At 37.8% G+C, this 138,391-nt stretch overlaps 18 protein-coding genes and 1 long non-coding RNA gene across 36 annotated transcripts; 10 read left to right on the top strand and 9 right to left on the bottom strand.

The window, feature by feature from the left end:
• The first annotated feature begins 6,614 nt into the window (after positions 1 to 6,614).
• Positions 6,615 to 12,653, top strand: LOC140780703 (glutamate receptor 2.8-like). Of its 2 annotated transcripts, XM_073126419.1 has the most exons (6): positions 6,615 to 6,923; positions 7,003 to 8,333; positions 10,062 to 10,374; positions 10,581 to 10,694; positions 10,792 to 11,081; positions 11,816 to 12,653. In XM_073126419.1, the coding sequence occupies exons 1-6, from the start codon at positions 6,671 to 6,673 to the stop codon at positions 12,347 to 12,349; spliced, it is 2,835 nt and encodes a 944-aa protein (XP_072982520.1). In that variant the 5' UTR covers positions 6,615 to 6,670; the 3' UTR covers positions 12,350 to 12,653. The 2 variants fall into 2 exon arrangements, with proteins under 2 accessions (XP_072982520.1, XP_072982530.1); XM_073126429.1 differs by having other exon boundaries at positions 10,684 to 11,081.
• A 3,749-nt stretch (positions 12,654 to 16,402) lies between these two features.
• On the top strand, positions 16,403 to 22,427 carry LOC140801626 (glutamate receptor 2.8-like). Its single transcript, XM_073156832.1, has 5 exons — positions 16,403 to 16,778; positions 16,863 to 18,193; positions 20,345 to 20,657; positions 21,061 to 21,467; positions 21,713 to 22,427. Exons 1-5 carry the CDS (start codon positions 16,526 to 16,528, stop codon positions 22,331 to 22,333), a joined length of 2,925 nt encoding a protein of 974 aa, XP_073012933.1. The 5' UTR covers positions 16,403 to 16,525; the 3' UTR covers positions 22,334 to 22,427.
• Positions 22,428 to 26,535: 4,108 nt separating this feature from the next.
• On the top strand, positions 26,536 to 32,489 carry LOC140780785 (glutamate receptor 2.7-like). The gene is made up of 5 exons (XM_073126542.1): positions 26,536 to 26,935; positions 28,820 to 30,132; positions 30,236 to 30,548; positions 31,038 to 31,444; positions 31,655 to 32,489. The coding sequence occupies exons 1-5, from the start codon at positions 26,638 to 26,640 to the stop codon at positions 32,252 to 32,254; spliced, it is 2,931 nt and encodes a 976-aa protein (XP_072982643.1). The 5' UTR covers positions 26,536 to 26,637; the 3' UTR covers positions 32,255 to 32,489.
• Positions 32,490 to 33,918: 1,429 nt separating this feature from the next.
• LOC140780362 (glutamate receptor 2.7-like) lies at positions 33,919 to 38,754 on the top strand. The gene is made up of 5 exons (XM_073125855.1): positions 33,919 to 34,311; positions 35,326 to 36,638; positions 36,722 to 37,034; positions 37,127 to 37,533; positions 37,809 to 38,754. Exons 1-5 carry the CDS (start codon positions 33,975 to 33,977, stop codon positions 38,397 to 38,399), a joined length of 2,961 nt encoding a protein of 986 aa, XP_072981956.1. The 5' UTR covers positions 33,919 to 33,974; the 3' UTR covers positions 38,400 to 38,754.
• A 3,866-nt stretch (positions 38,755 to 42,620) lies between these two features.
• LOC140794174 (glutamate receptor 2.8-like) lies at positions 42,621 to 49,049 on the top strand. The gene is made up of 5 exons (XM_073146119.1): positions 42,621 to 42,879; positions 43,674 to 45,004; positions 45,917 to 46,229; positions 47,144 to 47,550; positions 48,271 to 49,049. Exons 1-5 carry the CDS (start codon positions 42,621 to 42,623, stop codon positions 48,835 to 48,837), a joined length of 2,877 nt encoding a protein of 958 aa, XP_073002220.1. The 3' UTR covers positions 48,838 to 49,049.
• Positions 49,050 to 50,872: 1,823 nt separating this feature from the next.
• On the top strand, positions 50,873 to 57,082 carry LOC140784393 (glutamate receptor 2.8-like). The gene is made up of 5 exons (XM_073131785.1): positions 50,873 to 51,134; positions 52,152 to 53,485; positions 54,195 to 54,507; positions 55,477 to 55,883; positions 56,251 to 57,082. Exons 1-5 carry the CDS (start codon positions 50,876 to 50,878, stop codon positions 56,698 to 56,700), a joined length of 2,763 nt encoding a protein of 920 aa, XP_072987886.1. The 5' UTR covers positions 50,873 to 50,875; the 3' UTR covers positions 56,701 to 57,082.
• On the bottom strand, positions 52,005 to 58,559 carry LOC140784400 (uncharacterized). 2 transcript variants are annotated; one of them, XR_012108255.1, is made up of 3 exons: positions 57,814 to 58,533; positions 53,329 to 55,923; positions 52,005 to 52,499 (listed from the first exon to the last, which is right to left on the bottom strand). It is a non-coding gene; the product is annotated as an uncharacterized lncRNA (long non-coding RNA). The 2 variants fall into 2 exon arrangements; XR_012108254.1 differs by having other exon boundaries at positions 52,005 to 55,923; positions 57,814 to 58,559.
• A 603-nt stretch (positions 58,560 to 59,162) lies between these two features.
• LOC140784371 (uncharacterized) lies at positions 59,163 to 63,013 on the bottom strand. Of its 2 annotated transcripts, XM_073131753.1 has the most exons (9): positions 62,855 to 63,012; positions 62,645 to 62,766; positions 62,408 to 62,514; positions 61,566 to 61,761; positions 61,377 to 61,469; positions 60,797 to 60,856; positions 60,611 to 60,685; positions 60,063 to 60,143; positions 59,163 to 59,670 (listed from the first exon to the last, which is right to left on the bottom strand). In XM_073131753.1, exons 1-9 carry the CDS (start codon positions 62,949 to 62,951, stop codon positions 59,311 to 59,313), a joined length of 1,191 nt encoding a protein of 396 aa, XP_072987854.1. In that variant the 5' UTR covers positions 62,952 to 63,012; the 3' UTR covers positions 59,163 to 59,310. The 2 variants fall into 2 exon arrangements, with proteins under 2 accessions (XP_072987854.1, XP_072987861.1); XM_073131760.1 differs by lacking the exon at positions 60,063 to 60,143 and having other exon boundaries at positions 62,855 to 63,013.
• Positions 63,014 to 63,283: 270 nt separating this feature from the next.
• LOC140784383 (uncharacterized) lies at positions 63,284 to 67,215 on the bottom strand. The gene is made up of 7 exons (XM_073131772.1): positions 66,871 to 67,215; positions 66,508 to 66,628; positions 65,662 to 65,810; positions 65,191 to 65,298; positions 64,954 to 65,073; positions 63,915 to 64,088; positions 63,284 to 63,771 (listed from the first exon to the last, which is right to left on the bottom strand). Exons 1-7 carry the CDS (start codon positions 66,967 to 66,969, stop codon positions 63,670 to 63,672), a joined length of 873 nt encoding a protein of 290 aa, XP_072987873.1. The 5' UTR covers positions 66,970 to 67,215; the 3' UTR covers positions 63,284 to 63,669.
• Positions 67,216 to 68,861: 1,646 nt separating this feature from the next.
• On the bottom strand, positions 68,862 to 77,109 carry LOC140795242 (amino acid transporter AVT1A). Of its 9 annotated transcripts, none has more exons than XR_012110277.1 (14): positions 76,951 to 77,109; positions 76,664 to 76,849; positions 75,361 to 75,644; positions 74,899 to 75,113; positions 74,085 to 74,108; positions 73,776 to 73,956; positions 73,473 to 73,692; positions 73,242 to 73,377; positions 73,127 to 73,146; positions 72,938 to 72,989; positions 72,735 to 72,839; positions 71,024 to 71,067; positions 69,570 to 69,632; positions 68,862 to 69,157 (listed from the first exon to the last, which is right to left on the bottom strand). XR_012110277.1 is itself a non-coding variant. In XM_073147746.1 (14 exons), the coding sequence occupies exons 1-13, from the start codon at positions 76,956 to 76,958 to the stop codon at positions 69,586 to 69,588; spliced, it is 1,548 nt and encodes a 515-aa protein (XP_073003847.1). In that variant the 5' UTR covers positions 76,959 to 77,108; the 3' UTR covers positions 68,862 to 69,157; positions 69,570 to 69,585. The 9 variants fall into 9 exon arrangements, 7 of the variants coding, with proteins under 7 accessions (XP_073003847.1, XP_073003806.1, XP_073003825.1 ...); XM_073147746.1 differs by lacking the exon at positions 72,735 to 72,839 and adding an exon at positions 70,176 to 70,212 and having other exon boundaries at positions 72,844 to 72,989; positions 76,951 to 77,108; XM_073147705.1 differs by lacking the exon at positions 72,735 to 72,839 and having other exon boundaries at positions 72,844 to 72,989; positions 76,951 to 77,107.
• Positions 77,110 to 79,264: 2,155 nt separating this feature from the next.
• Positions 79,265 to 85,655, top strand: LOC140789729 (UDP-galactose/UDP-glucose transporter 7). 2 transcript variants are annotated; one of them, XM_073139930.1, is made up of 7 exons: positions 79,265 to 79,627; positions 81,514 to 81,619; positions 81,707 to 81,952; positions 83,164 to 83,274; positions 83,394 to 83,552; positions 84,807 to 84,950; positions 85,055 to 85,655. In XM_073139930.1, exons 1-7 carry the CDS (start codon positions 79,584 to 79,586, stop codon positions 85,217 to 85,219), a joined length of 975 nt encoding a protein of 324 aa, XP_072996031.1. In that variant the 5' UTR covers positions 79,265 to 79,583; the 3' UTR covers positions 85,220 to 85,655. The 2 variants fall into 2 exon arrangements, with proteins under 2 accessions (XP_072996031.1, XP_072996766.1); XM_073140665.1 differs by having other exon boundaries at positions 79,330 to 79,627; positions 84,807 to 84,936.
• Positions 85,656 to 89,220: 3,565 nt separating this feature from the next.
• LOC140798244 (probable xyloglucan glycosyltransferase 5) lies at positions 89,221 to 92,832 on the top strand. 2 transcript variants are annotated; one of them, XM_073152046.1, is made up of 6 exons: positions 89,221 to 89,243; positions 89,852 to 90,670; positions 90,785 to 91,093; positions 91,190 to 91,480; positions 91,570 to 91,683; positions 91,766 to 92,832. In XM_073152046.1, the coding sequence occupies exons 2-6, from the start codon at positions 89,963 to 89,965 to the stop codon at positions 92,408 to 92,410; spliced, it is 2,067 nt and encodes a 688-aa protein (XP_073008147.1). In that variant the 5' UTR covers positions 89,221 to 89,243; positions 89,852 to 89,962; the 3' UTR covers positions 92,411 to 92,832. The 2 variants fall into 2 exon arrangements, with proteins under 2 accessions (XP_073008147.1, XP_073008138.1); XM_073152037.1 differs by lacking the exon at positions 89,221 to 89,243 and adding an exon at positions 89,267 to 89,590.
• Positions 92,833 to 98,302: 5,470 nt separating this feature from the next.
• On the bottom strand, positions 98,303 to 104,255 carry LOC140799807 (serine/arginine-rich splicing factor RSZ21-like). Of its 5 annotated transcripts, none has more exons than XR_012111081.1 (7): positions 104,088 to 104,255; positions 103,573 to 103,662; positions 102,589 to 102,677; positions 100,383 to 100,599; positions 99,361 to 99,480; positions 98,647 to 99,254; positions 98,303 to 98,575 (listed from the first exon to the last, which is right to left on the bottom strand). XR_012111081.1 is itself a non-coding variant. In XM_073154291.1 (6 exons), the coding sequence occupies exons 2-6, from the start codon at positions 103,659 to 103,661 to the stop codon at positions 99,215 to 99,217; spliced, it is 555 nt and encodes a 184-aa protein (XP_073010392.1). In that variant the 5' UTR covers position 103,662; positions 104,088 to 104,227; the 3' UTR covers positions 98,303 to 99,214. The 5 variants fall into 5 exon arrangements, 3 of the variants coding, with proteins under 3 accessions (XP_073010392.1, XP_073010381.1, XP_073010405.1); XR_012111079.1 differs by having other exon boundaries at positions 99,361 to 99,483; positions 104,088 to 104,227; XM_073154291.1 differs by having other exon boundaries at positions 98,303 to 99,254; positions 104,088 to 104,227.
• A 387-nt stretch (positions 104,256 to 104,642) lies between these two features.
• LOC140800908 (protein CYPRO4-like) lies at positions 104,643 to 108,931 on the top strand. Its single transcript, XM_073155837.1, has 2 exons — positions 104,643 to 106,388; positions 108,381 to 108,931. Exons 1-2 carry the CDS (start codon positions 104,763 to 104,765, stop codon positions 108,660 to 108,662), a joined length of 1,908 nt encoding a protein of 635 aa, XP_073011938.1. The 5' UTR covers positions 104,643 to 104,762; the 3' UTR covers positions 108,663 to 108,931.
• Positions 108,932 to 111,938: 3,007 nt separating this feature from the next.
• LOC140793946 (probable alpha,alpha-trehalose-phosphate synthase [UDP-forming] 11) lies at positions 111,939 to 116,001 on the top strand. The gene is made up of 3 exons (XM_073145735.1): positions 111,939 to 114,265; positions 114,844 to 115,117; positions 115,331 to 116,001. Exons 1-3 carry the CDS (start codon positions 112,395 to 112,397, stop codon positions 115,649 to 115,651), a joined length of 2,466 nt encoding a protein of 821 aa, XP_073001836.1. The 5' UTR covers positions 111,939 to 112,394; the 3' UTR covers positions 115,652 to 116,001.
• Positions 116,002 to 119,296: 3,295 nt separating this feature from the next.
• LOC140801009 (uncharacterized) lies at positions 119,297 to 120,563 on the bottom strand. Its single transcript, XM_073155991.1, has one exon. The coding sequence runs from the start codon at positions 120,528 to 120,530 to the stop codon at positions 119,535 to 119,537; it is 996 nt and encodes a 331-aa protein (XP_073012092.1). The 5' UTR covers positions 120,531 to 120,563; the 3' UTR covers positions 119,297 to 119,534.
• Positions 120,564 to 122,148: 1,585 nt separating this feature from the next.
• LOC140781323 (probable UDP-glucosyl transferase 73B6) lies at positions 122,149 to 123,920 on the bottom strand. The gene has a single exon (XM_073127259.1). It carries the CDS (start codon positions 123,789 to 123,791, stop codon positions 122,382 to 122,384), a length of 1,410 nt encoding a protein of 469 aa, XP_072983360.1. The 5' UTR covers positions 123,792 to 123,920; the 3' UTR covers positions 122,149 to 122,381.
• A 3,029-nt stretch (positions 123,921 to 126,949) lies between these two features.
• On the bottom strand, positions 126,950 to 128,564 carry LOC140799379 (UDP-glycosyltransferase 73B1-like). The gene has a single exon (XM_073153698.1). The coding sequence runs from the start codon at positions 128,557 to 128,559 to the stop codon at positions 127,114 to 127,116; it is 1,446 nt and encodes a 481-aa protein (XP_073009799.1). The 5' UTR covers positions 128,560 to 128,564; the 3' UTR covers positions 126,950 to 127,113.
• Positions 128,565 to 131,101: 2,537 nt separating this feature from the next.
• On the bottom strand, positions 131,102 to 133,603 carry LOC140780470 (RING-H2 finger protein ATL13-like). Its single transcript, XM_073126055.1, has one exon. It carries the CDS (start codon positions 133,198 to 133,200, stop codon positions 131,800 to 131,802), a length of 1,401 nt encoding a protein of 466 aa, XP_072982156.1. The 5' UTR covers positions 133,201 to 133,603; the 3' UTR covers positions 131,102 to 131,799.
• Positions 133,604 to 138,391: the final 4,788 nt, after the last annotated feature.

Genomic DNA, 138,391 nt, shown 5'->3' on the forward strand with positions numbered 1-138,391 from the left:
AATCCATATCTAGATCCATACTTTTTTATCTGGATATGGATATTAGATGGATAGCAAAATTTAAAACCATATTATAACTAAACGGATATGATAAATTTTTTAATACGGATTGAATGTTAAATGAATACAGATACAAATAAGAAACAAATCGGATCTTAAACAAATAAAGATACATATTAGATATATACAGGTACAAATATAACTTTAGATAGACATACAAGTAAATAAAGAATTATTTTTGGAGGATATATATGCAAAAAGAGAAAAAAAGACATTAAATAAAGCAAAGTGACAGTAGGTGATATATGAGAAATTATATGAAAATAAAATCTGGTTATATATAGCTTCGAAACATGTACAGGGTGTTCATGGTATAAATTACTTATATTATAAGGTGCTATTTGAGAAAAAAAATCAAAACTTAGTTGGAGAAGGTAGTTGGAGGAAGAGTTACCTCTATCTTGTTAGCATTTGCCGCACTAAGAAACAAGCAATGTCTGAGTTGCCCTTCTGCCGGCAGTAGCTATTGATAAAGTAAAAGTTCAAGCTTCATTGCTCCTTAAAAGCTTGAACTGGTACTTAAGCCTATTAAAGAAAAATGGAATGAAGAAACATACATGTATTCAATCTTGAGTGAAGGTCAGATGAAGATTTAAGGTAAATATAGAATCTAGCCTTAGAGCAAGTTTGATCATATCGAAGTTTGAAGCAGAGCCTAGCTGCACCTCGGCAACTTTGTGCCACAAGTCCAGTCCAAGGTGTCATGTTACCTTTCGACAATGAGAAGGTCTCGACCACCCCGGCCATAGGAGAGCAACAAAAGTACTCGAGAGGAGCGGCGAAGGGGATAGGTCAATAAGGCCTTCTTGGTGATGGTGTGGGTGTGGGTGTGGGCTGAGAGATATAGTAAAGACAAGAGGCAGAGGCGGTGGAGAGCATACATCGTCAGTGTGAGACGACTATGACAACAGCGGAGGAGAGCATACAACGATGCGGAGGGCGAAGGAGGGGCTGAAACCCTAAGGGGAGATTAGAGAAGTGGGATTAAGAGAGACAAATAAGAAAAAAAGGAAGTGAACGTTAGGAAAATGGGTTAACGGGTCTAGTTATTTGGGATCTAGTTTATTATGTAGTCCTATATAGGTAAATGGATATTCGATATCTATATCCACCAAACTACCCTATTAATATCTGTATCCAAATCGGATAAAGTATTTTTATCCGAATCCGATTCGAATCAGATTGATTAGTAAGTCAAGTCAGATTTAATCTGACCCATTTTCATCCATAACTCTCTTCTCTCTCTCTTAAATTTCTTATCATAATTCATCATTTTTCTCTCTTCTCTTAATAGAGTTAGTTTTGAAGTTGTTAATTCGTACAGCTGGCACCATGTTGGTTGAGTTAGTTTGAGTTTGTTAGTACAGCTGGGTTAGTTTGAGTTGTTACTACAGATGGGTTAGTTTGAGTTTGTTACACAACTGGTTATATATTAGCTTTCTTCTCAAGTAAATAAAGTAATTTTTGGGAGATACAAGTTCTAGGACTTCTCCATCTTCTCTAGTTTAATATGGTATGAGAGCTTGTTCTTCTCTTCGCGCTCTTCTTTTCTCTATTCAATCTCAATCTTCGATCTTCGTTTTCTTCTTCTGATGGCTACTGAATCTTCAGCAAGTTTGTTTTCACCTTCAATGAGCAGTTCCGCCATCGATGATGCTTCCAGTCCATACTTTCTGCATCACTCAGACAGCCCTGGACTCATTCTAGTTTCTCAACCTTTAACTGGTGAGAATTATACTTCTTGGAGCCGAGCTATGTTAATCGCTCTTTCCGTCAAAAACAAGGTCTGCTTTGTTGATGGTTCTGTGCCTCGTCCAGAAGGTACCAGTCTTAATCTCAATTTCTGGATTAGGAACAATAACATAGTTATATCTTGGATTCTCAACTCTATCTCTAAGGAAATCTCTGCTAGTGTCATATACTCTGATTCAGCTCATGAGATTTGGATAGATTTAAAAGATAGATTTCTTCAAAGGAATGGACCTAGAATTTTTCAACTTAGGCGTGAGTTGATGAATCTTACACAAGGCCAGATGTCTGTTAGAGTGTTAGTTCCTATTTTACCAAATTAAAAAGTATTTAGGAGGAATTGAACAATTACAAACCTGTTTGTGCTTGTAATCATTGCACCTGTGGAGGAATCAAGTCTATTTCTGACCATCATCACATGGAATATGTCATGTCATTTTTAATGGGGCTAAATGAATCTTTTTCTCAAATCAGAGGACAGCTTCTTCTCATGGATCCAATTTCTCTCACTGTTTTTACACTCTAAATGTCTCAGCAAATTTTGAACCTCAATTTTATCATCAAGCAGTGAAACATCAACAATGGAGATATGCTATGTCTTCTGAATTAGCTGCTATGGAAGCTAATAACACTTGGTCAGTCACTTTATTACCTCATGGCAAGTATTCTATAGGTTGAAAATGGATCTATAAAATCAAATATAGATCTGATGGCAGTATAGAGCATCATAAGGCACGTCTTGTTGCCAAGGGGTACACACAACAAGAAGGCTATGATTTCATTGAAACTTTTTCTCCCGTTGCCAAACTCGTCACTTAAAGTTCTTTTGGCTATTGCATCAAATTCTAATTGGCCTTTGATCCAACTTGATGTTAATAATGCATTTTTGCATGGAGATCTTTTTGAGGAAGTTTATATGGATTTGCCTCTTGGTTATTCTAAGCCTGGTTCTCCAAGACAGGGGGAGAAATTAGTTTGCAAATTACATAAATCCATCTATGGCTTGAAACAAGCTTCTCGGCAATGGTTTTCCAAGTTTTCTCAAGCCCTTATTCAACATGGTTTTGAGCAGTCCAAGTCTGATTACTCATTGTTCACTAAAGGGTCTAAATCATCTTTCATTGCCTTGCTTGTTTATGCTGATGATATTATCATTACTGGTGCTGACCCTCAAGCTATTAATTCTCTTAAAGTTTTTTTGAACACTCAATTCAAACTTAAAGACCTTGGCAAATTTAAATACTTTCTTGGTCTAGAAATAGCTCGATCTACTCAAGGGATCTTTCTCTCACAGCGGCACTACACTCTTCAATTACTTGAAGATACTAGTTTTTTAGCTTCTAAACCTGCCTCACTGCCAATGGATCCCAAGGCTAAACTGAACTCTTTTGAAAGTGATCTCTTAGAAGATGCTTCTTTGTATAGAAGACTTGTGGGGCGACTTCTTTATCTCACCATATCCAGACCTGACATCACCTTCACTGTCCATAAACTCATTCAATTTGTCTCTCAGCCTAGACAACCTCATCTTGCTGCTGCTTTTCACCATCTTCAATACTTGAAAGCAACTCCTGGCCAAGGATTGCTTTTTCTCACATCTTATTCTTTTTAGCTCCATGCCTTTGTTGATGCTGACTGGGGAGCTTGCCTCAACACACGCAAATCAGTAACTGGTTTTTGTGTTTTTCTTGGAGATTCTTTAGTCTCTTGGAAAGCAAAGAAACAAACTATTATTTCACGCTCTTCGGCTGAAGCAGAGTATCGTGCTTTGGCATCTACTACAAGGGAACTTATTTGGCTTCAACAACTCCTTCACGATTTTCAGGTTGTCTCGTCTGATCTAATCCTTTTGTTTTGCGATAATCAAGCTGCTATCCGCATTGCTTCTAATCCCATTTTTCATGAGAGAACGAAGCACATCAAAATTGATTGTCACTTTATTTGCGACAAGCTTACTGAAGGTTTTCTCAAGCTCTTGCCAATTCAAACTACTCATCAGCTTGCTGACGTTTTTACAAAAGCTTTACCAACCTCTTTGTTGTTTCCATTGTTAAGCAAGATGGCTGTTTATGACATACATAGTACAAACTCCCATCTTGAGGGGGAGTAATAGAGTTAGTTTTGAAAAATTTGTTAATTCGTACAACTGGCACCATGTGGTTGAGTTTGCTTGAGTTTGTTACTACAGCTGGGTTAGTTTGAGTTTGTTACACAGTCGGCTATATATTAGCTTTCTTCTCAAGTAAATAATGTAATTTTTGGGAGATACAAGTTCCGAGACTTCTCCATAGTCTCTAGTTTAATATTTCTCTCTCAAAAATCTAATTATAATAACTAATGAATAATATTGAGAGCAATGCATCACATTATCGAAAGAAATCAAGTGGAATCAACCATCAATCCCTTATTCGGTTGAAAAATGTAGACCAAGATAAATCATCATTACATATCGATATATAATGTACTCATATAATAATAATAATAATCATCATCATCATCATTATTATGATTAAATATTAATTTAATAATAACTTCTTAAACTTATGTATATATCTTACAAATTTGCTTAAAATTACAACATTGAGTTGGACATAATAAAAATATATTTATAATTTAATGTTTATAATATGTTTTTGTTTTGCACTAAATAAATAAAGTTCAACTTAAAATTTTTAATTATCAATAATTTAATATTCCAATAAAATAAGTATATTTTAAAAAGTATTATTATTAGATATTATGTTAATCCGATATAATTAAATAATATGTAATTTGATATAATAAAAATATAATTTTAAATTATCTTATTATAAAAATATTATATATATTAACATCAAAAGTATAATATTAAGGATTTATAATTGCAACCTTTCTTTCATGTCTTTTAACAAACTATTAGTAAAAATTTTCAAATGCTTGGTTGCTAATATGAGAATCTTTTTTGGCCATACTTGATCAACTTTGATGTCATCTCTTACTATCTAATGATGTTTGCTGATTAGTATTTATCAAGTTGATAATGAAGATATCAAACCTGTCTGCTAAGTGTCAAACTGATTATCATCAAGGAGAAGATTTGTCACAAACAATTTTGCTAGGTGTATCAGAAGACCAAGTATTTTCATTCATAATTTTGTCATTGGTTTATCGGATGCAAAGCATAGCATCTGTGATAATATCATTACTCACTAAAAATATGATATCTTTAAAATGTACAAATCCTTTGTCCCAAAAATATTCAAATCTTGTGTTACTTTGGATAGTGAATTTTTTATTATTATTATGTACAACAATTTGTCGGTTCAAAAAATAAATATAGCCTAAAATTATTTGACCAAACCTTTATCCTTTGGTGTGATTAGCTTGTGCAATACGCTAATATGTCATTATAACCTTATCCACTTTTATTTTTTAGGCTCTTGTAATTTCTGTAATACTCATAAAGTCTCATCTATCTAATTTTTTAATTAACCTTGTATATATTAATTTAAATTAATGTTGAAAATTTTATTTTATTTCTTTTTAGTTATTGGGGAGTGAATTTGGTTAGTAAAATAGAAAAAAAAGAGATGTTTTGTTATTGAACTTGACTGGGAGTTCCTGAATGGTGAAGACAGAGGACCTCATCTATTGGGATTTGATTCCTTTAGAAGAATAAATTCCCTTCTTTATTTAGTTGACCTTACCGATAGTTAAGTGGTCACAAAATATTAGCAAACAGACTAACATAAGAGCAATTCTACTAGACTATGTTAGAAGTATTTTTTTCATGAGCTAGTAGGGCTATCAAAAGAAGTTTATGAGCTTAACTCGAGCTCTAAATGACCACAGATTTCTAAAGCTCTGATTTCTGTCGACCCACTATTTACTCTGATTTTTGCTTAGAGATTTATGTTCACCTAGGCATATCCAGGCACCCATAAAAATTTCCTGAATTAGTTTAGAGTAAGGAGAAAAGATTAGATCTAATTTGAGCAAGTGTGAAGTTGAATCTTCCTACTGATATAGTATATAATCACACTCAAAGTTGTTATTTTTTTATAACACTTAAATGTCAAAATTACTTCCCTTTCTGCCTTTTCAAGTCTAAACTACTATGATATGAATTTTGTCTCTTAACCCATTAAGTTCACGATGTTTGAGTCAACTCTAGCTTCATTAAGATGGAGATGAGTCAAGCATTTTCATCTCTCGAGTTTAATTTAAGCCAAACCATGCTAGGCCAACTCGCTCAAGTTTGGCTCATTTATATCCCATGTGAGTAAGGATTGAATACATAATACTGAGTTATTAAAATAATGTTTTATTTTTAAATTTATTAAAAAATAAAATTATCTTGATAATAAAAAATTAGGAAAGAGATAAAATGGATACTTATCTCAATAAATAAATAAATAAAATTTGTATCCCAATTTCTTTATTTTTGTTTGGTTGACTGATTTCCCTTTAACATCAATGTTAAAAAACAGAGGCTTCCAAAAAAAATATGGTATTATAAAGGTGAATAAGTAATTTCAAAAGTATATGCATTAAAAAAGACCAACATTTTTTTATTTTATTTTTGTCTTCAGCAGCATTTCACATAAGAAACTGGGACTAGAATCAGATATCGCCATCACATCCAAGACCATTATTTCAACTCCTGGGCTTTAAATTCGGTTAAATCCATAGAAACTCGATTCGCACACAGTGCTTAATAACGAAATAAACCAAAGAGAGAATATAACGTCTCAGCAAGTCAAATTTATTATTATAAGATTCCTCTAGACAAGACTTTCCTTCCTCTTACCTCTTGAGGATAAAACGAGACGACTCCTCATTCCTTGCTATTCTACCACGACCTCTTCTCTCCAATTAATCGATGATGAGGAACCCCAAAACCCTTGGCCTTCTCCTCTCCTTCCTCTTCCAACTCCTCCCCTTGATACCATCCCAGCCCACAACCTTCAAGCTCGGACTAATCCTCGACTCGAACTCCTCGATTGGCCAGATCGCTCTCACGTCCGTCCACTTGGCCGTCGCCGACTTCTACGGTGCGAATCCCAACTACTCCTCCCGTCTCCAGGTCCTCACCAGAGACGCCTCCGGCGATGTCGTCACCGCCGCCACCCTCGGTAGAGCTTAGCGTTTAACTTCTACGGTTCTTCCAGTCGAGAAATGAAATTAATTATACGGATTAATTAATTGATGCAGCCTTGGAGCTAATAACCAACGACAAGGTGCACGCCATACTTGGGCCCCAGTCCTCTATCGAGTCCGGCTTCGTCGCCGACTTGGGCACGCGAGCCCAAGTCCCGATAGTTTCCATCTCCGCGACGAGCCCCTCGGTGTCTCCCACCTATTCTCCCTTCTTCGTCCGCGCCGTCGCAAACGACGCCGACCAAGTCGGCGCCATCGCGGCGCTCGTCGGATCCTTCGGGTGGCGCCGCGTCGTCCCGATCTACGAGGAATCCAACTACGGCGCAGCGTTCATCCCCTACCTGGTCGACGCCCTCAACAACGTTGGCTCGCTCGTCCCATACCGCTGCTCCCTCCCCACCTCCGCCTCTTCTGACGACATTGCCGCGGAACTCTACAAGCTCGCCACCGAGCAGACCCGAGTCTTCGTCGTCCACGCTAAGGTCGGCCTCGCCACCCTTCTCCTCCGATCGGCGAACAATGCCGGAATGATGTCAGAAGGCTACGTCTGGATCATAACAAGCGACCTCACGAGCCTCCTCGCCTCCGTCGAAGAATCCATCTCCCCTGACTCCATGGACGGCGTTCTCGGCGTCATGCCTTATTTCCCGACAACGGAGCGGATCCACGAGTTTAAAAGGAGATGGAGTCGGCAATTTTTGAAGGATAACCCAAATGTTGGATTAGCCGCCGCTACTCAGCTTAGTAGCTATGCTATATGGGCTTATGATGCGGTCTGGGCCATGGCTTTGTCTGCCGAGCGACTCGGCAAAGTCGGCCCCGACTTCGTCGAATCCAAGAACGGCTTCACCGATTTATCCAACTTGGGCGTCTCCCGAACCGGGAACCGTCTCTTGAAAGAAATACTAAGCACGGAATATGACGGCCTTGGTGGGAGGTTCCGGCTCGTCGATGGGGAGTTGAACGTGATGGCGTACCGTGTACTGAACGTGATGGGCGGGAGCGCGAAAGAAATCGGCTTCTGGACTCCGAGGTACGGGTTGACTCGGCGGCTGAATTGGAGTAGCGACAGCCAGTACTCGTCATCGAGGGATGGGCTCGGGCCGGTGATATGGCCCGGGGAGTCGACGGTGGTGCCTAACGGGTGGATTCAGCCGACGAGCGGCAAGAAGCTACGGATCGGGGTACCCGGACCGGTCATGCCCGGGTTCCATTCGTTCCTAGACATTGAGACCGACCCGACGACGAACCAGACACGGGCGAGCGGGTTCGTGATCGACGTGTTTGAGGCGGCGGTCCGGTGTCTACCGTACGCGCTGAGGTTCGAGTATGTGGCGGCAACGAACGTGAAATATGACGCGCTGATCCAACAGGTCGCTAATGGGGTGAGCATACTCGGTACCTTCTTCTTTAATCATTTGATGCTTTCATCTTTATCTTTAGGAAATAAATAAATTTAATCAAATTTTATATATGAGGATGCGGTGCATGTGTGAATAAACTTCAAATTTTATGTTATTTCTGTTTATATATGCTAAAACTAGCACATGAAATCAAAATCTAGCTTTGAGTATCCAAAGTGACCAGAGGTCATTCACCCTTCTAACCTGTCTATCTATGTCATCTTCGTTCCAACAATTGTTTTCGATAGATATGATCATTTTATTCTGCATTGAAATTAGATAGTTATTGTTTCCATAGGCCTTATTACTAAGCACCAAACTTTCCAGTAAACATTAGCCTCTCTCTCTCTCTCTCTCTCTCTCTCTCTCTCTCTCTCTCTCTCTCTCTCTCTCGAGTTGGGTGATGTCTTTAGAGAGTCTTCGTCTCTCTAAGGGCGCCACAGCCACTACATCACATATCTAACATTAATGAAGCATTGGATATGCTTCATTAATTGAAATCGTACGAGTTCGAAGATAATTGAAAATATTCTGGTATCAAGATGGGGACCGGTCTTTTTTCTCATTAATAAATAGTTGATCCAATAGTAGAACGTCCACGTGAGACATGTTGAAGATTTTATCATCATAATAGCAGCCTCTTGATTCAAAAAGACCCACTCTGCAATCAGATATCTTAATATATCGATCAATTTCTTGACCCAACTTCTATTAAATCGGGTCATGCTCAGATGATTAAAAAGACGACCAGGAATTTCTAAAGCCAGCGAGACGACAACTGGCCTAGTTATATTAAATATTTATCCCCGCTGATTGCATCCTTTATCTTCTAGTTATTTTTTTTAATTATTAATAATTTACTAGTATATTATTATGTTGCTCCGTCTCCAATCTCTTACTCACAATCTTCTTTGTTTTTTACTTTTTTCACTCAAAATACAAGCTTTTTGTATAAAATAAATATTATTTGTATATGGTGTGTTCAATATATTTTTTTCCCAAGGTTATCTATTTGAGACATTTTATATAACTCTATAATTTTCTTTTCATTTCATCGCTATAGTCCTACCTCCGTGAATAGACATGACTTTAAATTCTAGTTATTTAAAAAGTTCGCATTAAGTATTAGTAACAATCTCTTTTTGAAATTTAAGCATTAGTAATTATGACATGAGTTTTCAAAATTTTGAATAGGGTAGTGTCTCTCTCACTTCTTTTGTCCTCCTTTTAATAGTTAAGTAATGAAAGAGATACTTTAGGGACTTTTTTCATAGTTAAATGGGTTAAAGTGTCATGAAAAATAAATAAGTGAGGCTATATAAAACATGAACAATAGTTTAGGATTCTAGCTAGATGGTATTATCTCTTAGTTTTATTATTAATACTTGCACAAGCATGATGCATCTTTTCATATGCGATGATCTCATATATGACCCCCCATTTAATTGTCTTTTTCTCACTCTTAACTTTCTCTACTTGTATACTACTCATCAGTCTTCCGTACGTTGTGTCATCTTGTTCACACGCTCAAATGATGCTTCATATATCTCTCAAGAAATGGATCCGTCATTATCATATAAATATTTTACCTTCTATATTTTATGCCACAACACAAAACTTAGCGAGCTGTAATACTATTAATTAGTTGTCTGCATAGAGTTAACAACTACGAAATTAATTAAAGTGGGGCATGTACTGCATCCTTAACAGACGTATGATGCTGCCGTGGCTGACATGACCATCACGGCTAATCGATCATCCTACGTGGACTTCACGATGCCATACATGGCATCCGCTATATCGATGGCGGTGCCGTTGAGGGACGCGAGGACGAAGAACGCTTGGGTCTTCCTCAAGCCATTAAGTAAAGACTTATGGTTGGCCAGCGGAGCCTTCTTTGTCTTCACTGGAATCGTCGTGTGGATTTTAGAACACCGGAGCAACGAGGAGTTTAGGGGTGGACCCTCTCACCAATTCGGCGCCGTCTTTTACTTCATTTTCTCAACTCTCGTCTTTGCTCACAGTTAAGTAATGTTACTTTCCGCTTTTAACTCTTTATCTTTTGTTATGATTGGAAAGTTTTGATTCGAACCATTTGATGTTAGTTTATTGTAGGACTTGTCTGCATTAGCCTAGCAAGGTACTGTTAGATGTGCATTATAAATTATGACTATGTGCATTATTAAATACTTTCAGTTAACCGCATCAATTAACCTTACTTCTGGGCAGGAACTTCTCAGTTTTTGCCAATTAGTTTTGTTCCCAAATTTTATTTTATTGGTGGGCTCGTCAATATATGCCTCACAATTTGCAACTCTTTGGATGAGTGCAGAGGCGAATATGGTGAGCAATTTGTCTAAGTTTGTTGTGATCATATGGGTATTTGTGGTTTTGATCCTGCAATCGAGTTACACAGCCAGTTTTACTTCAATGCTCACAGTCGAACAGCGTCCTGTGAACGACTTCATTGAGCTTGAGAACAGCGGAGAAAATGTTGGTTACCTTCAAGGTTCGCCTACGAGAGAGGTCCTGATTAGGATGGGCTTTCATGAGTCGAGTCTCAAGCCTCTTAATTCTTCACAGCGGTACGTGGATGCACTGGCAGAAGGAAGCAAAAATGGTGGTGTCGCTGCCATTGTCGACGAGTACCCTTACCTTAGAGCTGCTCTCAAACTTAATTGCGACAATTACAAAATAGTTCAAGAAATAAAGACAGGTGGATTTGGATTTGTGAGTTTTCCTCTCTCTCTCTCTCCCTCTCTCTCTTATTATCTCTTTCCTGTATCTAGAGATAGAGTTTCTACGAAAAAGTGTTGAATATTTGTGAGTTACTCTATGTTTCGGAGGTAAAAGGAAATTTAGGAGGGTTAAGGATTATAACTTAAAATGCAAGCAAACTAAATATCAAAGAATTTACGTGATTCATTCTATAGTCTACTTTCACCGGGGAAGACAACAAAAGGATTCACTAATAATGAAAACATAGTACATACAAAGATGATTACTCAAATTATTTTTTAAATTAATAATAATCTCACTTTAAAATAAAAATAAAAAGAAAATATCTAAATAGAAAGAATCAAGTATTCTAGAGTAAGATTCCCTCACAATATTTAGAACAAAAAGAAATAAAATTTAATATAAAAAATACCTAACATAAAATTCAAAAGATCCTTCTTTGAATCTATGCGCCTCTGTATCCTCTTTTGTCCTTTTGAGTGCACGTCGCATGACGCAAACTTATCTCCAACTCGGCTACTCATTAGAGATGGAAACCGATACCGGGATTTCAAAAGTAATTGTGATGGGTAATTATAACCGTTGGATCATGATTTTAAATTAGAGATGTTCACGGAAGCGTTTGTCTTTAAACTAACAGTTCATTTCAAGTACCTCAATGTGTTGGTTATACCCGATTGTGAATTTATCTTTATTACTTTTGTTCTGTGATCTCTAACAAGCAGGCATTCCCAAAAGGCTCACCACTAGTCTTGGATCTCTCAAGGGCAATCCTCAACATAACAGAGGGCTATGAGATGTCTGAACTCGAGAGGAAATGGTTCGGCGATCAATCCAACTGTCCAACCCAAGACAACCAATTGTCTTCTAATAGCCTCAACTTTGACAGCTTCAAGGGCCTTTTCCTCGTCAGTGGAACTACGTCAATCCTTTGCTTCCTAATTCATTTGGCTTTCTTCTTCAACCAAAGGAGACGTCATCTACTGAGACAAGCCATCGCCAATGAGAAATCTATTGCTGGGAAGCTTCTTACGATCGCTAAGCTTTACGATGATAAAGACCTCACAGCTCGTACATTTAGAAAGATGCAACTTAACAATGGATCGACCGGGGGCAACAGAGGTTCTAATTCTTCAACTCCTGACCATTATCCATGGAGTCTGGGGAGCACTTCAATGAGAACATATGGAGATGTGACTCCGTCGGTCATGCCCGCGAGCCCAATGCGGCGGAAATCGAGCTTCCGGCCCCAGTTGTAGAGACATGGAGTCTTGCTGTGGTTAACTTGTAGGTCTATTACGAGGTTTTGTACACGAGGATGGAACGCTAATCTCTTGATTGATATTAAGAAACTAGGTTTTGGAAGGCCTAACTCTTGATCATAAATTCTCTTATTTGTGTTGCTTGTATGTGGTTTGCTTGCAGGTCAGATTATCTGTCTAGATCTATGCTTTCAAAGTGTGATGCATATATATGTTAGGATAGTTGGCAATCAAATACAACCCTCTGGCTCTCTCAAAACTATTTAGAATAATATGTTTTAATAAGATTTTTTTTTTTAAATTTCTTATAGTTTTTTTTTCTTCACCTTGTTGGTAGAATTTGCTATTGATCGATATTGATAATGTAGCTTAGATGGAATCAAGTCGATTGTTAACATTATTTGATACCAAGATTGATAAAGTAGTTATTTTACCTTGTTTTGAATTAGTGTTACTCTTTGGGGGGGGTGAGGGTTAAAAGGTCAATGATATTATCACAAACAGTGGGACGCCTTTCTACCAGATGAGTAGGTTTAGCACAGTCCTGAGGACGCAACCCTCACATAGTTCTTCCGGGAAGAACAGTCAGGCTAGAGCCCAACTTGCATGCATATACGTGGAGCTCATTTTTTCGACTGCCAAATTGACGGCAGTAGTAGGAGCCACGTCAGGTCAGTAGCCTTGCCAGGTAGGATGGGTGCCAAAATCATTCTGCCTAGAATGTTAGAACTCAAATTTCATGTAAATGTGAGGAACTTTAAATTATTAATTTAGGCTTAAAATTAATTTTAAACCAAGCTTAATCATAGTGAGACTTGAATTTACTAGATAAGGATCCTAATATATATATATATATATATACATACATAGTTGGAATAATCAGATTACCATCTAAAGATTCATGTTTACTCTCTTAAACATGTCTAATTTAATTTAAGTTTGAACTAAACTTTCCCTCTCTCCCTCCTCCTTCCGTCTTTACCAACTTTCCTCCTTTTGGTGGTGTTATCGTAATTTTCATCCTCCTCCCTTGTTATCATAGCTAGACTTGCTTTTGCTATCCTTGACCCCATCCTCCTCCTCTCCCTTCTTCTGTCTTGCTAGTCAATCCTCCACTTGGTATGTTGTTATCGTTTGCAATCTCCTCCTCCTCTCGTACTATCATTGTGTTCAACACTTAGTGTTTGCTCACTCGACTAGTTTGCTCAGCCCTCATGCTCACATCCCTTGCGGTCGAGCTGACTTTATGATCCAAAGGCTCTCTTTCTCGCCCCTTGGCCTTCACCATCAACTTGTGCTGCTCCGCTGCCCTTATGCTACCCCCACAATTTTCTATTGTTGTTGCCTTGGAGAGTTGTCATGCATTGTTCATCGATTTCCCTGTCGATGCTTGTCTATCATGCCAGCTGTAGTGCTTGAGTTTTGTCAATTAGATGTGTTTGTCTTATTTTACTCTTGTGCATGGATTTGGCTCAATTCTTGGTCATTCCCTATCCCTCTTTGTTGTGTTTTCTTTAGGTTCAGTGTCGTAGGTTGCGATGTTCAGTCACTTGTGGTCATGATAGAGCCATAAGACGCTGACTCTCTTTCTTCTCCTTTTCGTCCAAGTTAGATCTCTTGCTACTATGCTTATTTGTCTGTGTTGCCTTTAATGACCTAGATGGACACTTGATTCTTGGGCTTTCATCCTATCTCCTCAATTTCTTTATTTAATTGACTATTTGTATCTATTTTTTTGCTTGATACTTTGCTTCACTATTATTTTATGTGTATTCAGCCAAGTCTAATGCTTGTATTTTAGGATTGTTGCCCTCCTCACTTTTAACCATTTGTTTGAATCTTAATAAATTATTAGTCTACAAATTTTCTTAAAAACTAAATAAAGAATATTTTACAGTTCTAAGCTTGACATTACGAAATGCACCCATCTAAAATCCAGTGCTTTAGAAAGTGAAGATTGGCCTTCCAAACGTTGTCTCTACTTTTATCATTCTTTACTATTCATGTAGTCTTTAGAGTCTGATTTGCAGTGTTTGTTCAAATATTGGAAAAAATTCATCCGAGTATGAACCGTAAGGGAAGAGTTAGATTAGCTCAAAAAGCTTAATCCGTTTAAAAGTTTCTCCCCTGGGTCAATCTTCTCTGTAGCTGGCCAAAGCCCGAGTTAGAAAACTAAAAGCTACTAATTCTCAGAAACAATATAGCTCTGAGTTAATCTCTGATATTTTATTGATGTATCTTTCCACTTCCGGAGATAATCGAAGGACCAACCACTTGATTGATAGTGGTCTGCACCTTTGAATAGACTATTAAATTTCTTCTTGACTCAGCTAACTGGGAACCGACCACTTGTTGCCATGCACGCTTTGACAATCGAAAAACTTGGTAGGCAAGTCGCAGTTAAGAATAGTCTTTGAATCTTCCGTAGGACCATCAACATCTGCTTATGTTTTTGTTAGCTCTCCAAAAATGAGACCTAAAGTTTTGAATGAAAAGATCAATTAAAGATGATAGCTGTTAGATTCTTATTGCACTCTAAGTCGTGGATTTTCTACGTCTTTAATTTGATGGATAATGATCGGTCAAGTTGTGTGTAAGCTCCTCCCAAATCCCAATAGCCAGTCGTTTACATTGACTTACCTAAAGACTAAAGTCTAACAACAAAATGAATGGGTACCGACTACCGAGTGCTCCTCAATTTGACGATTTCTTAGATTCGTCCATATCTCACCGCGCTATTAATAACTTAATATATTTGAGTGTCCACCCATATGACTGCTATGTCTGCGGCCGTATCTTTTGGTTGCAGTTGGTAGCTGGTTGTAGTAATTTATGTCACTCTCGACACGACAGAGACTAGAGTTGTTTCTATAGGATGCTGTTAGAGGCGACTTCAAAGTTCAAAGTCTTTGCCATGTGTTACGGACTGCTCCCATGTCTCGTATTCCAACTATTTTTCTTAGCGAAGAAGGTAATATTATGCATATCTTTCTTCCCTACTGTTAGTGGATACCTCATCTTTTGCGGTCTGGTCCTTTTTGAAGAATAAAGTCCCATCTTTTTTCAGTTGACCTTACCAGTCATTAATTGAGCATGAAAATAGTGGCAAACGTTACATAGGAACAATTCTACTAGATGATGTAATAATAGTGAATTGTTGTAAATAAGATTTTGTTATCTCGATAATAAAAAAAATTAGGATAGGGATAGAATTTATACTTATCCAATAAGTTCCCAATTTTTTTTATTTGTGTTTGGTTGACTGACTTCCCTTTAACATCAATGTAAAAAGACAGGTTTCCAAAAAATATGGTATTATAAAGGTGAATAAATAATTTCAACAGTATATGTATAATAATAAAAGACTCAACATTTTTGTATTTTTGTAATTTTACTAATTACATCGTATATTTTATCTATTTTATTATTCACATCCCATCTTTGATAACACTATTTTTTTTTCTATAATTATTATTTAACACTCTTGATTAACTTAAAACGATATTAAAAAGATAATATTCTATTATAATATACGAAATAATTTGTAAATACTTAAACTATTCTAATTTTTTATATTTTTTTTTCTTCCCAAAAAAGAAGGAAAAGAGGAGGAGGAGAATGAGGAGAGGAGGAGAGTGGGAGGATGAAGACGAGGAAAGACGGGAAAGACAACGGTAGAGAAGGTAGGTGAAAAAAGTGGTGGAGGGATATGAAAAAAATAAGAGAATGGTGGGGATGTTTTAATAACTTGACTGTTATTAGTTAGTTAAAATAACATTAGAGTGTTAAATAAGAATTATAAAAAAAAATTAGTTGTAAATTATAAAATAGATAAAATATAGAGTATGATTTGTAAAAAAAATTTAACTTTTTTTTTTGCATTTATCCTAAGAAACATGTTACGGAATTAGGTCACGCCGTCACATCCGTGCACACTGTTATGGAATTAGTCTAGTGCTTTAAATTTGGTTAAAACCGTAGAAACTCGATTCACACAGTGCTTATAATGAAATATAAACCAAAGAGATGGAAAAACGTCTCAGCAAACCGAATTTATTATAGTAAGATTCCCCTAGTCAGACGCTCCTCCCTCTTGCTTACTACCTCTTGGGTATAAAACGAAACTACTCCACACTGCTGGCTATTCTACCGCTCATTCATTTCCAATCCTTGATGAGGAACTACCCCAATTCCTTTGGCCTTCTTCTCTCCTTCCTCTTACAACTCCTCCCCGTGATACCATCCCAGCCCACAACCTTCAAGCTCGGACTAATCCTCGACTCGAACTCCTCGATTGGCCAGATCGCTCTCACGTCCGTCCACTTGGCCGTCGCCGACTTCTACGCCGCGAATCCCAACTCCTCCGCCCGTCTCCAGCTCCTCACCAGAGACGCCTCCGCCGATGTCGTCACCGCCGCCTCTCTCGGTAGAGCTTAACTCTTACCGCCTTTGTTTCTCCCAATCGAGAAAAGTAATTAGCGGATTAATTGGTGCTCTCTAATTGATGCAGCCTTGGAGCTAATTTCCAAAGAGAAGGTGCAAGCCATACTTGGGCCCCAGTCCTCTATCGAATCCGGCTTCGTCGCCGACCTGGGCTCGAGAGCCCAGGTCCCGATAGTAGCCATCTCCGCGACGAGCCCCTCGGTGTCTCCCACCTATTCCCCCTTCTTCGTCCGCGCCACCGCGAACGACGCCGACCAAGTCGGCGTCATCGCGGCGCTCGTCGGATCCTTCGGGTGGCGCCGCGTCGTTCCGATCTACGAGGAATCCGACTACGGCGCCGCCTTCATCCCCTACCTGGTCGACGCCCTCAACGACGTCGGCTCACGCGTCCCATACCGCTGTTCCCTCCCCACCTCCGCCTCTTCTGACGACATCTCCGCGGAGCTCTACAAGCTCGCCACCGAGCAGACCCGAGTCTTCGTCGTCCACGCCAGGGTCGGCCTCGCCACCCTTCTCCTCCGATCGGCGAACAATGCCGGAATGATGTCAGAAGGGTACGTCTGGATCATGACGAGTGGCCTCACGAGCCTCCTCGCCTCCGTCGAAGAATCCATCTCCCCTGGCTCCATCGACGGCGTTCTCGGCGTCATGCCTTATTTCCCGACAACGGAGCGGATCCACGAGTTTAAAAGGAGATGGAGTCGGCAATTCTTGAAGGATAACCCAAATGTTGGATTAGCCACCGCTACTCAGCTTAGTAGCTATGCTGTATGGGCTTATGATGCGGTCTGGGCAATCGCTTTGTCCGCCGAGCGACTCCGCAAAGTCGACCCGGACTTCGTCGAATCCAAGAACGGCTCCACCGATTTATCCAATTTGGGCGTCTCCCGAACCGGGAAGCGTCTCTTGAAAGAGATACTAAGCACGGAATATGACGGCCTTGGCGGGAGGTTCCGGCTCGTCGATGGGGAGTTGAACGTGACCGCGTACCGTGTACTGAACGTGATGGGGGGGAGAGGGAAGGAGATCGGCTTCTGGACACCGAGGTACGGGTTGACTCGGCGGCTGAATTGGAGTAGCGACAGCCAGTACTCGTCATCGAGGGATGGGCTCGGGCCGGTGATATGGCCCGGGGAGTCGACGGTGGTGCCTAACGGGTGGATTCAGCCGACGAGCGGCAAGAAGCTGCGGATCGGGGTACCCGGACCGGTCATGCCCGGGTTCCATTCGTTCCTAGACATTGAGACCGACCCGGTGACGAACCAGACACGGGCGAGCGGGTTCGTGATCGACGTGTTCGAGGCGGCGGTCCGGCATCTACCGTACGCGCTGACATTCGAGTATGTGGCGGCAACGAACGTGAAATATGACGCGCTGATCCAACAGGTCGCTAATGGGGTGAGTATCCTCGGTTCCTTCCTCTTTAATCATTTGATGCTTTCATCTTTATCTTTAGGAAATAAATTAATTTAATCAAATTTTATATATGAGCATGATGTGCATGTGTGAATAAACTTCAAATGTTATATAATTTCTGTATTATATATGCTAAAACTAGAACATGAAATCATAATCTAGCTTTGAGTATCCAAAGTGACCAGAGGTCATTCACCCTTCTTACCTGTCTCTTTGTCGTCTTCGTTCCAACAATTGTTTTCGATAGATATGATCATTTTGTTCTGCATGGAAATTAGATAGTTATCGTTTCCATGGGCCTTATTACTAAGCACCATACTTTCCAGTAAACATTAGCCTCTCTCTCTCTCTCTCTCTCTCTCTCTCTCTCTCTCTCTCTCTAGAGATAGAGAGCTGGAGAAGGGTGATATCCTTAGAGAATCTTCGTCTCTCTAAGGGCGCCACAGCCACTACATATATCTAACATTAACGAAGAATTAGATATGCACAAAACTATGCTCGTAATTATTAACTAAGTTCAATAGCTAAATCGGACAAGTTCGAAGATAATCGAAGATATTATGGTATCAAGAGGACCAGTCTTTTTTTAATCATAATAATAGGCTCTTGATTTAATTAACCATCCTGGCGCGACCTCTTGACTAGTTTGAACGGTTCAAGATTCTACTGGTGGTCGAAATCATTTTCTTTTCTCGGTGTTCAGAAAGACCGACTCTGGAATCGGATATCTTAATATCTTGGTAAATTTCTCGACCCAACTTCTATTCATTGTAGAGTAGCATATTTCTTCTATTCAACTGATAAAGTTAATAAAGTAGATCATCAGAATAAATCGGGTCATGCTCAGATGATTAAAAAGACTTATGTTGTGTAAATCTCTTTGGGATCGAATCCATTTTTTTTTCCTTCTGATGAACTTGAGTTGCCAATTAAGTGATGAATACGTCATCGTTCTTACGTCAGGCCCTATCACGTAGTGGATGACCATGGCCTGGAATTTCTAAAGCCAACCAGTAGGCTTGTCAAAATAATCGACCCGGCTCAAGCCCGGCTCAAAAATAAGCCGAGCTTAATTATAGGTTCGAAATTAAATTCAAGCCGATAAAGCTATATATATATATATAAACAAAAGTAATATGAACCATTAAATCCAGCTATTCTCTCTTCATAGTTAAATTGAGCTTTATTTTAAGTTTGATTAAGCCTAAATTAATTTTTAAACTTGTTTGACTTAAAAATTGTTTAATATTGATAATACTTAAAATTATTAATTGAGTAGCTCATTTAAACTTGAGCTCGGCTCGGATTTAAAATTAGCGCAAATTAAAATAATTCTAATTCAAACTCGATAGGAAGTCTGTGCTCAAAATTCATTTCAGTCTAATCTTGATTAAAGCCAGGCTCGCTTCGGCTCATTTACAACCCTACCAACAAAACTGACACCTGCCCTAGTTGCATTAAATATTTTATCCCCACTAATTGCATCCTTTGTCTTCGACTCATTTGTCCCGTATGCTTTTTCCCTTTTTATTTTTATAAATAATTATTCTAAATTGTTGCTCACTTTTATATTTTATGTTTTATTTTTTATTTTTTAGTTCAGTATGAAAAATATTAAATAGTCATTGCACCCTTATTTTTTTTTTATTAAAATAAAAATAAATTTTTTTAGGGGGTACAAAATTAGTTATGTGACACCAATGGAAGATATATTTCAGAAAATAAAATTTCATAATTAAGTAGGGCAAAGTGTTATGAAAAAGAAGGAAGTGGGCTATGTGAAAAACGGACAACAATATTGGAGTCTAGCTAGATGCAATTGTTTCTTATTTTCAATTTTAATACTTGCACAAGCATGAAATTATATTTTCATACTCGAATAAATTTCCCTACTTGTTATAGTACTCATCAGTCCTACGTTGTATCATCTTGTTCGCACGCTGAAATGATGCTTCATCTTGCAAGTAATGGATTCGTCATTAGTGTATAAACATTTCTACTATATTTTATGCCACGTGAAACCAAACTTAGAGCTGAAATATCATTAGTTGTTGCATAGAATCTAATTAACTACTACGAAATTAATTAAATGTCCATCTAATTAAAGTGGGGCATGTACTTCATCCTTAACAGACGTATGATGCTGCCGTGGCTGACATAACCATCACGGCTTATCGATCATCGTACGTGGACTTCACGTTGCCATACATGGCAACCGCTGTATCGATCGCTGTGCCATTGAGGGACGAGAGGACGAAGAACGCCTGGGTCTTCCTCAAGCCACTAAATAAAGACTTGTGGTTGGTCAGCGGAGCCTTCTTTGTCCTCACTGGATTCGTCGTCTGGATTTTAGAACACCGGATCAACGAAGTGTTTAGGGGCGAACCCTCTCACCAATTCGGCACCGTCTTCTACTTCACTTTCTCAACTCTCGTCTTTGCTCACAGTTAAGTCGATCATGTTACTTTTCTGTCTTCTCTCATCTCTTGTTAACATGAGAAAGTTTAATTAGCTAAGTAACAAGTTGTATAATAGTGAGGTATTAACATATTAGATCATAATCACACTGGGATCAAAATTGTTAAAATGCATATGTTTGATAGGCAGTCTTACATAAGTTAATTTTGAATAGTTGGCTCATAGTTAAGTTATATTAAGGAACGTGTTGTGTTACTAGTTAGCTCGATCACACGCTGCTACTCGTGTATTTAGCTCATCCATTATGCTCAGTTAAGCCCATAAATCGACCTACTTCTTTTGTAATTCTCTTCCCACTTTTCGCAATTTAATTCTATGATCAGTTAACTAGTCAATTGCCTTACATTTGTTAACTCTTTGGATGGGTGCAGGGGAGAACATGGTTAGCAATCTGTCCAAGTTTGTTGTGATCATATGGGTATTTGTGGTGCTCATCTTGCAATCCAGTTACACAGCCAGTTTGACCTCAATGCTCACAGTCCAACAGCCTGTAGCAACTCTGAACGACTTCAGTGAGCTGAAGAACAGTGGACAAAATGTTGGCTACCTTGTGGACTCCTTCGTGAAAGAGCTCTTGGTTAATATGGGTTTTGATGAGTCTAGGCTCAAGGGCTTTAAATCTCCACAGCAGTTCGAGGATGCATTGGCTCTTGGAAGCAGAAAGGGTGGTATAGGTGCCGTAGTCGACGAGATCCCTTACCTTAGAGTCTTCCTCAAACTCCAGTGCGACAATTATACAATAGTTGAGCAGATGAACAAAACAGGTGGATTTGGATTTGTGAGTTCCTCTCTCTAGATCTCTCTTTTGAACTTTATTTGCTACATCTTTAGTATGTTAATCCATTTTTCCATTCACTATCTTCCAAAATTAATTCTGGGGAAAGAGTAGTATGGAAAAATGTGTTAATCAACTTCTCTGTTCTCTTAATTTCCCTCCTATTCCTTTCAAGTAGATATGTATATACTTTATAGTAGCACGCATATCTATACATCCTTGTTACTGTTGTTCTCTTATCTCAACAGGCATTCCCAAAAGGCTCATCACTAGTCTCAGATCTCTCAAGGGCGATACTTAACATAACGGAGGGCGACGAGATGTCTGAGATCGAGAGGAAATGGTTCGGCGATCAATCCAGCTGCTCAAGCCAAGACAACCCGTTGACTTCCAACAGCCTAAGCATTGAAAGCTTCTGGGGCCTTTTCCTCATCACTGGGACGGCGTCAATCTTTTGCGTCCTAATTCATTTGGCTTTTTTTATCAATCAAAGGAGGCGTGATCTAAGACAAGCCATCGCCAATGAGAAATCTATTACTGGGAAGCTTCGTTCCATCACTAAGATTTACGATGACAAAGACCTCACATCTCATACTTTTAGAAAGAAGCAACTTAATGATGGATCAACCCAGGGCAGCAGAGATCCCAATTCCTCAACTCCGGACCATTATCCATGGAGTCCAGTGAGCACTTCAGTGCAAACATATGGAGAAGTTACTCCCTCGATCGCACCCGCAAGCCCAATGCCGGTGGAGGTCGAGCTTGCTAGCCCAGCTGCAGGGACTCCGAGCCATGTTCATCATATTATAGAAGGACGTAGTAATGAGATTAATGGCAGCTCACAACATGGTGTTCTAACTAGCTCTTGATTGATATTAGGAGTTAGGACTCCTTGATGCTGTATATATATATATATTGAAAGATAATTTGATATGTATAAATGAGATTAATGGTAGCTCACAACATGGTGATCTAACTAGCTCTTGATTGATATTAGGAGTTAGGACTCCTTGATGCTGTGTGTGTATATATATAGATTGAAAGATAATTTTATATGTATCAATGAGCGAACTGCTAAAATAAAATTCTATCATCAAAATGTATAAACAAAATTATTATTTCATACACGTTACTTGATTAATCAGTTAATTTAGTTCCAAAACTAAAGCAGTTTCATTCCATGTTCTCAGAAAATCATAAATATTTTAGAGAGATGAAAAGTTCAGCTTATCAAATTAATAGACCATGTAAGACAGATAAGAAAATAAAGATGCTAACTCATTCTTAAAAAGTGGAGGGTCGGTCAATTTTATAAAATATCATATAATTTCTGCAGTTGAAAGAAAAGAGAGAAATTAAAGATAAGTGTTGAATTATTTGTCTAGTTAATTAGTGATCAAATATAACCTATTTAGAATTCTTTGTTATGATAGAACTGTGTTTAGGTTTAATATGAGAAGTTCTGACAAGGTTGTTGTTAGTGGTAATAATTTGATTTAACGACTGTCTTGTACACGAAAAAATATTACTATTAGATTGCTTTGTCGAACTATAACACTATAATACTCTATCTCAAATATAGAAAAAAGACTCAAAATAAATTATGAATGGATAAGCCAATTGAATTAAGGTTAACTACTCCATTTGACGAGAGGCACTACTTCAGGTCAATTGAATCAAGAAAAAATTAGAAAAAAATGGACTCGGAAAAAATGGACTTAACCAACGAGCCAAGCCCCTCCACATGGGCATAAGTTGATTTACATAGATATTTTTACTCACAAAATGAGTACCTTTTTTAGACCTCAAAGCTCATGAAAAGCTTGACAATTTAATATGCTTTACGTGATATTAAACTCACTATTTTTATTTTTTATTACTATGATAATGTCTTTAAAATTAGTTTTTATTCACTTATTTTTATAAATTTAAATAAATAAATAAATGATATTGAAGTACTCTTTGAACTCTTTTAATTTCATCATTACTCCATCTACGATAGTATATGGACCCTAGTTAAATCAGGGATAAAAATTTATATAAAATTTATGTTCGAATACATGGTTTTTTTCAACAGTTGTTACACGTCATAGTTGTTCTTTTAGCCTTGTTTGGTTTGAGACTAAGCCCCGAACTCGATTAGTTAATCTTATTTCTTAGTCCTAATTTTTTTAAGAGTAAAATTGATTGGATATGAAAAAGATAAAAAAAATATATTTTGTTACTGAACTAGTTAGGGATCCTAAGCCAATTCAGGAGGGATCCATAAACTCAAAGTAAACAAGAATAGCGTTTGATTTATGCATAACTCTTAAACAATAGTAAGAAATTTATATATCTATGGTGTTGTGTGATCAAAACAACATAAGGATTATTAGGCTGACTGGAGAATCTTTTGAGATACTATTTGCATAAATGATATAATTGGATCATTTTGGTACTTTTGTAGGTATGTGTATAAGTGATCATTGGGCAGGCCAACCTGGGCTTTTTAGGCCCTTGGTCCTACCAAGCTTGAGTATCTATTCACGGCTCAACCCACCAATGACTAGAGCGTCGAGTTTAAACCGTGCTAGAATACAATAAGCCATTACCACCCACTAGCCATGAGATATCAAGGCTTGAGCTATGCATAATGGGTCAAGAATAACACACTGAATTAAAAAAAATTATTATATTGAGATGAGCATAATGAGTCTCTATGAAGATATTTAGTTGTCTTTTATTATAACATACTTATATATTTGTCTAAATCTCTGATACGGGACCAAAAAAATTATAGGAATAGACATGCATAACGAGTTGCGCTGCAGTGGGTCGGTTGGCCTTTTGGCTCGAGCTGAGCAGACTAATGCTTAGCTCATACATATCATTACTATCTTAGGCTTGGACTGAGCTTAGCTCAATTAAAATGAGGTGGGTTCAAGTTGTGGCAAGGAGGGTCCACGCCGGTAATCATAGGTAGGTATGTGGCACCACAAAGAATATGCTTACGACTCATAAAGCTAGTGAATGATCAACATTTCTGGCTGTGGTGTAACTCAATGAGTCCAAGGGACCCTCATTAATTCCTGATATATATATATATATATATATATATATATATATATATATTCGTAAGGTTCATAGGAGCAATCATTCTTACAGGGGCCTGTACATATAAAAGGTGCATGATTTCTTTCAAAAGTTAATGGACAGCAGTTTGTGGTTGCTTTCAAATCGAGGAGGAGGAAAAAAAAAGTATCAAATTGCTGCTCCATTGGCATGTTCTTTAACAACAGACAGGCACTTCTTGTTGGAGATCCTTGTAGGCAATATTATTTTAAAAAACTCACTAACAACATAAAGGTCTATTTTGTATGCGAGTGTCAAGTGTGAAGGATAAACTAAAAGTTGATAACCCACCAAAATATCGTTGAGAAAAAGAAAATTAAAAAATTAAAATATCCTTGACTATAACTATTCTTTTTAAATAGTAGCTTCATTGAGAAAATCTTGCATCCCAAGTTTGGATGATTGTAAATAATATAAATCTAAATGCTCGCTCTCATTGAGAAAAGCATGAATTAAAGAAAAAAGGTCCCTTATATCCATTTCTTTGACATCTATAAACATTTTACAAATTAAAAATTCCATTAGGAACATTTCCATCCATTGTTTTCGTCCATCCCCTGGCAATTTGTTACTTGTAGATAGAGAATTCCAGTTAGAAATAAGACATGGTGGCATTGGTCCTCTAGACGAATGCACCTTGACCAATAGTTATTTAATGACATGCCAGTACTTGTTTGATTTATGACTGATATATAAATAATTTTAGCACCTAAAGAAACATATAGAAAAGAAGAAGAAAGAAGAAGCTTATTGCACAAATTGGCAATGATAGCATTACCCAATCAATAGAAAAGTCTTATACATATGTTAGAAAGGTAGATTCAAAGTTTCTGCTTCAAAGATCCCCATCTCTCCCTCACAAAAGCCATTTGACTCACATCGTCCTTTTTCCTTTTATAATAAGAAAAATGTTTACAGTTTACCTAGAATAAAATAAAATGAATCTCCTTTTAATAGCCACTCAACATCCTGGATTCAGTTTCACTTCGTTAGGTAAGACCACACCTACTTTAATTACAAGCATAATATAAGCTATATATATATATATCCATATTTCTTTAATTATTATGGCTTCATGGGGGCATATTCTCCTTCTCCTTCAGTTATTCAAATAATATTGTATAGCAAGTGGAGCGAGAAACGTGTGGTGAGAAATGTAGTCCAAATCCAATACTTTTGATTGGATCCTCTTAATATATTCATATTGGTGCTTTCTACGGTGTTTCCCAAAGATATGTTTAGATTAGACTTAAATTAGACGTTACTAAAATAATCCCACTTCTGTCTTCTTCCATCATATGCCACGACCTCCCATGGTACGAAACGAACCTAGACGCTGGTAAATAAATGAAGTTCTTTTGCTTAATCGAACAAGGCAAGACATACCAACTATTCAACGCTATTCTATTACGTAAATATACCTGATAATGCGTTGTATAATCACAAGATTATTCTAAAGTGGAGGGGTGAATTTATCTTAAGATTTTTTTTACTTATATATCTCTCCAAAATTTGTAGTTGCAACCCTAGGTAATACAAATTAGTCACTCTCTCATATAATTTTAATGACTGATTTGCCCTTGTTAATTTTGCTAACATGACAAGCTAAAAATAAATAAATTATATCTTTTTAACATCACATAGTTTGTTAGTTAATAACTGATTACTAAAATATCACGGTATATAAATAAATAAGATTTAAGGAGGTATATAAATAAATAAGATTTATTCTTAGGGAGTATACGTGAGAAAAAAAAAAAAACCTTTAATATTGTAACGATAGGAAAGCCCTTGAAGTCAACTATATTTTTATAAAAGTCGGTTGCTTCCGGAGAAAGATAAGCCGATGGTCTAAGTATAATATAGAATACGTTGATGTATCAATTGATTCCTCCGTTGGCTTAGTCAAATATAAGGAATAATGTGGACAAACGAAAACTTCTTATATATCTCTGTCTAAGCCTCCTGTTCACTCGATCTCAAATGCGACCAAATACCTTTGCAGTTCCATCTCCTTAGCTAGTAATTTGTTCGTGCACTGGGTTTGGGTGTGTGGTATATGGAGATGAAGATGGAGAAGCCGATTCCTGTTACTCTAGTCTTCTTTGCTTCTTATTTCTTCCTCTTATTCTTTTCCTCTGTGAGTTACCGAGCTACGGTGGGTCTGGCCCAGAACACGGCGGTGCCGGTTCACGTCGGCGTTATCCTCGACCTCGCATCGGTGCCGGGGAAGAGGAGCCAGACGAGCATCAGAATGGCGATTGAGGATTTCTATGCCGCTCATGGAGATTATAGTACCAGAGTAACCCTGGATATGAGGGATTCGGAGAATAATGTCATTGTGGCAGCTTCTGCAGGTAATATCATCTCTCTTTATGCAAAAACTTGCTTCTATTTGCATGAATAATACTTGTATTTCAATTCGCCATTTTCCCAAATATCCATTGAATAAATAAGCTGGACACGACGACAGTGATTCAAGGCCTTGTCAGGTTAGAGTCAAGTCAAGGACCAGTAGATCCAACTTACCCTATTTAATTTTTATAAGGTCAGAAGTGCCGGGGGGTTTTATAAAATACTTACACTTGGTTTTTTTTTTTTAATTAGTAATATATGTATATATATATTATACTTAATGCATATTTTATTATAATAAAGTAGACATTTACATTTACGTTGTGTATTAGAACTTATTATTATGAGTCTAATAGTGTTATTATTATAAACTTATAGATATTATTTTCTAGTCAGTCTTCCTTCAAGTCGTGTTCTTTTCGTAGGCTCGGTCACTTCCGAGTTGCGACTAACCTATCAAAGTTTAAACTATTAAATTATTCCACAGGAAAAGCTAGTTACTCCGGGTAAATTGGAAAGGTGCTTTTCTTCTAGAATGTATGCAGGAGATAGGGGGAGGTACTTAGGTAGGAAGCAATACTACAGTACAAGGGAACTTGGATTATTCTTGAAAACCAAGTTTCACACGTAGTGTATATCTCAAGTTTTCGGACAAAGACAACAAGATTACTTAATAGGCAAATACTTTATTACTCCTCTAAAATATTAATTTAACGACTATAATAACTAGTTTTCATACGTGGTATTGAGATCAGTACCGATTTCAAAATCACATTACGTAAAAAAAAAATTTATTAGTCAAAAAGATTTAATTATCTGTGCCTAACTTCTGGGTTACATATTCGTTTCTTTTTTATTTCTTTTAGATATAATTATGTCCTAATTATATGAGAAATTATTTAATATTAAACTATTTAAATTTGATTCTTTATAGATAGACTTTAATTTAAATATGATTTTCTATCTCTATCTATTCTTAAATTTAATTTAAATTAATTTTAACTAAATGAGAGATATATATAAATAATAAAAAAATAATTAAATAGATAAAGTTTAATTAAACTTTTATTAAGTTAATTATAAAAAAATGTCAATACCCTTATTATTATGATATATATTCCCAGTTAAGGATATATATATTTTTTACTTGATAAATTATTAAGATAATATAATTATTAAAAAATAATATGCAAGATCATATATTAAAAAAATAATTATTATTTATTAAACCGGTAATATTTTTAAAATTTATTGCATTTCTATTATACTCTTAAAAATCTTAATAGTTACATACATAGATCTTCATTTAATTGATTAATAAATAATTACCTCTACAGTAAGGTAGAAATGCTCTACTTAATAACTGAACTAGTTAGTAGCTATATTAATATCAGCCATCTCTTTGAATAGTCACGGTTTTGAACTAGTCAATGTGAGAAAGTCAAAACTAACACCTTATGAAATGTTAGATTCGGACTCGAGCCTAACCTAGTTTACGGGATCGAGTTGCGTTGGAGTAGGCCGAGCCCTTCGACCACTTTGACCAACTACGTACAGAGAGGAAAAGGAATCGTGACTTCACTAACCTGGCCATGGCACCGCCCGTCTGCTCCCGCCGCTCGCCTGAGAGGGGGTGGGTGGGGTGGTAGAGGCAAGGGGTGTAGAAGAGAGAGAGAGAGAGAGAGAGAGAGAGAGAGAGAGAGAGAGAGAGAGAGAGAGTTGAGGATGTGATAGAAAGAAGGATGAGGAGGAGGAGGAAAGTGAGAGAGGAAGAGGGACAAAGGAGGAGGAGAAAGGAGGAAGAAAACTGAAAAAGAGCGATTTTTAGGCTTGTTCTGTTGTTGATCAAAATTCTATTCCCTAATCCAAACCCATCGTGTGTGCAGCTGTTGATCTACTGGAGAACGCCCAAGTCCAAGCCATCATCGGCCCACGGACCTCCTACGAAGCTGAGTTCGTGGCCTATCTATGCAACCGAACCCAAGTCCCAATGGTCTCCTTCTCCGCCACCAGTCCCGCCCTCTCCCCAGCCCATACCCCATACTTCGTGCGCGCTACCCTCAATGACTCCTCCCAAGCCGCACCCGTCGCAGCACTCGTACAATCCTTCGGATGGCGCAACGTCGTCCTCATCTACGAAGACTCCGACTACGGCGCCGGCATCGTCCCTTCCTTCGTCGACGCCCTCCAATCTATCGATGTCCGAGTCCCCTACCGCGCCGTCATCCCCACCTCCGCTACCGAAGACCGGATCGACGAGGAGCTCTACAGGCTCAAGACCATGCAGACTCGAGTCTTCGTCGTCCACATGCTACCGGCACTCGGCTCCCGCCTCTTCCTTCGAGCGAAGGACGCCGGGATGATGACCGAGGACTATGCCTGGATCACCACTGACAGCATCATCGATGCCGTCGATACGCTCAACGCGGATGTCATCGACGCCATGCAGGGGGCCGTCGGCTTCCGTCCTTACATGCCCACGACGAAGAAGAACGTCAACTTCACGGCACGGTTTAAGGCGAGATTCCGGCAAGATTTCCCGACCGTCGAGGACAAGGGCCCCACCGTGTTCCAGTTCTGGGCTTATGACGCAGCTTGGGCAGTGGCAATGGCAGCCGAAACCGCCCAAGTTTCGGGCCCGAGCTTTAATGTACCAGAGAATGGCATTCTTTCTACTGATTTGGGCAGGCTGGGTGTGTCACAAAACGGGCCAAGGCTTCTTGATGCAATTCAAAACTTAGAATTTGATGGATTGGCCGGAAAATTCAGGCTCGTCAAGGGGCAGTTGCTAGTGTCAGCATTTGAGATAGTGAATGTTATTGGAAAAGGGGCAAGGAACATCGGATTCTGGAATCCAAATCTTGGGATCTCGCGGCATCTTAATTCCACCAGAAGTGGCGGCAAGAATGGTCTGAAGCAAATTTTATGGCCCGGCGATTCAATGGTGGTGCCGAAAGGTTGGGATATTCCGACGGATGGAAAGACGCTTCAGATCGGCGTTCCAGTGAAGCAAGGATTCAACGAGTTCGTGAATGTGGTGACGGATCCCGTTACAAACAAATCGACCGTTACTGGCTATTGCATCGACGTGTTTGAAGCAGTCATGCAGAAGCTGCCCTACGCGGTGCTTTATGAATACGTTCCCGTGTATGATAGCTCCATCTCTTATGACACTCTGGTGTACCAGGTCTATCTAAAGGTTAGTTAATTGTTCTATAACTTATAAGAGCAGATAATTTTAGATTTTAGATCAGTTTCTACGAACATGGGGGTTATATTGTTGTGTTTAATTGGATCAACAGAAATTCGATGCAGTAGTAGGTGACACAACAATCGTGGCCAACCGGACTAATTACGTTGACTTCACATTGCCGTACACCGAGTCTGGGGTTTCGATGATCGTAGCAGTTAAGGAGGACGCAAGAAAGAACGCGTGGATTTTCTTGCAGCCATTAACGCCCAACCTCTGGCTGGGGAGCTTGTCTTTCTTCTTCTTCACTGGGTTCGTGGTGTGGGTGATCGAGCACCGTGTGAATCCTGAATTCAGGGGGACGCCGTGGCAGCAATTCGGCATCATTTTCTACTTCGCCTTCTCCACACTCGTCTTCGCCCACAGTACGGTGATCTTATTCATATACCTCTTCATTTCAAATGAGAGTTCTATTTATTAGACATAGGAATGAGGGAGTTCAAACGAAATAAAACATGTCTTGACAGATACATCACGACCCAATTAAATCCTAGAGATTTAGCTGTTAGATCATGCCAAATAGTACGTCGTCAGTCACACGAACACATGAACAATCGCATTATCATGGCGCTGCTACTAGAACTTGTATATTCATAAGAATTGACACTTGGTTGCACCAAGCTGCTTAAGAACATTGTCTCAGGATATCTAAATTGTGAGTTTTTGGTAGTAAACTAAGAAGACAAGTGGAGTTCAATCTAAGTGAAATATGAATTGACACACTTTAGTGCACAATTTAGTCCAAAAGCTTGAGCTGCTATTGTATTTTACTAGATTTTGGTCTTAAATTCATTTATAAATCTAATATTGCTGTCGCCTAGGTTTGATATTTATGGTATTGATCTTACTTTCAGAGGAGAAGCTTGAAAGCAACCTATCAAGGTTCGTGGTGATTATTTGGGTATTTGTTGTACTGATCCTAACGTCAAGCTACACCGCTAGCTTGACATCGATGCTGACAGTTCAACAGCTCCAGCCGACGGTAACTGATGTGAACGAGCTCCAAAGGCTTGGGGAATCTGTTGGTTATCAAGACGGTTCGTTTGTGCTTGGCTTGTTGAAAAGATTGAAATTTGATGAGCACAAGCTCAAGAACTACAGCACCGCGGATGAGTATGCTGATGCCTTATCAAAAGGAACTGCTAATGGAGGAGTTGCAGCGATCTTCGATGAGATCCCATACCTGAAGCTCTTCCTTTCAAATCATTGTGCTGACTACACTATGATTGGTCCAACCTACAAAACCGATGGCTTTGGCTTTGTAAGTTTCTCTTCCTCTTTCTAATAGACTGTTCTTCTTTGGTAGAAAATTACATTCAAGGAACAAGCTTATGCGTCAAACTTATTTCTTGTGTCCAATTCGCTTTTATTCACATAACCTGCAGATGTTCTTCTCGTTGCAATAGTATTTGTGTCTGTCATTATTTTTCTCTCAAAGACTGATTTATATGAAGCAACTGAAAAAATGCAGGTTTTCCCAAGAAATTCTCCATTAGTGCCTGATATTTCAAGGGCCATTTTGAATGTGACAGAGGGGGATGAGATGACAAGGATTGAAAGGAAATGGTTTGGAGATCCAACTGGCTGCGTAGTAGAGAGCGATAGCTTAAGCTCCTCGAGTCTCAGTTTTTGGAGCTTCGGAGGGCTCTTCCTTATCACTGGGGTTGTCTCAATTCTCATGCTCATTATCTATCTCATCTTCTTCTTCTGCAAGGAACACAATGAATTGAGAGCTGCAACTTCTGAGAGAACCTTTTGGCAGAAAATAGTTGCAATTTCCAAGCATTATGACCAGAAGGATTTAACGTCCCGTACATTCCAAAGGGACCAGGATGTTGCGAGTGATGGGGAATCAAATCGAAATGCGAAACACAGAGACGCTGCATCCTTGCCCGAATTCGACGGTTCGCAGAGTCCTATCAGTATCTCTAACCACTCTGAGATTGTCTTTGGTTCTCCATTAGGTGGAACACCAACAACAGAGCCAAGTAGTCCATGGAATAGGTATCCATTACCAGATGAAATCTCAATACAAATGGCTGATAACAGGGAACGGCCAGAGCTAATGTGAGGAGGATATATTGGTATGATTTCATGATGTCAAATCTAAATCTGTTTCAATTGGAATACAAGTTCACTTTGTATTGGCCACGAAAACAGGGATTCGAACATGAAAGAATGCCTTCTAGAAAAATTACACCAAGTGTGAATATTGTAGCTGCTCAAACTCACGCACTAATGATAGCTGGATTGTGTAGATTAACATGTATTCATTTGGTTGAAATAAAGATAGTTTTGATATCTTATATGATGGAGAGTTGGAAGTCAGATTTGCTTACATGGCGTTTTTGATTGCTTTCATCATCTAAACCTACATATATAGTCCAATAACATCCCCACAAGCATCAAGCAATGGCTTCATCATATATATGTACTAAGGAAATCCTTATTGTCTTCTGGAAAACGTTTTGCAACCTTTTGTTGATGTCTTTATGTGGCAGAAGTATAAGAAGCATATTTGGCCCAGTCGTTGTAGCGTAAATCAAGTTTATTTGCTTTTCTTTAAAGTGTGGTCTGAATTTTTAGATTCCAACATCTTTTTTCTCCTCCTTTTTCTTTTTCTTTAACTTGTGGTGTGAATGTTTCGATCTTAACGACTTTTTTGTCTTTTTCTTTAGCCTGTAGTGGGAACGCTTATTAGATTTTTAACTACTTTTTTCTTTCTATTTAGCCTGTAATGTGCATGTTAGATTTTCACAACTGATCCGAGTGCAGATAAGGACTGCATTAGATTGTTCATATTTTAACATTTGATTCCGACTTCAGACAACTACTGCATTAGATATTATATTTCATTACGTATACAGATAAAGCACGGAGCAAAGAATAAAATGGTCGGATCTTATTAATATCATGAGTTTAATTTTTTCATAGATTTTATAGTTAATATTTAGTAGATTTTTTTTTTAAAATTTTATTGAAGTGCTATATATAGGTAGGATTTGTGCATGTTTGGGACTTATTTTTTTAGGAGGATTTATTTAGTTATCTAATTTATCTATCAGAGAGAGAGTTAATGATAAAAAGAAGGATAACAGAATTGCAACCCTTGGATGAGTTAGATATCAACCTTTACAATATTCTTTTAAAGGCTACTATTATAAAGAGAATATGGTGACTAATAGTAATACAAAAGTTACTATACAAAATCCCATCTCATCTCTTGCACGCAACTATACGTCACAAAGTCTTTATAGTCAAGGTATAATAAGAGGGTTGCTTCAAGAGAAAGAATAAAAGTTCTTATCCACGTAATTTCAATAATTAAATAATCTTTGTTTCTACTAACACTAGAAAATGGACAAGATAGACAACTCCATATATATATAAGATTGACTGAAGGGAATTTTTTAAAGAACACCCTAAGCAACACTCCAAAAAATTTGTAACTCGAACTTTTTTTCTTATATTTTTTATAGGACGCTATGAGCTAATTAAGCCTAACCATTTTTTGCATGAAAAAAAAAGGGTAAGTTAAGATTAAATTTTGTTTAAGAATATCTAATAGAGTTAAATAAATGATAGATTAAGGTTAATGATAGTTAACCCCTGGGTGTTATATAAAAATTATAAAAAAAAGAGAAAGGGTATGAATATAAAATTTTTAAATACAGGGTGCTAATCGAAAAATGATAATGAGAATGTAGTCCCTTGTCCCTTCATTTAAACCCAAGTGATTCGAAATACTGTCATCCTTTTGCGGCTCATCTTCTCAGTGACTATCTATCTAGATGAGGAAGCCAAGTCACCAATTCTTCTGTTCTCGTTCTCTCTCCTCCTCCTCCTCCTCCTCCTCCTCCTCCTCCTTCTTCTTCTTCTTCTTCTTCTTCTTCTTCCTCTCTTTCTTTGCGAGTCATCAAGCTTTGGTAGGTCTGGCTCAGAGCACGGCGGCGGTGCCCGTTCGCGTCGGCGTGATACTCGATTTTGAGACGACGACCGGGAAGAGGAGCCGGACGAGCATTTCCATGGCGATCGAGGATTTCTACGCCGCTCACCCACAGTACACCACGAGGGTTGTTCTGAGTTTTAGGGATTCCCATCATGATATAATTGAAGCAGCTTCTGCAGGTAACTCTATCTTTGACTATCTCTGTGTGTGTGCGTGGGTTTTTTTTTTAAAGAAAATCTCTTTTATTATCAACTTGCAATTGTTTGGCAAGCCGAGATTACATTACGGGAATAAGTTTTATTTTATTTTATTTTCTTTTTTCGAAATTCCGGGTAATAAATAACTTGGACTAGATAAAGTCTAGCAAATATTTTTTTTATTCTTTTTTACCTTTAAAGTTGAAGTCGGTAAATCCACTGCAATGCTTATTCCTTCCATGGGAAACGCGACTTCTTGATGCTAAATTGGACATTGACAGTAAAGTCCCCGGTCTCTTTTCAATTCCCTTTTGAGCTACTTGACCAACGACGACCGAATTCTATATAACCCTCCCCCGGTTGAACTTAACCTAACCTTGCTGGTTAAGACCAGAGACTAAAAGATTTTATCAAAAAAAACAAAGACCAGAGACTACAAGTCAAGGAAGAAGACGGCAAGAGGACAACCCACGTCTTCATCGACTGTCAGTTAATTCAAACAAATGAATACGGACTAGCGAACTGTTGGAATTCATTCTTTATCAAGCATTAATGTTTTTTTTTTTTAAATTATACCCTCCGATTTTTTTTATTTTATTATTATTTTTTGTTGTTGTTTACAAGAAACCAATTACCTATATTTTTTTGATAATAATTTTATGTTTATATAAAATTAAATTTAGTCAACAATTAAATTTTAATTTACTTAATAAAATAATAAAAATTATTAAACTTTTTTTCTTTTGCTTTGTTATCGTCCTCACTATACCATTTCGATATTTACCATTAAAATATTAAAATTATTTTCTAGTTCAATATTAACTTACTCAAGAATAGTAAAATTAATTTTTATTTCAGTATTTAATTACTAAAGTTTTACATTATGGATGGCAAAGAGTGACTCGATATTGTGGCACAAAATTATGGCTTGGTAAGGTTGGGCCTGATGGGCCTTATTGTAGCGCTGATTTGGTTCAGTATTTTATTTTCCTGCAGCTGTGGATCTATTAGGGAATGCCCAAGTCCAAGCCGTAATTGGCCCACATACCTCGCCCGAGACCGAGTTCGTGGCCCACCTCTGCAACCAATCCCAAGTCCCCCTCGTCTCCTTCTCCGCCACCAGCCCTGCCCTCTCCCCTGCCCACACTCCATTCTTCGTCCGCGCCACCCTCAACGACTCCTCCCAAGCCTCCCCCATAGCCGCCCTAGTCCAATCCTTCGGATGGCGCAACGTCGTCCCCATCTACGAGAATTCCAACTACGGCGCCGGCATCGTCCCTTCCCTCATCGACGCCCTCCAGTCCATCGACTCCCGAGTCCCCTACCGCGCTGTCATCCCCACCTCCGCCAGCGACAGCCGGATCGATAAAGAACTCAATAACCTCATGACCATGCAGACTCGCGTCTTCGTCGTCCATATGCTCCCCGGTCTCGGCTCCCGCCTCTTCCGCAGAGCGAAGGCGGCCGGCATGATGACCGAAGGCTACGTCTGGATTACCACCGATTCGGTCACTAACGCTATCGAGTTGCTCAATTCGAGAGACATCGATGCAATGCAAGGTGTTATCGGATTCCGACCTTACATGGCGAACACTAGTAAGACCATCAACTTCACCGCACGGTTCAAGGCGAGGCTCGGGTTGGAATACCCGAGATTAGAGGCGGAGGATCCCTCTGCCTTCCAGCTCTGGGCTTACGACGCGGTTTGGGCTGTCGCCATGGCGGTGGAGAGAGCCAAATTGTCGAATCCGAGCTTTCGATCACCGCATAAAGCCAACAGTTCCTCTGATTTGGGCAGGCTCGGTGTTTCCCTAACGGGACCAAAGCTTCTCGACGCAATCTTAAACACGGCATTCGATGGAATGGCCGGCCAATTCAGGCTTCTGAACGGGCAGTTGCAGCTGTCGGGGTTCGAGATAGTGAATATAATCGGAAATGGGCCGAGGACGATCGGGTTCTGGACTCCGACAACTGGTCTCTCGCCTCTCCTTAGCTCCACAGCCAGTAATGGCAAGGATAGGCTAAAGCCCATCGTATGGCCCGGAGACCCCACGGTGGTGCCCAAAGGTTGGCAAATCCCGTCGAATGGGATGCCACTTCGGATCGCAGTTCCGGTGAAGCGTGGATTCAAGAAGTTCGTGAACGTGGAAAACGAAGCGACCACGAACAAGACGAAGATTACGGGCTACTGCATTGACATCTTCGACGCCGTCATGAAGAAGCTGCCATATCCTGTTCCTTACGAGTATGTCCCCTTCTATGATAGCTCTCAATCTTATGACAATCTGGTCTACCAGGTCTACCTGAAGGTTAGTAGTTCTTCCAAATATATGAATATGATTGTGTAGAGAAAAGATCTTTGGAGCATGAGTTGATTAGATTGGATTCGCAGAAATTTGATGCAGTGGTGGGCGACACGACGATCCTCGCCAACCGGACTAACTACGTGGAGTTTACATTGCCGTACACTGAATCAGGGGTGTCGATGATCGTAGCAGTTAAGAAGGACAACAACAACAACGCATGGATCTTCTTGAAGCCATTGACCACCGACCTCTGGCTCATGAGCTTGGCCTTCTTCTTCTTCACAGGTTTCGTGGTGTGGCTGATCGAGCACCGCATCAATCCTCTGTTCAGAGGGACACCGTCCCAGCAATTCGGCACAATCTTCTACTTCTCCTTCTCTACACTAGTCTTCTCCCACAGTTCCGTAATCTTGCTCGAATATATACTAATTTTGATATAAATGTTACAGTTATAACCGTATAACTTGTTGCATTGTTGATCTTGGTTTCAGAGGAAAACCTTGAAAGCAACCTATCAAAGTTCGTGGTGATCATTTGGGTGTTTGTCGTACTAATACTAACGTCGAGTTATACCGCAAGCTTGACGTCGATGTTGACAGTACAGCAGCTCCAGCCGACGATTGCAGATGTGAGCGAGCTCCTAAGGCGTGGGGATTTTGTTGGTTACCAAGATGGGACGTTCATTGTTGAATTGCTGAAAGGAATGAACTTTGATGAGCACAAGCTCAAGAACTACAGCACGCCGGAACAGTACGCAGAGGCCCTCTCTAAAGGAACTGCTAACGGAGGCGTCACAGCAATCTTTGATGAAATCCCATATCTGAGGCTCTTCCTTTCAGATTATTATGCCGATTACACTATGGTTGGTCCCACGTACAAGACTGATGGCTTTGGCTTTGTAAGTCTCTCCTCCTTCTAATTGACTGTTCTTCTTTACAATTAAATTATATCCAGGGAAAAAGCTTATGCATCAAAATTCTTCCACTGACCAACTTGATTATATACAATGCTTCAAGGAAGTTCTTATCTTGCAACAGTGTTCACATGTACCATCTTCTTCTTTTTTTTGTCTCTCAAAAGTTGTGAATAATTTGAAACAATTGAAAGTTTTTGAATACAATAAACAATTTCGAATTTTATGAATAGAATCTAAACATCAAAATATTTATGCAGGTTTTCCCAAGAGGTTCTCCATTGGTGCCTGATGTTTCTAGGGCCATCCTAAATGTGACAGAGGGAGAGGAGATGGCGATAATAGAAAGGACGTGGTTTGGAAACCTAACAAATATCCAAGCCCAAAGCAGTAGCTCGGGCTCCGCGAGTCTTGCCTTCTGGAGCTTCAGAGGACTCTTCCTCATAACTGGGCTTGTCTCAATCCTCATGCTCATCATCTATCTCATAATCTTCTTCTGCAAGGAGTGGGATAAGCTGAAAGCTGCAACTTCGGAGAGAACGGTTTGGAAGAAAGTTGTTGCGGTTTCCAAGCACTACGATCGGAGGGAATCAACTGCCCATACTTCTAAAATTTATCAGGATGTTGTCGCAGGTGAGAGGGAAGCAAATCAAGAACAGAATCCCAGAGAAGCTGCTGTCTTGCATGAGTTAAATAATCCAGAGAGCCCTAAGAGGACATCTAACTACTCTGAGTCGATCTTTGATTATTCGCCAGACGGGCCCCCGACTACAGAGCCAAGTAGTCCATACAATTTGATCTACCAGAATACATCGATTGAACGAAGGACTGAAATCAGGGAGGGGAGATAGACTAGATAAGTGGAGTACATGTTACTACTTGAGCGATCTCATTCAATTATGCATTCCACGTTAGTTCTCTCAGCTTGGAATAGAAGTTTACATCATATTTGCCGCGAAAGGAGGGGGCAAAATATGAAACAGAATTAGAGCATCCTGGCAATGCTAGTTATGTTCTTTTAGGTATAGCAATGTATAGCATATTACCTACCTATCTCAATCTATAGGTAACTTTCATTGTTCTGTTGTGAATAATGAAATCTTTTATTGTACTTTTTGTGTTTAACTTGTTCTGTTATGAACGTGATGGGTTATTTTAAGTGTAATGAATTATCCATCATATAGCAAACATGGGATCTATAAACAAGCATAGCTTCTATAGTATACGAAATTATTGTACTAGATAAAGTTTACAAGTAGATAAAAGTATCAATAGCCTTTCTGGTTGGATTATTTGCAACAATCAAACTCTAGTAAATATGAAGATACATGCGCAAGCAAGAATGTATTATTTGATCTTCTTTTATCCCCTCAAGTGTTTTAGCTACCTGGAAGTTCTTCAATACCCGCTACGTGGTGCATAAATAAATAAATCGTATAAAAAGCTTGTCAAGGTTTTGAAGGTCTTACAACGGAATACAGAAATTTGTGTCATTCTCCTTTCACATTAATTTGGGTACTGGCTACCTCCAAGTTGTTACCTTTTATAACAAAGACGACTACTTGTGCTAATTTCTTTAGTAGAAGAAGCGAATCAGCAAGCTAGTAAGATTCTTTGTCGTTGATTTTTAAAAGATACAGCACAAGTGTGAACGATGAATTTTTCTCGCCATAGTTTGAACGATGAATATTTTATTTTTTGAACGATGAAATTGACGTCCTTTTCTACCTAAAGATTAATTATGATCGACCGGCCAACGTATTTACGACTGGAGTTGGACTCTTCGTAGAAGTTGGTGTTGTCATTATCATTCAACACTTTAATAGCTTAGAATACTAAGATGAATAGAATTATGGTCGAAATTCAACGTCAATCTCCACTGATTTTTGCCACCGTGCACAAAAAAATAAAATAATTTTGTAGGAATTTTATAAATAAACACTATATATTTATCTATTTTACAATTCACACTGTCTTTAAGTATTTTATAACTCGATCTCTTTTTTTTTTATAATTTTTATCTAATGAAATCTCATAGGAAGATAGAGAATAAGAGAATGACGAAGATATAGATAATTTAAATATTTTATAAAATATTTAGTATATTATAACAAAATAGTTTTTTACTAGTTATTTTTATGTTAACTGAAGTTTTAAATAAAAATTATAGAAAAAAAGAAGAGTCAAGTTACAAAATCTTTAAAAATATAATGTAAATCATAAAATAAATAAAATATAAGATATGATTTATAAAATTCTCTAAAAATATAAAGATTAAATACAAATATGATATGGATGTATACATTAATATATCTACCTATCAAATCCTGTTATATCTCTACTATTAGTTTCTTAATAATGAACACTAGAGAAGAAGAGATTCATATTTTTCACTCCATACATTGATTCTGAGTAGGAATTCATCCCTCCAATGTAGTAAATTCAACATAGGTAAATTAATTTTGACCATTACTCTTACTAAATTTTTTTGTTATTTCATTAAATTAATCAACCACAATTTGGAAGTTCGTTATCAAGATAGCACTACAACAATGGGATTCGCTGACACTTTTCTAGTACCATTTTTAATTAATGCTGCTAATATACTACTTAGAAGCATTAGACTAAAACAGCTACCATACATACCATTATAGCAACATTCATAACTCAATACCGTAAAAGATAAAGTTTTATTGGTTAATTATGTCTACGCTCCTTGAACTATACTTGATTTTAAACAAATTACAATATTTTTATGAACTTTGGATTTAAGTGAGATAGCAAATGACGCGACGGAATACAACTAATAAATATTATACCCTATATAAATATATCACATTATTAATTTTTAAAATATAAAATATAAATTATATAATTGCCCTAAAGTAACTTATCCTCCCTCCTCCGCCACCATCTTTCTATTGAGATCTATGCCCCCTCCCCTCCTCCTTCCTCACTCCTTCCTAACCTCAATGCTCATCGCATGTGACGTCACCTGCTCTGCACTGTCGTCCTTGGTTGCCCACATTGCCCTTGGCTTTAGCTACCCTAACTCTCACTGCTTATGGCTGCCCTCGGCCGCTGCAAGCGAAAGCTCCTCAAGATCCTAGCTAGTTGTATGACGCCTTAAGCTCCTACCATGGCTACCCCTCAAGATCTTATTCGTGGCTAGCCTTCGAAATCCTGGTCGATTGCGTAATGCCTGAAGCTCCTCCTTAGTGCAATAATGTAATCACTAATGCTGCCGAAGGGTGAGCTGGAGGAAGGGGGAGGAGAGGAAGGTAAGGGATCGGGCTGGTGGGGGGATGTCCGAGGCAGAAGTCCATGATGGCAAAGGGGAAGAAGGCGAGTGAAGATATATAAGGGTTGGAAAAATTAAATTAAATTATATCTTTTATCCTAATTTAATTAAAGGGTTATATAAGGGTTACAAGGTCATTTATGTCATTTTGGGTTAATTAGAGTTGATATAACTGCTATGTAAGTTGACTCATCTAATCACTAATTAAAGGTTGACATTGAAATTTCTCAAAGTTTAGAGAGAACAATGTAATCTAAATTTTTTTTTTAAGAGGTCTCTATAAAAATCGCGTATATTTCAAGAGTTGTTGATATAATTAACTCAAGTTCTATCTACACTTATTATTTATTATTTAATACCGTTGAAATATATATATATATATAGGTTTTTTTTTGGCGTTAGAGAATGCCATTAAAATAATGCCTCTCAATAGTCCCACTTAAAGAAATATTTAAAAAAAAAAACTCTTCCTTTTCCAAACCATCAAATCTCCAAAAATATCTACCCTTTTTTTTTTCCCAAATCGCTTGAATCACCAAACCCAAACGCTTTCTTCCCAAATCCTCCTCATTCGCCGGCGCCGCGACACCTCCACCTTCGAGTTCTCTTATCGATAGCTTATTTTTAAAAAGAAAATTCATCACTTAGCATTTTAAAAAGCTAAAAAAATAATAATATGTCAATGAACTTTTTTAATCTTTATTAAATGCCGTTAAATATTATATATATACTTACTTGACATTGATAAAATGATTGAAATGGCGTCATCGGATTATTTTAATAATACGAAATTTTGCGAATGTGAATTTTATTCTACATGATGGCCTGCCAAGCTTTGCTTAGGAACTTAGGAAAGTACAGCTTGAATTCTTCTAACATGTGAGATTTGCCATTTATACATCTATCTAATGGGAAAAGGAAATTTATTGGGGCTAGTCAAGCATCTGTTATCAAAATTCGGACTTTTAGTCAAGTAGATTGTAGCTTATGCTACTTTCTTTCTCATGAGTCATGTTCTCATTCACAAAATATTATTAAAAAAGGTAATAGTATTACTTTAAAAGAGGACGCAAAAGTACATTACCCTCTATACCGCTGGAGACTGAGTCAAAGCTACATAATCACAGCCTGGTCAGCTTCTCTAAAGCAGTGTGAATAGAGACATCACAAAACATTGACAGAAGCTGATGAATATCTAAAAGAAGATGCTTCACTTGTTTCAGTGATGCAACTCTCCATGCAATTTCCTCCCAGAAGGATCATTTATACTTGGAGATCTACGGTCAAATTGCCAACAATATAATATATTGCCAGTCCTGCTCATGAAACAATTGTAAACCACAAAGTGTCACAAATTGAAATCTGGAACATCTTATTGAGTATAACTGCTCTCTTAACAAGTCTTAGATCAACAACTACCACAAATAAGTCCAAGTCCATGTTTTATAGAACAAAGACATAATCAAGGGGCACAGGAGAGAGAGATATGAAGCAACTAGTTAATTAAAGTCAACATGTCGAATGGCAAAGACAATGTCTTCTCAGTCAAAATGTACATATCTCAAACAATCTCAGCATCCTCTATATTTAAGATTTTATTGGAGATCCATGTACGCAAAAATTTTAAAACGAGCAGTCGCTATGAGCTCCTGGTGGTTCAAGCAACCCTTCATCTGACTTTGTCAAACTACTCTACCTAAGAAGAAAGGGTCCTCCTTACCAAGTTTTATAAGCCCTGTAGTGTTGCATTGGATTGTGCAGTCAGCTCAAGATGGGAAGACCAACTCTGCTCATTCTCTTGATCTGCATTTTCTCTCCTGTTATGGTAGCGCAAAATGCCAGCAGAAGTGCAAAAGCTTCATTTCATGTCGGCATAGTCCTCGACTTGGGCACACCGGTTGGTAAAATGGGTCAGAGCAGCCTCTCAATGGCCATAGAGGACTTTTATGCAATCCATGGGAATTATAGCACCAGACTAGTTCTCCACTCCAAGGATTCCAACAATGATAACATCCAAGCTGCATCAGCAGGTAATAAGCATTGGCTGACCTCCTTACTAATATTTGTTGCTTCCAGCCTGCTGGCAAGTTATATAAAGAATAGTACTAGCTACCAAAATAAGCTCTCACTCTTTAGTTAGAAAGATCAATAGAGAAAAAAGGTCAAAAAATGCATAACAAGACCTACTGAAACTAGTGGAGATAAATTAAAGGAGTCTAGAGTTTAACCAGAATAAGGACTCTATGATATGTTCCGTTTTGAGTACTTACAATTATGCAGTTTGTGACTAGAGAGCTGGCAGATATGTTCTCATCAACACTGAAAATTCATAAAGGCATCAGTACTGGTAGTGGCAGGGATATTGCTCCCAGTGATCTTTGGTACTGACAAGGACAACTGAAAAAGCAAGCATTCTAAGTAACTTGACAATCGAAGGGTGACTCTTAATAATAGAAGTATTCTGTCTATCAAGAAAATGTTTCACCAATAATAGAAGTTTTAGATGTGCTGTGTTTAACAAATTGGATTTTTGATTGTTCGAGTAATGTCTTTAAAAGAAACTGATCGACTTTATGAAATTATTGCCTTTTAACCGAGCTTTTCATATTCCTCTCTTTCACGTGGGGAATCTTTTACCTGAAAAAATAATATAAAAGCATATATATGTATATGTGTGTCTCTCAATTAGATAAAAGTTCTCTTTAAAGTTTGCTCGAAAGTAAGAGATATGTGGATTGTGTTTTCAAAAGGTTTTGTTAACTTTGACTATCAAGTAATATTGCATAGTCCAAATTATAATTTTTTTCTGCATGTATGTACACAGCTCTTAACCTGCTCGAAAACCATAAGGTGCAAGCCATAATAGGCCCCCAAAAATCTTCACAAGCTGTATTTATATCTGATCTTGGTAACAAAACTCACGTTCCCATAATCTCCTTCAGTGCAACAAACCCATCTCTCTCTTCTTCCCGCATACCATACTTTGTACGGACAACATTGAATGATTCAGCCCAGGTGAACAGCATTTCCTCCCTCATAAAGGCCTATGGATGGAGAGAGGTGGTTCCTATCTATGAGGATAGTGACTATGGCAGGGGCATCATACCATTCCTCACTGATGCCCTCCAAGGGATCGACACTCGTGTTCCCTATCGCAGTGTGATTCCCTTATCGTCTACCAATGACCAAATTAAGGAAGAGCTCTACAAATTAATGACCATGCAGACGAGGGTATTTCTTGTGCACATGTCATCCTCTATGGGCTCCCTCCTCTTCTCTAATGCCAAGGATGTAGGAATGATGAGTGAAGGATATGCTTGGATCATGACGGATGGGATATCAAACATCGTGGACTCGCTTGATGCTTCTATCGTCAATGCGATGCAAGGGGCCTTGGGTGTGAAGCTGTATATACCCAAATCGAGGGAACTAGAAAGCTTCACTAGGGGATGGAAGAAGAGATTCCTACAGGACAATCCTAATGAAGAGCCAGTTGAATTGAGCATCTTCAATCTATGGGCTTACGATACTATATGGGCACTAGCAATGGCAGTAGAACATGTTGGGGTAAGAAATGCTCACTTCCAGAAGCCCATAGTTGCTAGGAACTCAACAGACTTAGAAACTTTGGCAGTCTCTATAAATGGTCCAGAACTTCTGAAGGCAATCTTAAGTAGCAAATTTAGAGGCTTGAGTGGAGATTTCAAACTCATAGATGGGCAGTTGCAGTATACCACATTCCAAATAATCAATGTGGTTGGGAAAGGAGCAAGAGAAATTGGGTTTTGGACTGCAAAACATGGATTATCAAGGCAACAAAATCTAAGTGGCAAGATGTATTCAACCTTGATGTCTGATCTAAATCCCGTGGTGTGGCCAGGGGAGTCAACAACAGTGCCAAAGGGATGGGAAATTCCAGTAAGCAGCAAAAGGCTTCAGATTGGAGTTCGAACAAGTGGATATCCTGAATTCATAAAGGTGGAAAGGGATCCTACCACTAATTCGACTACTGTAAGTGGCTACGCAGTGGATGTATTTGAAACTGCAATAAAGAAATTGCCTTATGCGATCTCTTATGAATACATTCCATTTGAGAATGCACAAGGAGAAGGTTCTGGGACCTATAATGATTTTATCTATCAGGTTTATCTTCAGGTGAGTAAAACTAGCAAATAATCAACTAACTACATAGATTACTTGTTTAAATTAAAACTACTAGTAGCCCCATGTGAACTATTAGGAGTGACCCTTCTAGGAACTCTCAGCACTTTCTTTTCCTAGTAATCACTGTCTCGAGACGTCTTATATTCATGTTTTCTTCCAAATTAATAATATATTTGATTTTTGATAAGTCATTACAGCTGAAAAAATATCCCTCTCTCTAGTTCCAATGAAAATGATCTTTTGGAATTAAGCGATCTTGAGACGACATATAAATCTCTCTCTCTCTCTCTCTCTCTCTCTCTCTCTCTCTCTCTCTCTCTCTCTCTCTCTCTCTATATATATATATATATATATATATATATATATATATATATAATATCTACACATTTAAGGATTCAACATGATTTTCATCTATTTCTCATTGTTTTGGATAAAATGTGTGCATCTTATGTGTCAATCAATCTAGCACTACTGCCATGTACTACAACATGTTATGATATTCAACAATACAATTGGCAACAGAAATATTAGCAAGTTATCTTGTTTTTCATGTATACTAGTGACACGTAGAGATAATCTTCATACTGCAGATCAGAACACCTAGTGACTGACAAAATCTATCCGCAACTACGCACAATGTCCTTAAAAGATGACACACTGCATACATCTATTATAATTTATAATATCAATTGATATACTGTGTTTGATTCTTAAACCACCTACTGAGATACTGGAGGTACAACATTCCATTTTGTGTAAAACTAACAATAATGTCCAAGCATCCTTGTGTTTATTGCGGTTCCCATAGCTTTAAGAAATAAATCCTGAGTTTTATTTTCAGTCAATTTCTTTCAGCTAATCATTTATTGCCTCAGAGAAGAATGTTAACCAATTTACTTGCAGAAATATGATGCAGTGATAGGAGATATAACAATCAGGTACAATAGAACTCTCTATGCCGACTTTACATCTCCTTACACTGAATCAGGCATATCAATGATTGTTCCAGTCAAGGAGAACATAAATAAGAATGCATGGATTTTCTTAAAGCCATTGACCTTCAATCTGTGGTTAGGGAGCTTTGGATTCTTTGTTTATACAGGAGTTGTCATCTGGGTGATGGAGCATAGAATCAATACCGAGTTCAGGGGTCCACTTTCCCATCAGCTTGGAACAATATTTTATTTCTCCTTCTCAACACTTGTTTTTGCACACAGTTATGTACTATCCTTTACTGCTGAGTTTTTCTTAAATATGCCTGATTAGATCCACTACTAGATATTTAAATTTCGAAATTTATGTTAATAATTAAGTTCCTATGAAATGACATGAATTATGCAAATAATTATTCTTGCCTGCTAAACCAAGTCATCACGTCAGAGATTGTATGTTAGCTCTGTTAGACCTGTTGAAACCTATTTTACTGGAAAAGCATATTGCTACATATAAAACAACCAACAACACCCCAGTGAAATACAAGTGAGTACTTACTTACAGTACAATTTATTTTATCAGTCACATACAAGATGCTAGTACTTCTACCATGTTAAACAAAGTACATCACTCTATAAAATCCCTGACACAATTAAATCATGCAAAGACTGATAGGAAGACGAAATCATAATACCAGAGTAGCATATAGAATACAAGTGCTTTTGAAACAATAAGGAAATAGTACACTAAATTATTGTATAAAACATCGATATTATTACATTATGCAAACTGCAAAGATAGCAAGAACAAGTAACTACCAACTTCTTTATAAAAAGTAGGCAATTTTCTATATCTATACTGTATTATCTCCAATGAACATTGAAAACTTTTCAGCCTTTAGAATGTCTTTCCTAAGTATGCAAAATGAATAAATGGAAGGGCTTTCGCTATTAGGCTATTAGCAACACAGTATTCAAAATTACCATATCACTTATAAGTTGAGGTCAGACAAATCTGTGTTTTGCAGAAATGAATAACAAAAACTAAAACCTTATCATTATTGTCCATCAATTTGTTGTCTGTAATAAATTTTCAATTTTAACAGATAACTTGTCTAGTGTCTAATAAATGTAAGAGAATAAGTTCAATCGAAGTACCCCTATAAGCTAACTAATCTTATATATGCAATTTCTGCAGGAGAGAGGTTGGAAAACATTTTATCTAAGATTGTAGTGATTGTGTGGGTGTTTGTGGTTCTGATACTTACATCAAGTTATACTGCTAGCTTAACTTCCATGCTCACAGTGCAACAACTTCAGCCGACAGTCACTGATGTGCATGAACTCCTGAAGAATGGGGAGTATATCGGATACCACAATGGCTCTTTTGTGGAAGGTCTGTTGGAGCAACTCAATTTTGATAAATCAAAAATCAGAGCCTATGATTCCCCTGATGACTTTCTTAAGGCACTAGCTAAAGGAAGCAAGAACGGTGGTGTTGCTGCTATCATCCATGAAATCCCATATATCAGGTTATTTCTTGCACGGCACTGCACGGGGTACACAATGGTTGGACCAATTTATAAGACAGCAGGATTTGGATTTGTAAGTTCTGTTATCATTTATCAAACTTATCTGGTAATGGTAGCTGCACATCCAAAATCATATTTGCACCAAGAAAATATGCTACCATGTGCCCCATGTTTGTCAAAACCATTGTTTTAAAAAACTTCCCCCTTAATGCTTAGGCTCCCATCTTAGATGGAATATAACTAGGTCCCCCCGGGGGGACTGCCTTAGTATCTCATAACATATTTTAATATGCAAATTGACTTTGAAATTCAAAATTATTGTATATGTTGATGGATTAATGATTCATATAGCTTATTATATATCTTAAATGAGTATATTATTTAGATTATAGGTTATTTTTAACTTATTCTCTAACTATTATTTCTTTTTATTTATTTATTTTTTAATCGTCTTACTAGGGAGCCGCCTAGGCACCCAGGCGCTATATGATCCCTTGTTCGACCGTCTACTACCTACAATCTTTTAAAAACTTGGTCAAAACCTAAATACACAGAAAACAACTTCTCCAGATGTGGTGGAAAATGACAATAAAATGATTTTGAAAAAAAAAACCTATATAAATATTTATTTAGCATGCTTCAAAATTTGTATCTATATGTCCAAAACATGCAAGCTTAATTTCAGTAATAAACATGCTAGCATCTCAGCCATCAATGTTAACTTGCATCTAGGATTGAAAACACATGATAAATCGGTGTCTTGACTCTTCTGTTTGCTATATGGCTTGTGCAGGCATTCCCTAAGGGCTCCCCTCTAGTACCTGATATCTCAAGGGCTATCCTAAACATAACTGATGGAGACAGTATAATTCAAATAGAGAAGAAATGGACTGGGGACTCAAATTTATGTCAAAATGAAGGCAGCATCCTTAGCTCTGGCAGTCTCACCTTTCGCAGCTTTTGGGGATTATTTCTTGTTACAGGAGCTGTTTCTGCTTGTTCCCTCTTGATATTCTTAACAAAATTCTTCTACAATAATTGGCACAGGATGAGAACAATCGATCCTGATAAGTCTATTTGGCATAGAATATTTTGCTGGTTAAAATATTACAACGAGAAAGACATTGATTCTTATTCTGTGAAGAGAGATACATTTCCTAACAGAAAAGGTGACAACCATATAAATCACAAAGACGAAGGTGAGATTGCCACACGAGTAAATCAAGACACACAGACCCAGTTAAACATTTTAGATGATTGTGATGTCAACTCCTGTCCGCCAGAAGAACAAGAATTCTCTGCAGAGCTCACAAATCCAAGTTCAGAAGCCCAACTAGTATCTACTGTTGCAACTAACTGAAATATAAGCTGGTCCTTAAAATTAATATCAGCTGCAACAAGGCAAGTATTTCTAATGTTTCACACAACCCAACCAATCTGCAAATTCCACTTCACTGGCTGGTTAAGTTCCTGAAATTTTGTTTGACACAGTCGAAGGATGTACTTTTATAACTATATGGTACTTTTGTCAACCTCACTATTAAATTTGGGTCTTGCGAAATATTATTGGGAAAAGGCTTTTGATCATGATGGCACACAAAATGGAACCATTTTTCACATTTTCTTTCATGCAGAAATCTGACGAGTGAATGAATATCACAATGTGTTTCATTAGTTCTAGCCAAATTTTAGTTATACTTATCCTTCAAGACTTCAAATTTATCGACAGCATAAGATTTCCGTCAAGCCACCACATTAACTCATTGGTCGGGTCTTACTAACACATCATCAGTGGTCATTGGTTGAATTCCTCTTATAAACACTGGGGTTGATATTTGATGAATTTTTCATTGAAGCACTGCATGTGCATAACTTAGGCTCGTTGCGATATGTTTCTTAGAATAGTTAGTCTAATTGCGCAACCTATATATCTAAAAGAGACTAGCCCTATTGTCGATCCTAGACCCTACGGACTCGTGATCGACAGAAAAACAAAAACAATAGCATAAAATTTCAGTCAGAGTTCGTTTTGTAAGCAAACAATGTCCCAATTACTGACCTCCTTCCAATGCCATCTAATACATCATGTATTCAGACTTAACAACGTTGAAACCCACATGGAGACACTAAGCATGGTAATCAAAGACAACGCTGCACAAGAAAATATCAAACAAGACAATGAAAAGCTTTTATGTGCTTTGACTTGATTTCTATTCGAACTCAAACTTTCCTAGGCGATATCCAAGTCATATACGAGCAATGAAATGATTATATGAAAACCCTAACCCTCTTTGGCGTCTTGCGATTGCGACCCGAGTCAGGGACAGGCGATGCGCATTACGGAGGCATTTTAAATCGGCCAGCATATAAATCCCACTCGGCATGTGAAAAGCACGTGACAATCCCAAGTGGGTCCCACCCGGCTTCCTTGAAGCAATTTTTTTGGTTTTTTCCTTCAGTCCAGGAACGGATACGAGAAGGCAAAAAAATTTTAATAGTCAACCAATTGATGAAATTGATTCAGAAGCCTAATTATTTCTACCAAGCAGGGCTTGTTAGCCTATGACTAGTTCCAGGGATTGGACTTCGACCTCTTTTTTTTTCCCCTTTTCTTTTCCTTTGTCTTTTCGAATTACCAGTCTCTAAGACAAAAACAGAAAATGGAAAAAAGAAATAGAATACAACCATTGATGACTTCAAGATGCTTCCTGCATCTATAATTTAATGCCATGCAATTTCCTCCCAAGAGTCTGTTATGTATAATTTCAGTAACAACTTTCATCAAAACGCCCAAAATAATACATCACTTGCCTTGCCACGCAATTGCAGCTATAAAACTATGAATTGGCATAAGCCAAGCGTTGACTTTTAGAAAAAAAAAATTTACTACCGCGTTATTCCTTTTCCTACTGCATGTCCAATCGATGGTTTTTTATTCCTCGACTTGACTTCAATTGCTTCTTGCACCTATTCTTTTCTTTTCTTTTTTTTTAACTGAAGGGGGTTCTCCCCCAGGCATCTATATTAATTTCAATAGAAAAGAACTGTTACCATGTTGTTCATTTCCCTACTACAGTTCAACAATTTCTAGATGATTATGGACACTCATGAAGCAACCAACTTGGTATACAACGATCAAGTCAAGATCACAAATCTAAGCTACTATCTATAGTTTAAAAATCTCCGGAACTCGGTTTGTAGCTCCATGTGAACCAAAAAGTCAAGAGATCCATCTGAACCAAAAAGCCAGCATCAACAGTTGCGCAGAGCTCCTCCGCCTTAAGCGACCCTTCATCTGACCTTGCCAATCTAATCCAAAAGTCGCCCTCCTTACAAAGCATTATAATTATAAGACCACGCGGTGCTGCATTACATTCTCTAAGCCTCAGCTGCTCAAGATGGAGAGACCAACTCTATGCTTTGTCTTCCTCTGCCTCTTCTTTTCCCTCTCGATAGCCCAAAATGTCAAACTAAATGCAACGACTGCGTTTCATGTTGGAGTAATCCTTGACTTGCGCACACTGGTCGGTAAAATGGGTCAGACCAGCATCTCGATGGCCATAGAGGACTTCTATGCAATTCATGGGAACTACAGCACCAGGCTACTTCTCCACACTGAGGATTCCAACAAAGATAACGTTCAAGCTGCATCAGCAGGTAATGGTGCTTGCACGAAAGTCCTTACCAGTATTTTGCTGCTCCAGTCCTTACTACTCAAACTCGTCCTTTTCTAGCTATTAATTTTTTATGTTACACTCCTCACATCTTGGCTCCAGATATCTTAAGACGCCTAGTTTTTCATTCAATAGGTAGAGTTATATTATTCTTAATTGCAAAAGCTCGTATTTATCTACTGTCTACAGTTTGGATACTTCCAAGTAATACACAGAGTCGCATTAGTAAGCATGCTAAGAAACAGATACAAGTAAAAGAATAGAAAAACTGCATCGGAGAACTGACTATAGCTTCAGCAATAGATGAAAAGGAAACTCTCATAAAGTTCAATCAAGAAATAAGATTTGTGCAGCTTCTGTTTTGAGAGTCGATAATATGTTCTCCCCATGATTATAGTTTATAACGGCTCCAGTTTGGGAAAGTGACAGAGACATTACTCCCAGAGTCCCAGTAATTTCAGTTTTTGACAAATACTTATTAACTGACAAAGAAAGCCTTCCAGGTTAACTTCACATTCAAGGGATATACTTCAAGGAAAATACGATACTACGAAAACGTTAATATAATGCTCATACATTTAGATGCGCTGTTGTTTTACAAATTGCATGTGTTATTTTCTTCTATCGCCTTAAAAGAGACTGTTGCTTCTTAAACCAGATCACAGAAAAGCAAAAGTTGCTAATGTATTTTGCCATTAGAAAGTTAAAATTTCTATTTCACTAGGGCAGATCATCACCTTAAATACGAATTACAATAACAACAACAACAACAATAAGAATTAATAAAAAGAACGACAGACAACAATAACAGCAGCAGCAACAACAACAATAAGAATAACAAAAATCAATAATATGTCAGTTACAGGAAGACAGGGTTTTTTATTCCAGTCAATTGTGTTGGAAATATTTCAATTACCATGATCACGTACAAATATTGCACATCTTTGTTTCACCGCACTTCTTTAATGAACTAATATTTTTATTATCTACGCCTATGTAGCTCTTAACCTGCTCAAAAACCATAACGTGCAAGCCATCATAGGTCCCCAGAAATCTTCACAAGCTGCATTCATCTCTGATCTCGGTAACAAAAGTCAGGTTCCTATTATCTCCTTCAGTGCAACAAGCCCATCTCTCTCATCTTCCAGCTTACCGTACTTCGTGCGGACAACATTGAATGACTCTGCTCAAGTGAACAGCATCTCAGCTCTCATAAAGGCGTATGGATGGAGAGATGTGGTTCCAATTTACGAGGACACTGATTTTGGCAGGGGCATCATCCCATTTATCGTCGATGCCCTCCAAGAGATCGGCGCTCGTGTTCCCTATCGCAGTGTTATCCCTGTATCTGTAACCAATGACCAAATTATGGCAGAGCTTTACAAATTAATGACCATGCGAACAAGAGTATTTATCGTGCACATGTCATACTCTATGGGATCGCTCCTCTTCTCTAAGGCGAAAGAGGCAGGGATGATGAGCAAAGGATATGCATGGATCATGACAGATGCACTAGCAAACATTGTGGACTCAATTGATGCTTCCACCATCGACACAATGCAAGGTGCCTTAGGTGTAAAGCTGTATGTACTCAAATCGAGGGAGCTTGAAAGTTTCACAAGGAGATGGAGGAGGAGATTCCAGCAGGACAACCCTAGTGGTCAACCAGCTGAACTGAGCATATTTGGATTATGGGCATATGATACTGTTTGGGCGCTGGCAATGGCAGCAGAAAAGATCGGGGTTAAAAATGCTCGCTTTCAGAAGCCCAAAGTTGCTAGGAACTCGACACACTTGGAAAATTTGATGGTCTCTATAAATGGTCCAGAACTTCTCAACGCTATCTTAACTAGCCAATTTAGAGGCCTGAGTGGAGAGTTCTATCTTATAGATGGGCACTTGCAGTACTCCACATTCCAGATAATAAACATGGTTGGCAAAGGAGAGAGAGAAATTGGATTTTGGACTGCCAAACATGGAATTTCAAGGCAGCTAATTCATAATCAAGGGAAGTCATATTCAACCTTGATGACTGATCTAAATCCTGTGATTTGGCCTGGGGAATCAACAACAGTACCAAAGGGCTGGGAAATTCCGGCCAGTGGGAAAAAGCTTCGGATTGGTGTTCGAACAAGTGGATATACAGAATTTATGAAGGTTGAAACGGATCCTCTCACCAATGCAACAACTGCAACTGGATACTCCATTGATATATTTGAAGCAGCAATAAAGAAATTGCCTTATGCAATCTCTTATGAATATGTTCCATTTGAGGATGCACAACGAAAAGATTCAAAAACCTACAATGATTTTGTCTATCAGGTTTATCTTCAGGTAGGTAACACTTGAAAATGACCAACTTACTATTAAGTTACTTGTTTAAATAAAACTGAGTATATGATTACGTGTCGACTTGTTTATGGTGTTGTAGAAACCTGAACAATTTTTTTTTCCACTAATTTCCAGTGCATCAATATCTCCATTAGCTCATTTTGAATTCTAGTGTACCATGTCAAGAAAAATTCCTATTTTCATTGTTTTCCAGTGAATGCTATCTTGATACTAGCAGTACTTGCATGAATAAGCTTCAACTTTTTATGACATTATATTAGAACAAAAATTGCCAAGAGAAACAGCATGTTGTCTACCTCTTTGTATATTACTGAGATGTATATGACATGAAAATAACTTTTATAGTATTTCTCAGAAGCATTAGATGTCATGAAAGCTGTTCGCAAAATCCTTCAACATATTTATATGCAGAATTCATTCGTACATATATGACACACTAGCACACTTACATATTAATAATATTATGTGTTCCCATATTGGCTTTGGTTCTTGTCTTCCATATTGAGATCATGGAGGTACAACATTCTATTCTGTATAAAATTGAAAGCAGTGTTATGTTCCATGCATATGTCCGTCTAGTGGCTATAGTTATTTATAAGAACTAAATCCTAGGACCTAAGTTCAATCAGTTTTCTCCTTTCAGCTGATCAGTTATTGCCTCAGAGACAATACTAACCAATTTTACTTACAGAAATATGATGCAGTGATAGGGGATATAACAATCAGGTACAACAGAACTTTCTATGCGGACTTCACATTGCCCTACACTGAATCAGGGATATCGATGATAGTTCCAGTCAAGAACAGCAAACAAAAGAACCCATGGGTTTTCTTAAAGCCATTGACCATTGATTTGTGGTTAGTAAGCTTAGCGTTCTTTATATATACAGGATTTGTCATCTGGGTGATGGAGCACAGCAAGAACACCGATTTTCATGGTCCATCTTCTCATCAGCTTGGAACCATGTTTTACTTCTCCTTCTCAACAATTGTTTTTGCCCACAGTTGCGTAAATGTCCTTTATCTTGCAAAGTTTTCATAAGTATATTTTTGATTTCATAAAAAAGAAATAGTAAATCTTGGATATCTTGACTAGACATACTGTAGGGTATAGTAAATCAGTTCCATATACACTATCAGGAAGTTTATGCTAACCTATCAACTGACATGATTAATGCAAATGAATCTTCTTTTCATCCTATTGAAGATTGAAAAGACCAATCAAAACTTCAGTACAGCCTTTTCTGATCCTGCTGGAGGGGGAGACCTCATATTATACCAGTAATTGAAAATAAATGTTGCAAGAATACATTACTGTTGGCTCTGCTCAAACCTATTTTTAAAATCATATTGCATTAGTAGGAAACTAATGACAAAACTTAGTACTAGATATGCAAATCATGGTACCACAAAGAATAGATAACATGATACTAGTTGAAAGAAAGTGAACGAGAATTATTGCATGAAAGCGATGATCAAATTCAATAATGCAAAAATGAGATCACCAGCAACTAACACAGTGACAGTTTTTAATTTGCTCATTAAGAATCACAATTGTCTATGTTTATAAAATTATTGTCCCAACTCTCTACTGCAGATATTTAGAATTTCAATTATTTAGATGGCATGGCAAGTATGCAATTGTCAACCTAACATGGTTAGAAACTAAAATAATTATGCAAAAATTGAGATTTTTTAACCTAAAAAAAATATATATGATAAAATGATACAAGGAAACCTGAGAGCTAATATCAACATAGTAGTCAAAATTATTCAAGAACTTATAAGTGATAGGTGTATCTGTAGAAAACAATATTCAAGATAATTCATAATCTTATCACCTACTGCTAACTGAGATGTGAAGTAATTCAGATACTAGCAATTAAGATTTGTCTCATGTCTAGAAGATATATGGCACAAGTTCCACCAAAGTACCTATGAGCTAACTAATACTCTTCATGCAACTTCCGCAGGGGAGAAGATGGAACACCCTTTATCTAAGATCGTAATGATTGTCTGGCTATTTGTGGTGCTGATACTTACATCAAGCTATACTGCTAGCTTAACTTCCATGCTCACAGTGCAACAGTTTCAGCCAACAGTCACCCATGTGCACGAACTACTGAAGAAAGGGGAGTATGTTGGATACCATACTGGCTCTTTTGTGGAGGGACTGTTGGAGCAACTCAGTTTTGACAAATCAAAACTCAGAGGCTATCTTACCTTTGATGACTTTACTGAGGCCCTAGCTAAGGGCAGCAAGAATGGTGGTGTTGCTGCCATTGTCCATGAAATCCCATATATAAAGTTGTTTCTCGCCCAGCACTGCACAGGGTACACAATGGTTGGACCAATTTATAAGACTGCAGGATTTGGATTTGTAAGTTTTACTGCCCTTCTCTATCAAATTTATCTGGTACCTGTACATGTGAAGTAATATATATACCAACAGAAAAGACTGATTGTTAGAAACTTCATCTTGTGTAGTCAAAGATCACCATATTGTTAGAAAGTTGCATTCTTCATAACAAAATTTTGAAATAAAGCTTCAAAGAAATGGACTCTCTTGCTACAGAACATGCAATATATATGCAAATATGTTGATAATAAGCGTTTATGCATATTGTGAGTAAAAGACAAGGTAGCATTTCATCCTCATATATCAATTTGCATCTAAAGATTAAAAAAAAAAACACGATATATTTGTGTCTCAAGTCTCAATTTTTCTAATTGTGCCACTTGTGCAGGCTTTTCCTAAGGGATCTCCTCTGGTTCCTGACATCTCAAGGAGTATCCTAAACATAACTGATGGAGAAAGTATCATTCAGATAGAGAAGAAATGGATTGGAGAAAGAAACTTTTGTCAGAAAGAAGATAGTGTTATCAGCTCCAATAGTCTCAACTTTCGCAGCTTCTGGGGACTATTTCTTGTTACCGGAGCTGTTTCTACATGTTCCCTCCTAATAAACTTAACCATGCTCCTGTACAAGCGTTGGTGCAAGATGCAAAACATCAACCATGATCAGTCTTTTTGGAACAGAATATTTTTGTGGTTAAGATATTACCATCAGAATAATGATATCATAAGACATATGGTTCATATAGCTACCACGAGAAATATGGTTGATGCCACAAACCATGAACACCACGTGAATCACAGAGAAGAATCTGATAATGCAGCTGGCAACAATCAATAAGTAGAGAACCATTAAACTCCTGCCCACAAGAAGACGACGAAAAAAGCCACTTCTCCAGAGCGATCACAATCCAGGTTCAGAAGCAAACCACTACTGTTGTTAAAAACTGAAATTTTCTTGGCAGTAAATAGATTCACTTATTCTTGTACTTTTCTGAACCTTAAAGTCCAATTTGTGTATTCCCAAATGAGACCACAGTGATTAAATGGCTTCATGAAATTTATCATTTATGTTAACAATACAAAGTCTTGTAGGATGTGCTATCAAGTTTGCTTGGGAAAGCAAAGATTGAATTTCTTAACATATGACATTCGACAATTATCTAACGAGGAAGGGCTTTATCAAGGCGAGTCAAGCATTTATTGTCAAATTCAGACTTTTACTCAAGTAGATTGTAGCTTATTCTAGTTTCTTTCTTTCTCATGAGTCATGGACATATAGTCAGCAAATTGCATTGACTTGACAAGCAATTTGATAAATTCTAGATGCTTGAACTTGTATTTTGGTGATAGAGCTCTCCATGCGATTTCCTCCCAATAATCTCATTTATATCTAGGTTAGAGTGCCTAGAAATAGTACATTGCTTGTCCTATTACAGGAAGTCACAATTCGAAGCAGGGAAAATCTGATTAAGCACAGACCGTGGTATTGCTACCATTATCTACGAAATCACATATATCAAGTTATTATCACGCAACACTGCACAGGGTACACAACGATTGGACCAATTTATCAGACCTCAGGATTTGGATTTATAAGTTTGACTGTCCTTAAAAATTTATGATGTATTTGTACATATGAGATATACTTGTGCCTACAAAACAAGCTACTGTGATGCACCCATAGATGTCAAAATGTGAACCACCAAAACAAAGTTCTTCAAATGCAGTGAAAAATGTTAGTATCAGAAAGTTGCATTCTAAAGAAGATTCACAAACATAATTTATGAAAGGAAGATATGGATTAACTTGCTCCATGACTTGCAAATTGCATTTGTAAAAACAGATAACAAGTGTTCAAGCTGAATGTGAGCACATACATGAACACTTCAACCTACCCAATGTTACTTTTGCATCTAAGATATGAAGTACGCGGTAATGCATTAAGACTCACTCTTCTATGTTATTGCTTGTCCAGGCATACTCTTAAGGGCTCCCCTCTGGTCCCTGAGATCTCTAGGGGTCTCCCGAACATAACTGAAGGAGTCAGTATCATTCAAATAAAGAAGAATGGGGTTTAGGGGCGGGCATAATATAAAGGGTCTTTTATGGTAACAAGACAATTCGAGAGAAGTGGCCGAGAGGGTGATACAACTGGCGGGTGAATACCAAAAGATATCGGGCATCATGGACCTTTAAAGTAACATCACAGTGAGGGTGTAGTGGGAACCTCCACCCAACTACCCAAGAGGCCAAAACCCAAGGGATGGATTAAGAATTTAAGATCAATACAAATGGGTCGTATGCGGCTGAGGACTATCAGGGTGGAGGAGGGTTCGTCATCAAATTTGAGGGTGGCAACTTGATTAGAGCTGTGGCCGGGGCCCACCATTAAACCTCACCCAGAAGCTTTAGGATCCTTATCATATCTTCCTCTGATGCTAACCAGAATTGGTAATCTGCTCCTCCTCGATCCCCCCCTGACCCTAAGGGAAAGGGGATTCTGGAGCCCATCATGCCAGGCAGCAACGAGAGTGGCCCTCCTGTTGTGGAAAATGGGGAAAATGATCTTCTTGAGAGAGTTGAACGACCTCTTAAGCCGGAGATGGCTAGAGAAAAGACTATATGGGTGGCTTTATTGATCTATTTAGAATTTGGAGTATTTAGAATTTGGAGTCCGATTAAGCTCTAATGGGACTTTAAAATTAGCTCCAAATTTAGAGTCCCATTATAAAAATAGAGTCCGGCTCCATTTATTATTTCAATCTTTTAAAAATATCAAAATTGTCTAATAATTATTATATTCAATAATTTTAATTTTATCTGTATTCTTTACTAAATAATTTAGTTAATTAAATTAAGTATATAATTAATTTTACTAATCAGATGTCTGACCACCTTAGGAGATCCTGACCAGCATTGGCTTGGCCCACCATTAAAGCTATAGTGCTATTTGATGATTAATACTTCCTATGTCCAAGAAAATTATGGTATTTAGTAGAATATAGTTGCTATTAAGTAAGGTTACATTCACAATTTATCTATAGGAATATTAAAAAAAAAAGATTTACTGATCAAGCAGTATTTTAGGATACATTCTAAGAATCAAAGATAACTCGAGCGTTGTTCTTTTGTAGATGATTGCTCCTGCTGACTGTTGGAATTTGCTAATTGCTTCATCCAAGCTCATGTTATTATTGTTTAACTTCAACATATATTAATAAGATTCTATAAATTAGCGTAACCATCTACTACCCAAACTTCAACTGCATCTTATAAAGTCCGAAAGCAACTCCATAACCGTAGGAACAATAACATGTATAACTTCAAATACATTACAATGTTACTACACAATGTAAAATTAGAGGGAAAAGCGTGACTTGACTACCCAATAGGAGTACAACTCCAATTCCACAATTTTCCCCTCCTAACAAACAAGTTAGAAGACATGTCACTTTTGCTGTGTAATCTTCTCTTTCCACCTTGAGTAACCATGGCGATTTTGGTTTCTGTTGTCCGAGAGAAGAGTGGCCTTCTCAATCATAACATTAGTACTTTCATCTATTCTGTATGAGACATCAATGCCTTCGAGAATAAGGTGATATAACACGTCAGCAGACGAGTTAATAGTCTGGTAGGATCCTTCCTCAGAACCATTACCCTCCAGTTCTGCATAACTCACATGGCTCTCGCCTTTTATAGCCACAAGATGGGGGCGGCTCCGCTGAGACAGCGACCTTATATCCCAACCAAGCACCTCATTGATAAGCATCTGAAACTCATCTTCTGAGGCATAGAGTGAGTGATTTTCCTGTAACAAGTAATTGACACTGAAAGTTTCAATTATTTACAACTTAGAAGTAGTAGATCACACAGTTAAATCCTTGATAATCATTTGTTTCCAAATCACAGCTGTTTAAGGCACATAGATTAACGAGGGAAGCACCACTAGGAGCTCAACTAGGAGCTCAACTCCTCCAGTGAAAGAGCATCACTTGCAAATTAAACCATTGTTTAGTAAGATAGGCAGATAGGTCACAACTCACAAGTCTTTTCCCAGGAGTACTGTGATTTACAGTAAGATCCATAACCTGATTCTCATGACATATAAGCAAACATGGCTGATGTCTCGGTAGATAATCCAGAAGTGAAAGATAGTGGAACAACTTTGTGATATAGTTTTAAAGAAAACAAATAACCTACTGTGTGCATCCAGCAACCAGAAAGAGAAGCAGCAAAATCTGCAGAAAAGCTAATTGATCCCACAGCTAATGTATGATCCGCCTGTTTCAGTACAAGTAGATCAGGAAGACATAGGAGATAAGCAAAAACTACATACTATTTCACTAAAATATGCAAAGAACTGTTACTATCAGCCATACTTTGCCAAAGAAATCCACTATATCAGTTCTAAAACTGTTCACGATCTCAAAAAATATGTTTATAACAGATTTACATATTCTCATAACAGATAATCACTGGAAAAGCTGCAAGTTACAGGACTCAAATATAAATGACTCCTTTTAGCATTAGGACTTTCTTTATATAAAATTCCAGATATTTATAAGATAAGAACATCAAATATTAAATACTTGGATATCATACATAGGTCAATCCAATCCAACCAAAAATGACAAGCTTGTGATACAACTTGAAGGCAACAATATGTTTATAGGCATCCAAACAAATTATTTACATATTACATAACAAAGAGAATATTGGCAAAACTCAAAATTGGCTAGAGGATCTACCTTTATCCAATTAGGAACAGTTGCATCTTGAATACTATCAGAATATGGCAGATACGGTTTGATATCAAGAATTGGCTGTTGATAAGTTCAAGTCAGTAAGCAAGTTTATTATTAGAACAGTCAAACTGGCAGTGCACAAGTTTAACGCATCACAAACATGCAAAAAGGATGTCTAAAATGTAATACCGTGCCATCAACCAGATCTACTCCAGAAAGCAAAATTGCATTTCCATCCAATGCTTCTATCTGTAAAACATTAAACACAGAAAGCTCATATCTGTTCATTTGGGGATTCATGCCATGTTTCATTCTAACAAATCTGCAGCAAAAAGGCAAATATCTCGATTTTCCATGTGAAGCGTGCAGATTCACACCAGTAATTGTGTAGCTTTCCAGTGCCTTGTTGGCACCGACCTCAGAGATAGTATCTCGATACAAGCTATCAATAAGTAGCATTAAGTTTCTCAACCTGGACAAAACTATCTAAATACAAAGAGTTAAAGAACCATAGAATAATCAAATGTATACCACATCTAAACACCTACAACTATGCTCGATTGCAGCTTGTACACATCATGTGACTGGTTTTTCAGTTTGGTAAGGTAAAGCTCTTACAGATTGTCACCTTTTATGTTTGTTTACATCTTTTACACTTTGCATGAACTGTTTTTACATCTCTATTGCAATGGTCAATTTTCAGGAGAATTAAATTCTGAAACATATTGACACCACAGACCTACTTCTACAGGCACTTGTTTGAACTTACCTTTGCAACACTCAGACCAATTGGACAAGGTCGATGTGGAGATCTTGTAGCAAGTACTCCCATCTTGCCACCTTTTAGTCTAGGCACTCTCACCTATCCAAGATGAAGAGAGAAAGATCATAGATTATGGAGATACCTCTGAGCAAGCATGAGAGCATTCTTTTTAAGAAATGAAACAAGGAAACACACCTTTGCCTTGAACTTGGATCTAGATGGTTGTTTCCACAACTTGTCAAGGTCAGTGTTCAGATGAAATACATAAAGGATCCAACAATGGGAATAATTGGCAAGGCCTTCAAGTGCTTCTGCAGGAACACGACCCGGGTCAAGTACCAAGCATGCCCTAGCAAGTGGTACAACTAAAGGTTGCCTAGGAGTACCATTTCTGCAAAAGAATAGCAGATTGTTCCCATGTAAATATATCTCCAATGAACTTCTATCTTCTTAGCTACACGCTGTGGCAACGATTAATGATGACAGAACTTACTGGCACTACTTCCAAAGAGATCATGCCAAAAACGAAGAAGGTTTAGTTGACCATGTAGATATCTCCTTTGTTTCCAGATGCATATCTATCATGTGCACTACAGACTCAGCTTGGCGCTTTATCAAGTTGCTACTTCACAATCTACAATTATCTTTCTCATAATTTTGGCTGGACTCTTTACCATAGTATTTCACAAGTCAACAGACAAAACCTATATCTATTATAAAGTTGAAAAAAATGGATGGCACATGATATGAGTAACTCTATGCTACACACGGACAAGCTTTCTCTGTTTTTTGTGCATTGCTTTGCATAGAAATCATTGAATTGATACTTAATAAATGTTACAGAGCTTGCATACCAACTTAATTGTGAAGCCAGCAATCATCCGAAGGATATATTAGCCCTTCAATTAAAAATTTGTAGCCTAGAGTTGTACTCCATAGACAATAATATTCATAAGAAGGCGTAATGAAATCCTTATTTCAAAAAAGCAAGCAACTCATCATTTGTTGTCAATATCAACAAAGCACAAAACTGATACCTAGTGGAGAAGCAGGATTGCACTGTGCCAATGGGAGCCATTGGGTAAGACAACGATGCCTGCTTCGACCCATCAATGCTCTGTTGGGCCAAAGCTTTCCTCAACGCCTAGAAAATTATACATCACAAGGACCAAAGAAAATTAGCTCACCGTAGCATACTAAATCACAAATAATACGAAAAAAACAAACAAACAAACAAACAAATAAGAGAGTCGAAAAGTGCGTGAGGGATTAACTTGTTGAGCTCTAACTCTACCACGCCTCTCGGCAGCGCCTTTCTCCAAAGAAGCCTCGAGAGACGCCTCGAGCTCTCGCACTCGAGAAGACAAACGCCTCCGTTTTCTCCTGTAGATAGAAACTGGAGAGATCCAGCGTTCTTAGGGTTGTTTCTTTACTTTTGTTTCTATCTAGAGTTATGGAGGGATAAGGATAGGATGGAGCATTACTGGAGGCGAAGGCCGCGGCGGCGGAGATCGCCGCGGTTGTGACGGCGAGGGCGATTGCTGTGATTCGCGCCCATCCGCTGCCATGGGCGCTCGTCATGGTAACTAATAGACTCTTGGACTTGCGAGGTTTACATACGAATTAAATTTAATTTAGCGGTTCGAAAATGGTGGGTGGTCTTTTGTTGTACATTGGATGTAATAATGCTTGTTATGTCTGGTAAAATGGTGTTAGTTTTGTGGGTAATGATTGCCTTCTAATATGTTCGACTAGCCTGAGTAGATTTGTCGATTTTATTAGCAATTTACTGTGCTCGAAAATTCTATGCCATGTCCGTTCCGGAAGAGTTCACTGAACTGGAGAATGAATAAGTCCCAAAAATTGTCTTAAACACGCATACCAGGAAATAGTATTGATGATAAGGCCACATATAATGATAATTATAGAAGTCCTTGTGGTATTAAAGGAACAAATATTCTGTTCGCCATTTGACACAAGATCACATTTCCAACTTCCACAATACTGGCTAATTATCGAGTGACAACCACCAATGTATACAGAAGTACAATTGCATTCAGAAGTATTAAACAAACAGACCACAGATTGGTATTGCACACATCAAATGACTGGTAGGCTAAATTCCTACTTTTCTCGATGAACAGGTGCATCCGATTTTGGCTTTGCGAAAATATTCCTCTGGATCAGAGTTTAAAACATAGGGAAGAATTAGTCCAGTGCCTGTTATTCATCTTTATAGCTCACCTACTAGGGCCAGTAGCTAGCAAGCTCCTCATTTGGAATAGCTAGCATTATTGTGTCACCGATTAATAGGGGTGTGCATCCGCTCGACAATTCGGTTAACAGCATCTTGTGTCATCACAAGCGTGTCGTGCAGCAAAATGCTGTAAACGTTCAGACCCTGCATGGATATATCATATGCTGTGAGTTAACTGATCAAACAAAACCATGATAGTGCATAGATTCTTTTACCAAGCCTCATCTAATCATAAGAATCCATCGGTTTATTACATTGTTATAAAAGGAAGCAGTTTTTTAACTCACAATTGCAGGCAGCACGTTGACATAATGTAAATTTCGAGTTGCCAGCTTCAATTTGTCATCCATCGGACCGCCATCCACCAGCAAAACCTTCTTAGTTTTCTCCATTTGGGAGATATAATTGACGATATTCTTCGTTTTGTGACTAGGAACCGCTAAGTCCTCAAAAACCAAAAGCTGCTTAAAGGCGCCATTAGAAGATATATCACAAAAGGAACATATAAGAAGTTATGAGCAAGACTTGAATGATAAGGCAGCATAGTGAAGTGTTAGCTCATATGTGGTCACTACAAGATTCTAATAATAACACATGAAAACAACTGACCTTGTTTTCCTAATAAGACCTGTCTAGTTGTCTTATGAACATGTTGAACACAGCTACCCGTATGAGGCTTAACAAGTTGAAAGAAGGGTTCTATCTGACTGTTATTAAACAATGCTAATTGATTCACAAGATAACACCATTTTCACATGTTTTCCTCATTCATCTAGCACCCAGCAAACAGCACATAATCTTCAGTGTGATTTCAGTCAAGCACAAGCTAGAACTTATGCAACATAACCAAACCCATGAGGATTGATACTGACCAAATGACCCATCATTTTCCCTACTTAAGAACCAATACACCTTTAGCAAGGACAAAGAACAAATTAAGAATGAAGATACTAGAGATTTTCTTGGATATTGTTATTATTAAAAAAAAGTCCTTTCCAGATAATTAAATCCTATTGTGTGATTTATTGGCCTACAGATTTAGGTATCCCTATACTACAAGCAACAAATTTCTCAAAAAATAACTTCAGACCTACCACAGTACTTTGACAATGTAATCTACTTTCAACAAGTTCCAGCATGAGTAACTTGTTCCACAACTATAGATAATATTCAACCAGAAAGTAAACCCAAACTAACTTGAGGATTGACACTAAACAAAATCACATCTTCAATCAAGACTAGCAAGATTTGAAATTTCTTTGCAAGCCTTGTGTTTCATTCATAATCTACTCATCATAAGATAGTAAGGGGTGATAAAAGACTTGCCTTGCCTTCAGCTGTCCGAGCGGACAAAGCTATTTTTAGTCCTAGACGTCTGACCTTCTTTTGCAACTTGATTGCATGACTCCGAGGTTTAGGCCCATGCATAGTGGCACCACCCCTGAACTGTTACAACAAATTTACTCAACTTAAGTTCTCCAAAAAAGAAAGGTATGACAATTCTTTGCTAATTTTATGAGATATAATATATTCTAGAAACATGTCAACTGAAGGTCATATAACCTGTGGGCCACGCAAAGTTCCATGCCGTGCTCGCCCAGTTCCCTTTTGTTTGTAAGGCTTCTTCCCAGTACCACTCACTTCACTGATGGTTTTAGTTGAATGTGTCCCCTGTTAGGCATAAAAGCAATGTTTTCATCAGAAACTAAGTGCACAGGTAATCATTTGTAGCATAGGAACAAAAGCTTCATTCCCCAATATATTCAAGCACTATATACCTGAAAGATCAGCCAGCAAAACTTTCCCTAGACCATTTAATTAAATCCTTATAACAGAACATGTAATGAATAGAAGATCTGGACCCTAATGAAGGCAATAAATAGGAGATTGCCTTCATTTAAAAGCACTGTTAGTGGCTGTTCCTAGAAGTTAACATCAGAAAGTAACTTACATGTTTGATCAATTTCAATAATAAAGTCAAGGATCGATTGATAGATTCAGTCATTCACACTTCACTTGGGGAGGAAATTATACCTGTTGCCGTTTAGCAAGCTGCCACCTTACAACTCGGTGAATGATATCCTTTCTAATTGGTACATCAAAAACATCACCAGCCAAAACCATGTAGCCCTTGTCCTCATTATGGAAGTTTGTCACTCTTGTTACTAGGTCTGCATACTGCCCTGTAGCATCAATAGTCTTTCGTAAGTGTTATGAAAATATAGACTTATAAAAATAAGAGATCTCAGTAATCCAGTGGATTTGAAGAAGTAACTAACATCTTGCTTTTCACAAATTATATATTCCGAATCTCATTGCCTAACAGATGTTAGCTGCTGAGCTATGACACTGATAACACTAATAGCCAAATTCATTTCCTAGAAAAGAAAGGCCTATCAAGCTGAATGGTATACTATCAAAATAGCATTAATTCATGTGGAAGGATTTAGATGTGATTCACAAGACAAAATGAAAAAATTGTATAAGAACCAAAACAGCAAAAATTAGAGAAATGATAGAAAAATAAAGGATTGTGCATGCAGTACTAAAGGAAAATCTAGATTTATTTTGTAAAAGATCTTTTGAGTCTCGATGTATGGGCACATCATTTTGTTATTTTATGAAGACTAAAGAAATGGTTAACTCACTAGATGCATCAATTATTGCTTCTCATCCAATCAAAATTCTCTATTATTGCGACAACTTAAATGTGTGGCCTTGACCAGCGGAGCTATTATGAAACCAAAAACTATCCTTATTTTGAGCTTCAAAGGAAAAATACAAAGGTAAAGCGGAAATTGTTAATAGCAACCTAAAGAATGACTACAAACTGTGAAATTACAAGGATCCAAACTTGAAAGAAACAAAGAAGTCAGATACCTATTTTTCGATCTGGCGTTAGCACAGATCTATGTGTTAATAAATCAGGTGGAATCAGCTCTTCATTTGCTTGTGACTCAAGAGTGGTATAACCTCTGAGATAAACCAAAGGCGAAACATGCTGCAAATAGACAGTATGAGTTCCATTTCTTTACATATTAATAGATACAAGAGAAACGTAACATTGTATCATTCTATGCATATACTTCTACAAGGATTTAGTAATTAATCCGATCAGCTAGTTTAAATCCATCTTCCAAATTAACTTTAATGCGATAATATAAAACCCTAACAAAACCCAAGCAAGGCCAAGCAAAATTTAAGCTAAGGTGAGAAGAAGAAAAAAAAAAGGAGTAAAAAGACCTTGGTGAGCCACGGATCGCTGTTTTGGGCAGAGGGGAGAGGGACCGAGAGTCTCCGAGCCTGCCTCAGAATCGACGCCGCGCGACCGAGATTCCACATCTCTGGATAGATTGAGATCGGAAGAGGAGAGAAGAAGCTTTGCAACGAGAAGGAGAACGCTGAGAAGGGATGCGGTGGCGTCGCCGAAGCCTCACTGTCTTCTACTCATGGCGGAAGCGGCGGCGGTGGTAACTGGTAAGGCTCTCGAATAATTTGGGGCTCGCAAATAAAATAGAATTGGTTCTGAACTCTTCATGTAGGTCTGCATCTGGCTTGGTCCGGTTTTGGTTGGGACTGGGCAAGCTTGTAATCTAGCTTAACCTTTTACAATTAAAGCAAGCCAGCCAAACCCCAGGACTAGGACGTCCACGTGGCAAGATTAACTCGAATGAGAGAATCCGAGGAAAATAAATCAGGAAAAAATAAATAAATAATAATTTGTAACTAACTCTACCCATGTCCAAGTCGGGCCGAGGATTTTAGATTCAAATGTGATAAAGAGGACCTCGCTGATCAGGTTCATTTGGGTCTCATTCCGGTCTATTTGGACGTGCAAGTTTCCCTGCATATGGCTGGTCCGTGATAACTTCTTCGGATTTGCGTGATAACTACCTTGCTTTAACTGGGTAAACACATCATTTCCTGTTAGCTTTCAGCAGGCTTATCAGGGAAATTTGAATGACTTTGGCTCATAATAACACATCACAAACAGCTAACAAATTCTCTGAACTACGGAGGGGTCGTTAACACTTAACAGTAGATGGTTATGATCACTCAAATGGTTGGGAGGTGGAACACCCAGACCCAGGCATTAATTAAGAAACTCAGTGCACCAAAAAGCAGAAGCTTAGCAGTTTGATCTCCTACTCAACTATGTATAAGCAGGACCTACAAAACCAAGATCAAGCAAACCCGCATGACTAGTATTGTCGGCGAACACAAAGCACCTCAGGAGTAAGCAAAAGTGCCACCGTCTTCCTCGGGGGACCATAAAATCTATATAGCCTCAAAGTCCCCCCATGCAGACTAGAAGAAGGAGAGTTGTTGGAGTTTTTAAGGATCCGTGACCAAAGAAGGGAGGAGTTGAAATGGTGAGGATCTCCATAGACACTCCAAGTATGCAGCTAAGATCGGAGTTGACTTCTTGAATCCGAGCAAATATAAAGTTAGCATCTTCTTCCAAAATCTCAATCATGGTGTTGCCATCCCATAAGTCCCGAGGAGCTAACCACAAACCGCTACTTCAGAGGGAGAGAGAGGAGATCACGGAGGAACAAAGTTTGACGACCCCGACGGTAGGGAGCTAGAGCTCCGTCGGCTGAAGAAACCTGGAGGAACTTGCAGGCGGACAATTCAAAACACAAAGAGCATGCAGTCGGTCGGGGCACATCTCAAGGAGAACTTGACGCATTTGGAGAGGGAAGTCTTTCTTAACCTTATCCTTGAGAGCACCACGTACGCTCTGAGCAAGCACTGATCTCATGTCCAACTCTGCCGCAGAATGAGCAGTAGTGCGGCATCCCTTCGTAACGGACGAGCACCTCGCCACCTCCGAGCTGGAGCCATGCACCAGAGACATTGGGATTGAGAGAGTGCTAGTAAATGGTTTGGAAACGTTCATGCAGATCCTTGTCCTAATGAACTGCCCAAACACGACATAAGGGATTGCTTCCTCCATTTTTCTCCCGGAGAGAAGCTTAGAGAAGCGTTAATTTGATGAGTTCCTCACAATGAAGAAGACATGGTTGCAAAAGAGGGGAGAGGAAGGAGGGAGAGAGATGTAGTGGAGTCGAGGAGAATACCTTAGAAGTTGGGACGGCAAATGGATTGGTGGCGGTTAAGAGGACAGGGAGAGAAGGTGAAGTGCAAGCGCTCCCGGAAAAAAAGACCTATTTGGTATTGGTCAACAGAACAGTGATGACCAATATAAGTACAAACATCAAGAACGGCCGGAAAATAAAGTTAATATTTTATTCTTTTCCTGTTTCACTCATGCTTTTGCCAAGTCCATGAGAACATCTTTACTCAGCATCGATTTCCATTTGAAATGGAAAAATAGTATCATATTAGAATGATTGGGAAATATAGATACAAAATAATGAATTAGAATATCTATGATACGTTCAGGCAGTTGCAAATTCCGAAAATTTACGCTTCAATAGCTGCTTGCAATTTGTGCAATTGAAGAGTACGTTCCTAAGGCTGCACTGATGGAGCCCAATACAACAATTGCAATGCTCAAGGTGATCTGTAATTCATGAACAAGATGAACATAAGCAACAAAGGGAATGCCAGATTTCTCCTATTTATTCCAAATAATTGCAGTAGGGAAGCATGGTGATTTTTAAGAGAGGAGAAACTAACTGATGCCTCACATCTGATGCTCATCGGATCCAAGTGAAGATTGAAATGAAAAAGATCTCAAATAAATCAGGAACTTATGACACGCAGTTGATGTAGGAAATTGTTTAAATTCTTCCTTAATAAAAAGAGGGAACAACTGATTTCCCTCACATAATGCCAACTGACTCTCACAGAAGCTTTAGAAGAAACTATTGCTACATGTCACTCAATGCAACATGCATCTTATATTATTCCTCAAACTGAAAAGAAATTTAGCTGACTGTAAGGAACAAAATGCAAAATAGGTTGATTTTTACCTGCAAAGTTGTAGCTTTAGTCCTCGTTATCTTTAAGAAGCAGAGTGCTGGCATTATGACCGCCTGGAAGAACAAGTAGTTTTCTCAAAATGCTCATTCATTGAATAATATTTGTCTCTTTCAGATCAAACATTATTAACATTCCACTGTTGCATAGAATGGCAGCTGTGGAATAATTAACCAAATGTGTTTGGCCCATATAATCATGATGCATCAGTAGTTACATAAATATAGCAATAGGAAAGAAAGTTAATAAAGGATATTAAATAAAAATATAATAAAAAGCGGAATACAAAAGAACAAAAATGGCATTTTGGTATTTGAATTATTGCTCACCTGTAATAATAAATAGAAAAACATAAAAGATATGGTCTCTTTCATCTGTTAAAGTATACCATAAACAAGACAAACTACTACATTGGTAACATTATGCCTTAGATTAAAATGAGCTTATCAGAGTAGAAAAAAAGCAATTCAAATAGATCCTTAATAATGACCAAGCATGCTACAAAAATTTAGGACAACCCAAAGAAGTCCCCATTGTGAACCAAAAATATTTACAAATCCTTTAAAAGATTTTACACATCTACTTCTACGTTCTCTAACCTCTCTCTCCTGACTCTTCAAGCATATGAGTCTCTACCTGCAAAAAAAATTCTTTATTCTGTAACAGTCATGCCATCTAAATCATTCTTCATAAACTCATTAATTAATGGTTTATTCCTTACTACCCAAACTCCATCCTTCAAACTTATCATGCATATGCCTCACGATACTAGCACAATTACTTATTTTTGTAAATGTGCAGTTATTCAACAATCCATTCACTGAAACTTTTGATATTTTCACTGGGATGACAATCTATTAATGCATGTAGAGCTCATACAGTTATCCAATAGCATAAGCTCAATTTGCCATCTATTTATTCATGATACCTCATTCTCACCTTCAAATCCACCATATTGGCACTACATAAACTACAATTTGGTGCTATGACAATACACGATTCTTAGGTATCTAGGTAGAGAGGATTAATAAAACCGAGAAGGAAATGCCAAGAGTTGACAGATATTGCACAGTGAGTTGTCAACATGATGTCAAACCCTTTAGGTATTAGCCAAAACCCAAATTTAAAGGAAAAAAAGAAAAAAATGAAGTTGAAGTTACCAAATTTTGAGTAACAATTTATGCCTGGTTTATAGAGACAAGATCAAGGCAACTGACAGATGGTCTCTTGATATAGATGTTTGCCTCTTCTAATTTCTGCAACTAATTAGAAGAGGCAAACATTAGCATATCAGGAGATATATTGATGAACATCAGTTAATTTAACTATTTAGGCAGTTTGTGTTCCATCAATAAAAGTATAGCACTATAGCTTGCAGTCTACACAATGTTTTCTTGGATAAATGGAGATATGACAGAAAAGTGAGTTGGTATAAAGCAAAATGTACCACAAGTATACTGAGGAGAGAGCCAATCAAAGCCATCACCAACCCTGCAAACCATGAAAAATTAAACTGCAGCTCAGAAATTAAAAACCCAACGAGATTAAAAACAGCTAGAAAAACAGAAATAACCAGAGATTAAATTTGGTGGACAACAGGATGGAAACATCTAGAGTTAGGTATAAGTATCGTATGGCACAATCATCTATCATCAATTGGCATAGGCAAATGAACCATAAAGTGGGTGATCTTTTAAGCTTCCTCCAAATGTTCAAGTACTTCCTTTGTTACATAGACATTTATGAGCAAAAGACATTTATGAGCAAAAGTTTGAACATCTTGATTGCAGTCTGCAAAAAAATGTTACCCTCACTGGAAAAATACTATCTCCAAATTAGTTGGAAATGAGAAAGTCATTGATGAAAACCTAGAGTGAGACAGGTCAATCAAAATTCTGTTCCCCAAAGTATGCATTAATCTTATCTAACCCGATGCTCTATTCTAATTACAATGGTCAATGACTCAGCTAGAACATGTGAACTGATTGTGACTAGCTGAAATCCAAGCTGGAACATTTGCGGATCTTTTGAAACATTTGCCAGGTAAGGTTTAAAATATGGTTCGCCGGATCGGCCGATCCCAATCCGTATCGGAACGGCCAAACCCGATCTCGATCCAGGCCCGATCTAAACTATCTCTTTCTCTCTTTCACTCCTTCTTGCTCTCTCTCTCTTTCGCTCTTTTTTTCTTTTTTTCTCTCTTTACCATATAGTCATTAATTTTCTTATGGAGAGATCTAGCTCCGGCGATACAGATCTAACTCCGACGAACTCCGACAAACTCTGATATCTATTTTCTTAATTTTATTTCTCTCACAGTTTTTTCATTTTTTTTCACTCTCTATCTTCTTCTTTTTTCTTTTTCTTCTTTACTGCACCATAGTTTTTCTTTCTTTATTTTCTTATTTTTTATCATTTTTTCTTAATTTTTTTAAAAATTTCTATATTTTTAATAATATTTAGAATTTATATAATTAAAAAAAGTCCGATCCGATCTAGGCGACCAATACGACCGATATATATCGTTTTTTCAGAAGACAGAATACGATCCCGATCCTGATTGTCCGTACCTTTGTTTAAAAAGTACTCGTGTCGACTAATGTGACCTTAACTAAATGACGAGAAACCCTCTAAACAAAAGACCTAAGCAATGAAACAGTAAACCCACCTATTTTGTTTTCCAAAGGGATAATAGAAATGTTTTAAATACAAGGCCTCTGTCATCAAAGCCAACAGCCAAGTGACCTAAAGGATCAGTGCCTTGAATAATCAGAAAAATATATAACCAACCTGTATACTCTAATGCATCTGGGATAATACCAGAACTATTTTCATTCTTAAAAATTAACACTTAACACATTCGATACTCTTTCCCAATGTAAAGATCCTTCTCCATTCCAACTGGCTGATCCACTTTAAACCCAAGAATAACCACCTTATCAATCACAAGAGATACATACTAAGGGAATGAGATTGAGACATACTATCATCTTATGGAGGCAAGAGATAGTAAAAGAAAGTAGTAAATGTACATAATTAAATAATTAATCATCCGCAGGTTCATAACAGCTTTTAATTAGCTCCACACAGAAGGTCTGAATCCGCTATAAGTATATATACGAACTTTCGTACCTTATCATGAACAGGTGATTCCGTACCTTATGTTCACAAAGAAAGAGAATAGGCCAATTCTGAAATGCAGGCCGTGCAGTAGGGCATTCTATTTTCATAGACAAGAAAATCATATCTTGAAAGTCAAGCACCTACCAAAAAACGGCAGAATAAATGCCATGCATACAGTTGATAAGACGAGAGTAGTTCTCAATATAACTGAGCACCAAACTTCATTAGACAATCCCACCGGAAGAAGCTCCTCTAAACTTCTGGCCAACGGATTCAGCAACAATGCATATCTATTGGTGATTAAGGATACCATATTTGAGAAGAAAATTGAAAGGGGTAAGCCCAAGAAGAAGAAACAGGATAAACTTTCAGACAATTGGAGCTTCAGAGCTTAAAAACGAACAAAAGTAAAATAAGAAAAAGATACTTGGTGAAAGGGTTGATCACCTGGGTAAGAAGGGTAGAATCAGTGGTAAAAACAATAATCACAAAAAAAGACATATTAAGACAGTGTTAGATCTAATCAATAATCAGATACTTACTGTTGTCCATAATGCAACTTTTGAGGCAAGGGAACTCTTTGGCAAATTCAAAGTTATTTGAGAAAGTGTGTCTTCACCAAACATGAGGTATCCAACAATTGCAAAAGATCCATATATTGCAGTGCACAATGCAAAACTGCAACACAAAAGGAACAAACATATTCTTTAGATATGAACCTGGAGCAAGCATGTGTATTCATTGCCTACTCTTCAAATGTCATGCCATCCTACCATATAAGCAATGCCTTGTTGAATTTTGTGCGATCTGCCATTGAGTGATAAATATTTGGAAACACAGCATGTCCAGAGTTGCAAAAACCATATACGCCAATAGCAAAAGGAAGACCACTCCATTTTACTGGTTTTCCAGTCAGATGAAACCCCACCCCATCTTTGGTACCAACGAAGACAACAGATAGGAAAACTAAAACAGTGGCAAACACACCACCAGCTGCAATAACAATAGGAGCAAAATATATAGTATCACCAGTTTCCAAGAATAGTGTAAATGCAAGATTTCTTGAAAGGTATTACCTGAAAGGTAAGATATGACTCTAAGGTCTCGCAGCCATACAGTGGGTAAAACAATGAGGGCAGTCAATATGCCAAAGAAGTGCATGGAATCAAGATGGATTCCAGCACAATCAAATGAAGTCCCAGGGAAGATCCTTGTAAGATTATCTCCTTCTAAGATAATGAATTCTACACAGTATGACTGCATTCAAGGAATTACAGAATTATGGTAAATTTGAAGTTTGAACAACATTTCACTGATCTGTATATGAAAGAGCAAATCAGATTACTACTTTCTCAACATAAGAAAATGAGCTTAGTTTCACTTACATATAACTCTGTGTACAATATGAGCTGCACAACAAACATGGAAGCATCAGAAATCAAAAGTGAGGTCTCACTAAAATTGCGGTAACAATTATATGGGTCATTCAGAAACAGAAAGCATTAAGCAGTCCTCATTTGTTACAAATACTTATTGTCTAACATGTTAAGGTGTTAGACCATGATTATACAATCTCTTGGAGAAAACTAACACCTAAAGGAGGCTCTCTCAGGCTCCTTCACTCATCAGAGAAATTTTTCACTTTGGCAAACAAGAGCCTCTTGATGTCCTTTCATTCGATTCCCCATGATGATTTCATATCTCCATCCTCAATTATAGATTTCAATGACACAATTTTAGAGAAAAGTTGAAGATCTTTGACGGTTTGACCTATTCATAGTAATAAACTGACAACTCTCACTTCATAATAAGCTGGAAGAAGCACTGCTAAAATCTAGAAATTTTCGCCCTTCCAAATGTAAGTGAAGGAAAGAACCAAGTCTTGTAAGAAATTTCTGGTATGCAATCTGTCCTCTTTGTCTGTCGGTGTATACTGAGATGATTACATTACAAATGTTCAGGTATAAAGATAGATACAAGACAGAACTAATAGTTGTAAAGTTGATGAACACTTAAGCTATCAGTGTAGGTGCAGTCCTATGTGCATAGTGATAGTAGGAATTGATTTCAACTTTCAAGGTTCTAGACTTGTAGTTACTCATGGTACTCAGGCACCATTTCTTTACTTGTGAAGGAGTTTATCAAGAATATATTCCCTTTTCTTATTCTCATCATCATACTTAAATGTTCAGGACGTACGGATACAAATAGACGTCCAAATCTCCCAAATGCAGCTTCTCCAATATCAGGGTAGCTCAAAATGCCGCCTTTGCTGTCAAAGCAATGTCTCATAAGAACTCCAGTATAACAGCAGACAACTGAGAAAAGAAGTAGAAGTGCCAAACTAGCCCAGCCAGCCTCTTTAACTGTAAATGGAGTGGAAAGAAGGCCAACACCTACCAATACATTGACTCCTGCAACATAACAACAAAGACATAAGAATGAATGCACCTCCAAACTGAGATGTAGCAACATAATCCTCTCTACCAATACTTTGTCAGTAGCTCCTGACAAAGTGAAAGTAGCAACGTAAGACTTTATAATATTTTAAGTAGAAGAGTAGTGATATAACTTAATTAGATTATGGACAGCAAGCAATACGAGAGACATCTGTAATCGATACAAGCACTAGTAGTATGAAAAAAGGAACAGATAGTCTACCATTAAAGACAGTCTGTGTGACACTGCATCCATGACTTATGTATCCTTCTGCACTATATTGTACATGAAAGGAGATTGACTCATCGGCAATTGATCTAAGAGGTTCCTTCAAGTTCTTATCTGATCCTTGTTTCCCTAATATGTTATCCGAGAGAAGAGGCAGTTTCATGTCAGATCCTAATTCACTTTGAATACGAAGATCAAAACTTGAATATCTAACAGGAGATGGGCCCAGGTATCCAAAGCTCGGAGATGCCGTGATTGTATAAGAATCAGTTGTTTCCCTGTCAAGGAAAAAACAAGTGTCATCAATTGTCATAAAGTCATAACAGCAATCAGAACCAAGACTGCCAGAAAAATATTTGAGAAGCCTAATTAATGAAGAAATTTCAATATAGTTTATCAATAACAAACAAATCAATTTGGATTATAGCTTGGTTTAGAAACTGGATGCTGCATCAATTTCCCAAAAAACTTTAATTAAAATTTTGTTCAATTCACGGGGGTATACCTATAAATGAATTTGATTATTAATAAAGCTTTGCTTATAGAGTGAAATATAGAAGAAACTAGTCCACCATGATATGACTTTGTAGATATACTAAATCAAGTTCACCCCAAGTACGATAAGTGATCCTTGAAGAAATTGCTTGCTCAAGCTTGTTTAGCACTTTAGTGAGTAGACATTCATAAATGCATTGGGGCTACACAAAATTCCTAAATGCTTTTTAATTCCTTGATTACCTATTATAGTGTATAAATCAAAGTACACGCTATCATGGCTTGCTGAGCTATCATTGAGCTCATCCGAAAACCAAACACCCACTACACACTACACAGTTTCATACTTTCATCTATTGATAGCCAGCATGAGGAATACTGGTTTGTTTGGAATATTCTTGTCTTGTACAAGAAGTTGCTTGATAATATACTGGAGATGGTATCTGGCTGTTTTGATAAAGCTTCGCAGGGAACAGGGCTTTGCTGTCCCCATTCCAAACTTTAAAAAGTGTAAAGAAGACAGATCCTCTCTTCATAAAGCTACAGCAAATCATTACTCGCAACTCCAATTTGGCTACATTCCAATCATATGCCCACAGCAAGATTCATCTGCAATAGTCGGTCCTATATTTCAACTACTACCGACGTTACTGTTTAGCGTCTTACGTAATGCAATCACTAGATTAACGAAAGAAGAAAAAAGCGAGCTCAGTAACGTGGGCTTGTAACCCATGTGGGGGCTTCAAAACGAAAGAAGAAAAAAAAAATCTTTTTTTTATAAACAAAAGGAAGCCACACAAACCGATAGCTTTGGGGCCACTGCCGAGACTGGAACGTAGACGATATCTCCTCCTCTGTCATCCCTTCTTCCTCCGACTCCTCTCCATCACTGCCTCCTCCGTCCTCCTCTTTGTCCTCCTCTATGTCCCTATCGCTGCCGTCTTCCATGAAGAACTGCACGTCCTTCTCCTCCGCCATGGCCGACACCCTAAAACCAAGCCCTAGAGCAGGAGCTAAGAAAGGAAGGAACGAGAAGGAGATTGGAGTGGATGGAGGAGATACTAGAAGCTAAAACGAAACGGGCCCAACCACGTCATCGAAGAGGACGAGCCTAGGAAAATTTTAGTATGCGCGCGAATCGAAGCCGTCCGTCGAGCGTCGCCGTTTGACCTTCGTGAATCTCAATGCGCGGCCTGGCACCGTCTCGAGCGCTTCTTGTGCAAAGGGGGATGACAGAGGAGCATGAAATTGAACATTTTGCCGGCTGGGGAGTCACGAGAATACAAACATAAAGGCGTCACTTTCGACGGACCCACAGCTCCCCAAATTTCTCACGTGGTTTCGCCGCCTAAACAACTTAATCCCCCCTAAGGTATCGGGAATCAACACTTTTAAGTCCAAATACAAGGGAAATCGTTGCAGTTGGGGAATCTATCAATCTCCCAAATGGATTTCTTTTCGTTGCTTAGTTTGGCAGTACTGTAAAAAGCTGACATCTTTGGAGTTGCCATGCTGCACCGCATAAATATATATATATATACACTTTTGGATTACGTTCCAATATACCTTACATGGAATCTTGGGTACATGTCACTATGTCAGACAACTTGTAAAATAATATTAAGGTTTTCCAAGTCATGGGGGGATAGCTCCAAATCATAGAAGTGGGTGGCTAAGCCAAAATTTTCACCACAAGAGATGAAAAATGCTATATCTAATAATAGTTTTTCTGGAGTAGAAGAATTTGTTGAATATAATTCTAAAGAAAAACTGTTGGTTCTTAATTGAAAAGGGTTACGTCTGGTTAAGTAGTAAGCTAAATAATGAGCGCAGAGACTACTTCCTTGTCAAACTCTATGTATGAAACAGGAATATCTAAACGTTCCATTAGATATTTAATACTAGATAGTTCTTATATCAGTCCACAACCTTTTTTTTTTCTTCTCTCTCTCTCTTAATTTTGTAATTTTTGATATTATTAACAATACATATTTCCTCTTATTGATCTTACTGGTTTATACTTTCATTGTTAGATACGAGTACCTGCAACGTGTATCTCTCGACAATGTTAAATACATTTCTTTTTTATGTTTGAATAATATTTTATTTTCTATTTGTGCTATACATTACCATTGTTGTTGTCTCAAGTACATTGCATTAATAATTGTCTCAAATACAATATAATAATATTTCTCACCTCACAACACGAGTGTAAGTTTTAAAGGACAAAACTATGGCCGATTGTTGATCGAATCAGTCCAAATGTTTTGTTTGGTATATTCTAGCACACTGATCGTATGTATTTAACAATTTTAATTATATTTAAAAATTACAAAAAAATCATAGAATATGGGCAGCTATAATTTAAGAGGGTTTCTTCCGTGCAATCAAATTAATTCTTTATCAATCAATTTGATAAAGATCTAACGGTTAAGATCTTTAAGGGTATAATAGGAATGAAAGATATTACCGGTTTAGCAGATAATTTTTTTAGATATATAATCTTGCACATTATTTTTTAACAATTATATTATCTTAATATTTTATTAAGTAAAAGACATATATATTATTAACTGAGAGTAATGTATATATATTAAAATAAGGGTATTGATGTCTTTTATAATTAACTTGATGAAATTTTAATTACATTTTATATTTTTAATTATTTTTTATTATTTACATATATCTCCCATTAGTTTAAGATTGATTTAAATTAAATTTTAATAGATAGAGATAGAGAATTATATTTAAATTAAAGTTTATCTCCAAATAATCAAATTTAAATTATTTAATATTAAATGATATCTCCTATAATTAAGGCATAATTATATTTAAGAGAGAAATCTTAACGGAAAAAACGTGTAGAGCGCTTCTTCCGTACTTATCAATCACTTTGATGAAGATCTAATGGTTAAGATCTTCAAGGGTATAATAAGAAAATTGGAAAGTTAGGCACACGTAATTAATCTTCTTAACTGATATACTCTTTTTCTTACGTAATGTGATTTTGGAACCGGTACCGGGAAACCGATACCGGGTATGAAAACTGGCTATTATAGCCGTTGGATTAAGATTATAATTTTTAAAGGTGCATTGAAGTATTTGCCATAATTTAATGCATGTAATCCAATCGGTCCGTCTCATAACCACACACCCAAAATTTCAATTTTCTAAAATAATTCATAAGTAAAATGCAATTAAAGTTTTTATTACTAAATAAATAAAATAAAAATGAAACAAGATTAGTTCCTAACTAACCGAACCAAACCAACCCAGCCTAACCCAATTAGTCAAACCAAATCTTCCTCGGCTCCTCCAGCCTGCCTAATTAACCTAACTCAAAGCTGGATTCGAACTGCCACGTGACTTGTCAAAAGTCAACATAGTAGGGGGGGATCTCCCCAATCCCCGTAAGCTCGTCGAATTTTCCCCTCGATTTAATTTTTGCGATGCGTCGATCCGAAGCCCGCGCCAGTTGTCCCAGTTACTCCCGCTTCTCACTCCCTCCTCACATGATCTCCTCGTCTTTCTCCTTTCCCCTCCTCTTCGTCGATCGAACCCTAATCCTCTTCCTAGTTTCCCCGATCAGAGCAGAGCTATAGGCCAGAATTCGTGAAATTTTGATCTCATTCAGGCTTCTTCGTCGATGTAATTTATATATAACTCCCCTCCTCCCTCTTGCGGGGAGTTCGTTGCGCGAGAGTTATTGATCGTAAATCGACATGGAAGGCGGCAACGGCGGCGTCGATCCAAGTCCGTTCTTGAGGTGATTTCAATCTCTTCCACGTTCTTAAATTCTTGCGGGTTATTCATCTCTAATCTATTACGAGCCGTGCATGGAATTTCTAGAGGACAGTAATGGTTGGAGCTGATTAATTATAGATAATGGTTATTAGTGGGGTTGACATGAGACACCTTTTGGATGTTAATTGTGGAGACGTGATAGCTTTTGCATGAAATCACTTCACAATTACATTGCAATGGTCGGATGGGATCAATAAATTATTCAGATGGTGTCAAGCTTACTAGGAAGCATGCTAGGTAAACAATCCATTTAAGATTTTTAATTTGAGGGGCACCTCATCTGAAACCGTCTTATAGATACTATGATCTGGATTCCTAGACTAAACAAGCGTGTATGATTTTTAGTTCCTTTATAAATAAATCTGCACTTAGTTTACTGATTCAGTGAGATGCAAGTCATCTCAGACTATTCTTTAGCACTCTGTTAAATGAGCTTTCTTGATGCCAGTACTTCTAGCTGACAATTTTTGGCCTTGTTTCCACATTTCAGCCAAGTCCACTATTTAGTCATCTTTTGCATTAGTCAATCAGAAGATATAAGGGAATAATTTGTAGCTTTTGATTTGTTTATGAAGCTTGATATTAGCAAGTGTATAGTAGGATTGAATTTACCATGCCTTCATGATCTATAACACTGTGACCATTGAAATTTGAAAGTGGTCCAAGGTCCTTGAACTTGACATGATGAGCTTTTTCAAAAGAAAGTGAACTATTCAGATCACCGATAAACTATTTCTAACAATTGTCTTGAAATTTAGTCAGTAAAGTTGGATAGTATACTGTGTTTTGCGTGACAGAAATACAACTGCCCAATGTGCCCTAATGGTGTTGGTTCAAGTTATGGAAAACAACCTCCTGAGTGGCGACAATAGAAATGCGTTAATATTTTTCTCTGCAACGAGCACACAGTCCGTACTTCGTTTTAGTGGGACCAAACTTCATCCTTAGAAATGGCCATGAATAGAATAAATATGTCCTATAGAAATTACAAACTGGCAGTCCACAAATCAGTGTGTTAAAATGCTGATAATGCACTTTCTCATGTGTCTTGACTATTGGATGTAAAGCCCATGTATTTCCATGCTGAAGGTTCACTCGTGTGAGTATATATGTGACCCGCCTATGACCTAGTTCTTTATGACTAGGTATTAGAGATTAGGTGTGGATGTGGATGATTAGTTACTTAGGAACTTGGATACTGAGTACTATCTATATGTAGGCGTTTGTAATTTCATTGGCTATCCATACTTGAAATTTCAATGTAAAATTTGCAAGTTACAATGTCAGAATATAAAATGTAGTGATCCTTAAATAAGTTTTCTTATTCTTTGTTCTCAATTTTTTGATTGTTTTATGGCTTTCGTTCTATTTGTTGCACATGCTTGCATATCTGATAATTTTAAAATATTTTTATTATATGTAACCTGAATGGCATATTTCCCTACCAACCCAATATGCACTGTGCATTACCTTGTCTACTTGCATACTATGGCCTCGTTAGAAATTTGTCCAGAATCACAACTCACCATCTTCTTGAAAATATGGCTTCCATGGCAGTTTTAATATGAGATATAATGATTTAGGCATTTAGCTGCATAATCTAGTGACTTGGAGCTCAGAGGTTTTATGCCTCATCAAGTCGCAAAATCATATAGATATTCATCAAATAGCACTTGTATAGAGAGATTCGTAGTGTGAGGATCAGAGAACTTAGGAAATGGTACCAATTGTGTGAAGTGAATATATCAAAATTACCAGCTTATTTTTAAATTAGTTTCAATTTGTTTGCAAATCTAGATTGTAAATGATCTAGATTGATGGCTTTTTAGTTTTCTGTTATTCTTGCAGCTTGTTTGCAGCCTTTTCCTATGGAGTTGCATCGATGGCTATGGTTTTCATCAACAAGGCTGTTCTAATGCAATATGCCTACTCCATGACTCTTCTCACTTTACAGGTAAATTTTTGTTTCATAAAAGAAATAGATTACTTGTGATTTGATTTTATTGGCAATTTGGCATAACTCTTGCTTTTCTTGTGGCAGCAATTAGCTACAGCACTCCTCATACACTGTGGTCGAGTTATGGGGTATACCAAAAGGAGAGGTTTTAACATTGTAACAGCAAAAAAACTTCTCCCTGTCTCTCTTTTCTACAATGCAAATGTGGCATTTGCACTGGCAAGCCTGAAGGGGGTTAATATTCCAATGTACATTGCACTTAAGAGGCTTACACCACTTGCTGTTCTGGTTACTGGATTTTTTCGGGGAAAAGGGAAGCCACCGGTTCAGGTAAGAAAATATCTTCCATTGGGTTACTTGAAAGTGAAGACGTTTGCTGTAGGTATGAATACTTAGTGATGATTGTTTGCTGCGACCTACTGGAAATATGGGGTATTAGGCCTTTCGTAGGTATTAATGCTTACTGACATTGTTTTGTAACCTGCTGAACAGCAAGAGTATGCTGTGGGTTGGCTGGGGCCAAATTACGCATGCACAATTGTGCATTGTACAGATTGAATTGTTTGAGACTACTGGAGTAATACACCAGTCATTATGATGCTTATTCTCCAACCTCAAGTCGATCATTTAAGACAAATCGATGCATACGAGATGCATCAGTGTTAGAGCCAAAAGAATATACCAACTTTATTGGACCGCTCATTGCAAGCAATTGTTTGGCTGCTCAGGGTTGTGTCACACTTAGCACTCAGATCTGTAAATTTCACTACCTATGATATTACGAAACAATTAAACTAGAATGATAAGGCATGGATATGTGTCCGTACTATTTAAGCTAAATATGACATAAGGAAAAAACGTCTCATGTTGGAACTAATGCAAGTGGTCAGATTGTGGGATTTGCCTAAGAAAAAATTGCTGCCTAGTGCTTGTGAAGTCAGTTGTACTTAAAAAGAAGGGATGAAATATTGCTGCCTAATGCTTGTGAACCAATTCTAAAAGGTAGCTAAGGTCTTTTCTCCTTTCATCTGTCAATGATGCAAGCATCATCCAGATAACAATTTTCAAAATTCATCGAAAAGATAGGTACTATTTAGTTCCTATTTACATGATTTGCTTTTCAGTTTCCATAATCTGGTTGCTGACAATGAAAAGATGGAAACTACAAACACAATCTTTATGTGATGCGTAATTTACAAGAGGCACATCCTGCTGCTGAGGTCCTTTGTTCATTCCATAGCATGGTTGCCCAAACATAGGTGGAAATTTGGCAACCATCTTTATTGTTTGTTTACAATCAAATTACAACAATATCTAGTTAATTAAAATAGTCTGACAATAAGTAGCCAATTCCTCTTGCCCTGCCCAAGTTTAAGTTCAGTCAAGTGGATTTATGTTTTATTTCTATTGAAGTGATGAATTTGAACATTTCTTGCACAAAAATTGTCTTCTTTAACGTAAGCTTTTGGTGGCCTTTTCATCAAAATAAATAAATAAAATAGCTTTCTGGTTTTGCTTTAACATTATTTTCAATCTTTCAGGTCTCTCTTTCGGTTATATTTACTGCTGCTGGAGTCATCATTGCGGCACTGGGTGACTTTTCTTTTGACCTTTTTGGATACAGCATGGCTCTTACATCTGTTTTCTTCCAGGTTATATATGTTTCTTTGAGCGTACTCCCTACTCCCTACTCTGAGGACTTTCATAGATTGCTTCTTGGAGCTTGTAACATGTTTCCTTATTGAATAATTGACTGTCTCTATTTATGCAGACTATGTATTTGGTCCTGGTGGAGAAATCAGGTGCAGAAGATGGGCTTTCTTCTATTGAGCTCATGTTCTACAATAGTCTACTATCTCTTCCTTTTCTGTTTTTCCTCATAATAGCAACGGGGGAATTCCCTCAATCTCTTTCACTGCTATTCGAGAAGGTCAGTATAAGATCCCTCTTTTGACCCTATTTTGTTGAACATCTGAAAAGTCATACCTGTCTGAGTATTATTTTTCTGCTAATCTTGTTACAAATGGACTTGTGTTGCTTCTACAGCACCGATAACTTTAAAATTGTTTTTAACCTACATGTTAAGGGGTTTGCTATTATGAACGAGAAAAACCCTATATCCAGATTGCCCAAGAATCAAGATTTCTTTGTGTGTTACTAGCCTTTATTGAGATATGTTGGACAGCCTGTTTCAATATTCGAAGAGCCCCTGAGTATATTTTGGTAAGACCATTTGCAACGGCATTATCTCACATTGACAATGCTTCATTAGGGCATTCACTGATATTCATATTGAGGCAAGAGTTGTTTTAAGTCATTTTGCTGTGTAGCAGTGAAAATAATATGAAAACAACTGTTCCCTTTTATCTGTTCACTATTTCTTGCAAACTCTCTTTGATACTGCACATTGTGGATATTTATTATGTACTAAAAACTTGGACATGTAACCACATATTGGATAGTAACATTAATCCGTAACTGTTGGTTTATAGCTCGTGACAACATGTATAATTGCTTCATTGCTTAAAAAGCAACGGCTACCTAGTGCATGAGGCTCCTACTAAAATAAGGTTATAGGGAAGGAAAATGTATATACAATCTTGCTCTTATTTCTCAAGAGATAGTTTCCATGAGTTGAATCCTTAATCTCTTGAATGCAAGGAGCAAAATTTATCATCGCACCAAGTGACTCACCGTTAATGCTATACTGCTGTCAGTATGTTTTAAAGTATCACACATAATTTCTCTGTGTTACCCTTTTTCCTAATTGGATTTCATAAAAATATATGAATCTGGAAATATAAGTAAATCAATGATAACAGAGGTTGTACGGTTGTACCATGACTTGCTATCTTCGGAAGTATTTTCAAATTAGGTGGAACGGTTTAGGTTACTATCATTTTCTTCAAATCAACTAAATAGCTCTTGAATCATGTTACCGTCATTATGCAGTCAGTTTTTTTCCTTGTTCTTCTGATTCAAGAGCCTCCTCATGCTGGTCTGCTAACATTGCTATAAACATTACAAATGTTTTTGCCGTCTGCACTATTGTCAGCATTGCTCTACCGAGTACTGTAGGAGGTTAAGAACAAATATCATATTCTTGAATCTTTATTTTGTGCCTTCACATGATGCCATTTTTCTTTTAATAATTGATATTCAAGTTAGCTTTTTCATGTGGCAGGCAAATTCATCGGCATTCGCTGTTCTTCTCATTCTTTCACTGGTGATGGGCATTGTTCTCAACTTTACCATGTTTTGGTGCACCATCGTCAATTCTGCTCTAACAACTACAATAGTAGGAGTCCTCAAAGGTGTCGGTTCTACAGTGAGCAGCTCCCTCCTCTGATCTCATTCTCTAAATGCACAGCCAGATCTCTTTGATCTGCAGAATAACTTCAATCCACTTATTTGTTTATATTCTCTCTCCAGACCCTTGGTTTTGTCTTGTTGGGAGGTGTGAAAGTGCATGCTCTCAACGTTACTGGATTGGTCATCAACACAGCTGGTGGTGTCTGGTATTCATATGCCAAATATCAGCAGAAGAGGAAAATGCCACGAAAGGTTTTGTCTGATGAAGAGACACGTCAAAAGTAGAAAACGAACTCAGTAGTTCTATACCTTCTTCTTTTGTGGAAATTTACTCCATCATAGTGTAGCAGCCAAAAGTTCAAAAGCAAATGAGAAATAATAATATCATCCTCATCATAAAGACTAAGTAATGGGATTCGATTCTGGCTAAATCTTGGTCTTTTGTCTTCCACGGACGGCTTAAATTGAAAAGCATCCAAGATTCACGATGAGGTTTGTCTTGCACGAACGGACGTGCTACTAGCTAGGTTTGTTCATCTTTTCATTCAGTTTGGCTCGTTTTCTCATGGTCGACTTGAACGCTTCTCATGTTTTAGTAAGTCTATGCTCGTGCTACTTAGATTGGTTATAGGCTTTGTTTGTTTGTGGAATAAGTGTGAGTTTATTATGGTATAATGAAGTCTATATTAATTTAGTATTCAAACAATAATTTATTTTAGTACTAGTTTATTAATGTCTACTTTTTTTCATCTCCCTTTTGATATTTACAAGTAAAATCTAATTACTATTTTTGCTTCAAAAATACTATTTTTAATTAACTACTATTTCAACCATTCTTTCTCCTCTCTTTATCCATCTACTATAAAGACATTTCTAAATTTATTACTTTTCACATTACTTTAGCTGTAATTGTTATATTACTATACTGGTTTATAATCAAACATTATAATAGTCTAAATTTGTATAAGTTAATCTAAATTGGTATAAATTTATTTTAATAGTCCTCAAAGGTTGCTGTTAATTGCAGCAGGAAGTCGACACTATAGCTTGTCGCCTGTATTAGCACTTTATACCATGTATAAAGTGAGCTATTTCGTTTGGTATTTTATTTTAAAGCTTCTCCTACATTTAACCTTTATTTAATTTTCTTAAAGAAAATGCTGTTGCTGTGAAATTTCTCTTCCCATGAAAAGTTGCACCTGCAGATATTAATAGATAAAGGTCGAGTTCTATCAATATTACATGTATGTATACACACTATATATTTCAAAATTTTGGATCATTACCTTTTTGACTGTCATGAGAGAGATGGTACTCATACTATTCTACCAAAACAAATTAGAAAAACAAAGATAGCCTAAGAAGCAACAGCTGCATGCATGGCAGCATGTGTAGGGAATCTTCTAGCTGACCTACTAGTTCAAATGAATGAGAACAGGATTGGTAGTTAAAAGGTCCATTCTTCGTCACGAATTTAGACAAAGGAGTTGTAGGTGCTCTCACATTGATAAAACCAAAGTATCCAATTAAGTAACATGACAGAGCATTATATCCTTCATCTTACTTCATTTTAAATAACCATTTTCTTCTTACAACCCAACAAAACAATATAATCTAATTTACTTCCCATGCAAAAAAACCACATAAGGACAAAGTTAGTTTCTCAATTTTATTATTCGACGTAGTTAAGGCTAAGGGCACTCGGTTTTCTAGTACGCTTTGAAGGTTCTTGGTGCGTGAAGAATAAATTTATTAGGATTAGAAGCTTATATGTTAGTTACATAGGCAACTATAATATTCAATATTATAACACATATAAAACCCACGAAGAACCTAACACCAATTAAGCTGTCACAATCCTCAATTGTATAATTAATTTCACTCACTTTCTGGTGACATCACCAGAGAAAAAGGGTCCAAATAACCAGCTAATTAAGCTCTCTAACAAGAAGGCGTTCTTAGCTTTATACACTCCCCATTAAGGAGAAAAAGTAATTAAGAAAGTGGATTAGAGAAGGAACAGATCTAATTTAACCTTGCCAATTGCAACAACCACCACCTCTGGATTCGTTGAGAAAGCCAATTAGCTTTCATTAATGGGGGTATAAATCCAAAAAAGAAAGAAAAAACTTTAAACGGTCACATCAAAATTCAGTAGTGAAAATGATGATTCCAACGAATACAAACCACGCCAGCTCCCCACATTGTGTAAAATAGAGGAAGGTGGTTGGATTGTAACCTTCATGAAAAACGATAAGTTTGTTGAAATTAAAATCATGCAACACAACTAGCGCCGGTCACTTGTCCAACTAAATGCTACGATATAATTATATATATATATATATATATATATATATATATATATATATACATAGAGAGAGAGAGAAGTTGTTGCTAGAAAAAAAAAAGGATAAATAATTCATGAGAAATCTTTAAATTTATGGAAATTTATTAATACACTCTAGCATTTGCATCTGTTACCGTTAACAATCTAACTGTTGTTTTTACTACCTCAGAAATATATATATATATATATATATATATATTCTATTACTTTTAAAATTATAGTATCTAAAATATCTCTGATTCGATCTCAAAGACCAATTCCCATTTGACTATTCCTCCTTTTATGCCAAGATTATTTTGCGTGACTATCTGATAAGAAAATTAGCGAGGTATTAAAAACAAAATGCAGTTTTAGTGGTAAATGCACAAGATGTTAATGACAATAAATTTCTTTAGGATTTATTATAATTCCATCTTAGTATAAAAGACATTTCAAATCTGGATATTAATTGGTCAAAAACTCGTACAACTTACACGTCGATCACGTAGCAATCAGCGGCCCAGTTTTTATAAGGTATTGTTAAGTTTACCATAATCACAATTAGTGGCACCCTCGTGCCTCCCAGGGTCAATTATCTCCCTCTCCTCCATGCCCCACGTTTTAAGGTATCGTTATGTTAATGGAATAACTATTTAAATGGTCGATATTTGTCTCATTCGTTAGTCGAACCTCTTTTCATATTTTAGTGGTTTCCATTATTTTTAAGTTAGTTGAGATATCTATTCTAGAAGAGCATTTTATAATTAATCACTATTGGTGGTGTGTTGAGTATTATAAATATATTAGAAAAAAAAAGAAAAAAAAAAGAGAAAGAGCATGAGCATGAAAGAGTTAAAGCACGGCGTTTGGTGGGGGAGAGACAACTAATTCGATAGTTTTTTGGTTTTTAATTGAGAGAGTTTTCACTTTTTAAAGTACATTTTTATTTTTGATTTTATTATCAATTTGATGTTAAATATGACATTGCCATTCACCAAGGGGCACAATGTAGGTGTCATACTGATGATTTAAGCTCTATAATTGATGGAGACTATATCAATTATGGAATTGTTAAATATCCATTATTTTTAAAAACAATGTAGGAGATCAGTTTACCTTCAACCATTATATCCAAAGGTTAAGATTGTAAGGAAAATAATTTTGACTTTTGTTTTTGACATTGGCACCTTGGTCAGCAATTAATCGAATTTTTCTCACGTGTCTTGGATGCGTTGACTTGGATTTTAATTAGTAAACTTCATTTCGACACTTGTTCATGCATGTGTACGCAGTTGTCGGTTGTAAGCAATTATTGGGTGTCATTTAATATTTACAAGCTTAATTCGTCTATAAAACAAAAGCCTTCCAACTCTCGTTTCAATGTAAGGAAAAGGAACCTAAGTTTATTGGGTCATTTGACAATAATTTGATAGTAAGATTTGTTCAATCTTTCTCTGCTTAATTTATTGAAATGGTGAAATAGAATTCTCAGCCTCCTACGTGTGATTAGGATGTGTCTCCTAACACCAATAGAGAAGGTTGCACCAGAGAAGAAAAGAAGCCAGTCAATATCATCTACACAAGGATCAAACTTCAAAAGATCCCACTGATAAAATGTGAACAGGGGTCATTGTTTCTTACAGTGCATAAAGCTAAATTTCAATCACCATCATGCCATCTAAGATTGCCGAGAGTTTTTTTTTATATATAGATTATAAGTTAGATAAAAAGATTAACCCTTTATGAGTTCTAAATTAGATACTTTGATCAATAAATTTAAATTATACAGATATAATGCTCCTTTGATTTTTTTTTTCTTCAAATATGGAATTTATAACCTTTGATAAAATCGGACCATTAAGCTAAGATTTAGAAGAAACAATTAAATAAAAAAAAATTATTTGGGATATATGATTATTTGCTTGCTTAAAAGCTCTTAACAACAGATTTCTTGCCTGGCACTACTGTACTATTTTATCAGTGGTAATGTTCTTATCTTCCTCTTTACTGTACCTCCAGGCTAGCAGCTTGAACAGTTCAAAGCCTGGATGTCTTCTGCTATTTACTTGGATCCAAAGCATAGAGAGACGATATAGCTTGGAATCTTACACTGTCTCTATAGTTCCTACCATTCAACATCCTATTTGTTTGTACTGTTTGTAGTAGTAGTGGTCTCTTCTTCACTCTTGCTCTTGCTGATCCCAAAACCTTGATGGAATTTGATGGTGGTTTAATTGCTTTTAGCCTTTAGGAATTTTGGTTCTTTATTACACCTTGATTTCATCCTCAAGTAGGGAGCAAAGGTATTAACTTTCAAGTTCCAACCCATGGTAAGTAATGTCTGGTAAAAGTTGAAAGGAAGGAGAAGGTATTTTGTGCGATAAAAAGACATTAAATAATGCCCACATGGTTTGAAGCTTTACAACTGCAGATACCTTTCCTCCACCTAGTTCTCTTGTGGAAGCCTCGAGAGCAGGGGAGGAACCCAAGTCCTTAGCACCGTCTTCTCTTCTTCTTTTCCTCTTCCTCTCACTTGGGCTGCATTGCTCTAAAAATGGCGGAAGATGACATGAGTTCTTGGTTTCTTGCAGCAAGATGCGATTCTGATGCCAGAAATGAGATTAGGAGCTCCATTTGAGATTTGGGTAGCGAAGGGTTCGAGGCGATTGTGAGGAAATCGAGTTGGGTCTTGGGTGGAAGCAATGCCTCCAAGCTTGGACTTCTTCTCCAACTGGTGGGAGAAGGAGGCGCGACGGGGTACTCCCGTCGTTGTCACGATGGAGAACCCAAATTACTCAGTCGTCGAAATTGATGGCCCTGAAGCCGAAGCATTCCACCACTCCAACTCCATGGACAAGGGGCGAGGCAAGAACGCGAAGCAGTTCACATGGGTGTTGCTCCTCAAGGCTCACAAAGCCGTGGGTTGCGTCGCTTGGTTAGCTGCGGCCTTGTGGTCTCTTCCTGGTGCGATCAAGCAGAGGCTCTTCTCGTCTCGGCAGAGAGATAAGCCCGGAAAGGCCAAGATGCTTCTAAAGTTCATAAGGGGATTCCTGGTGCTCTCTTTGGTCGCTCTTGCTTTGGAGTTGGTTGCTTATTGGAAAGGATGGCACTTCCAGAAGCCCAATTTGCATGTAGAAGAAATCGAGGGATGGATGCACTCGGCTTACCTCTCATGGCTTTCCTTCCGAGCTGACTACATTGCCTACCCAATTCAGGTCCTCTCTAATATTTGCATCATCTTGTTCATCATACAGTCTATAGACAGGCTAGTTTTGTGCCTTGGGTGCTTCTGGATCAAGTTCAATAAGATTAAACCAAGAGTAGAGGGAGATCCTTTCGAAGGCGATGATGGTTCGGGCCGTGAGTACCCTATGGTTCTTGTGCAGATTCCTATGTGTAATGAAAGGGAGGTAATTAGCTGAATCATATTGCCTCTCTTGGACTACTAGCATACATATAGGACTTGATTCCTTATAAGAGCTTGCCTTCTAAAATGATTGTTACCTTTTTCTGAATCACACCAGGTGTATGAGCAATCAATTTCGGCTGCTTGCCGACTCGATTGGCCCAAAGAGCGATTATTGATTCAAGTGCTTGATGACTCTAATGATGAGACTATCCAACTCTTGATCAAAGGAGAGGTCTCGAAGTGGAGCCAACGGGGTGTTAACATTATCTACCGGCATCGATTGGTCAGAACTGGTTATAAAGCCGGAAATCTCAAGTCTGCAATGAACTGCGACTATGTCAAGGATTATGAGTTTGTTGCTATTTTTGATGCGGATTTCCAACCAAGCCCTGATTATCTTAAGCAGACAATTCCGCATTTTAAGGTAATAATATATTTTCAGATTTCATGGAATTCATAAAAAATGATATATGCAGTATCTTCATTTCATTTTTTTTTTATCATCTTACGTGTAATGCAGGGAAATCCTGATCTCGGGTTAGTTCAGGCTAGGTGGAGATTTGTGAACACGGATGAAAACCTGCTAACTCGTCTTCAGAACATCAATCTATGCTTTCACTTTGAAGTGGAGCAGCAGGTAAATGGAGTTTTCTTGAATTTCTTTGGTTTCAATGGTACTGCGGGAGTTTGGAGAATCAAAGCATTGGAGGACTCTGGAGGTTGGCTTGAGAGAACAACTGTGGAGGATATGGACATAGCTGTTCGCGCTCATCTCAACGGATGGAAGTTCATTTTCTTGAATGATGTCAAGGTACTTTGTTTCTTTCTATGTCAAGGGACATTTGATGTATAAGTTCCATTGCAAAGAGATGATTTTATAATGTGACAACCTCTTTCCAGGTCCTATGTGAAGTTCCAGAATCATACGAGGCTTACAGGAAGCAGCAACATCGGTGGCATTCTGGCCCGATGCACCTTTTTCGAATATGCCTTCCATCTATTATAGCTTCCAAGGTTTGCAATCTTCTTAGCTATGAATCTAACTCCTACTTTCCAAGTTAAAGTTTGTGATTTGTCCAGTTATTCTGTATTGCAGATCTCTATCTGGAAGAAAGCAAATTTGATATTGTTGTTCTTTCTCCTAAGGAAGTTAGTTCTTCCATTTTATTCATTCACATTGTTTTGTGTGATTCTTCCTCTGACTATGTTTGTCCCAGAGGCTGATCTACCTGCTTGGGTGATCTGCTATGTGCCTGTTTGTATGTCCTTCTTGAACATTCTCCCAGCTCCAAAATCTTTTCCTTTCATTGTGCCTTACCTCCTCTTTGAGAACACCATGTCAGTGACCAAGTTCAATGCAATGGTTTCGGGACTGTTCCAACTAGGGAGCTCATATGAATGGGTTGTCACAAAAAAGGCCGGAAGATCATCAGAATCAGACATGTTGGCAGTAGCAGAAAGGGAGGCAAAGAGCCTCAATCTTTCACAGATTCATAAAGGAGCATCCGAGAGCGAACTCAGTGAGCTAAGCAAATTGAAGGAGCAACAACAAAAAGCTTCCGCTCCTGTCAAAAAGGCCAACAAAATCTACAAGAAGGAGCTTGCACTTTCTCTTCTTCTTCTCACTGCAGCAATCCGAAGCCTTCTGTCTGCTCAGGGAATTCATTTCTATTTCCTTCTCTTCCAAGGAATGTCATTCCTTCTGGTGGGTCTTGATCTAATTGGAGAGCAGATGAGCTGATGTCAAGGGAAAACAAAATCGATTTATGAATTATCTTTTTTCTCAAGTATCCAATCTTCGCTCCTATATAGCCTGGGTCAAGTAAGTCAGCTCAATCAAGAGATTTCCTCATGAATTCTTTTCATTCAGAGAAGAGAAACCATTCCACCTAGCAGAGGATAATTTCTCCCAATTATTATGGATAAGGATAGAACTAGTATTGTTGATTGCTTGTCTCACAATTCAGACTCAGTCCACTTGGAGGAATTACAAAGGCCCAAAAGGAAGATAGGAAGAAAGAGTTGGTTTCCATCTGTATTTAATGATAGACTTTGTTTACTGGCTTCTTTTCTATATATACTGAAACTGTGTAACAGTTATATGTATATTTGCATTGATTCAGATTATTCTTAAGCTAAAATGCACAGTTAATTATGAGATCATTCCATCAGTTTCTTTCCTATGCTTCCTCTTCTTTTCTTTTCTTTTTCTCTCTTTCCTTCTACTCTTTTTTGATCCTGCTTGGTTCCCTCTGGTTGACAATGACTTGGGTTTTGGTTTTAGCTTCACAAATTGTCGGCAAAGCTGGGTCACGGATAAGGGAGAGACCGATAAGAAAGAAAGGCTGTGTTATTACTTATCAACCTTCAATAATGATTTAATAATTATGAGTTGGGAGGGTCCATGGGTCTAAAGCATATGGAATCTCTGGGAGCATCTCTTATCCTGAGCCATAACGGAACACTGGCATGCTGCTATGGCAAGTTTCACACTTAACTGGCTAAATTAAGCATGTAACATGGATTTGATGCCTAGGAGTAGCTCTCTAGCAGTGGATTTTTCCCCCACTTGTCTTTGGAAAGAATAACCTCTCAGTTTCTGCTATGTCCTCTGTGATCCTCACGGGTAGAGACTTGCAAGCTGTGATGGATGTGGATCCATAAAAGAATCTGGTAAATTTAATAGCTATGCCTGTTTTGTATGGTGCAAAATTCTGCTCTTCATTCAGTAATAATAGAGATAGAGAACTCTTGATAACTATAAACTTTTGATGTTAGCTTCATTTGTACTTCATTGCAGTAGAATTTATCTGATTCAATTATATCATGACTTGATATCACACCTAAAATTCTTTTTCGACAACCAACCGCTGACCAACATTCTATATATGAACTCCTCTCGTACTTCAATCCAACAGATTTAATACTTGTGATGCACCCTCACCTCACACTAAAGCAAACATTAGTGGCCATGTTTGTCACTAGTCTACCTTGTTAGTGATGCTTTTCTGCTTCTGCTGTGGTTTGAGATTAGTGGTCAGGTGGACCTGAGAACTGAGCTGTAGATGTCAAGCTTAGCAAGTGGAGGCCCTACAGCCATGTGCATTCTTTTTGGGGGGTTTATCATTGAAAAAAAAATCCTCTTCTTGATGTCACAAACTTAACTACCTAAGCATCAGTATAGTTCATAGTTTTTGGTGTGCCTTATAGTCGATTTGAATGCTTCTCGTTGTGATTCTTTTGCTATTTTTCTGTGAGCTTTCTCTGAAAATGGATAAGAACTTCACCTAATCCATAAGTAATTGTTTTGGTGTATACAAAGATCAAGCAAGTTCAGCAGGTGTTCTGAGTTTGAATAACAACCTATCCATGTGGAAGAGACCTATGACATAAATGTAGAAATGAATGATCATTTAAACTTCTACGGAAGTTGGATAACTTTGTCTATATATGGTTCTCTCCTTTCTCTGCTTAATAAAGTGCAAGGCCTATGTACAAGATCGCTTTAATTTCGGTAGAACCATAACAATGACAGATATATGTTTCAATCTATATGATGAAAGAAAAAAAAGGATAACTCCAATGTGAGTTCAGCTCTTGTAGTACATCACACCTAATCTAAGTGTTAGCTGCAAAATGGGATAAGAATACAATCATGTATATGTAGCATCAGAGTTTATCAAGATTAAGAGCATATTTGAATTATGGAGAAAAATTATTTTCCAGCTAAAATGTCAAGAGAAACAATTCTCCAGCCAATGCCACTTATCTCATGAATCTGTTCATCACTTCCTGTTGCCAAACAATAATAAAGGCTGTCTTTAATTCCCACATGCTACACTTTTTTCATTACACTTGTTTGGGTAAGAAGACTCATTCAGAGGAGACTCCATAGCAGAAAGTTATGCTGTACACCTCCTGTTTCAGGCTTTCAGCATACTGCTGATATGTTTTAACCTGAGACTGAAAAAAATTGGAACTTTATAGATGTGTGACTTGTCAGTTGAAACCTTTAAATATACACTATAAAAATTACCGTTCTTTAATAATTTAACCTTTTAGAATAGCTTGTGAGTTATTATAGTGTCAGAGTGGAATTCTTAGTTCGACACTCATCTGTTACTTTATAAAATAAAACTTCTATCTATTTAATTCAGCTCTGCTTCTTAGGCTCATTAAAATGTCCCGATCTAGCTTTTTTAAAATACTCGGTGAGTTATCAAAATCTTAAAAGATCTTTTAGTTGGCCTAACCAACCAACATTGTCCTCTTTGCCTAGAATGGTTTGCATTGGGCCATTGCTCATGAGCAAACTGTTCTCTATTAATGAGTTAGAAAGCTTTTGAGCTACTCCAGTAGTGCAAGGCTCTCTCTTTTTACATAGTCTACTGTAAAGAAGCAGAGAGGTTTGAATGAACTTTAACCCACTAAAATTTAGGGGAATTTTCATCTTGTGGCAGAGCATCTCTCTCAACCTCCGATTTAATGTTATTATTTTTCTTCCAAAAACAGTACCTACGTTTCCTGGAAACTATTCAAATGATATTGAATCAAGTTTAACCTAATAGATACGGAGAATAATCTGTTCTTTTTTAATGCACCAACAAAAATAAATTATTAATGTGAGGTGAAATGGGATCGTCCGAATACACGATTAAAGTTTAGAGGCTACTACAGTTTAGAGCTTCAATACTAACATTTATTTGTCGTTATAGAATTAAACGCAGTATCATTCACAAGATATCGTTGGGAAGACGAGAAAACTATAAAATATTATTCACAAATTGTTTCTTTTTTATTAAGATAATGAAATATTATATACGAATTATTGTGCATTGGAATTTGGAAGCCACATATAGGTGAGAAAAGGAGATATCATCCATCCCTATGGTGAAGGGTTGCAGGACAATTCCTCACATGGTTCACATTGGTGCATTAATTAGGGGACACTATCATCACTCATTAGTCTAATGGCTTTTCTTTTTGGCCCTTAGAAAAAAATATCTTATTTGCTTCTATTTCTACCAAAAGTTAATATTTACATATGCATATCTCTTAAATTATATCTCATTTGTATAATTATCTTTTAATTAATAGAAGTGCTTTAAAAATAGAATTATGATATCTTAAAAATTAATTAACTCCAAGGGATTTTATAGGGTATACATGCAATGCAAAGACCTTGTTCTTCTCAAGGGTATAAGTAGAAATATTATATTTATATAGATATAAAAATGAGAGATTTGTAAGAGTATATATACAAAAAGGTTATAACTCTGCTTCTAGGATGGGCATTGTTAACTCTTTCCGTATTGCTTATGTTTTATATACCAATGAATTCCTCTTCGTACAAGAACAATCGATAACATGAAGAGAGCAGCAGATCGATGATATCTTGGGAATATTATTCACACCTGAAGAACGAACGAGTGCGCAATCGTATCATCGAATACATGATAATTTGTAGAATTAGAGCTGATATGATCATGATCATTAATATACACAAACAAACGACGTGTTGATGCAAGGTACATGCTACGGCAGTCAGCAACGGCATTCCTAATCACAGAAGGAGAACTGCCGAGAGTATGAACTACCATTGGGGGTGCAAAGCAATCTCAGATATGACTCGAAATAAATTTTGACCTTAAAATCTAATTTAGGCTCGTCTTATCTACAGTTCGAGCCGAGCCTAGTTGAAGCAAATAACAGTAACTGAGGCCATTCAAATATTAATTAAACGAGTCTCTTCGTTCCTTTCCTCGTCCCTCAAAGTGTAACAATTGCTGTTCGCCTAAGGTCATCTGACCGCTTATCAGGCGAAGAGCTGGTTGTCATTTGTAACCCGATCTAATCCAATGATCTACGGACTTTTTTTTTTCAAAAAATAAAAGAAAAAATACCACCACCTATGAGGCCTGATGACCGGGCTTTTTCACTCAAGTTGTTTAAGCTCAAGCCTAACTTAAATGAGTTGGGCACTAGCTCAATTCATTTCAAGCCTTAAACAAACTTATCTTAGAGCATATATAAGAGGAGGCTCTATATTTAGAGCCTAAAAAGGCCGGTGCACTCTAATGCATTGGGCTCTAATATTTATTATCTAATTAAGAAAATATATATTTATGTATATTATTTTAAATCACTTAATAAGTTTTTGTTGACTATTTTTTGGTAAAAAAATATATAGTTAAAAATCTCTCGAGATTTTTAAAATAAAATTAATATTCAATATTTTATAAATAATTTAAAATTATTAAAAAAATATTAAACTCATCAAAATTATATTACATTAAATAAATATCGAAATAAGCATTATATGTCATTACTAAAAGCATCAAAATTATATTACATAAAATAAGCAAAAATTAGCATTTAATAATAGAATAATAAAAAATACTGATTGAACAGGCATAGACACAAGAATGTAATTATTTATGTATTTTTTATTTGATGTATTTCATGTTTGATATACATTATGTTTAGTGTTTATATTGAAAGATAATTTTAAATCATTATCTAAATAATTTTATTACACACCAATTTAAAATAAATAAATAATAAAAGATATTTATTTTATAATTTAAAAATAATTTAAAAATAATTTAAAATAAAACTTATTCTAAAAGTCTAACTAGAGACGTGCTCCAAATCTACTGAAATCTGTTGATAAATCTAATTATATACTCAATTTAAATAATTAAATTATTTAATAAAAGATACAAATAAAATTTAAATTATTAGATTGAAATTTCATAGGGTAGAATTGAAATTTCAAAATGTTATAGTAATTTAGAGACGTGCTCCAAATCCATAAATCAGGCTCTAAATTTGGAGCCGTATTTGAAGCCAATCGAAACTTCACCTGACTCCAAATTTGATATTTTAGAGCTATCAAATATTAAATTTGATATATATATAATAAAAAATTAGAAGTGTTGCGCTCAAGCTCAAATTCATCATGCTGGCCTCGTCTATATTCAAGCTAAAAGCCCGGGCTGTTCTTTTATTTTGACAAAATTAAAATTTTAATGTTTTTACCTTGCTACAGTTCCATAGGCCATAGCCAGTATAAACTGTCGTCCCATTCCCAAGTGAACCTCGACATCGTTTTCATTTCAAATTTGCTTTTGTTTTGATTCTGAGAACTAAGTCATTTCGGCAGGCGAATAGTTAGCTCAACCATAATAAGAGGTAACTCAATCCTCCAAGGCATCGTTGGAGAGATTTAGCTTAACAAAAATGACATGTAATAAATGAGTAACTGCTGACCACCACCAACCTCCAATAATAATAAAAGAAAGAAGGCTCTTCCTCTTACGCACGCATCACATACACATCACAGGAAACAAATCTAGTTCAGTAATCATTTTCTCAACTCAAACCAGTTTTAAGCGAAGGACTAATAAATCCACTAGAGAAGAAGCCTAGGTAGCAGTTCAACCATCAAGGGATAACAGATTAAGATGAGTACGATAAACAAAACGATCACAAAGTATATACAAATAAATAACGATCAACCACAAAGGAAAGCCATGTGATTCTGAATCAGTTGTGATGATAGTGTGAATCACTTCGCGTTAATAGTCTGAAGAAGATAATCTAACAATATAAAAACCTCAAAACAAAAATAGAGTCACCGTAAGTGCATTAGCAGGATGACACTTTCATTTAGCAACAAAGCCTATGACTACAGATAACTAATGGCTTCAAAAAATAATAAACCATTGCGTTGCTGTTTTATCTTAAATGCTCAACTACATTATGCAGCAGACAAAACTAAGCCAGTTCTGAGGGGATGTGAACCTCAACTGAGTGGGGTGTAGTAGAGTATGGTTTCCTGGCTTCGACATAGGGAGTGAGCAATCACCCAGAAGACCGATACTCTATGAAGAATGAGGACCGCCTAGCTTTTTCAGAAGACATTATGTTAGTAGCTCCTCAAATCTTTACAAGATCAAAGGAAAGAGATATTACAGGTTTTCTGAAGAGGCAGCATCATAGCCGAAGAATATCAAACAATAGAAGCATGTAGACAAGGAGCAAGGAGGCTATTCTGATATTCTCATTTGTTCGAAGGTAGCAGGTGAGGACGAGCGAAGAAGAAAACCACAGAGTGAAGTACCACTAAAGCAATGAAGGCCGAAGTCAGAATATTCTGATATTCTCATTTGTTTGGATGTAGCAGGTGAGGATGAGCGAAGAAGAAAACCACATAGTGAAGAACCACTAAAGCAATTGAAGGCCGAAGTCGAACGAGTTGTTAGAGCAGGACAACGCCTTCTCATCGCACAAAAGAAAAGAAGATATAAATCTTAGTTGCACAATAACATTTTGGTGATAAGTTTTCTACTCACTAGGACACAATAAATAGCTCGAGTATTAAAATAAGACAAGTATAGCAAGGCAGCTAAAGTTGTAAGAAACTTATCCAAGTTCAAGCAGATGATGCTGAGGTCGCTCAATTTAGGACATAGTTCAGAGCCAAACAAGATTCAAGAGATATCACTGATACAGATCATGCATCTGTCCATACAAATAGCCCTCAGCTCCTGCTTCGACGGCTGTATCTGGCATCGGAGTTTCTAAACAAGAAAAACCAAACTTTTTAGCTACATCATGTGGGAGAGATACCCACGGATACACTCATCAAAGTATAGGCATATCCACGAAGAACAAATTTTAGCTCACCCATTAGCATATGGTGATTCTTCACGAGTGCTGCGATAAGGTGGTGATTTGCTGTTGCTGCGACCACGAGGAGGAGAGACACTGCGACGCCTTGGAGAGCGATAGCGAGGACTATAACTCCTACTTTATAGCAATTAATTACTATAAAATACAGAATTATAACAGTTGTATGATAAAGACGATTAATTATGCTACTTCTAAGTTGAGTAGTCCATGAATTAAACATACTTGTAGGCAATTACAGAAGATATAGCAGCATCGAGTCAAAAGAATCAAAGGGTACAAGCATAACCCGAAGAACCTTTGGAAAATACTGAAGCTCCATGATCGAATATACTGCTTTAAGGTACAAAACTTCAAACATTAATTCAGTATGTACTTCACTAGCATTAAGCAAATATTGAGCCTTAATCAACAAACATAATTGTTCAAACAGCACGAAGATTAGCCAGTAATAGTGGTATTCAATTTTTCTGAAGACAGAATAGATAGTTTGGAACACCCTAAGTTCGAAAATGGAAAGACAGGTTTTTATCTGAGGATTTTCTTAAGACATCTACTTATAGAAAAGAAAAATCTGGAGGCGAAAAAACGTATCTAAGTTTTACATACAAACTTTGAGGCATATCATGCTGATTTGTGTTCAATCTCAAGAAAGGGTCATTCACAGGACCAAGTTCTCCTTCAACCTGTTATTTTTTCTAATAAGAGAGCTTTTTGCCACCATATGTATATTCTGCTTAAAATAAATTCCTAAAATATATTCTGTTACACATAGAGAAGAACAAAGAAAATAAGAGTTAAATTTCCAGTAAGCAGTCAAGGAGATGGTAAGGGTAGTGTTGGTCATCAATCTTAGTAGTACAAACCAAACTTTACTTGGTCTGTCAAGCTATATTATCCTATGAAGAATGAAAATCACTGAATATATCATTAAGAAAATAATATTTGCTAATTTGCTAATGAAAATGTAATAAGATTAACTAATCTTGGCAACTGTAAGCAGGGATACTTTCAATTACCTTCTACCATAGCTTGGGCTCCTGCGATATCTAGGACTTCGGCTACGACGTCTTCCACTACCTAGACCTCCAGGACCAATCCGCAAACGGCATTCACGAGCAAAATGACCAGGCTCTCCACATTCATAGCACTTCATATCAGACCCTCCGTAACGATCACGAGCTCGACTGCTGCCACTGGAGTTGTGGGACAACTCAATTCTCCATCCATTCTTACCTGTTACAGGACAAACACACAATATGAATTATAAACCAGTCATCACAAATAGCATCAGCCAGAAGTAGAAGAAAATTAGACTTTGGGAATTGATGATAGCTGAAGTAAATTCATGTTTTGCATCACACAAACCAGATAAAACTTACAAGCTCCTTTATAAGTTCATGTATCATTTACACACATTGTAAGAGAGCACTCACATATTGGAATATTAATTGTTTCATGAAGTACACATTGCAATATTGCATTGGAACTTCATAGAGCTTCATGCAGACTTTGTTGTCCTTATACATAACATCAGACTTACGACTCAGGCTTGAATAGCATAACTTATCAGTCGTGGTCATATCAGTCCCTGAACATGCATTCTACACATCCTTCTCCCTGGCTCACTACAACCTTTGAGCACCCAAAAGACATGCTAATTCGGCATCGACAACTAAAAAAGGTCAGTTAAAGAGAAATTATGTAATAAGCATAGAGCCTGGACCATATAAACTGCAATAAGGAACAGTTGACATTTAATTGACACTCATGTCATTTCAGTCTCAAAAAAATAGAAATACTTTCCAAACTACAAAGTTTATGAGTTAATTCTGAAAATGATCCAGATAACTGGACATCAACCAAAGAATATATTTATGAAAGAGAAAGTAAAAACAGTTGTAAGAAGCATCCTAGATATAAGGAAATCAAAATAAATCAGGCCCACATATCCAATTAAAAGAAGCAATAATCACAGAAAAAATTACATAAACCAACTAATAGATCACTAGTTCAAAGTGACAATCTGACTAGTTAAAAATGGGAATCTGACATGAAAGATAGAGGCAAGAGGAAGCATCAATACTATGCTTGGCTGACACATTACATTTGCGACCAAGTATAGAAACAAGCACGGACTTCTATTAATAATCAGTCATTACAACACAAACAAAACAAAATGGGAGATCCGGAAGATTGAAGTCTATTAGTTGAAAAATATGCTTCTTATATTGTAAACGAAGTTCAATGATTTCTAAAGAACCTTACTGTCTACCAAAGAATCCATCCCTGCATGTATATTGTACATGGCACATGACACTGCTAAATTCTTAGCAACCATGCCAAGCAGTAATAGCATTGAAATGGTAAGCCTCACGTAGGAGAAAATGATTATAATTAAGGCCTCCATATGACCATCTCACAGTACATATAAGAGAAGAGAAAAATAAGTTTACTCTATTTGGTTTGAGAAAAGAGAAGAGAAAATAATACATTTACCATTATACTCTTCATCTAATATTTAATCATTAAAATAAACTAGTGCAAACGTATCCATATACAAGCTATAGTATATAATTTTTAATCATTCTCCTTTATATTTGTTAATAGAATCCCAAAAGATCAAGTGAATAGTATAATAGAATAAGGACATATTTGAAATATTAAAATATATAAAAGAGTATGTTTTCTTTTCTCTTTCTTTTTCTCTCTCTCTTCTTAAAATTCAATCCAAACAAGAGAAATTATCTTCTCTCCCGACTTTCTTTTCTCTTCTCTCCTATTCTCTCCATCCAATCAGGTTGTAACTGAACAAATACAGTCTTTAAGACACATAATAAACCAAAAAAGCATATAAAAATGTAATATCTGTAATTAAGTTGTAATTTGTTTCTGAAATGATAAGCACTAGTATATCTTTCTTACATTCGGCCAAATTTAAAATAATCACCGATTATAGTTGCTTGCGACATTTGAATTTTATAAACCAACACAATAGACATATGCAAGCAGTGCTCAAACAAAAAAAAAATCATGCCAGTAAATTCAGGTAGAACATTGTCCAAAAAATATAGAACTGACAGCTATTCAAAAGCAATGAAAAATACCTACCAATAGATGGACTGTAAATATACATTTGCAAGAAGAACATGCTGACGTTATCTGTACTAGCAAACTAAAATCCTTCTCATCAAGTTTTGAACAACTTTTCAAGTTGATACTTACCATCCAACTCACGAATTGCATCCTGAGCATCTCTGCGATCATCAAAATCAATAAAAGCAAATCCTGGTGGTTTTCTAGCCACCCACACACTGCATCAAGAATGAAATATTTTCAGCACATTATACTAGTGTGGTCTCGTGAATTAGCATTTTCTAAGAATATTATTTAACTAGATACTAGAAAATTCCTACCTGGAATACATGAATACACGATACATCCACAAAACTTTTGTCAAGTATAACCACTAGCTTGAAAAAAGCTTATGCAAAAAAAAAATATAGTCCAGTTCAACACACTCATGAAGCATACTAGTCAAGAAATTAAAAGAGTATTTTGCAAAAGATGATAGTTTACCACAAAACAAAGTTCCAATTCTCCATTATAAGGATTATCGAGAAGATACTACTGTGCCACACATCACAAAGTCGGTGCTACACTACTCTCAACTTATAACCATCTTTAATACTTGTTCATCATAACTATAACCTTATTTTTGGTGTATAGCAAGCATGTAGATTTCTAGGTTTTATGTCTAGCAGAAAAGAAGAGAGATCCAAGTAGCTAAATGAGATGTGCTATGTTAAATAAATTAGGAGCAGAGACGATCAATCCTCTAGCATCTTTTTTTTTTTGTTGATCTGTGACAAAAATATTATAGAAGAATTAGCTGAAATGAAGATAATGCAAATAAATGTAAATTGATGGACAATTCTAATATTATTCTGCCGCTCCAAGGATAAGTTATTGATTATCAAAATAACTATATTGGAATGAGATGAAATGAAAGTTGGCTCCAAAAAATAGAAATCTTTTGCACAACTGTCAATAAGAGTTTCTATCACAGGGCAACCAAGCAAGTTTTGGAGAGAGGTCTTTAGCTAAGAACATATTTACAGCAAGAACTAGAGCGATGAAATAAGAAAAAATACGAGACCAACAGCATGGATATCAATTAGATTTTTCTAACAAATTAATTCGCCTTACCTTCTTAAAACCCCAAATTCACGGAACTTATCTTCAAGCTCCCGAGCAGTCACCCGTGGATCCAAATTGCCAACATAAACACGAGCCATTCTGTACCAAGTGTGTTAACAAATAAGGCCACCAAATTTAAAGAACAAACTGAATCATAAGGAATTTGCCAAACAAATTCAATTTTTTTCCTAAAAATAAAAAAGAATAAAGTGAAGAAAAGGATTATCAAAATCTAACAGAACCATAAGCAAATTGAACAATCCAAAAAGGACCAGTAACCTTACGTGCAATTCTTCGATCGCCGCTCATACGTCAAAGGGAAAGGAAAAATAAACCAAAAGAACATATAGTATACGGGCGATCGACTCCGGATAAAAATTTTAAGATCGAAAGGTAGGTGGGGACCGGTGATTCTAGGGTTTGAAGCGAGATAATCGGATAGGGGAACCGAAAAAGGCGAGAGATCGGTAAGTAACAAGAGAGATGGAGACAGAGATTGAACGATTTGACGGATCGATTCTTACCTGAGGACGAGAGAAGGAAGAGATTCCGATCGAGAGCCCCGAGGAGCGACTCCGGCGAGAGATCGAGGCGAGGCAATGGAGTAACTTGACTTAATTGGCCCCGAAGCATTTTAAAGACGAGAGAGTCCAGGCCCAAGGCCTTGGGTTTAGTATAACTTGGTTCGCGTTATAATTACGTAGATTAACCCGTCTAACTTTATAATTCGTAAGCCTTTTAAATCTAATGCTCTTATTTCCTTTAAGAAAATGTTATTCTTACACCCATTTAATTTGAGGGGATATCAATATGCAACATATTTTTTTTTTATAAATATAAGCTAACTTAGCACTTGAAAAAGACTATATTATAGTAAAAACTAATCTTTATATTACACTGAAGGTGTATGGATGCAGTTCTTTTCAGTAGTTAATTTTATAATTTATATAAATTAAAATTCAGTTATATAATATATTGTAAATTGCACGTAGATTGCCTCACTAGGAAGCAACTAACTGCGTGAGTGCGTGGCGGTGAAGCAGTATACAGATTGATTATATATACCCGACAGTTCATTTCGCGGTGGTCACGTCCACCACCACCTCAACGTCTACCTCCATCGTGTGAATCGATCGAACCCACGCAAATTCTAACACCCAATTCTCTTTCGGGAAATCGTCTTCCATCTTTGTCTCGCAATGGGCGGCTCTCACAGTCGCGAGGGCTTGGAGCTCTCCGATTCTGACGCCGAAGACAACGAAGACAACGAGGAGGAGGAGGAGGAGGAGGAAGAAGAAGAAGAAGAAGAAGAAGAAGAAGAAGAAGTGGACGATCGATCTCGCCCCAAAATCCTGACGACAACGTCCATAGACGACGTTGATGCCAAGCTCCAAGCCCTCAAGCTCAAATACTCCTCCTCCTCTGGAAACCCTAAGACCAAGAGCGCTGCTAAGCTCTACCTCCACATCGGCGGCACCTCCCGGGCCGCTCGCTGGATCGTCTCCGAAAAGCTCGCCTCATACTCCTTCATCAAACCCTCCTCCCGCTCCGATCGCGACGCCTCCGACGACGAAGGTGAGTGGTTCTTAAAGATCGGGGCCAAGGTCCATGCCAAGGTGGGCCCCGAACTGCAATTGAAATCGTTCCCCGAGCAGCGGCGAGTCGACTTTGTCGCCGATGGTGTCTGGGCTCTCAAATTCGCCTCAATTGAGGGGTACCGGGATTTCCATAATCAGTACCAAACTTGCTTTTTCGAGAACATTTACCGGCTCCCGGCTACGGAGGAGAACCGGGTTAAGGTTTTCGGAAATGATTTCATGGCATGGGCACGGCCGGAGGCGGCTGACGATGCTATATGGGAGGATGCAGAGGAGAGCTTCGAGAAGAGCCCAGGACTGGGGACACCTTCCCGCTCGAGCCAGGACCTTCTAGAGGAGTTTGAGGAGGAGGCAAATGGGGGAATTCAGAGCCTCGCGCTTGGGGCATTGGATAACAGCTTCTTGGTCAATGATTCGGGTATCCAGGTTGTCAAGAATTTTAGCCATGGGGTTCATGGGAAGGGTGTTTCTGTTAAGATTACCAACAATGGCAATCGGATTATTGGTAATTCAACTCCAAAGAAGGCGCTTTTGATGAAGGCTGAGACCAATATGATATTAATGAGCCCAGGAGAAACAAGAAGACCCCATTCCACTGGGGTGCATCAGCTTGATATCGAGACAGGGAAGCTAGTTACTGAGTGGAGATTTGAGAAGGATGGAACTGACATTACTATGAGGGACATCACCAATGATAATAAGGGGTCCCAGTTGGATCCTTCGGAGTCAACATTCTTGGGACTGGATGACAACAGGCTCTGCCGCTGGGACATGCGTGACCGGAGAGGAATGGTTCAGAATATTGCCAGTTCAATGGAGTCTTCGCCTGTGCTGCAGTGGACACATGGCCATCAGTTCTCCAGGGGTACAAATTTCCAGTGCTTCGCATCAACCGGTGATGGGTCCATTGTGGTAGGCTCACTGGATGGGAAGATTCGCTTGTATTCTAAGAGTTCGATGAGGATGGCAAAGACTGCATTCCCTGGGCTTGGTTCTCCTATCACTCATGTGGATGTTACTTTTGATGGGAAGTGGATATTGGGCACCACAGACACATATCTGATCCTGATATGCACTGTATTTAAGGACAAAGATGGGAAGGAGAAGACTGGCTTCAGCGGACGAATGGGGAACAGGATTGCTGCTCCCAGATTGCTGAAACTTACTCCATTGGATTCACATCTAGCAGGGTCAAACAGTAAGCTCCACGGAGGACAATTCTCTTGGGTGAGTTCTAATTAGTTTTAGTATACATGGTTAATGCACATTAAGGTTTTGATTTTGATTAAATTAATGTTTCAACCTTGGATTAGGTTAGTTGCTACATTAGTATTATTAGATTTCACTACTTGCACAAAATTATTACAGAGCCATTAATGTTTTTGTTTCAGTCAAATAAAAGAAAGGTATTAGCTGAAGTTGTCATTGGCTCTTTAAATCTCAATTAGAAAAGAGAGTTATTACTTTCATACTTAGATTTACCTTTTGGCAACTATTATCTAGATTTAAGTGTATCATTTAATTTTAGAAATTGGAAGCAGTGATCCTTAGTGAACTACAATAATTTGGACAAAACCTGGTCAAATGTAGTAGAAGGCAGGACAAAAAGTGAAAGAACTGCAAAAGAAGAGAAGGAAGCAGACGTTCATGTGAATGTGGTTTGTAAGATGTAGATGTGACAGAGGGTAATAGTTAAGGACTTGATGGAGTGGCAAAAGATAGTAGAAAATGTCACAAGTGAGATGACATGAGATGGTAAATGGTGCTAGACATAATTCCATAGATTAATGAAAATCAGGTAATGAATGCCATGGAGGCAGGAAGTTCCTATTTACTATCACTGAAAAGCTGAAAATTTATTTTGAAGGCAGAAGTGATTGAAGATCCTAGCGATAGACAAGTATGAGGTATTGTTTGCCTAAGATTTAGAAAAAGAATACAAGCATTTTCCTTTGTGAAGCAGATAATAGGTGCATATAGTTTGTGGCCAGTCTATAGAATTTGTGAGAAGTAGCATTACACCACTATTGTTGCTTGATTAGGAACAAAAAGGCTATTATTGTAAGGACTGACCCAACTATATATCCTATAAGAGAAGTCATGGTGTCGAATTATGGGATTTGAAATATATAGAGTTGTATTAGAGATATGGAACTGGAAACATCATAATCACTTTTTAGAAAGAAGATCTGGATGATATTCTGTGATGAATGTGAAGCTAGAAGCTTAGAACCATGTTTCCATGCAGAAGAAATAAATGATGCTTAGAAACACTTAATTTATGCAGATCGAAGATTCATAAGATAATTCATCAAATATTCCATATGGTATTATTAGCATTGGAGCATTGGAAGTAAACCCTAAACAATAAATGGAATTGGCCATCTTGCATTATACAGTCTGTTAGAAGACTTGCTTCTGCATGCATTGCCAGAATTGCTGAAGGACAGGAATATGCCTAGTCATTCAATTTCAAGTTTTCAACTAAACTGAGTTAATAGATGGAGCTCTATCCTCAAAATGTCAATTACTATTGTTACAATTTAAGTGCAATCTGAAAATTCTTTCTATATTATATGCTACTCTTTTCTCTGAGAGTTACTGCATTTGTTTTTCTTCTCTTGGATATTTACTGAAAGGAATGCTTGCTGGTAGTTTACTTTTACATAAGTCCTGGAGAAAAGTAAGTTCAATCAGTGAGCATACACAGTCACACACATAATATTACAGTTACATTGATTCTCCTACATATTTTGTATGAACAGGTCGGTAATTATTTGTAGAGTTGATGATGCTAAGAAGTTTCTATGCCCTAGAATACTTCTTTTATTGTTTGTTCAACCAAATCAATAATTATCAGAAAGTAGGAAAATGATTTCTACAAACCTCAAGAATATAATAATCTGTACCACACAATGAACATTAAAAGATAATATGGTGCTGTTCTCACCTTAGTTTGGTTATCAGAAGTTTAGTGTACTTTGCTTTCCCGAGGTACTCATTTCCCGTGGCTTTGCGATCATTTGGGAATTATGTAGCTTGTGTACATCTTTCTGTGGTTTATGAATTTTTGGTAATCCAGTCTCACTTTTCTTCACGTCTAGAGTAGTATGAGAATTACTCTTGAGAAAGTAGTGTCAATTTTTGTGTATAGTGATCCTGTTCTTGAAAATGTTTGATGTTTCTTTCTTGAGGTTTATTGTATTACAATCCTTTCAGGTCACTGAAAGTGGCAAGCAGGAGAGGCATCTGGTTGCAACAGTGGGCAAATTCAGTGTCATATGGAACTTCCAGCAGGTAAGAAACAGTAATCATGAGTGTTATCTGAACCAGGAAGGGTTGAAGAGCTGCTACTGCTACAAGATTGTCCTGAAGGATGAATCCATCGTTGACAGCCGCTTCATGCATGAGAAGTTTGCCCCAAGCCATTCCCCTGAGGCACCACTAGTCGTTGCGACTCCGATGAAAGTCAGCTCCTTTAGCATATCAAACAAGCGCTAGTTTCTGCCAATTTGATCTCCTTGCTTCTTCTGTCAACATATTTGCGTAAAGTCAGAGATGTGCATATAATCAAGTTCCACCTAGCAAGTTAAGGGCAAGGTTATGGGGATTGCCTAGTTTGAAGTTAAAATATGTTTCTATGTAATTTGATTTTTCCAAAATCTTATCGAGTCTTACTCCCAGTGCGTGGCTAAGGAAATAGTGATTGTATTGATGGATGTTGGTTAGATCTCTGTCTTTATTGGAATATTGCTGCGTGTGTACTGTCATTCTTATCTTCTACTTTGAACTTAGACTAAGTGCCCTTACAGTTTTAATAAAAAAGGACTCTTTCTTAAGTCACAGGTTTGGAGAAACGAGTCACATTGGTAGTGGTGGGTTCGTTGAAATTCTCCTTGTTCTTATCCTTTTCAAGAGGGTGGAACTTGTCAAACACTACTATTGAAGGGAATCAAGGGATGGTAAAGTTAGGCACTGCCCTTCTCTCTTTCTTTTCTCCCTACCCTTGTATTTAATCGAACAGGTCGATGCTTTGGGCCCAAGAGTTCCTAATGGACGAGGACTTGGACTCTGTTTGTTGTCCTTTGATGTGGAAAGGGACATAGTAGTCTACAATCTTCTTAGTCATTTGGTTTAGCCTGAGGTGCAGATCTGTGCAGGGGAGGAAGGTGGCAAGAAGGGTCACAACTCACATGATTTGTTCTTGTAGGGTAAAAATATCTGGGTGAAGGAGAATATTTCCGCTGCACTCTTTCCATGGTTGATGTTTTCCTTGAGAGATTCCCATATACTAATATCTTCTGTTGCTGGAAAATGGTTATCTGATTATATATATATATATATATATATATGGGTGGACATAAAGAAGAAAAAAAGAAAATCATAACCTTTGTTATTATACTTTCTCCTCGTACGTCGCTAAATACGGATAGTGGATAAAGCATAAGAAATTAAGAACCTATATATATATATATATATATATGGATAATACCCTTCTGTCCAATATCTGGACATTTCTCTTCACAGCATCCTCTACTTCCCAGTGGTCCTACCAAACCCAAAATCATGGCAAAGATATCGTTACCTGCCGGCCCACTAACTAGTTCAACCACTGATAAAGATATCAATCCATCTCTCGAGCAACAGTTCACCAGTATGCGGTCATTATCCTCTACGTGGATAGTCCATGTCTACTTATTCTTTTTCACTTTTAGATGAAATGAAAGATATACTATAGATAATGCTTGAATGTGGAAATAATCAAGTAGATATATAACTCCTTTCAATCTTTTCGGCGCCGCGTATCTTATACTAGATATCCAAGGGGATTTATCTAACCCTAAGACAGAGTCGTTTGCAGCTCAAATTAAGGGCTCGTCTGTAGTCCACGGCAAGAATCCCCATGCAAACAACCCTTCGGCTCACTCGATGGATGACACGTGTAACCTAACCATAAAGAAAAATTATTTATTTTAAGCTTCTTTACTCCACCTTACTTTCAATGCAAGCTTTCACCTTCTTCCAACCATCCCCATATCACTTTCCCAGTTCTCACACGACCGAATGAGGCCATGAAGAAAAGGTAAAAATTAGGTCAAAAAGCAAGTAGAGACAAATAAGCTTCATATTTTAAACTGCAAAGGAGATCACAAGAGTGCAAACTAGTTCTAATTAATTGGATGGTCTCCACCACCTCTATATATATATATATATATATATACATTTTTGTTTTCTTCTCATGCATGTTTGTGTGCATACTTTAGCTTATCCTAAACTTTGAAAGCTAATCTTTTGATCTGGGTTTACCGATCGCATTAAACTTTAATAAATCCCACCTTACCTGCACATTTTGGATAAGGTGGATCACACCATGAACTCTAGTCTGAGGACCACCAATCCACCAATTTCTCTATAATTGCCCACTTCTAACGTGTATGTTAAAAGAGGAATGGTCCAAATCTTGTCTCAGTAACACTTCCTCCTCCTTCTCGAAGGTACTAGAAAGTACGTTTTCTTGTACATTGTCGTCTGTGGTCGTCTCAAATCTCAATACTAACAATTTCTTATTAATATTTTGTTTATTATTGCATGTGCTGACGTGGAGGGCGACGTGGGTCCCGCACGAGAGGAGTAGATAACGATCAGCTCATCCCCCCACCCCTTGAAGAAGAAGAAGAAGAAGAAAAAAAAAAAAATAGAAGACCAACCGAAGGCCGGAGGGTCAAACGTCGGGCCACGTCGGCAACCCGGAATCAGCAGACGTCATCCCTGGTGGATACGCTGACTTGGCGAGCATCGGACGTGGGAGGAAGGAGCTTGGGGGGCGGGGGGTGATCCACGCCGTCCGAGCGTCCCCGCAGCGAACTTCCTAGATCTTGCGAAGGGGGAACGCCCTCCTGACACGTGGACTCGGCTACCCTACTCGACTTTCCTAACACGTGGCGGGTCCTCGTTGGTTATCTTGGAAGGCCGAGTTGGGCATATACTGTGTCCTTGGTCATGGCTCCTCGTATTCTTCATGTGGTGTCTTTACTTCGGACAGCTGGAGCTTATCCGGTTGGCTTCGGACCGGGAGCGGGACCAGGAACCCGACACGTGTCGGTAGTACCGACAGCGGACGGAAATGGGCCTATTAAATGGATTCGCTCACCTGCCGGTGAATCATTGACCTTCAATAAAGCCTTGTAGAGTCGTAGCTGTAGCAGCCGTAACGCCAGTAAATTCGTCGATCATTACCATGTTTATTTTATACCGTCAATATCGTTTGTTATAATGAAAAAAAAACTAAACGCCTTTGACTTCATAATCGAAACTTTACTTAATTGCCTATAATGGTCTGACACTGTAACGTGAGATGATATAGAGAAATAAATAGTAATTCATTAAATACTCTAAAATTTTAAACAATTAAAAAATAATTATTTTATATTGTATACTATTAGATTATGATAAGATTTGAATTTTTAACCTCTACTTTTAAATGATTAAAAATAATAATTTTTATACTTTATGCATTACGATACGATGATGAAACAAGAGTGGTGTATTTTCCCCGGAAAGGATGCAGCAATTGAGCTCATTTATATAATTCTCTGAGCCAAAGATGCTCATAGAGATTCCTCTAAATCCTTTATCACGAACTAAGCATGCTTCCTCTTTTTCCACGTGAAATGAAGTCGTCATCTTATCCTTCTTTCCTCCTCCTCCTGTTCCTAGCTATTCCTGATAGAATTAAAGCATCTACTAGTATTTTCTTGTACACAGAAAAACGTAGCAATTCCGCAACGGAAACTAAAGAGACCGCAAAAGGAGCACGTGATTTGAATGAAAGCATCGTCTAGTGGCAATGCCGTCATTTCGAAAATTCATTCCAGATAAGCCACCGTCTACCGCCGGTCTCCATCCCTTATTCAAACCTCATTCCAAGCTTATCCCCTCTTCGTCTTCTATCCAGTTCATCTTCTCCCCCTCTCTCTCTCTCTCTCTCTCTCTCTCTCTCTCTCTCTACGAACGAGGCAGAGTTTATTCGGATAAGTTATTCCCGCTATTCTCTCTAATCGAGCTTACTGGCATAAACGATACATACCCATTAACTCCCCCAGTACTTGAGTTGTGGCATGCTCTCCTCTTCCTTCCTCCTCCTCAAACTCTGCAGCACCCACCGATAACACCAAACCCTAAAGCTACCCCTAGTGTCTCGCCATTAGAGTAGAGATAGGAGAAACGAAGGAGATGCCTTCGCTCTCCGTCGCCTCCCCCTCCTCCGTCTGTGACTCGCCGATCTCGCCGGCGGCGGCGCCCCGACGGATCATCGTTGGCCACCGCCTTCCCCTCCGGTGCTCCCCCGACCCATCCTCGCCCTTCAACCTGTCCTTCTCCCTCGACCCCGACTCTCTCTCTCTCCAGCTCATCTCCGGTCTCCCTTCTCCGGCGATCCACGTCGGAACCCTACCTCCCGCTGCCGCCGCCATCAACCCCTCCCTCCTCGACGACCTCTCCCACCACCTTCTCTCCCACTTCTCCTGCTTCCCTGTCTTCCTTCCCGCCGACCTTCACTCTCGCTTCTACCATGGCTTCTGCAAGCACTACCTCTGGCCTCTCCTTCACTACCTCCTCCCTTTAACCCCTTCCTCTCTCGGCGGCCTACCCTTCGACCGCTCCCTCTACCGCTCCTTCCTTTCCGCGAACAAGCTCTTCGCGGATCGTATCACCGAGATCCTTAACCCCGACGACGACTTCGTTTGGATCCATGATTACCACCTCTTTGCTCTCCCTTCCTTCCTCCGCAAGCGCTTTTTTAGAGCAAAGCTTGGATTTTTCCTCCATTCCCCCTTTCCTTCATCCGAGATCTTTCGCACGATCCCCGTCCGCGAAGACCTCTTGCGCGCCCTGCTCAACGCCGACCTCGTTGGGTTTCACACCTTCGATTACGCCCGCCATTTCCTCTCCTCGTGCTCAAGGCTTTTGGGCTTGGACTACCAGTCTAAGAGGGGCTATATCGGGATTGAGTACTATGGCCGGACGGTTACTGTTAAGATTCTTCCTGTGGGGATCGACGTGGACCAACTTAGATCAGTGGTGGAGTCGCCTGAGACCGCGGCGAAGGTCCAGGAGCTTATGGGGACGTATAAAGATCGCATTTTGATGCTTGGCGTCGACGATGTGGATCTTTTCAAGGGGATTGGTCTCAAATTACTGGCCATGGAGCAGCTTTTAGAGGAGCACCCAGAGCTCAGGGGCCGGGTCGTGCTAGTCCAAATCAGTAATCCGGCAAGGAGCCAGGGGAGGGATGTGCAGGAGGTGGAGCAGGAGACCCGGTCGATCACGAAGAGGATTAATGAGAGATTCAAAAAGCCCGGATATGAGCCAATCGTGCTTATCGATCGCTCCATGTCAACTTCTGAGAAGGTCGCCTTCTACTCTGTCTCAGAGTGCTGCGTCGTCAATGCAGTCAGGGACGGTCTCAACCGTATCCCCTATATATACACAGTTTGCAGGCAGGAGAGCCCAGCATTGGAAGGGAAGCCAAAGAAGAGCGTAATTGTAGTGTCAGAGTTCATCGGTTGCTCCCCGTCTCTCAGCGGTGCAATTCGGGTCAATCCTTGGAATGTTGAAGCTGTTGCTGAGTCGATGAATTTGGCCTTGACAATGCCAGAGGCAGAGAAGCAGCTGCGGCACGAGAAGCACTATAAGTATGTTAGCTCTCATGATGTTGCCTATTGGACCTGGTCGTTCGATCAGGACTTGCAGCGGGCTTGCAGGGATAATTTCCTTAGTGGATCTTGGGGTATTGGGTTTGGCATGAGCTTCCGAGTTGTTGCTCTTGGTCCTAACTTTAGGAAACTATCAGCGGAACATATTGACTCAGCTTACCGTAGGGCAGGCAGTAGGCTTTTCTTGCTAGATTACGATGGTACTTTAATGCCACAGACCTCCATCAGTAAAACACCAAGCAATGAAGTTATTTCTGTTCTGAATGGGTTGTGCGCCGACCCAAAGAATGTAGTATTCGTTGTCAGTGGTCGAGGGAAGGATGAGTTGAGCAAGTGGTTTGTCCCCTGTAAGAAGTTGGGGATCTCTGCAGAGCATGGCTACTTCACCAGGTAGATGTCTGTTTACATGTTTATAAATGGGAACATCTTGTTAATGGATAGTTATTTGGGAAGCATTTTCACTTAACCAAATCAGATCAGGATTCCAGCTTTTGATGGAAAGTACACAATAATCTGTTTAACATAAAATTATTAGCATGCAATTCTAGTGAACGTAGATTGTGCTCAGAACTTATTATGAATTTAGCTATTGGGATATGTGGGTAAGTTGTTGAAGAAGGAACACAAATTTCCGTAAATGTCTGAATTAGCCTGTTTCATATGAAGAACAATAAGATGTAGATGAATATTGTAGATTAGAATGAATATTCTTGAAATTGCACGTGGTAAAAGTAGATGTAGTTAGAAGTCAGAGATGTCGTAGTTCCATTTAATGTTCAGAAATATTTGATGAGCACACCTTTTGATTATTATGCTAAACTAAAACTTTTTAAGTGATTCAAGATGCTAAATAATTGTATGTGGGCCTTACATATGAAAAAGAAAAATACTTGTTTCAAGGATGCCAATTTATTATTATTTTGTTGTTGCTTAAGAATGGTGGTTTTGAGTTACTGCTGTTGCTGCAGGTGGAGCGGAGATTCTCCCTGGGAGTTGTGCAATATAACGGTGGACTTTGATTGGAAAAAGATTGCAGAACCAGTAATGAGGCAATACATGGAGGCGACTGATGGTTCTACAATCGAATTTAAAGAGAGTGGATTAGTATGGCACCACCAAGAGGCTGATCCAGATTTCGGGTCATGCCAGGCAAAAGAACTCCTTGATCACTTAGAGAATGTGCTTGCAAATGAACCAGTGGTTGTGAAAAGGGGCCAACATATCGTAGAAGTGAATCCTCAGGTAAAGGAAAGATGCAATATCATTTCTTGTCGACTTCTAGTTAATGATCTGTCATAATCAACCAATACTTTTTGAAGTAGAGGCTTATGAATTAGGATAATTTACTCTAGAGATAATATCACATGATTATCATGTCTCTGCAAATATTTACTTTTGCTGTGATTTTGTACTGAAGCTTCTCCTTGTACATTTGGGTTAATGTGATACCATCAGGGGATAAGCAAAGGTGTCGTGGTGGAAAGTCTCATCGCAACCATGGCAAGTAAAGGACAACCGCCAGATTTCATATTGTGTGTTGGTGATGATCGATCGGATGAAGACATGTTTGAGAGCATCATAAGGTCCACAAGCAATCCTTCATCGCCAGCAATTCCAGAGGTCTTTGCTTGTACTGTTGGTAATAAGCCAAGCTTGGCAAGATATTATCTCGATGACACAGTCGATGTTATAAAAATGCTTCAAGGCCTAGCAAACTCATCATCACAACCTCCCAGATCATCGCAGCGCCAGGTATCCTTTGAAGATTCGCTCTGACTGAACTGAAGTTTCTTCTTCTCATGCTGGCACAAAATAACCTGAGGTGAGTCAGAATCTAATGAAGCAGTGGTGAATTGGTAACCAGACACACACTATAATAGCAGGAAAATGTTACTCAATATCTTTAAGAAGGGAACGAATAATCAAGATTTAGTTCAAGTCATCTGCGATAGCAGTTACACAGCTAGTTAGTTTCATGTCATCCTCTTCACTGTACCTATCTCAGAAAAGCTTCTCTTTGTCCTTGTAGATGATGACCACACATATACGATACCATCCATTTGATATTTTTGTTCTTCTTGGTGTACGCAACTGTATTATGTGAATATATGGCTCTTATTCTCTGATGGTGAGTTGTGGGAGAAATGTCAATTCCTGGTGGTTTCCTATCTATCGATACCTGTGAACGTTTCTTCTCTGAGGACCACAGCCCTGTCTGTGGCTGTGGGATTCCAACGGTATTGCCTTTGCATGTCTTGTTAATTGTCTGTGTTGCAAGAGATGCACGGTGGGTAATTAGAATTGGACTAATATTGAACTTTGGATAATATAAAGATCTAGACAAGGATGCTAGCTAAATTGCCATCACTCATTTTATTCAAACGATAATCTAATGTCTCAATCGCCATGATCCGGTCAAACAGGTAAAGCAATGAAGAGAGTGTTTGCGACCATGATCATAGTAATATGATTCCTTGCGGGGAAACCGGAGGAATTTATTTACGTGTCGTGTCTCCAATCGTCATGCCTAATGTCCATGTACTAAGGAAAGCAAATTCTTCTTATCTCATTGTTATCTTCTTGTTCTTAGTCAAATTAGCTGCCTATTTTAGGTGGCGTTTTTTCTTTTCTTTTTTGTTGCCTCTGTTAACACACAGTGGATGATTGATTGTAGTAACTCAAATTCTTCCTATAATTGATTGCAGCATTTCGTTGGTTTATCCTTGTTTTTTACACTCATTCAATGATTAGATTAGCGTGAGGGAGTGAAACTCTTAGGTAGTTTCTTCGATCCTTCCACCTTTGGAGCCTTCTCTGGTGAAGAGATCTCAAAGTTAGTACGGGAGAACCGTATGAGACCAGCCTGCAATTGGATTGGATCGAAAAGGAAAGGAGGTCTCGTGTAAGAGACAAAGGGGCGGTAGAAAGAAATTTTCGGCTTATGAGACAACTTAGTCTCCTCTATGAGAAGGTTTTCTTTGATGTGGAGGGGGCAATTTCTTAAATAATATTATAAAAAAATTATTTGGTGATTTAATAACTTGGTCGATTCGGTTGATGGTTTGACAATTCAGTTAGCTTTGGAGAAAAAACTCGACAGCGCAACGAGTTGGAGCAAGTCTCCACAGCGTTTGATTCAGAGTAATTGTTTGACAACGTATATGGCTTGAAGCCTAGACTAATCAGCTAAAAGTTCGGTGGAGCCTAAGTGCTCTGTATCTAGGAAGGGTTGGCCCTTTGTCTAGCTCATATCTAATCTTCGGGCTCCTGAATAATAATAATTAAAAATAAAAATAAAACTCAAGAGTCCAGTAAATAGTAACTGTCCAGATCTAGCTCCAATTACAATTTAATTTTGTCTTCAAAAAAGTGTTATCCTACGTCCTATTAACTAATTTTAAAAGGTAAAACCAGTAATAAAAAAAAGGAAAAAGAAAAGAAACAGAGAGGATTAAATTCTGGGCATTCGTGTGCCATAAATCCAACACCCCAGTCCAACTGTTCCATTACTAACGGAAATTCTTCAACAGAGAGGCCGGCCTTAAGGCAATTAACCCAATAGAGTTACAGTAACCATGGACTCCACATGGCTTTACAAGTTTTTTTTTAGTCCAAGGATACTGGTTAGGCCATTGTTAACCCACTCTCCAGGATAATATTTTATTTTGGACGCTCAGATTTGACTCTCGAGCTAAGAGTCTACGAGTTGGAACGGACTTTGCTATTGGGAAAGGTGCGATTAACAAAGAAGAACAGTGAATGCGACAACGGTGTAATGTCCACTGCCTGTCATAATTTACAGGCATAATGAACTGCCAGCCGTGGGCAAACAAAAGTTTTTAAGTGAAAACAGAGTAATGATGGAAAAGATGGTAAAAAGAAAAGAAAAGAAAAGATATAATAAAATAACAACGGACGATAGAAACAAGAGAAGGGAGTTAGGGAGGAGGTAATAAAAATATAAAATCTAGTGGTTCTCATCGACTTTGTCAGGCTTGGACTATTCTACAGTATCATGACAAGGAGCTTCAATTCAAAATTTCTTATTAAGGTTGCCAGTCACTCAGGATTTAATCCCTGATGAATTATATTATTTCGTGTGCTCTGAATTAAGAATAAACTCGAATCTTCTTCTATAATAGCTTATCTATTACACTAAATTTCCGACAATAAAACTAACAAAGCAATACTTAGCCCTGCAGTTCATCATCACAAGGATGCAAAAACCCTCTTTGAAAGGATAATGAGTGGGTGTGAGTTAATCCACAAAGCTAAGTGTAAAACAAAAGGTCAGAAAAAAAAAAAGTTCTCTCCAGAAGCGCCAGCAGAGATAAAGGGAATAAAAACTGAGATAATTATTAATCAAAAGAAGAAAAAAAAATGAGTATGTATCATGTATTTATAGTATCAAAAATATTATTATTAAATTTATAAAATATAAATATAAGTTAATCATTTTAAACTCATATTAAGATTATAAAAAAATTAATAGATTTAAGTCATTCGTGAAAAATATGTCTTATTATTTTGAAATAAAATTCTTCTATTTCTTATTTTATAATATATAAGTTATTCGTGAGGAATTTAAATCTAATCTTACCCAAGCCCATCATATTATAATAATAAATGAATCGGAGAAGGATATTACAAAGCATTAGTCCATGGGCATCTTTTAGTACTATAATTTGCATTCTATATGTTTTGTCATATTCTATAAGAATTTGAATAAAGTATGGAAGTTGTTGCATTGAGTCCTCCGGCTATAACTTCTTCTTCTTCTTCTTCTTCTTCTTCTTCTTCTTCTTCTTATTTAACTCCGGCTATAACTTTTCTTGGTCCTTCCCTTTGCCTCCATTACATTTGTTAATAACGCAGAGATTTCCGCACAAAGCTTTGTCGCTTATTTTGATAAATTTAAACATATCATTAGTTTGTAAATCGACAAGATCAACTTTATTAATAATGCTAATGTGGATGATAACGAACATATATTAAAAATTATGGACCATAGTAGGACCAAACAGACTAATCATAAATTAGAATACCATTCTGTGGCTTTTGAATGTATTTAATTGCATTAAGTTTTTTAATTTAGCATATAAAACTGTGTGCTCGTATTTTCTTTTTATAATCGATATACATTTTATTATATTAGAATGCACAAAATTAATATTTACAATACACATTAGAGCATGGAGATCATCATTTGCTAGAGACTTCATTATCTAGTATCTTTTATATGGATTTCTGTCTTGATCTTCTCAATACTGTACATGAGAAACTATGTAATGCTAGGAGTTAAACAAGCAGGCCGATATGAATGGCATATTAAGCCTGAAAATTCTTCAGAAAATAATAAATCAGAGGCCAAATCTTACGAATCTTTAGCCTTTCAAAAAAAAAGTTTGTTTCGCAATTCGAATTATCTTCACAATTTTAGTTCCTGAGGTTATTAGACCTTCTATGTGATAAGCTAAAACAAAACATTCTCATCTTCAGTGCAATTGCACCAACAAAAAGAAAGCAGATTCGAAGAAACTACACAAGGAATGTAGTGGGAGTTTTCATTTGCAGACATTGAATTGGAATTGGAAACACCCATGGTCTTTGGCACAAGGGAGTTAAGAACGAAGCAAGAGAGGAATCACATCCCTAACCTTCACTGTGCCAGTCCTTCGTCAACACTGAGAGTAATATCTACACCTACCCTTGTGTATATGAGATCCCCTGACATTCCAACCTCCCTTCCTTGAGTCCTCTTACATTCAAAGTAGAACAGAGTGCACACCAACTGGGAGAACATCTTTAACAGCAAGTATATATTGAACATAACTAGTCCAGTAGCATTCTTGCTTACCACCTTTGAGTGGCCCTCTGTTAGCCCAAAACTATATCCCCCAGTAAGAACACCGTCTCCAACTAGCAATACGATTGCAATGAGAAAGCCCTGCATCCTTCTTCCTTTCACCAGTTCTCCTGCCTTCTCCAGTGCTTGTAGCCCATAACAACCACCATCTTCCACAATTGAGATCACAACTCCAACCATCCACACCATAGCCAAGTAGACATACAAGAGTCGGGTTGCGACCGCAAGAAGAACACCGACGCCGATCAATCCGATCGAACCATTAGCATTCAGTATTGGAGCAGCTATCAAGCAAACTGACATAACTGTATAACCAACAGACAAGAGGGTGACATATATACATGTCATAAGTGGACCTTTCCATGTCCCTCCAACTCTCATGAACAATTCACCCATTGCTAGTTGCTTCCCTGAGTAGACCATGGCAGAGGTGTAGATCATGCCCATCATAGAAAACAAGGAGATGGCATGAGAGGCGGTCGCGAAGATCGTGCCGAAGTTCACAAAATTCCCTGCGTCCCGCTTTATTTTCACAAGTAGATCGTAGTACTGCGGAGTGCCGGGATCGTTCTGGCTAAGGAGGTGCAGCTTGATGATGAAGTCCAGAAACAATGGATATATGGAGACGTAGTTGACCATCAAGAGAGGAGAGTTAGGGAGCAAGGCAAGGAGCATGACAGGAAGCATGAGCTTCTTGTTCCTACTTGGGAGGTACAAAGCTTGTCTAAAGATTCCAACAACACCTAACTGCTTCGATGAATCCATTGCAGTTGAAGGATCCTTAGACATAGCTCTGGATTGCTTATGTCCTGATTAAAACTGGTTATGCTATATGAGAGAATAGTTTCTCATATACACACATTATATATATATATATATAAGATTAATTTGACATCCCTGCCTTGATTAGGATATTGTAACTAAATCCTTCCTCTTGTTTTTCGTTTACTCCTTTCTCTAATAACTACGTGATGTCATAGCATCAACTAATGCCAAATTGTTATCATCTGTACCTTTTCTTATTTGAAGGAAGACAAGGAACATTCGCTAGATAACATATTGAAGGAAAACTGATAGAAGTTAGTTTGTTGTTGTTTTCAATACTCTAAGATTCCCTCAAGTTTTGATTTCCGTTGTATTAATACCATCATCTTTAGCTCCGTCCTTAATTTATTGGAACTTTCTAGATCATCCTCACCATGGAATGAGCATTCCTAGGTCAGGATGGCCTCAACTCTAAATCGTACTATTATTATTATTATTATTATTATTATTATTATTATTTTGTTGAAAGCATTGTTACATAGTTTAGTCCACCCGGGAACCCGCCCATGCCACAATATCACACGAATAGCATAGTGGGCTAAATGATACACATACATATTATTTGATCTACTTGTGAATTCTATCTTTAAAGAGCCACTTGTTGGCATCCTCATGGGCCAATGAATAAACTTGATTCCTTCTAAAATAGCCAAAAGCTCACCCCAGAGCGCACTAGGGCAAACATTTAAGAATTAAGAATTAAGAAGAAGGTTTGGCTTGTATTTATCCTTGCTTTCTTAGTGGGGTCGCGAACAACTTTATGCTCCCATCGGTGCTACCACTGGTCCACTGGTGAATATAACATTTGATGTTGTTGATTTCTCTTAGGATGTGTCTGACAATTAAAAAAAAAGTAAAAACTTACCAACTCGCAAGTCATTTCTATTAGCTAAAACACGCTATAGCCTATAAGAAGGTTTTATATATATATAAATAAATAGCTATAAGATGGTTAACATCAACGAGTAGAGCACTTAATATATAATTGAAAGTAGTTCCATAAAATTGTTTAATTTTTTTATTCTTTAATGTACAATCTTATACGCAATCTAGAAAATTAAACACCTGAAAAGAAAATATTAGTTTTTGATTACAAAACTATTACATTGACGATTTAGAATATAAATCACTAAACTTATAAATTCGATTATTTATTATTTGAATATAATTAAAATAAGTCAAAAACTCTAGCGTGATATATTTAGAAAATAGAGGAAAGAAACTATAGGAGTTTCTAGTGAAATAAATTCTAGTAAATAATCATAATTTATTATTATTTGATAAAAATTAGAATTGTTGGTGATTAATATATAATATATAAAAATATAGGAAAGTAAGTCTTTTTTTTTCATTTTAAATATAGGAAGCGAAATAAAAAATATTCCGATGATCTTAGAAAAATGAAGCAATTACTTTCCAATTAATTTTCTTCGTTCAAATACTATAAAATAAATAGTAAAATTTAAAAATTAATCATTAATTTTCTTTTATCTTTTCACTAAACAAGTACTCTTATAACTTTCCACCAAACCAGCACTCATACCGACCAGTGCGTGGACAAGTGAGCATTAATATAACAAAGTAACAAACCCCATGCACCGATCTATTTCCCCAGAGTTTTTTTTTTAATTTATTTTTCCACATGCAGTTGATCCTCTCTATTGATTATCTAACAGTTGATCCCTTGAAAGTTGAAACTATATATGGTTACAACTTGCAAGAAATCTATCATCAAACTAATTTTATATATATATATATATATATAAAACTATTTCTCAGATACACGTACCAAGACCATTATTACTTATGCTACAGTTATGAGTTATGACGACCTTTTCGAAGCTCCTCTAAGAGTTCATCCAACGTTCGGTCGGACGAGCCACCCTCCGCCACCGCTTCCTCCGCCTCTCGCCGGATATCGGCCACCCTCTCCCTCAACCTCCTCCCCTTCTCCCCCATCACTTCCTTCACCCCCTCGGCCACCTCTTCCCTCCTCACTATCTCACCACCTCTTCCGCCAAGGTTCACGCCCACGCCGAGGACATCCACCACGTGCTTCGCATTTAGCGCCTGCTCGGCGATCATCGGCCACGTCAGCATTGGCACCCCTGCCGACACGCTCTCCAGCACGGAGTTCCAGCCGCAGTGGCTGACGAATCCCCCGACCGCCGCGTGTTTAAGCACCTTCCTCTGTGGGACCCACGTTCTGATGATCTTCCCGTTGGCTTCCGGCAAGGACTGCGGGGTCCATGTTTTGGATCGAACGACCCAGAGGTACGCGTATCCCGATGCGGCCAGCCCGTGGGCAACCTCGTCGAGTTGCTCGTCTGGCACGTGCGCCTGGGTCCCGAACGACACGTACACCACCGACCGGGCACCGCGATGCTTCGCCTCGCTGTCGAGCCAACCGAGGCATCCCTCCACGTCCTCCTCAGAGGCGGCCTCGCTGAGGAGAGACATCGGGCCCACCATCCAAGCCCTTGCCCCGCGCCTATAGAACGACTCGAACAGCTCCACGTAGACCTCCTCCTCCAAGTCGGCGAAGCTATTCACCACCACGCCCCAACTATCCAGGTCCCCATCGTTCAATTCCACGAGGAACCGCGACATCGGGTCATCCGGGTCGGCCAAGTTGAGGAGCGCAGCGGGGATCTCGGCTTTCTCCAGCAGCAGCGAAGGCGGCGTGCCCGGCACGTGACATCTGTCGTCGCCGTTGCCGTAAACGCTGTTGGTCGCGACGATGGCCTTGCTTATGGACATGGAGAAGGCCGACATTCCGTGGAAGACGAGGCGCGGGATGCCCAGTTCACTACAGATGTGTTGAGTCCAGCTGAGGAAGAAGTCGGATATCAAGCAAAGAGGAGGAGGAGGAGAAGAAGAGGCCGAAAGGTTAAGTAGAAGGTCGCGGAAGGGTCGACGTAGGCGGGTGGTGGCAAGGACGAAGGCTGGATAGAGATCGGGAGACGGGAGGAGGTCGGTGGACTCGACGCCGAGTGGGAGAGGGGGGTGATGAGGGAAAGGGAGAGTGAGAATAGCGATATTGTTATATTTTTCGTGCCGCTGGAGGTGGTGCTGGAAAAAGGGTGAGTTTAGCGGGGTGGTGACGAGCGTGACTCGTAGGCCGCGGGAAGAGAGGGCGGCGGAGAGGTGGAGGAGGGGGATGGCATGGCCTTTGGCCATGAAGGGGAAGATGATGATTTGATCTCCTTTGTTGTTATTTGCCATGGCTTAGGGGCAGAGCCTGTGATCGATGAGATGTCTCACGGATGTTGTACTTTATAGACGACAATGTGCAGGATGTAAATAGTACATTGGTGAAAACTGGGTGTTAAAATGCAAAAAAATATTTTCGTTTTTATTTTTGGATTTGGGGAAATGGAATATTAGTCATGACCGAGAAATTAGGTTACTTTTGGTTCGGAATTAAGACTTAATCTAGAATAATAATTTCTATTTTTCTCTTAAAATGAATGTTATATATATATATAAGAAGTAAAAATTGACTGAAAAACTCTTAATTTAATATAAAATGTAAATAAAATTATTTTTATTTATTGTAGGTAAGCAACGTATATTCATATATAGGTATGCAATGAAATATGCTCGAGAGATGAGGTAGATAAAAAAGTGGAGCAGGAAAATTAGGTGACAAAATTTAAATTAATTTTTGTGATTGTATAGAATGAGATTAATAGGTAGCATACTAGCATGAGAGAGGAGAGAAAAAAAATTTAAAATAACTTTAGTCAAATTAAGTATAAAATTATAATTGAGCTTTAGTGGAGAATAGTTTCAATATTATATTTAGAAAAGAGATAATTTAATATATTACTTTCTAATTAGAATTGTGTCTTTTAATTTAGAATAGAAAAGAAGATAATCCTAATTAAATTATGGACTAATATTTAAATCGGTAGATTTGCCACTACACAGTCTAAACAACACCACTCAATTGTTTCATCTTTATCAAGATTTGGATCCTAACTTTTTTCCATAGCAAATATTAAAATACTTTTGTTTATCACTTGAATAATTAGTTTATAACTCGAGTTACTCGTATAAAATTAAGAAACAAAACACTTATGCCACGATTTATATCTAATTTATTTAACTCTTTTGTTAAATAATAAACTGTGTACTATATTAAATTCTTAAATAGATCGTTTTCGTGTGGGTCTTAACTTTCACCTAATACATTATTGAGCTGATTGATTGCAACTGGATGCAATTTATAATGGCTTGAAGTTGAGTCAACTGACTAGATGAACCAAAACTTTATTTATTGATTGAATTTGATCCTACTCATCACGATTCTATTTGCCACCCGTGAGGTTATCTATGTCATCCACAGCTGATGAGCTGAAACCAAGGTTGCAAGAAATCCATGGTGAAATCTATGCTTCAATCTTAATGCTAATTCGAAATGGTGAGAGTAGTTTACCCACTCATGTAGGAAATTTTATGCAACAATAATAGTACTATAATAAAGAACCTTTTTTTTTCCTATTTTATCAAATTAATATATTTTTTATTGGAAATTTTCTAGATCAGATTAGGTCTGGTATCAACCCTAAATCTGACGGGTTACAATAGGCTCAAATATGACTCAGGCCGAAATAATTTTTCTTATTTTTTTTCAATTCCCAAATGAAGCCAGACTTATTCCAATAACAATAAATAACTTAATGTATATTTACATACCTAAATACAAGATTATATTATGTTATGACTATAAATATTTTAGACGTAAAATTTAACATATATTATTCAAGTGGGTCTGGCTAACCATGCTTATGTCTAGCATGGATGAAACAAACCCTCTTTTGATGCTTAAACTTGTGGGCCAAGTTCATGCTAGGTTGATGGGTTCGATTAGCGAGCAATTGAGAAACTTGAGTAGCTACTATAGGTCAATGTTACCAATATATATCTTTTATCTTGTATGAAAAACATATCCATAAAAATGTTAAATATTGGATTCTTTAATATGCAATCGTATATAGAATTTAGAATAATAGACAATTATTAAAGAAAAAAACAAGTTTTTGATTATAAAAGTTATAAAATCAACTGTCTGAGTTCGGGGATTAAAATCTAATTAATGAACCACTAAACCTTGTAAATTGGATTATATATTTATAATATTATATACCATAGGAGTATAATTATAACAAGAAAACTATTGAACTAGAGGGCCTTGAAAGTTACAACGAGCATGCAGTACGGGGTTTTCTTTCAAGTTTTTTCCTTCTTCTTTTTTATAATAGGGAGCTGAGAGACTAGCTTATAATCATCCTAGGGCTTAGGAGGCCCAAGGATTCGACACAAAGCATATGGCCATCAATAAAAGCTTTAAAAGTTTAATGCAGACCAAAATGAGCAGCTCAATAAGCTGGCTTTATTACAGACTCTATAGGCATGCACAATAAGAAAAAGGATTCAAAAGAGCTAAATAATGAACTGCAGTGGCAAAGGGTATTCCGAAAGGACCATAGGGTTTCCTCTGATTTGTTTACCACATTGGTAACAATAGAAGAGTACCATTCAAAAACGACATGCTTGAGCTTGACATTAACAACAATAGTGAAGGTTTTTAGCAGCACCTAAGCCTCAACTTCAAGAGTTGAGCCCATCTTGGTTGGCTCAGCAACGATGTGTAATAGGTTATTTTGAGGCCCTCTTATAAAGACTCCAACTCTATCAAATCTTGTGAGTTTCATAACCTATAAAAATTGAGATTTATGAAATTTGCTTTTGAGGAGTCTAGCTCTTCACCCTATCACTTGTAGTGGTACATAGTATCTCAACCCTAATATTCTCATAGTTTTCAAGAGTTTAGAATCTCTCTCTGAACAGGTTCAGTAATATCTTTTTATCTTTTTCAAATTTAATTGATTTTTTTTAAATTAAAATTAAAAAATAAGACTAACTAATCGAGTTTGAGACTTAGTCTCAAATCAAACAAGATGTGAAAGATTAAAGGGCACTAGCTTAGTTTGGTACTCTCGAAGCACTTTGATTTCTCACCGTCCAAATAATTTAAATGATAGTTACAATAACAACTTTGAATTTACCTTGTTCATCTCCAAAGTAACACCAACCATGACCGTGAGTTTATGAGCAATAACCTCCTAAACTTCAAATACATATAGATGGTGAAAGAAAAAAGGTGGTCCATATTTCTTTTCATAGGCCACATATTGAGTATAAGTGTGCCTACTCAATATGTAGGAGAAGAGCTTTAGTTGGCACCCTTCAGCTACAAAACTTGCAACATGCAACTTGCAAAAAATCATCATGAAACCAAGAATTAAAAAACTCTTTCTCAGATATAGACATCAATATTTTTAATCATCAACTATACAAATTATTCTAAAAAGTTATTTTTATATTTTAACACTTTCACTCACACCTGAGCTAAAATATTTTGATAAGTCTAAAAAATAAATTTAATTTAAATGAGCAGAATTTTATATTTTCAAGCAAAAAAAATAAGTAGGATAAGCTCTAATAGTGATTTTTATAAATTTATATTCTAACAAATACCTTAGACATTGCTAATGTAACGACCACCTTTTCGAAGTTCCTCTAAGAGCTCATCCAACGCTCGGTTGGACGAGCCACCCTCCTTCACCGCTTCCTCCGCCTCTCGTCGGAGATCCCCCACCCTCTCCCTCGCCCTCCTTCCCTTCTCCCCTCCTCCCATCACTTCATTCACCCCCTTGGTCACCTCTTCCCTCCTCACTATCTCACCAGCTCTTGAGCCGAGGTTCACGCCCACGCCGAGGACATCCACCACGTGCTTCGCGTTTAGCGCCTGCTCGGCGATCATCGGCCACGTCAGCATTGGCACCCCTGCCGACAAGCTCTCCAGCACGGAGTTCCAGCCGCAGTGGCTGATAAATCCTCCGACCGCCACGTGACCCAGCACCTGCTTCTGTGGGGCCCACGTCCTGACGACCTTACCTTCGAGCTCCAGAGAGAATGGCGGCACCCACGTCTTGGATCGGACTACCCACAGGAACGCGTATCCCGAGGCGGATAGCCCGTGAGCGACCTCGTCGAGCTGCTCGTCCGTCACATGCGCCTGAGTCCCGAACGACGCGTACACAACCGACCTCGCGCCACGATTTCTCAGCTGCTCGTCGAGCCACCCGATGCATCCCTCATCGTCCTCCTCGGCGTCCAACTCCGCTGCAAGGAGAGACATCGGCCCCACCATCCATGCCTTCGCCCCGCGCCGGTAGAACGACTCGAAAAGCTTCACGTAGACCTCCTCCTCCACATCGGCGAAGCTATTCACCACCACGCCCCAGCTATCCAAGTCCGCGTCGTCCACCTGGTCCAGGAACCGAGTCATCAGGTCGTCGGGGTCGGCCGAGCTGAGAATCATCTTGGGGATATCGCCCTTCGTCAGCAGTAGCGAAGGGGGCGTGCCGGGCACGTGATACCTATCTTCCTCGCTGGCAAAAGCACCAGTGTTTGCAAAGAGGGACTTGCATATGGACATGGAGAAGGCCGACATGCCGTGGAAGACAAGGCGAGGGATGCCGAGTTCACTACAGATGGGCTGAGTCCAGCCGAGGAAGAAGTCGGAGATCAAACAAAGAGGAGGAGGAGGAGGAGAAGAAGAAGAAGAAGAAGAAGAGCTCGAAAGGTTTAGTAGAAGGTCGTGGAAGGGTTGGCGTAGGAGAGTGGTAGCATGGATGAAGGTGGGGTATAGATCCGGCGAAGGGAGGAGGTCGGTGGACTCGACGCCGAGAGGGAGAGGTGGATGGTGAGGGAAAGGGAGGGTTAGAATGACGACGTTATATTTACTCTCGTGGCAGTGGAGGCGGTGGTAGAAGAAGGGTGCGTTTACCGGCGTCGTGACGAGAGTGACACGTAGGCCACGGGAAGAGAGGGCGCCGGAGAGGTGGAGGAGGGGGATGGTGTGGCCTTTGGCCATGAAGGGGAAGATGATGACGTGGTCACCGTTGCTGTTATTAGCCATAAATTGGGAATGAATCCTAGCTACCGATGACATCCATGCTTTATAGAGCTTTTCTTTTTAAATCTAGGTACCTATCAATCTTCAAACCAGTCTAATTCATAAATAAATATTTCTTATGCAGTAAACGTCACCTAAAAAATTAAATATTTTAGCCATTTTACATGTATACTTTTTAAAAATATTTTATTTATATACACACCCTTTTAAAGTTAATATTTACCTATATATCGTTTAAGAATATATATATATATATATATATATCATATCCAATTTGTATCCATCAATATACTTAATATATGTGATAATTATTTTTATAGATATCATAATCAAGTTCACTATAGCAGTGTACATCCTTTTCTCTTTGGTTGGTCTCATGAAACCTACCTACCCTCTTAAATAGAAGCCACCGGAATCAAACCCCTTATGCACGATTTATTAGGTAGCAATTGTTAATAACGTTTTAATGACCATGCAGATATATCTGTTGAATTGGTTAACTATGATTCAAATCGTTAGATAAGCATATATAGGACTTATATTATTGTGATTATAATACTTTTAGCTGCCTATTTGTATAATTAACTCTTCACGAATCGCCATCATGTTCAATAACTCAGTTGGAACGGAACCTTATATATATAATATTTTCCTTACAAGAAAATGAGGATTCTCCATTCAAATTTGTTGGAAGATTATTTTGTTTGTGAGCTGATTAGGTTTGGCTTTTTATCTTTGCAGATGACATAAAACTATGACTTTCTGTAATCAGATATATACTAAACAATAAGAGATCTTGTCCTAATCAAGGAGGATAGTATTCATTGCTTTAATACTTTTTATCCAAAAGAACCATAAGAAAAGGAAAAAGAAAAAGAAAAAGACATTGAACCAACTCACTAATTTCTTCTTCGTGATATCTTGAGATCTGGCTTAAAATGTATTGTTCGTGTTCAGTGTAGTGTGGTTGATGGAACCAAATTATTAGATCCCCCCAGGCTCGAGGTGGTCCGGATCTTGATCGGGCCCAACATGGATAGCATTTGATCATAGTATGCCCCATAAGTTCCCGGCCAGTAAAGAGGCCCAATTGGTTTCAACCTTTTCTTTAAATCATATTTTATACCACATCTTGTGTTTTGAGAATTTTTGTTGTATCTCGACTCCTTATTTTTAGGAATAATTTTTTTTATCGCCTTGTGTTAACTTAAAAAGTAGCATCAATAAAATATTATATTATAATATATTAAATAATTTATAAAATATTTAAATACGCCGGTCTCCGAGATTTTAATCCTCAAATCGGAGTCAATCGAGATGCTCGACTTGCTTTATCTTCTCTAACAAATCTCTGATCGGAACAAGAATAGGTAAAAGAGGAGAGAAAAGAATAAGAAGAGAATCGTGAAGACGAGGGAATGTGGTGGTAGTGAAAGGTGGTTAAGAGAATATAAAGTAAGATGGTGGAAGGATAGAGAGGAGAGAAACCGGTGGTGGAGATATTTTAGTAATTTGGTTAATGTTAGTTAGCCAAAACAACGTCAATGTGTTAAATAAAAATTATAAAGAAAAAGAAAAAGTCGGGTTATAAAATCTTCAAAGATAAATATGAATCACAAAATAAATAAAATATAGAATATAATTTGTAAAAGATTCTTATTATTTAACTCATCTATTTAAATACTAGGAGGTAAGAAAACTAATGTCAAAAGTATTTTTGAGGTCTTAAATTAAATTACAGCTATTAAAAAATAAATATTCATTTAGTATGGGCAAAGAAAAGGTGTATATTTAATAAAAAAAAATAATCTCTTTTAATTGCGTATAAGTTAACTTTAGACAATATGGAGTGAGAAAAAAATGTGATGCTGATAGCTCAACTTAAGGTTGACAGGTTCAAATTAGTTCAAAGTGATGGAGACGAAACCAGATGACGATGCATGTGTTAGTTGGACCTACTTCAACCACAACATATTATTCCCAAAAGATTTTACTGGAACACAGTTTAAACTTCAATAAACCATTCAAAATACGCAAATACTTATGCATGGGATGAAAAACCTCACATTAAAATGTATCTTCCTTGTCATATTACATCACAGCTACCAATAGTCCTCTTGGTGATGGGGACTAGTAGAATTCGTCGCTCAATAATTGAGCTAGTGTAGTCAATTAAGAATAGAGAGTATTCAATGTGGAGTTCCCGGAGGAGATATTGAACACAGTAGTATTATTTGTAATGGAGTAGATTTGGGGCTCTTTGTTGGTGCTCCAAGATCACCATCACATCCATGAAACATCATAGTAAATGAATGCATAGGGATTAGGGGGGCCATATGAGATGGGATGCATGTGATTGCCCTGTAATAAATGGGTGGCCTTAGCCTAGCAAGCATTAAAGGAGAGGGAGGGAGGTCCCATGATCTCAGAAAGCTAAAAATTAAAATAAGTATTGGGTACTGCTAACTAATTTTGAATTGCCTGGGGATTGCTTTAGAAGAAGACTCTCTACCTAGGGACAGGGACACTAACAAAAGACACAAGGTTTAAAAGGCTTTGGAATATATTTTTTTTAAAATTTCATTTTGAAGTTTTTAAAGGGTTCTCAAACGTACCCACTACCACCACAGGACTCGATTGGTCTTTTTTGAACCTCACAAATGGAACATCTACAGCAAAGTGATAAACTAATTCAAAAGGCCCAGGAGCATTTATATATATATCTCTCTCTCTCTAACAGCCTGTGACCAGGCCCTCTGCCACTCTAGCAGATCCAGGACGTTGAAGAAATAACTCACAAGAAGAAAAAAGAAAATATATATGGAACTATTTGAACTTGAATGCTCTTCATGTGGTCTCCTCTGTCACATGATCTCTAAGATTACAAAAAGAAAGAAAGAGACAAATTATAGTTTACCCCTGTATAAATTTGGAATTAGTAGGACCAATTCCAAATGCTTTTGAATCAATCCAAATAAGAAAGATAGGTTGAAATTGAATCAGTGGTAGGTAATTAATTTGGTGGTACTTATTTTCTCCTTCCATTTTTTTTTCTGCTTTTCTTTATTTCAGAACAGAAGTTCAGACTTCAGACCCCAAAAGAAAAAGGCATTTCATGACAATCTGAATGAAAAATTAGCAAAAAGCCTGTACAAGAAATAATTCTTTACCTTGTTTTTTTCCCCTTTTTTCTGTTGCTGAATGTTAAGAATCTGAAGTACATATGATATGATTGATTCCATCTCAGTGATTGTTTTCAGCTCTCTGCCTTCCTACAATCCAGAGCAATGTTCTCCTGGCAAATGATGGAGCCTCATCTGCCCTAGAACTCAAGCTATTGTTGCAGCTTCCAACCTCCAGATCCCAGTCCACTTCACTGCCACTCTTCTCCCACCCTGAGACATTGTAATCTGAGACTGTGACGGGGCTAGTGCTGCTCATCTGCAATGGCAACCGAAACGACGAAGCTCGCCTTGAGCTATCTCCTGCAATTGGCTTATCTTTGTTTGATCGAAGCCAAATTTTGGATATCGAGAAGCTCTCCTTTTGAAGACTAGTGGAAGTGAGATTAGCGCTTGCAGTATCAGTTTTAGCTTTGGGAATTCTCGAGGAGTCGAATCCTTTGAACCCTTCTCTTCGCGAATGGTAATCGCATTCGGACATCGCGAGCCGGTTCCTTGGCTTCTTTGATGCTGGTTTCTTCTTGGGTGATGGAATTGCAACTTGAAGCAGGGAATTCTCATCCATAACATACTCATATGACCCCATGGAGAAGCACCTCCTCTGATCCAGATTAGTATCGCCACTGCTTGTCCCTTCTCCCTCGCCTCCTCCAGCTTCCACACTCCGAAACTTCCCAAGCTTGACATGGACCACCTTAGCCTCGGGAGCCTCCGAATTGGCCAATCCAGTTCCAACCTCCTCCTTTGCTGCTATCTCCCCTGGTTTCTGACAAGTTTCGTTGCTCGAAGGCCTGAATTCTTCTTCCCCAGGGAGACCCAAGAGAGCATTTGATCCAGACTCCCACGTCTCTGAGGCAATCTCCCTCGAGCTCTCACTTCCAGACTGTAGAACAAGGACTAAAGGGCTGCAGCTATTGTTGGGGGAGTAGTCAGGGAGAAGGCTACTCCTACAGAGAGGGCAAGTGGAGTGTGACAAGAGCCATGTATCTATGCAGTCGAGGTGGAAGGCATGGCTGCACTTAGGAAGGAGTCTTAATTTGTCATCTCCCTCAAACTCACACAAGCACACAGCGCAATCGAATGGGTCCTTGAGACCTATGATGGCTTTGTAGAGAAAGACTGGGAGGGTATCTATGAAGGATTGGTCTACACCAGCATCATGGAGGTGGAAGAGCTGCTGGAGTTGGCCTTGCAAGACTGTGGCATTGTCCAGGTCCTCTGGCTCTCTGCTTGTGGTTCTAAAGAGGTATCTAACAAGGAGGTGGAGCAACCCAGAGATGAAGAAGATGACTGCCAAGATTATAATAATCAGAAGGATACTTGGGCTTATCCTGTTCTGAAAATTATTCTCGTAGAAGAGAGGAGGTGGAGGAGGTGGAGGAGGTGGTGAGACTGGTAGTGGGAGTTGGAGAGGAGGGGAAAAGCTCTCTCCTTTGATGCTTCCATGCATGGCCCAATTCATGTTTCGGTCTAAACAAAAGCATAGAGGGAGAGATTATATAAGATTAGGACTCACCAGATCATCTCTGCAAGCTTAATTGGATATCAGTCCCTTATCTCCAAGATCCCAACTTCTAAATTCTGGGTGTTCTTGCCTGCAGCTCATCACAGGTCTATTATGTGAGGAAGAAACGGGAGATGGAATCCTTAATGGGGAGAGAGAATTAAATGGGTTGGCAGTAGATGTGGAAGTGAAATAAATGAATTGATTGCTATAGGGAAAGAGGAAGGTAAGATAAATGTAATAATAAACCCAACAGCTGGGTAAATGCAACTGGAATGGTGCAACTGTATGTGAGAGATAGACAATTACAAACACACCCTCTTCAAAACCCGAAGCTTCTCCTCTCTTTTCTATTTGACTCTCCGTGGAGAACTTTTTGCAGCAACCCCAAAGTCCCATTAAATCCATCCATCCTCTCTCTCTCTCTCTCTCTCTCTCTCTCTCTCTCTCTCTTGCTTCATGTCTATATGCATCTAAAAGGTTGGGTGAGGACTGAGGAGGAGAATCCATGGATGGGAGTGTTCAACATTGGAAAAGTCTAGGGGTTTCATGGGGACTAGCTCACAATTCATGCCGGCAATAGGGGGAAGCCATGGACCAAACCCAAATAATGGGTGGCATTTTGGAGCCCCCACATTGGAGTGCTAAGTAAAACATGGATCGCTTGAGATTGGACCAATTGTGGTCTCTAGACTTTGACTTTAAATGAGTGCAATAGTGTTTAGTGTCTGACTTTTTAATATCTTTTTTTTTTAAATTTAAAAGTTGATCAATGGAGAACAAAATTGATCAAGTTATTATTATTATTATTATTATTATTTATTTATTTTATTTGTTCATGCAACTACAATTATCTATGGCTTCCTGACCATTATAATTCAATGGAGAAGCACAAAAGGTTAACATAGTAATTTGATGTGGTAGAACTTCAATCCACCGAAATAAACGGATAACATTAGGGAATGAAATCTCCTTTTTACCTTTTATCACCTTAGATATTAATCGTGCTATCAAGATCAACTTACATTTATAAAAGGTTTTCTAAGATGAAAGAAATATTAAATAATTTCCGATTCATGCAATCTAAATAGAGAAGTTGGTCTAATGAATGATACATGATTGATGTAGGAGATGGGGGACCTACTACCTTTAGGTCTCCTAACATGTAAATGCTGCATGGATGATGAGGATGGTTATAACTCTACCACTCAATTCCAAAAACGAAGAAAGATGATATGAATTTGGATTAATTGTAAAATTCTAAGTAAAATTACCTAACCTCGTGTACTTTAAAAAGTCTCAAGCCATCCCTCTACTTATGATTAAAATAAAATTGTTAGTTTTTTTTCTATTAAACTTAATTAAATTAATTAAAATGATCAAAATATTCCTATTGTATATACAGATTTTTAAGATAATATCACAAAATGATTAAATTAGCTATAGTCCTCAGTTAAATTTAAAAGAAAAATTAACAATCTTATTTAGTCATAAATATAATGACTGGTTTGAGACTTATAAAAATACAGGAGGTAAAATGATCTTATTTCTAGCTGCATGTTATTAACTTTAATTATATCAAACATTACAATAAACATATTTTAGGGAGAGTTAGCTCTATATATATATATTAGCATATCTATCGGTACTTCTCAATTGCAGACAAAAAGAGAAATTACACTTTATCTTATTTTGTTTGGCTCAATGGTACGGAATTCTCTTTTAACTTAGCCTCGTATGATTTAGACTAAAATGCAATAGTTATTTTTTTACTATATAGACCAACCTAATGTCGAATATGAAGATCTTTATTAGAGATAATTGTAAAAGATTGGCTAAGTGTTTCCACGCATCTAAAATAATAAAGATTAGATTTCAAATGACAAATATATTATATATAGGGATAATTTTTTTTCACCCCTGAACTATCACTTATTTCCACATTGACCTCCTAAATTTTTTTTTGGTACACACTGACCCCCCTAAACTATCAGAAATACCTCACCCCCTTGACGCCGTTGACAGAATTAATAAATTGACCAAATTACCCCTCCACTTATAATGATGAGAAAATTAAGTGGCTTAACTAATATTAAATATTTTAATTTTTTAAACTCCTTCATTACCCTCTCTCATTGCCTTAATCCCATTTCTAAATATTTTAATTTTTTAAATTCTTTCATTACCCTCTCCCTTTGTCTTAATCCCGATGCCTCCCTCCTCATCACCTCTTCAGGGACGTCGGGCTCGGAGAAGAGAGCAACGATGACGCCGGTCTTCGTTCTCCCCAACGGCTCTTGCGACCTCTCCAGTGATGCTGGGCTCAAAGAAGAGGGCAACAACGACGCCAAACTCGAAGAAGAGGGACGTCGGGCTCGAAGATGAGAGCGTGAGGCATTTGGAGAGAGAGGAAGGGCTTAGAGAAGATGGCGACGACAACGTCGGGCTCGAAGAAGATGACGACGACGACGCCGGGCTCGGAGAAGATGGAGACGGCGACGACAACGACGATGGCGAACTCGAAGAAGAGGGCGACGGCAACGTTGAGGCGGGGCTCAGAGAAAGGGCTTGGAGAAGAGGGCAGATCTGTCTCGCCTTGATCAGCCGCAGTCGCCCGAGGCAGTGGTATAGCAGTCGAAGCTGCGTCGATCAAAGATCCAACTCCGACGGGGATGCAGATCTTGCGGTGGATCCAAGCTTGAGCATGCCGGAGAGGAGGGCAACAGTAGGTTGCGGAGGAGACGACGGTGGTCAACGCCATGGATGTGGTGGCTATGACAGTGGAGGCTGCGGTGGGGTAGGTTATGACCATAGTAATAAAGGGAGAGAATGAGGGGTATTTTCGTTAATCTAAAAGTTTCTTATGACTTAGCATGTGACTTGCAGATATATGAGGGTAAAATTATTATATATTTGTCAGGTGATTATCACGTGACATCTTTTGGATGGAAATGGGTAACGGATCCTAACGAAAGGGATCAAGTGAGGTATTTCTGATAGTTTAGGGGGTCAGTATGTACCAAAAAAAGTTTAGTGGGTCAATGTGGAAATGGGTGATAGTTTAGGGGGGTGAAAAGAGAATTATCCCTTATATATATTTATACTTTTAATATATTTTTATTATCTAAAATTTAATCGGTATTATTTTAAATATGTTGAAAAGTTTATCAAATTCTTTATAACTGCATCTCTAATAAGAATGTTCAAATTCAATTGCACTTTAGACCTTAAATGCTTAAATTGAATATACAAGGAGTTTTGTGTAATTGAGCCAAAATGAGACAAAGTGCAACAAACCCGTAGAAAAAAAAAATCATAGGATTGAAAATTATGTCCACATTTAAAAAGTTCAAATTTTCTAGTTGGAAGTCCAGATATTTAATCTAACTATGGTGACTAACACAACAAACATATCTATGTAAGATGGGCACAAGCCACCAATTTATAATCTATACATTGAACTCTTGTCAGACTCAACCTAGATCAACTATCCTTTTCACTTAAAACATCTTTTGATGCAATTAAATTCGTATGGACTAGAGTTTTGTGCTAGGTTTAGGCAAATTCTTCTTTCCCTTATCCTTAAGGGTTTCTCCCCTACCGGCCACGTGTTTTTCCCCTCCCCTCCTTAAGCCCATAGGGCTATAGAAGGGACGAAACTTCTTACCCTTACTCTCATCTTCCGTGACTCTTACTGTTGTTTAGTGTAGTGCTGTCCACGTTAGCCAAGAAAGAGACTTATTTCTAGGGCATGGCCCTTCTCCTTGTAATCTATTAACATGAGTGTAGATAATAAAAAATTCTTAATATTAGCTTTCTATCTTGCTCTGTTATATCTCCATCAATTGTGGGACAATTGTTGCCATTTCTCCTCTCTTTTTCTTTTTAGCTATCAAGGCACACCTATATATATATATATTTTTTTGGAGCACGAATAAGCTATCCATCGACTGACTTTATTCAATAAAAATTGTACCGACTAAGACCTCGATCAATATACGTAAACATCTCAATCCTAATCAACAAACAACACGCCCAATTTGAGAGGTTGAGTTTCTTTTAGCCGTTATTCATCTAACAATATTTTGTTAGGCAAAGTCGGCACACAAATATTTTATTTCAACTCTAATAAAATTATAGATTTAATACAATACAATAAAAAGAAAATAAAGAGAGAGTAGAAAAAAACAAGCATCTAAAACATATACTATACAATTACAAAATCCATCGTGACGTCATAGCTATAGCCTATAGTAGGAGTCTTAATAAATTAATAAATAAGTGGTCCCTTGGTTAGAAAAGATAGATGACTTTTTTATACAGTGACGTTTTTTTTTTTAAATTTATATTTTTTAACTTGAGCCTCAAATATTATCAACCCATTTACTTTGCCTTAACAAACCTTGTCTCTATGTGGATATAATGTCAAATGGACGTTCTATCACGTGAAAGCTTGGTTTCAGGAAAAGAAATGTTACAAGTCTTCAAAGGTTTCGTAATACTACCTAATACCTCAGGACCTCACCTTTGTAAACTTGTAATTTTGACCGTTTTTTTTAACTTGATAGTTATAATCATATCTCAAAAATTTATCCTAATTTATAAGCGAGACGAAACATATGAATAATTTTATAATTTTTAAAATCCACTGTTCGAGATAAATCTACTGCGAGTCTTGTGCTTTCACGTAGATAAATGATTCAATAAAAATTATGGATTAAAAATATCAATAAATTAGTCGTATTTTATTTCTCTTTTTTAATTACTTATTTTTTTATAAAAAAATAAAAATAATGAATCGGTGGAAGTCCTCGCATTATATTTGAATAGAAGAAAAAGGGAGAGTAATTAGTAAATCTTGTATTATACTTTAAATGTTTTTTAAATTGATTAAATCTTAAGACCAATGAGCTTAGACCGTGCCCAGGCCGGGCCCCTTTTATTTGGGCCCGTCTAATTAATATTTCCTTAATTTTCCGTCCTTTCCTTAATAAATCTTAGGGGTTTTTACATAATTCCCATTAAACAATTTATAACATTATAATTGCCACCATATTAGCTAATTTCATAATTGCTGTTATGATTAGTAATTGATAAAAGTATTTTTTAACTGATGATCATAAAAATTAAAAAAATATCCTTCCGTAGA

The sequence above is a fragment of the Typha latifolia genome, chromosome 1, assembly GCF_019914945.1.
Source record: "Typha latifolia isolate L0001 chromosome 1, TyphaL0001v2, whole genome shotgun sequence".
NCBI lineage: Eukaryota > Viridiplantae > Streptophyta > Magnoliopsida > Poales > Typhaceae > Typha > Typha latifolia.

What these genes read in the sequence shown, in the direction of transcription:
- LOC140801626 (XM_073156832.1), top strand. Translation starts at nt 16,526, where the DNA reads ATGAGGAACTACCCCAATTCCTTTGGCCTTCTTCTCTCCTTCCTCTTA. An exon ending in CGTCACCGCCGCCTCTCTCG is followed by an intron (nt 16,779 to 16,862) that starts GTAGAGCTTAAC and finishes TAATTGATGCAG; the next exon opens with CCTTGGAGCTAATTTCCAAA. An exon ending in TCCAACAGGTCGCTAATGGG is followed by an intron (nt 18,194 to 20,344) that starts GTGAGTATCCTC and finishes CATCCTTAACAG; the next exon opens with ACGTATGATGCTGCCGTGGC.
- LOC140780470 (XM_073126055.1), bottom strand. Translation starts at nt 133,200, where the DNA reads ATGAATTGGGCCATGCATGGAAGCATCAAAGGAGAGAGCTTTTCCCCT.
- LOC140780703 (XM_073126419.1), top strand. Translation starts at nt 6,671, where the DNA reads ATGATGAGGAACCCCAAAACCCTTGGCCTTCTCCTCTCCTTCCTCTTC. An exon ending in TCCAACAGGTCGCTAATGGG is followed by an intron (nt 8,334 to 10,061) that starts GTGAGCATACTC and finishes CATCCTTAACAG; the next exon opens with ACGTATGATGCTGCCGTGGC. An exon ending in AACTCTCGTCTTTGCTCACA is followed by an intron (nt 10,375 to 10,580) that starts GTTAAGTAATGT and finishes ACTTCTGGGCAG; the next exon opens with GAACTTCTCAGTTTTTGCCA.
- LOC140794174 (XM_073146119.1), top strand. Translation starts at nt 42,621, where the DNA reads ATGGGAAGACCAACTCTGCTCATTCTCTTGATCTGCATTTTCTCTCCT. An exon ending in AACACTTGTTTTTGCACACA is followed by an intron (nt 46,230 to 47,143) that starts GTTATGTACTAT and finishes CAATTTCTGCAG; the next exon opens with GAGAGAGGTTGGAAAACATT. An exon ending in AGACAGCAGGATTTGGATTT is followed by an intron (nt 47,551 to 48,270) that starts GTAAGTTCTGTT and finishes TGGCTTGTGCAG; the next exon opens with GCATTCCCTAAGGGCTCCCC.
- LOC140801009 (XM_073155991.1), bottom strand. Translation starts at nt 120,530, where the DNA reads ATGTCTAAGGATCCTTCAACTGCAATGGATTCATCGAAGCAGTTAGGT.
- LOC140799379 (XM_073153698.1), bottom strand. Translation starts at nt 128,559, where the DNA reads ATGGCTAATAACAGCAACGGTGACCACGTCATCATCTTCCCCTTCATG.
- LOC140784371 (XM_073131753.1), bottom strand. Translation starts at nt 62,951, where the DNA reads ATGACGAGCGCCCATGGCAGCGGATGGGCGCGAATCACAGCAATCGCC. An exon ending in GATCCAAGTTCAAGGCAAAG is followed by an intron (nt 61,470 to 61,565) that starts GTGTGTTTCCTT and finishes CATCTTGGATAG; the next exon opens with GTGAGAGTGCCTAGACTAAA. An exon ending in CTGGTTGCTGGATGCACACA is followed by an intron (nt 59,671 to 60,062) that starts GTAGGTTATTTG and finishes TACTTGTTACAG; the next exon opens with GAAAATCACTCACTCTATGC.
- LOC140784383 (XM_073131772.1), bottom strand. Translation starts at nt 66,969, where the DNA reads ATGTGGAATCTCGGTCGCGCGGCGTCGATTCTGAGGCAGGCTCGGAGA. An exon ending in GCGATCCGTGGCTCACCAAG is followed by an intron (nt 66,629 to 66,870) that starts GTCTTTTTACTC and finishes GTCTATTTGCAG; the next exon opens with CATGTTTCGCCTTTGGTTTA. An exon ending in AACGCCAGATCGAAAAATAG is followed by an intron (nt 65,811 to 66,507) that starts GTATCTGACTTC and finishes TTGATGCTACAG; the next exon opens with GGCAGTATGCAGACCTAGTA.
- LOC140784393 (XM_073131785.1), top strand. Translation starts at nt 50,876, where the DNA reads ATGGAGAGACCAACTCTATGCTTTGTCTTCCTCTGCCTCTTCTTTTCC. An exon ending in CGTTCAAGCTGCATCAGCAG is followed by an intron (nt 51,135 to 52,151) that starts GTAATGGTGCTT and finishes ACGCCTATGTAG; the next exon opens with CTCTTAACCTGCTCAAAAAC. An exon ending in TCTATCAGGTTTATCTTCAG is followed by an intron (nt 53,486 to 54,194) that starts GTAGGTAACACT and finishes TTTTACTTACAG; the next exon opens with AAATATGATGCAGTGATAGG.
- LOC140793946 (XM_073145735.1), top strand. Translation starts at nt 112,395, where the DNA reads ATGCCTTCGCTCTCCGTCGCCTCCCCCTCCTCCGTCTGTGACTCGCCG. An exon ending in GAGCATGGCTACTTCACCAG is followed by an intron (nt 114,266 to 114,843) that starts GTAGATGTCTGT and finishes CTGTTGCTGCAG; the next exon opens with GTGGAGCGGAGATTCTCCCT. An exon ending in TCGTAGAAGTGAATCCTCAG is followed by an intron (nt 115,118 to 115,330) that starts GTAAAGGAAAGA and finishes TGATACCATCAG; the next exon opens with GGGATAAGCAAAGGTGTCGT.
- LOC140799807 (XM_073154280.1), bottom strand. Translation starts at nt 103,661, where the DNA reads ATGGCTCGTGTTTATGTTGGCAATTTGGATCCACGGGTGACTGCTCGG. An exon ending in GAATTTGGGGTTTTAAGAAG is followed by an intron (nt 102,678 to 103,572) that starts GTAAGGCGAATT and finishes TTCTTGATGCAG; the next exon opens with TGTGTGGGTGGCTAGAAAAC. An exon ending in GAATCACCATATGCTAATGG is followed by an intron (nt 99,255 to 99,360) that starts GTGAGCTAAAAT and finishes TTTCTTGTTTAG; the next exon opens with AAACTCCGATGCCAGATACA.
- LOC140795242 (XM_073147705.1), bottom strand. An exon ending in CAGTGGCCCCAAAGCTATCG is followed by an intron (nt 75,645 to 76,663) that starts GTTTGTGTGGCT and finishes TTTCCTTGACAG; the next exon opens with GGAAACAACTGATTCTTATA. An exon ending in CTAAAGCTACAACTTTGCAG is followed by an intron (nt 69,158 to 69,569) that starts GTAAAAATCAAC and finishes CATGAATTACAG; the next exon opens with ATCACCTTGAGCATTGCAAT.
- LOC140780785 (XM_073126542.1), top strand. Translation starts at nt 26,638, where the DNA reads ATGGAGATGAAGATGGAGAAGCCGATTCCTGTTACTCTAGTCTTCTTT. An exon ending in TGTACCAGGTCTATCTAAAG is followed by an intron (nt 30,133 to 30,235) that starts GTTAGTTAATTG and finishes TTGGATCAACAG; the next exon opens with AAATTCGATGCAGTAGTAGG. An exon ending in AAACCGATGGCTTTGGCTTT is followed by an intron (nt 31,445 to 31,654) that starts GTAAGTTTCTCT and finishes GAAAAAATGCAG; the next exon opens with GTTTTCCCAAGAAATTCTCC.
- LOC140798244 (XM_073152046.1), top strand. Translation starts at nt 89,963, where the DNA reads ATGCCTCCAAGCTTGGACTTCTTCTCCAACTGGTGGGAGAAGGAGGCG. An exon ending in AGACAATTCCGCATTTTAAG is followed by an intron (nt 91,094 to 91,189) that starts GTAATAATATAT and finishes CGTGTAATGCAG; the next exon opens with GGAAATCCTGATCTCGGGTT. An exon ending in TTTTCTTGAATGATGTCAAG is followed by an intron (nt 91,481 to 91,569) that starts GTACTTTGTTTC and finishes ACCTCTTTCCAG; the next exon opens with GTCCTATGTGAAGTTCCAGA.
- LOC140781323 (XM_073127259.1), bottom strand. Translation starts at nt 123,791, where the DNA reads ATGGCAAATAACAACAAAGGAGATCAAATCATCATCTTCCCCTTCATG.
- LOC140780362 (XM_073125855.1), top strand. Translation starts at nt 33,975, where the DNA reads ATGAGGAAGCCAAGTCACCAATTCTTCTGTTCTCGTTCTCTCTCCTCC. An exon ending in AATTGAAGCAGCTTCTGCAG is followed by an intron (nt 34,312 to 35,325) that starts GTAACTCTATCT and finishes ATTTTCCTGCAG; the next exon opens with CTGTGGATCTATTAGGGAAT. An exon ending in TCTACCAGGTCTACCTGAAG is followed by an intron (nt 36,639 to 36,721) that starts GTTAGTAGTTCT and finishes TTGGATTCGCAG; the next exon opens with AAATTTGATGCAGTGGTGGG.
- LOC140789729 (XM_073139930.1), top strand. Translation starts at nt 79,584, where the DNA reads ATGGAAGGCGGCAACGGCGGCGTCGATCCAAGTCCGTTCTTGAG. An exon ending in GATCCAAGTCCGTTCTTGAG is followed by an intron (nt 79,628 to 81,513) that starts GTGATTTCAATC and finishes TTATTCTTGCAG; the next exon opens with CTTGTTTGCAGCCTTTTCCT. An exon ending in TTACATCTGTTTTCTTCCAG is followed by an intron (nt 83,275 to 83,393) that starts GTTATATATGTT and finishes CTATTTATGCAG; the next exon opens with ACTATGTATTTGGTCCTGGT.
- LOC140800908 (XM_073155837.1), top strand. Translation starts at nt 104,763, where the DNA reads ATGGGCGGCTCTCACAGTCGCGAGGGCTTGGAGCTCTCCGATTCTGAC. An exon ending in ACGGAGGACAATTCTCTTGG is followed by an intron (nt 106,389 to 108,380) that starts GTGAGTTCTAAT and finishes CAATCCTTTCAG; the next exon opens with GTCACTGAAAGTGGCAAGCA.